At 42.3% G+C, this 115,495-nt stretch overlaps 5 protein-coding genes, 1 long non-coding RNA gene and 1 other non-coding gene across 18 annotated transcripts; 4 read left to right on the forward strand and 3 right to left on the reverse strand.

Moving 5' to 3' along the window:
* The first annotated feature begins 32,398 nt into the window (after positions 1-32,398).
* Positions 32,399-32,562, forward strand: LOC111850010 (U1 spliceosomal RNA). Its single transcript, XR_002839686.2, has one exon. It is a non-coding gene; the product is annotated as a U1 spliceosomal RNA (small nuclear RNA).
* Positions 32,563-40,832: 8,270 nt separating this feature from the next.
* Positions 40,833-46,949, reverse strand: enc1 (ectodermal-neural cortex 1). The gene has a single exon (XM_072714422.1). The coding sequence runs from the start codon at positions 46,947-46,949 to the stop codon at positions 45,174-45,176; it is 1,776 nt and encodes a 591-aa protein (XP_072570523.1). The 3' UTR covers positions 40,833-45,173.
* Positions 46,950-48,359: 1,410 nt separating this feature from the next.
* Positions 48,360-52,579, forward strand: LOC111849951 (uncharacterized). 7 transcript variants are annotated; one of them, XR_002839664.2, is made up of 4 exons: positions 48,360-48,536; positions 48,654-48,711; positions 49,407-50,826; positions 51,081-52,579. It is a non-coding gene; the product is annotated as an uncharacterized lncRNA (long non-coding RNA). The 7 variants fall into 7 exon arrangements; XR_011992377.1 differs by having other exon boundaries at positions 48,360-48,711; XR_011992376.1 differs by having other exon boundaries at positions 48,654-50,826.
* Positions 52,580-59,086: 6,507 nt separating this feature from the next.
* On the forward strand, positions 59,087-72,943 carry hexb (hexosaminidase B (beta polypeptide)). Of its 3 annotated transcripts, none has more exons than XM_023823188.2 (14): positions 59,089-59,520; positions 59,709-59,854; positions 59,999-60,064; positions 60,933-60,979; positions 61,113-61,223; positions 65,288-65,389; positions 65,954-66,086; positions 66,313-66,493; positions 66,911-66,997; positions 67,198-67,270; positions 69,700-69,880; positions 70,880-70,970; positions 71,696-71,800; positions 72,698-72,943. In XM_023823188.2, the coding sequence occupies exons 1-14, from the start codon at positions 59,276-59,278 to the stop codon at positions 72,759-72,761; spliced, it is 1,632 nt and encodes a 543-aa protein (XP_023678956.1). In that variant the 5' UTR covers positions 59,089-59,275; the 3' UTR covers positions 72,762-72,943. The 3 variants fall into 3 exon arrangements, with proteins under 3 accessions (XP_023678958.1, XP_023678956.1, XP_023678957.1); XM_023823189.2 differs by lacking the exon at positions 69,700-69,880 and adding an exon at positions 68,710-68,884 and having other exon boundaries at positions 59,091-59,520; XM_023823190.2 differs by lacking the exons at positions 70,880-70,970; positions 71,696-71,800; positions 72,698-72,943 and adding an exon at positions 68,710-68,884 and having other exon boundaries at positions 59,087-59,520; positions 69,700-69,874.
* gfm2 (GTP dependent ribosome recycling factor mitochondrial 2) lies at positions 72,269-83,070 on the reverse strand. Of its 3 annotated transcripts, none has more exons than XM_072714423.1 (21): positions 82,977-83,070; positions 82,705-82,777; positions 82,512-82,593; positions 82,332-82,377; positions 81,806-81,903; positions 81,173-81,298; positions 80,778-80,866; positions 80,320-80,408; positions 79,968-80,028; positions 79,591-79,770; positions 79,247-79,327; positions 78,843-78,991; positions 78,604-78,744; positions 78,137-78,236; positions 77,859-78,048; positions 77,447-77,523; positions 75,764-75,902; positions 75,507-75,680; positions 75,254-75,369; positions 73,747-73,929; positions 72,269-73,604 (listed from the first exon to the last, which is right to left on the reverse strand). In XM_072714423.1, exons 2-21 carry the CDS (start codon positions 82,762-82,764, stop codon positions 73,476-73,478), a joined length of 2,310 nt encoding a protein of 769 aa, XP_072570524.1. In that variant the 5' UTR covers positions 82,765-82,777; positions 82,977-83,070; the 3' UTR covers positions 72,269-73,475. The 3 variants fall into 3 exon arrangements, with proteins under 3 accessions (XP_072570524.1, XP_023678954.2, XP_072570525.1); XM_023823186.2 differs by having other exon boundaries at positions 82,925-82,998; XM_072714424.1 differs by having other exon boundaries at positions 82,972-82,991.
* Positions 83,071-83,226: 156 nt separating this feature from the next.
* Positions 83,227-85,700, forward strand: nsa2 (NSA2 ribosome biogenesis homolog (S. cerevisiae)). The gene is made up of 6 exons (XM_023823211.2): positions 83,227-83,386; positions 84,062-84,249; positions 84,408-84,558; positions 84,642-84,821; positions 84,957-85,149; positions 85,475-85,700. Exons 1-6 carry the CDS (start codon positions 83,384-83,386, stop codon positions 85,540-85,542), a joined length of 783 nt encoding a protein of 260 aa, XP_023678979.1. The 5' UTR covers positions 83,227-83,383; the 3' UTR covers positions 85,543-85,700.
* A 211-nt stretch (positions 85,701-85,911) lies between these two features.
* fam169ab (family with sequence similarity 169 member Ab) lies at positions 85,912-105,414 on the reverse strand. 2 transcript variants are annotated; one of them, XM_023823210.2, is made up of 13 exons: positions 105,210-105,414; positions 97,026-97,162; positions 95,658-95,757; positions 95,303-95,388; positions 93,281-93,452; positions 92,157-92,336; positions 91,936-92,058; positions 91,781-91,845; positions 91,660-91,702; positions 91,374-91,485; positions 90,957-91,110; positions 90,380-90,556; positions 85,912-88,725 (listed from the first exon to the last, which is right to left on the reverse strand). In XM_023823210.2, the coding sequence occupies exons 2-13, from the start codon at positions 97,158-97,160 to the stop codon at positions 87,547-87,549; spliced, it is 2,526 nt and encodes an 841-aa protein (XP_023678978.1). In that variant the 5' UTR covers positions 97,161-97,162; positions 105,210-105,414; the 3' UTR covers positions 85,912-87,546. The 2 variants fall into 2 exon arrangements, with proteins under 2 accessions (XP_023678978.1, XP_023678975.1); XM_023823207.2 differs by lacking the exon at positions 105,210-105,414 and adding an exon at positions 104,893-105,059.
* Between the last annotated feature and the right edge of the window lie 10,081 nt (positions 105,415-115,495).

Below are 115,495 nucleotides of genomic sequence, written 5' to 3' on the forward strand. Positions count from 1 at the left end.
TCAAGCCCCCAAACCTGGAGGCACAAGACGATAGCTGGACCCACTTAGCCACCGTGCTGGCCCTCATCAAAGCTATCCATCCATCCATTCATCCATCCATCCATCCATCCATTCATTTCCTGAAATCACTTGTCCTATCCAGGGTCACAGGGGGTACAGAGCCTAGGGGCACTAGGCAGGGAACAACCCATCGCTGGGAACACTCACACACCATTCACTCACACACCATTCACTCACACACCATTCACCCATACCATTCACTCACACACCATTCACTCACACACCATTCACCCACACCATTCACTCACACACCATTCACTCACACACCATTCAGTCACACCATTCACTCACACCATTCACTCACACACCATTCACCCACACCATTCACTCACACACCATTCACTCACACACCATACACTCATACCATTCACTCACACACCATTCACTCACACCATTCACTCACACACCATTCACCCACACCATTCACTCACACACCATTCACTCACACACCATACACTCATACCATTCACTCACACACCAGCCACTCACACACCAGTCACTCACACATCATTCACTCACACACCATTCACTCACACCATTCACTCACACCATTCACTCACACACCATACACTCATTCCATTCACTCACACATCATTGACTCACACACCATTCACTCACACTTCATTCACTCACACACCATTCACTCACCTCATTCACTCACACACCATTCACTCACACCATTCACTCACACACCATTCACTCACACACCATTCACTCACACACCATTCACTCACCTCATTCACTCACACACATTCACTCACACACATTCACTCACACACATTCACTCACACATTCACTCACACACCATTCACTCACACACCATTCACTCACACACCATTCACTCACACATTCACTCACACACCATTCACTCACACACCATTCACTCATACACCATTCACTCACACATTCACTCACACACCACTCACTCACACACCATTCACTCACACATCATTCACTCACACACCACTCACTCACACACCATTCACTCATACCATTCACTCATACACCATTCACTCACACATTCACTCACACACCATTCACTCACACATCATTCACTCACACACCATTCACTCACACATTCACTCACACACCATTCACTCACACACCATTCACTCATACCATTCACTCACACATTCACTCACACACCACTCACTCACACACCATTCACTCATACCATTCACTCACACACCATTCACTCACACACCATTCACTCACACCATTCACTCACACACCATTCACTCACACCATTCACTCACACACCATTCAGTCATACATCATTCACTCACACCGGCACACCTATGGGCCACTTGGTAACTCCATTAGCTAGCATGTTTTTAAACTGCGGGGGGGCGGGGGGGGGGGGAATCTCGACAACACAGGGAGACCATGCCAACTCCACACGCATGGAGCCATGGCAGAGACCTGGTCCCAGAAGCATGAGGTGACCCACACAGCTATATTTACAGTCATTTTATTAAGTATTTCTGCAAAAGAAGGTGTAGTCTTTTAATATTAAAGTTAACTAGTTGAATGTGGTCTATTATTAATTAAATGTCAAATAAGTCAAATATGATGAATCCAGTTGTAATATATAATATGTACACTGGTTTAAGCAGAACAAAAATCTTCACCATGAAATGTTGAAAATCACTTCCTGTTCTGTGTTTTTTAAAGCAGGCTTACTCCCCACAAAAGCCACTTCCTGATTCCCAAATATACAGCCATGGAAAAAATTAAGAGACCACTCTATATTTTTAAACAAATCATAGTTTAACTGTGGTTCTGCTGGCAGAAGACTATATTGAGCAGCAGGATGCTTTCAGGTTCAAAATTTGTAAGACAGCAGTACACAAGAATAAGGTGAAGCAGGAGACACTGGGAATGACCAGAAACCAGCCAAGTAAAAGTGGAAGCAACATTCTAATGCTAGAGATGACCGTTAACTTACCCGAAGGTTTCTCATGAATCGAAGGATGACATCAAGTGAGCTTCAAAAGGAATGGGAAGTGCGCTGCTAGGACAGTTTGTATCAGGCTCCTAGAAGCAGGACCGAAGTCCCGTAAAGCAAGGAAGAAGCCCTTCATTAATGAGAAACAGATAAGAACCATTCTGCAGTTTGCAGAAAAATATATATTATTCACAGACGCACACCCATAAATTGAGAAATGAGTGAAACAAAACATTGTGCCGTGGTCTCTTCATTTTTCCGTTGCTGTATATTTTTTCTACCAGACAATATATACAGTGTCTTACTGTAGCTTATCCCCATTCCAAAGATGGATATGTCCTGATGGCTTTTAGGTTAAATACAGCTTAGATAGTGGCGATAATCAATGACCTTTAATAAGCACAATACAATCGAAGGAAACCCAGGATTAAGTCAACAAAACCTGCCAACCATCTGAACTGTCAAGCGGGGGGCTGTGACAGAGGCTGACCCCTTGTTATTAAGCGTTCGTCACCAGGACAGATGTCTATAAAAACACGAATGCTCATAATCACTGCTAGGGGCCAGATGTCATCATGATGGCAGCCTCAGCCTCACAGGCAGCTAACGCTCGTCACCCAACAAAAGCTAATTTCAGGTTTTGAATCAAGGTTGCTTGAATCAGACAGCTGACAGAAATTATCTTAAATCTGAACGTTTTTTTTCTTTCTCAAACTCGCCTTTTTGCGAACTTCAAAGGGCAGCGTGAGGGATAAAGCTGCTCATTTACTCAGAATTTGGCCTGCGGTTAGACAGATGTGCGCTGACACCGTGCGGAAAGCGCCCACTGCGTCTAATCGTGAGTCAGACCCAAAAGGATGTTTACGCCCCTCCCCGTCTGTGTAATACATTTCTCTGGGGCCCATGTTTTCATCTGCGTTTCTGTCAATATCAGGTAAGGAAGACCTCTGGGCCAAAATCACACTGAAACCTAAGCAGATCTTCACAATCTAAATCACACTGCATGACCGCATAAAAAATAACTTCGGTCTGCTGCAGGTTGATATAGATGTTCACTGTGAATACACCAGTCTTTATTTTTAATCAAGGGATATGTCTGCATGAAAGGAGTCCCAGAGAGCGGAACAGCAGATGCCAAAGCTGACTCCATTCACCATGGCACCATTCACTGGGAATGCACAAGCCTTTGCCAAAAATACGCAGTCCAGGCTGGTTCACGTCCCTCTGTTGCTTATGCCCAGATGCCAACTCAGTGACATGTATGGACTTTCTGAAATACTCTACACACTAATCACACCCACACATGTGTTTTTTTCTTTGTTTTATAGCAAATAGTCTCCCACTGCAACATGACCAAGGGTCTCTTCAGTGATAATAATAACAATAATAATAGTGTTATTATTACTATGTCATGCATTACCCCCTCCCATCTTGGGTTATTCCCTTCCTTGCGCTCGTATTTTCCCAGATAGGATCCCCTCCGGATCCCCACGAGCCTGCATGGGACAGCCGGATATAGAAAGTGGATGGATGGATAATGTCGTCCTTCTCCCATTGATACCTGAAAATGGAATAGCAAATGAAATGCTGGTTCATTGCCTTCACATCTCTTGCTCACTGAGCCGTATATCCTGTATACAAAGGAGTATTCAAGCTTAAGAAAGCAAACCTTTTTAAAATTCTCTCAGCATCATGCCTGATTCCTGATAAACAACAAAGAATCTGCTCCGTCCTGAAAATTACAGGGTAAATAAAACAAATTTCATTTCAAAAGAACTTGCTATCCTGAATGAAAACACAATATTCAGAGGCAAGTCTGGCAAGGTTGGCTAGAGCATCAGGAATGTACACAAACACAGGAAATGTGCCTTTGACAAGCTGTTCATAAACTGTAAACAGTGGTCAGTTTCTTGCAGGTGTGCATCCATAATGTTTTTTTTTACATTTTTTTATTCAGCTGCACAGAGAATTGCTGTTATATGTACATGCATATGTCCAACATGCCTGCAAACTCTGACTGCAAACATGCAATACACTTTTAAAGTGTATTCAAAAGCATTTTTTCCTTCCTGATTTTATATTCCTATATGTCTCATAGTTAAGCTAAAAGAAATTAAGTTATGAATTACAGCTATGATAACAGGGATTTGATTAAAGGGGGTCTTCTTCTAATCAAAGCAGCACGATTTATTATATCTGTAAAAATCCAAGCAAGGATCCTGACGGTATCGTGTCATTTTTATAATGTAATTTTTCTTTCACCGCAGTGCAGCATATACTACAACTGACGTCATGACATTTATGATTTTGCGAAATGGCTCATTCCCTCAAAATTCACGCCGCATGGTGGCTTGGTGATCAGCACGCTAGACTCACACCTGCAGGGTTAGAGGTGTCGATTCCACCCTTGCTTTGTGCCTGAGTGAGGTTTGCGTTTTCACTCCAAGTTTGTGTATTTTTCTTGTGGCTGTGCTGGATTCCCCTCACAGTGCAAAAACATGCGGCTTGGCAGACTGGAATCTCTAAATCTCACGCTCAGGAATTGTGTGTGTCCTGTGATGGGGAGGCGTCCTGCCCGGGGGTATTCCCGCTACAACTACACGAGAGGATTATATAAGGATATATACAGTATATGGGTATATAAACTGTAGCGACATGAATTAATTATTATCTGTAAACCTTTCATTATCTTTTATTTCCAAATAAGTAAAATATGAGAATGCCTGTGGTTTTCATAAGACAGGAAGGATAGGAAGGTGGTGCACAGCATAATATGGCTGCTTCCTCAGGCCTCCATGACTGTCAGCAGGAATCTGGCCTCGGATCGATGTTTTCTTGTCTTTTCTCCCTCTTATTGCGTGGTTTTCCCCCAGGAACTCCAGTCATCCTCCCTCTCACAGTCCAAAACAAACAATCCAGGTGAACTAGTAAACAAGTAACTAATAAAACTGCACTTATTGTGTGCGGATGAGTGTTTTAGTAGCTATCTGGCTGCGTGATTCAGAGCTGTTCACGTTGCCCTATGCCACATCGCAGCTGGGACCAGCCACAGATTACTGCCCGCAGACTGGGAAGGAAGCACTAGGTGGGGTAATGCTGTGTAAGATTTGCCTTTCATTTATAATGACACTGCTGCTGTATTAGGAAAATAAATATCAGTCTCAAAAACAGATGAATCCTGCCTGGTATCTGTTATCGAAGCTGCGTAAAAGTTTGAATGAGAAGAGGGTGGGAAATAGAGGCAGAAAGGTAAAATTTGTATTAAAATCTGCTTCAATGAATCATCCATCAAGCAACCCTCCAACTTGAATTCTCTATCTGAACCAATTAATGTAAATAAATAAATAAATAAATATCCATTGTCTGCCTCAGCACCCATCTCTTCTTCTGTATTCCTGACAGTCCCATCTCATTCCTTCTCTGATGACCCACTCCCCTTCCAATGGATCATTCCAGAAGACATCTGATTACACACCATTTCTTGTAGAATGCAAACCATGCAACATTTCTTTTTCCACAGGAAGTCTTTTTCCTCGAAATGGTTTTAAACTCTTTCATAACAGTTGTGACCACTGGCTGCCTAATTTTCTCCCCCCTCTCCCTCTTTGCACCTCATTTCCTCCGTATGAATCACAGGTTTAATGCTGCGTTACGCTTGATGTCGGAATTTCAACTGGAAAGGCCCCAGAAGTCAAAATTCTGACTCAAAAAGTTCTGACTCAATCTCTAAACCCAACCACAGAATTCAAGATGGCTGCGCCATTCATCAACAGAAGTGAAAGCTGTAGTTTTATACTAGCACTTATATGTCTTATTTGTGGGTCATTAAATCAGCCGTACACACAGTGCTGTCCAACCGCTACCTGTGGACGTGTTGCTACGGTGTTTACATGCACAAAATACTGCATAATGCGTTGTTGTCAACTGGTATTGCTACAATGGCTAACAATGAACTGTGCTAGAACTGTGGCCTGTTTTAGGAAGCAGGATTTCTTGCTTGGCTGGATAATTTGTCGAATGTAAGGTAGTTTGGGCTAAGTGTACGTGAGCAAACATGGCATTTAAACTGGGGTAAATTAAATCCGACAAGTTATCCGGCTAAGCAAGAAATCCTGCTTTTTGAAACAGGTCCCTCGTATTGCTATATGGCTTTCCAGCTTGTTGCACTGGAACCCAGTTAACTCGAGTGTGACGTCATTCTCAGCTCCGATTTCCGACCTCCAAGGTAATGGAATGCAGCATAACCCAGGATGTTGGCATGCCTACGGGGAACTTAGCATGACATTCAGTCTCTCACTTGAAACCCTTTTGAAGGTTGCCTTCATCTGCATCCTGGCCAGACACCATTCCCTCTTTGATTTCTCAATTTCAAGAGTGTGACAGTTTCTATCATTGACACTTCTGAGAACCCATCTGTTACTGCTGGCCACTAGGTCACTCCTTCCCACCATGCAACGACAGCTGCCAGAACCTGCCCATACCCCCAACTAAATCAGATACAACCTGCCTGCTCCTAACAGCCTTCTTCTCCAGCTGCTCATTCGGCTTCTGCTTCGGTTATCTCAATGACTACATCCCCTCTTCTGCTGCTGCTATCCAATTACCCAAATGATTCAAAACACAGCTGCACTTCTGGTCTTCAACCTCCTAATTACACGCATGTCACATTAAGACTCAGCATTCTGACATTTTTACACTTCAACACTAGCACTAACTACCTGGTAATATATTATGTTACCTGGCTTGAATGCTAACAGTTTTGCTGCAGCCATGCCAATTGCTGCCACATGGAACATTGTTTGCCCTTCTGGTCATGGATGTCGTTGTAAATAAGAGCCTTAGTGAAATTTTAAACGCTATACAGTCGCCTGCCAGGTAAATGTAATTCTGTATTTGCTTTGGTTTATTTTTTGTTTAATTAAACGTTATGTATGACATTCTTTCTGCTGAATAGTTGAGCAATAATCAATGGGAGAATTCATACAGTCATTCCCCAGGTTATGAATAAGATCCATTACTAAAGTCTGTCTTTAAGTCGAATTTGTTGGTAAGTCAAAAAAACAATAATACAGCACAAAATAATGATAGTAATGATGCAGTAATAATAAAAGTAGCTACATGCGGTTCTTTACTGTACCTTCGAGCAGGCAAACTACTGAAGCCACACAGTGTTTTCACAAGCGTCACAAAGAAGTGCATGTGTTCGTTATTACGCACTATTGTATTCAACCCGAAGTTTTTATATAATACGATTTGTGGCAGTCCATTCATATGTTTGCGGTGTCCATAAGTCAGACATTCTTAACCTGGGGACTGGCTGTATATAATTTATTTGTAATGCAACAATCTGGTCTTCTTGAATAGGAATTCTGTGCACTTGTGCCCAAAGTGAGCTTGAGGTAACACTGAAATAAGTCAGTCATCATTCCATCATGAGTGACATTAAAAATGTCCCTGGCGTAATTAGCTGCATATATTTTGTCAGTAAATATCAGGAATACGTAAAAGATAGGGTAAAATGTGCATTGTTAATTAGAGCGCTGTTTTCTTGACTAAATTTAAGCGGAAGGCTTGAAATAAAACCTAATGATGTACACAGATGTACTACGCTTCCCTAACCCCAATAATGAGAACTTGATTCATCCGTAGTGCCTGGCTTTATTGCCCTTCAGAGCACGGCTGGACAGAGGCATCGTAAAGCTGGCAGCATGAAGCTGAGGTGTAATGCGATCTCGACGGGGCAATGAGCACGACGGCTTCCCAATAAACCGCGCAACCTCCAAAGCCAAGGGCGTTTTCACGAGGCCTTTGCACCGGGCTGGAATTTCAAATGACCCCACGGAAAAGGGCAACTTCGGGGAGAGGAAACAGAAAATTAGCCCCCTGATTTACAAGCAAGATGATGGTTCTGCAGAATGCGATGGCAATCTCACGACAAGGAAATGCACCGCTGAAGAGATGTGACATTGCTGGTGAGAAAATGTCATTGTGAGAATATTATCATATAGATGGGTGCAACCATCACCCTGTTCCTCACAGATACTGGGTAGTTTTCTTTTTAAAATGAAGCCTAGATTTCGCCTTAGCATAAATGTCCATTCACCCTCCAGGACTGCTTATTCAATACAGATTCATCCCAGGAAGCACAATGGGGGGAAACACTGTGGACAGGATATCAATCCATCAGAGAGTGCACACACACACACACACACACACACACACACACACACACTATGGGCAATGTTTTTGAGCCAATCCTCCTAAATGTACCAGAAGGGGACTAAATTCTCTGGGGGTCTAGGCTAACATGGGTAGGACCCTTCCCCCTAAATATGCCATTTGAGCTATTTTTTGGAGTTGAAAGAGAAAGGATAGGTAATTAAAAATGATGGAACATCAATAATATGCTAATCAAAGAGCAGGGTTCCGGTGGAAAACCTTATCGATCTGTCTGGGGGCAGGAATGCTGTCGATAAAATTCGCCGATCGGGGGGAGAGGGGTATCGCACTGCTGGGATCAATCGGTGAAATTTAGGAAGTTTAATTGTTCCCTCTTTTGCTAAGTTTAGTCTTGAATTTTTCTATACGCCGCTCGTGTATAATTGGGTTCTCTCCACGCTCGTTCACAATTTGTCTACTACTCTAGTGGGTTAGTATGAAAGACAGCGGAGCTGTAAAGTTAGTCTTGTATCTTCTGTGCGGCGACTTTGTGCTGCGCGCCAGTGAGCCGGTACCTTCCATGCAGAATAGTCCATTACAGCCCAGGCGGGGGGCAACTTTGCCTAACCTGAAAAAAGAAGAGCACCGACAGAAAACCGTCTCAACATGGGAAGAACATGCAAACTCCAAATACACTGAGGGATTCAAGTCACCCAAACCAGATGCAGGGAGGCTGCAGTGTCAAACGGAGCATTTCAGCAGACACCCAGTTGGACGGTGTGCGTATGTTTGGCTCTGTCTGATCACACCCCCCTCAGACATTCTGCATATATTTAATTTTAACCCCCAGAAGGCTTTGGCTGATTAATGCTGAGCATCACATAGACATTATCATGAACCTGCCACTGGCCAAAGGCCATCAATTTTATTAGAGCCACACTGCAGTTCCCTCATTCAGACACCAAGGTGATGTTTGCAGACAGATTTAATGCAATAATTGTGAGCGGAAGTGCAGCCAGGTGGCTGTACTGTAACCATGACTTACTCCAGCTGAAAATGTAGCATGTTGACGTGACTCTTCAAACCTGGATTAAATGAGTATGTCTTGCTTATCATCCATCATCAAACAGATTTTAAAATGCAGAGGATGGTAACTCCAGGTATCAATGCAAGCAACGTAAACACGGGTTAAATTAATGAGCCCTATGTTACATAGTGCAGGACAGTAGCTTTTTTCAGCTTTCAGTGAATCTTTTCATTCATGGAATATAAGTTCCTCATGACCCTGCCCAGGATAAGGGGTTGGAAGAGGCATGGATGGATGAATGAATGAATGGCTGGATGGATGAAAGAATGGATAGATTGATGAATGAATAGATGGGAGTACAAACTATAAACCTATTAGATCAATTAAAATCGATCTTGAATTTGTTCACCTAATGTTGCTGTGAAAGTGGACAGTCAGGTCTTACCATGCAAAAGTAAACTGTAAAATATATGCAGGTAACTGCATTTTAGATTCCCCACAAATTTCAAATTTGCAGTGTTGACAGATTTTCTTCACCATTTTGAGCAGTGACAAATTCATTGTAAAGTTTTCGAGGGAGGAAAACAAGTGGCCCATATAAGTAAATACAATTTATTCAACATTTAACAAAGGCAAAGAGTCATAACTCAAAGTAAATTAACATTTTCTCAATGAGCTGTTCCAGCCTTTTCCCTTCTGTATATGACAAAGTGGGTCATTTTAACTGCAAACTGCCACCGTTGCAGGTTTTAGGATATTCTAAAATGCTAAACAGAGGTAATAAAAATGGAAATGCTCTTAATCAATCACAGGCATAGTGCTGATTTATCAATTAAATGCAGTCCCACTGGCTTGAAGTTTAATAGTCATTCGATCTGAGGATAAGGTGGATGTGTGTGGAGAATCCAGGTCTGCTTATGTAACCACAGAGCTCAGATAATATTGTGAGTCTGTCTGGCTTTGTTTTTGCACATGAGGACCAGCGAAAGAAGCAGCACACAGATAACTGTCAGGGATGTAATAGTCAAGGCTGTTTAATGTTCACATGATTCCTTACCAGCTGTTATATTTCAAAAGGAGAGCGACAGATATGTCATTCTTCATTAAATAATGATATTTGCAGGCTCTTTTGGAATTCTACAATACACATAGGCTTCCAGCAATTTCCTGCCCATTTTCTTTTGCCAATTTAGGGTGTAGGGAAACCTTTCAGGAAAAATGTTCTATGAAAATGCGGTAACACTTCATTTGATGCCGCACAGATAATATAGTATTATACTACTACTTATGTATTAATTAACCACAAAGTAAGTCTTAGTTACAGTACATACTGATCTTATGTTTATTCATCATTAATGAATCATGACGCATGTTTTGTCCCAAGCAGTTACTATATTTGTTATTGTATTTGTTAATTCTGTAAACATTTGTGAACTACTGAAGGTACTACTGAAGGAACAACTAATGAATAACACAAATGAAATACTGATTATTTTCGTTCATCATTAATGAATCATGAGACACATCTTTTATCTTAAGTAACAGCAATATTTGTTCATGATTTGTACTTCAGTAGTAACTGAAGAGTTCTTACTAAGTATTTGTGCCCCGTCAAGTAAAGTGTTAACAAAAACGTTTCTAAATTATTATAGTAACAGATATTGCAGCAATAAATCCCAGGATTTCCACATTCATGCAGTGTCTAGACATCATTGTTTTTAATCTGTATTCTGGCTCTCACTTTGCATTAGTACTTTCTTTATGGTGTTACGTACTATTTTCCCACTTCACCTTATTTTAATTTATTCTCAGGCAGTATCAGTTATCTTTTAATCTGGGATTGAAGGAGGTCAGTTATTGACCCCCATTGTTATAACAACTACAAAATCAAAGGGAGCATCAGCCCATTAAACAGATCTCCTCGCATTGTTTCCCTTCATCTTTATGACATCACTAAGCTCTCCATGCGTTATGTTTGCTTAAAGGGATCAAAGAGCTCTCCCAGTGTCCTCTCCGGTCTAGCAAGACGCTAACGCTGTGTGACGTGAGCATCTCACCCAGCTGAACGAAAGTGAAGTGTCCCCACCGTCATCACGTACCTAGTGCTACATCAGATTGATACTCTGAAACTTTTAAAATTGTCTATATACATATATTTTTGCAGACAGTAGTATTCATTCTTCAGGCTCAGTATTGTTGTATATAACAGGATCTAAATTCAGGATGTAATTTCTGACATTTGCACCAAATGAATATCAATTTAATATTGTCATTAACATCTGATTGAACTTAAATGATCAGTTTTTTAACTTGAAAACTAAAAATTTAAGCACCAAAACCAAGCTAAGTAGCAGTAATGTAGTACAATGCATATGTATCAATACTTTGTAATTTTGTCATTCAAATAAGCAATAAAAGATGACATTCATTTTATCTTAGTTTGTAATTTTACCTTATGGAGTTACAACAATTAGTGGGATATGTTATGAACTTTCTAGGGTCTTGTTGTATATTCTTGTTCTAATTCTAAGTCAGGCTGGTCTGTTTTTTTTTTATGATGTACTTTATTTTAAAATTAAAATGCAATCCCATGACTCCGCATGGTTTATGGCAGCAGCATTTTGTCTAAATTGCTTTTTAAAAAATGATTACGCTTGCTTGGTGAGACAGCCTTTCTGATAATGTGTCCTACGGGGGACTTTTTAGTAATAGCATGCCTCTGGGCATAAAAGTGAATTATATTTCTGAAGATAATAAACAAACAATGAACCGGCTCCACATCCCTGAAAATCTAGAAGGGTCAGATGGGTAGATGGCAGGGTTCGTGTATGTGCTTAGATCGTCTCCCTATACTAATATTTTTGTACATGACACATGAACAGCAACACAGTTTGATAGCTGAGTAATTATAAATACAGTCTAACTTCTCCAGTGGTGGGGGTTTGACTCCTGGTTTTGGCTTGGTGGGGTTTGTAGATTTTCCTCTTGTTTACTTAGAGTGACCAGATAATCCATGTCAGGCAGGACATTTTGAACTAGGACAGGATTTGTAAACTACAGTACCATTTCAGTTAAAAGCACCTGAATTCCACTTAAGCACTTCACCATTTGCGGAGTTCTTGCTGTGTGCTGATTGGTCAGTCTCCTATAATCATGCATGTGACACTAATGTTAGTGTGAAACTGCTGCATGAGTCTTTCGATAATGGAAACCAAGTCAGAGCATAAGAGGAGCTGAAATATTTAGCCAAACAGTTTCAGTTTTAAAGCTGTTTGGAAAATTTGAAGCAGCTCAAAATGTCCTTGCAGACATGGATTTTCTGGTCACCCTAGTTTAAGAGTATTTCCTCTTCTCTTGTGTCTTAATTTATCATAGTGTGTGATTGTGTGCCCTGCAATGGAATGGAATCCTGACCAGGGTGTCTCCTGCCTTGGGCTTCCTGTTACCAGCACCAGACTCACAGTGACCGTATTGGCTAAGTGGCTATGAAAAGTGGATGGGGCATGAACAATATCAGCAGCACGCAAACTAAATCCAGCCACGATGACATGATTGCTATGATGTAACATTACATCATCACACCTAGTAATAACATGTGCATGGGTGTGTCGATTTGTAATGGCTCACAATACATTTCATTGCTATAGCTGCATGACATGTCAATCAAAAGGTCACAAAAGGAACAAAGAAGACCGCAGTCTGAAAGCTACCTGCCCTGTGTTTTGGTCAGACATGCAGTTAGTAAACACTCCTTTGTATTATTGTATTTTTTTCTTTCTTTGTTTCACAATGTTCAATGACTTTTCCTGTTTGTACCATTTTATTAAAACAAAAAAGTTACATAAAACTAAATATGCATGCTTTTTGAATACATTTTAAAATCAGATATAGTTTACTTGAATTTATCATTATTTTATTTAAATTTTTTACTTATTTTGTGAATTATATAATAAAAGGTGAAGCATACAGACATACACACACAGTACAACGTGTGCCTTGGTGTTCTCCGGGTGCATTGAAAGTCTGAAGAAGTAAATTACGACTGGCTCCCAATGAAATCTCCCAGCAGCTTGACCGATATCATCACAACATATCAAAGTGACACAGTCTCCTGTGAGCAGGATTCACTTAACAAGACGGGGATGACCTTCCGACAGCCACAGCCTCCCTTCCACCAGCACAAGACATTCCGCAAACGAATCCCATTCCAGTTGCAGTTGTCACACGCGGTGACCGTGTCCAGCGGATCTGGGATTAAGTTGCCGAGGAACAACATCCGTGCCAAGGAATTTAAAGACCAGGAGACATACACTAATAAAACAAGCCTGGTGAAACCTTGGCTTGTTTTGTCAGATCATTGATTTCCCGTAAATCACTCCTGAGCAGCTGAGAGGGCCTTTAACCATCTGCGGATGATCCAGAGTGGCGAGGCAACAAACATAATCACCTATAATCAAGCCCCAATACCACACAGAGCAGGGCCTGCTTTATCCATGTTCACAGTCAACAGTGCAAGTGCATTATGTTATTCTTTAATTCCACATCAAATAATCACAATTTACAAAAAAAAAATGTATTGACTGTCACCTATGTAAATATAATTGCTGCATGTAGTGACTTAGTTAATGTTTTATTAATAGTGAGTTCTGCCCAATCAAAACGATCTTTGAGTCATTGCTAGGATCCGTTTAATTTAGTTTGATAAAATTTTATGATATAAAAATAATGACACATGCATCAACCCCATGACATTCCCTGCCTGTTTTATAATATGAATGTTTTTCCTGCTTCAGACTAAACACCTTTACGTTGCTGTTTTTTATTTAATTTTTTAATCGATACACGAGCTTGCCAGACAAAATATCAAACATATATGAGGAATGTGGATATGTGCATGTGTGCTGTTCCAGACGTCTCGCACCGCGCGCGCCAGCGGCTTGACGAGCATCTTCATTCCACCCAATTCCGTTTCATTTTCTGATTCCCGTCACTCCGCCACAGCTCCCCTCCTTGGTGTCCTTCTCATACACCAATTTCACCAATCAAACAAATTGCTTCATTCCAGGTTATTAGAATCCAAAGATTAAATTCCACTCACAGGCCGAGTGTCGTGCTCATAAATATATGATGAATTTTGAAGGAGATGTAAATTGGTTTGGGCTGTTTTAAATTCCCCTGAATATTCAATATAGTGCTCTGCTGTCCAATGGAATAAGAGGAAGACTCTAGGGGGACGTGATGAAGGTGATGGGCAGGGCATTTGGATAAAGGCCAAGAGAAACACTCCGAAGTGTCAGACATGTGACCAGCAGTGACTTACCGTTGTATCGCTATATGGGGGCCCACAGGGGGTAATGTCCTGCCCCTCTCAGCGGGTTATGGGGGATATAATGCAATCCCAAGCATCTTTAATTATATTGCCAGAGAAACTGCAAATGCACTGGGGCCGCTAGTACAGATGATGCTCTGTTTTTTGGTTAACTGAGGACATGAGACACAGAACAGCCTGCCAGATACCAATGTGGGCATCTGAAAATGGTTTGCAAACATGAAATGCATTAACGACATATAGGGTTTGATTATATGGGAAGAAATTAGGGCCAAAAGTAAACTGAGTTTCTTATAAAGATTCTGAACATCTATTGTGGTTGGTGGTCGATTTCTGTTGTTCTGTGTTTCAGTACTGCAGGCCCTCAACATAGTTTCGTCGTAATGCTGAACTTGTAAGAATGGCCATTAATTTCACTTTTAACACAGGAATGGAAAACATGGTGTGGGGGCGGGTTGTATTAATCAGCATCATTTACAAATGTTCCATCAAAAAGCCAGTTTCTTTCCCCAAAGTCAGGCACTAATACTGTAATACTGACTTTTCTTTGAATCAAGGCCAGCACTGCAGTCCCTCAAATTTCCACTGCCAGCATCCTAGAGGGAGAACTCAACAATGTAAGCGGTATAAGGCAACATGACACGACAAGGGCACAGCAGAAAGAGCAGATTTAAAGTTATACGACTTGGGGAAAACATGCTCAGAAATGCACGCATGCAGCGAGACCTCATGCTAATTGGTTTCCTCTGGTCCTGCACAGACAGCGTGAAGCTCTGAGCAGCGTTTTTTTTCTACTCGGAGGCACCATCCGTAATGAGGAAACATCACATGTGTAGGGAAGCTAGATGTTCATCGCCCCAAAAAGCTCCAGCGTGGAAAGTCACAGGCCAGGAAACATGGAACTGCTCCCAGCAGGGGTTACGGCTGCCGGCTCATTTAATGAGGTAACCATCTCAGAAAGGGCCATTTGCATTCTTTTGATCAAGCCGCGCCGCACGCCGCCGTTATTCTCCGCTTTAATTTCTGCTTACTCTCACATTCTGCCCGTCATCTGCGTGTACAGTGCCGTTTGATCTTCGGGCTGTTAACACGATTCACCACGGCTCACGCCACATCAAAACGCACCGCGGAATACCGGATCCTTTTCTGGTGTCAGGCAATTTTTCTGTCTACCCTTTAAAACTAAATCTGAAGCCAGGTGTTGGATTTTTACCATCAATTTCTTGGATATTTTGGTTATAATAGATAGAATATATCAGGAGTGTACAGCTTTGCGGGTGGCAACTAGCACTGTTTCCTCAACACTCGCAAAGTGAAGGACTCTGTGTGAACTTCGCATCTTCTCCCCATGTTATGTTTTCCTCACACACCCCAGTTTCCTTCCACAGTCCAAAAAATCTAATTGGTGTGATTAAATTGCCCACAGAGTATCATTGTGTGGGTGTTCATGTGCCCTGCAATGAACCGGCATCCTGTCCAGTGTCAAGCCCAGCCTTGGGCCCAGTGCTCCCTGCGATGGTCTCCAGAACCCCCTATGATGTCGTCCCTGAAGTTAAGGCATTCGCATCCAAACTGCACATAAAATAAAGGATAAATTGTAATGTGTTATATGTGTAAACGGCGAAGGTAGCCTATTATGTTTATAACAGCCATTTAATTGACTGAATGTGTTTATGTTCCATTTAAATTCTCTGATGTATGAGTTAACTGATGCCAGTAGACTGTTGGTAGTTTAACTGATAAATCAAGTGTCACTTGTGGTTTTGGATCAGGGAATTTGTGTGAACCCATTTTGGAAGTGTCAAGGGGGGGGGTTGCCAATAGTATGAATAGACGCTACATTGAAAATCGCAGGGGAATACCCCTCTGTGTTGGATTGGTGTGGGCTACACCTGCCCTCAGTTTAATTACTTTATGAAGGGGTGCTAAAATTATAAGTTTGATTGTCTCTGGCAAAGCATGGAGAATTTTTGGCTGATTGGTTTGAGTTTCTGTTCTTATTTTTAAATCATTTGTCTATTTACCGTAGCTAGTTATTTATTAAATAAAAAAAATATACTTGAGTTTATTAACAACACACACCCCTGGACTCTTTGGCTGTGTCTGAATTCAGGGGCTGCCTCCTTTGAGGGATTCAGTCTATATACAGTAGCCTTTGTAGGCTGCGTCCTTCAAAGGTCCACGCAATGAAGTATGTTGGGCTGCAAGGGATCTACCCGACGCATTTCTAGATCGCATTTGAAGGGGCCTTCAAAATCAGACAGCCTTGTCATGTCGCTGTAACACATTCAGTCTCTGAATGCAGTCTTTGAAGAGAGCAGCGCCTGAATTCGGACACAGCCTTTGTTCTGCTTGCATGTTCTGTCGTCGACCCCTGAGTCAAAATTACCCCCGTACACAGACCCTCAGCAGCACGGTACCCAATACAGTCACACCACATTTGTGACACCCCCATGACCCTGACTAGGACAAGCAGTTAGAAAAAGGATATTGCTTTGTGTCCAGTGCTGGCTGGGATAGGCCCCCATTGACCCTGCAGAGGATGAACACTTAGATATTGCTTTGTGTCTTGTGCCGGCTGAGATAAGCTCCAGGTCCCAGAAGCCCTTGATCAGGATAAACACTGGAAGGTATATTTCTTGGATATTTTCTGCTGCCTTGGTTCTCTTGTGGTGTTCATGCTGAATATTAATAAATCGAATAGAAGAGTATGGAAAAACAAACTGCTGGTGAGGATGAAGATGATGATGATGATGATGATGATGATGATGATGACAAAATGTAAGGTAGATACCGGAGAGTCCGAACAAAGACAGCCATGGAAGCAATTACTCAGACGATTTATCCTTCAGTGACAGCTTGAAAATCAGATTTTTCACCCGTCACTGCAAAGACACCCCTATACCTATATAGCATTGTATTTAAAGGGCCTCATATTGTCTGGGAAAATACAGGCCATAATGTGACCTTTGACATTAATCATATATGCCACGGCACTATGCGATGAATAACCTGTCAGCGATGTCGGCTACGCCTGTCACACTAATGATCAGACGCAATTACTGGCACATCTGAATAATTTAAAATACACCTTATTCATTGTGGCACATCTACTCCACGTTTCTGTCTGTTAGACTCCATCGGTGATCTGAAATAATTTCAGTCCCTAGCCAGAAAATAAGTGGATTTCATTTCCATGTCAAAGTAATGTATGCATGAATGCTACTTGCAGGACAACAGCTAAATCTGTTTAGTCTAAGAGGTATTATGGGTTGAATAGTTGTATTGTCTGGTTAACCTGGTTTAATTAAAGAATGAAACTCAGGAAAACGATGTTCAGGCATGCTCAAAAATGAATATGCTTCATTTGTGCTCATAGATGTTGAACAGTCCAAACATTTGAAACCCAACCCTGCCTGCCAGACACACCTTCTATTATAGTAAAAATTGTCAGTGATGTTTACATATATGTACTAATAAAAATAAAATTATAGTCTATGTAGCTTTTCTGATTCAAATTTGGCACTTATGTACACCCCCCGGAAACACACTACTCACTACTGACAGGGCCCTCATCCACCAATGTAGCATCACATAGATGCTTAAATATAATGAAAATAGTAATTATCATTACTATTTGTATTATGGTTACCTAGTCTGAGACCAAAAAGCCTATAGCTGTGGAAGGTCTCACTTGATCGATGGCTGACAACTTAAAATGTGAGGTTTTAAGGGATGTTTTAATTGTTTGGCACCGACTTTCACCACGAGATTCGTGTTTGTGTTGTGATGCCACTGTCCTCGGTTATTTCTGGCTAACTCTGCATGAAGTTAAACACCGCAGTGAATTGGCCCAGTATCTCGGCTCAGTTTAATTCTTCATAAAATTTGAGCGCAGCACCTCTGTAACTCCCCGCTACACCTCAGATATGGAGAGACCCTCCTAGTCAAGGAACAGAGACACTTTCTCTTCATCACAAAGAAACGTGCGCAGTGTTCATACTCTGCTACTTTCCTCACTGAAATTTGTGTTTCCTTGCAATATCAATTTCACCCATCATTTTATTCTGAACACAGAGCTCCATAATGAGTGTGTTAATCCAATGAAAGCAGACCTAATGAATAACCAAGTCGAGCAACAGGCAGCACAATGGCTGTGACACGCATGCACGCGAGGAACCCCCTCCAGCTGCACCCAGCTCCTAATGACAGACGAGGTCTTCAGCCCAGTCCTTTGTTATTCTGACCAGTGATTGGAAGAATAAACCTTTTCTATTATGGTGCTTGGAAACCCCTTTGTGGTCTTTCTCCCGAGGCCACGGCGCAGAATGACTTTGAGGGGGGTTTGAAACCAGCACAAACGAAGAGGCATGGCTGACCAGCAGGAGGTTAACAAGCAGATTTCTATCGTGGGGCAGCGAGCAGAATGGCCCCAAGCAATGTCACGGCTGGAGTCGGCACCCTTGGCCCGCCGAATTATGGCACAATGGTAGAAGATGTCGGCCGGCCATGTTACGGAGTCATCTCGGGGGAATTATCTCACAAAAGAGCCCAGGACAAGCACTGCCTTCCCATAAGGGGAGCGCATCTCCCACAGGCCTCTCATTCAACCTCCGGGCTGCGGAGACATTCCAGTCGTGCCTAGTCTTCTGGGAATATTTTATGGATGATGTCATTGCTGTTTTTGCAAGTTGCAGTTTCTGCAGCAGAACGTGTGGCATTGTTTGGGCCTTTAGGAAACCAGGAAGGGCAGGTACAGTAAGTGAATGCAGAGACGCTAGCGGGCCACACCCTGACGGGTGGCTCACACGAGCAAATTAATAAAGTTTCGGCATTAAAACGAAGCAGGATACTTTAATTGTTAGAAACGTTCACTTAAAGACATGTTTCAATTAAATCTAGGTATCTTTACATATTTCTCATTTCTCATATATCTAGGCAAGAAGTTGCATTTGTATACTGGTGCAAATTTGCATTAATTTCATCAATCTTTATGCTTCAGCCATTACTAGTACTATTCACAAAATGTTTGGAAATTAAGATGTTATAGGACAAATAAGCCTGTTATCTGTATAACTTATTAGGCGTCCAAGCACCACTGGTGCTGAATACTTTTTAATTTATTTTTTGCCTTGGCTTTTGATATATTCATTTGCACCATGTATTATAATAATGGTACGTCCTTGGGCCTATGTAAATTTCTTCAATGATAAAGGTCTTTTTAGTAAAACAATAAAAATATACATAAAAACTGTAGCAATTCTATGTCCAAAATTTGTATTTATTTGTATTTAATTCTAACTCATATTGGTTCCAATTGACTGCAGACTGAAAGATAAAAAGCTTTGAAGTTCCCATCTGTTGAAGTGAAGCTCAGAGGCAAGCAATCGAACCAACACCTACTTAATAAAAACTGCCAGCACAACATGAAAGCTAACTGCCGAGAATAAAAACCTTGCTGGGATTGATGGTCCTGGCATGTTGGGTGGGGGGTTCTTTTCAGAGGGAAATTATGCAAATTTTAATCACCATAAAAACACACAAAGCTGGTCTTTTCCCTCCTGCGTAATTAAGCCTTGCATGCCTGCCTTGTCATTTTCAGCATGGCCAAATGGGATGCAAATCAGAGGCCCATTGTAGGAGTCCGGGACGCTACCTGGAGTGCACTCTATCTCAATATAGCAACACAGGAGAGCAACGTTACCTCAACAGCTGCCTCAAAGGTTCCAGCCGGAAGCATACATTCTCTATCGATCATGTTTAATCAACAATGTTTCATAGCAACATTTCAAAGCATTAAACTACTTTCTTATTTAAGATTTCTGGAGTACAGATTCTATATGAATAAGAAATAAAAGAGGAGAAATTTCTCAAGTTCTTTCTGTTTTTCAGTTTCTTAATTCATCTGTTTTCTCAGCTGTTGCCCACATATGATCACATAAGACCAGCTGTTTTGGATTTTTTGTTTTTCTTTTGCCTTTCTGTTAAAATTGCTGCAATTTGCTATGGAAATGTTTACTAAAACTGAAAAAACGATCAAAGAGGTTTCTGGATTTTATGGTAGCACCTTTTTGGTTAAGTACTTTGTTTGTTAAGTCCTTTTTCAAAACAGATGCAAATGATTATGACAGGGATGACCGGACTGTGGCTCTCTGGGTCAAAGGTCACACCCTGCCTTCCCAGGTCTAACACATCCCAGCGTTGTGTTGGGCGTCAGCTGTGGCTGGGTTATGATGTCACATGCCCTAGAGGTATCACTAGTCTCTCTTAATGAATAAACAAGTCTTTGTTGAATTCAGAGATGGCATGGACTTCTGTTGACCTTGCATGACTTTGTTATTTATTAATTCCAACAGCTACTCTGAAAGCCTGCAGTAACATTTGAAAGACACTGGAGGAGGCGAAAGGGGAATTGAATTCTTTGGTCTGTCCATCCGGTAGACCCATCTATAGGATGTCTAGTCTAGTTATTAAACACAACACCTACAAAGTCATTAATAACCATAACATCAACTCAATTGGATATGCTAAGGGGTCATTCATTTGAGTGTTTGTTCTTCAGCTTTGAGGGCTCTGTTTGAAATGGAGTGAAGCAGAAATGTTAAAGGAAAAAGGAAATGTAAAAGGAAACCAAATCAGACCTTCGTTCTGCAGTAGTTGGACAAAGCATATTCGATTCCCCCAGAGCACAGCGATCATTTTGCACAGACTTTAAAAAGTACAAACAAAAGAACCATGCCACAATTAAAAAAAAAAAATGTAAATGAACTCATCATTCACGTATCTCACATCCTCAACTGCAGATCATCACATTCAGGGACTCAGACAGAGTCCATTAACTCCTCTACTGAGAACATATATTTTCATAGATCAAATAAATGAATAGGTTGTAGTGTTTTGTTTTGGATATTCTGAGTGATGTTTTTACTCCAGAAAACAGGCACATGTAAAGGATTAGGTGAGTAACAGAAGTCGAAATGGAAAATGAATTTTGTAAAAACTAATAACTAGCAAAGTCAGAAGACATTTCAAAGCATGATGTGCTTTCGGCAAAGGTCAATATGAACATAAACAAATCAATAAAACAACAATGTAGACAGATGCTGGTGAAGAAACAAAGCTGTTGAGAATCAGGGTCTGTTATGCCAGATTTTAACAGACACCATATCCCACAGGGTCTATGAGTATTACAGGCCTTTTAACAAAATGATGACATATGGAATGGAACATGGCCAGTTTTCATTGCAAGAATATTGGTGTTTACGTAGCTCTTTGGTAAATTTGAGTTCCTCTTTAACTTTTCTGTATGTTTCTGAGGCCATTTGATGCCAAACGTGAACACGTCATGATAGCAGAGAGGACAGACAGGGCCAATGAGAAGGCTCACGTCGTTTCCATTCACCCAGAATGACAGAAGGAACACAATCCCAGCACATGTCAAACTCTGGAGTGCTGGTAATGCAGATTTGTGCCAGGACAGGTGGTGACACTGGGCCACAAGAGCAACGCAGCATTTAAGTAACTAACACTGTTAGTTGCTATGTTTCTGTCTCAACTTGTTTAATCTGGTTAAATGCAGATGAGGCAAATACAACAGCAGTAGCAACAACAACAATAATGATAATAATTAATTAATTGAAGGAAATAGCTGTCTATTCAATAAGTATAATAAACACATTTGCAATGTACATAGAGAGCAGTATAGTGTCTTTGGCACTCTTCTTACTTGATTGTAATTTTATAAGTTCTTGAAAATTATTGTGAGAAACATAATCATGTATAAATGTATATAACTAAATGTTTGATAAGATGATGTATACCTTCACATAAAATGTTACATTAGTATGCCCAAATATCTTGATACAGTGATTTAAAACTGTTAATTATCATAAATTTATTCACTGATAACATAACTGATAACTGTAAAATTAGGTTAAAAAATCCACGTGCAATTGGTTTCTTTTAAGCTCAGCATTTCATTTTGAACCAGAATTTGAAAATTACTTCATGTGACAAACAGTTTGCTGGGTACATGGAATTTATCTTAGAGCATTTGGTCCGGACCAACATTAGAAATGATACTGCCAATAGTGAAGACATCCTTTTTGTTACGCTAAATAATAACCAAGCAAATATTATAGCAACTAAGTAGAGCAAGAATGCAATGCATTTTGGTGGTAAGTGCACAAGTAATAAGAAGGCATTAATGGATACAATTACATTATCATTGTATTGTTGTGCTGTGTTCTTTATATACCCGGCCTATAAGTGATATGTTATAGAGATTGTGACCTATCGCTTGGCCAACAAAAGATAACATAAGTGAAACTCAGTTTTCGTTCAGTAAGCCCACAATGCCATTCTTTACATTCATTTTTTTGGGGGCACAGGGGCGGATTAACTGCAATTTATTCTTCAAATGGCACAGGAAAGCAAATACAGAGGGTTACGATGAGGGATTAGCCTTTGGCTCAGCTGGGCTTGGCTGCCAACTGTCCGGACGTTGAAAGTATGTCCGCAAAGGGCTGCCTGGCTCGCATTTCGCAGTAATTGTAGGGTAGATGACGAAAGCTACAGCCCATGGGATAATGAGAACGCTGGGTGTTTAATAGCACCAGTAAAGCCCTTCACACTTGTAATAAAGGTGTCCCCTTAAATTGCGCAGTTCGGCTCGAAATAGGCGCATTTGCGACAAACTGCAGCGCTCTAGGCGTAAATGTGGTCGGTGTGTCACCAGCAACCGAGTGATCAAATGCAAACATTTGCAAACATTGTCTAGAGTATACTTAAGGATGTATGCAGCGTTACCAACTGGGGGATTGTGGGAAACATGATTTCTTTTTGCTGCAGTGGTACGTGCCGTGCGCCGCTGTGCTCTGCTTGCAAGGAACTGATGTATATGTCCTGTATATGAGGAAATCCTTTCAAAAGAGACAAGAGAGACTATTCTCAAAAGGCAAGCGTGCTGTTTCAGACCGTCAGAGAGAACAAGAGCGAAGGCTTCTCCACCTTTTCTTAGGAAAGAGAAGAGAGTGGTGGGGCATGCAGATTGGGTATGATGGTCTTTGTCTCCAAACTAGCTTTGGTACGAGCCTGGAAAGAAAGAGGATGACTTTAATAAATGGGGCCTTTAAAATAACCAGGCCAACCTATTTTTAAGGTTAATCCCATCATATAAACCCCCAAACCAGATAAAAAAAGACGGTACCCTACTCTTCAACAGCACACAATGATAAGTGACTGTGAGCATGATGCGATGGGTCTCCATTGAGGACGACGTGTGCAATTACTTTAATGGGACTTTAATGATAATTCTGAAATGAATAATTAGCATCTTTATGAAGATTTATTCTTTATTCTAGTTGTTTTGTCTGTGGTAAATACAGCAGCATAAATTTACACATATTTCTAGGTGTCAGTGTTTTATGATTTGAATCTTGTTTTCATGCTTTAAAATATTTCTTGTATTGCTGCTATCTGTCTGTGTCACACAGCCATGTGACAGCATGCGGGGGAGGAATGCATTATCCGAGTGATGGATCAGCATCAATAGTTGGGGGGAGCCCCAGCCTCGCCCCCACCCGCCCCCGCACCCCCTGCTATGGGATGCACGGGATTTCTCCACCTACCTGCAACTGCTTGCTTCACAGCGAGTTTCACCGTGACAGCAGCATTCAAACGCCCCGGCGAGACCCCTAGCCACGGCCATGTGCTGCCCACGACAGGCTCTGCTAAAAGCACGGGGAGAGACTTTAACCACAAAAAGATGACTGCTGTACTAATCCATTATGTGCAGACATTACATTGTGGATTATTTAATGCAAACGGATATTGATTAAAATATTTTGCCTATGGGGATATAATTTAGAATATCATTCAATTTTTATAATCATTAATGCATACAATCCAAAGCTAGTCCAAAGCACAGAATGGCTATTCACTGTCCTGTATTACTATATGACTAATACAATCTATTGATTTTTGCTACATGCCATTTTGAGAATCAATACCCTCAGTTTCAAAACCAGCAAGATCCAGGTTTGAAAACAAAGTGTCTTCGTTTTTAATGAAAAAAAGGGAAGCGTTGCATTCCGTTTTTATTTTTGACATGTTGTGAACTGCATACTTAATCTTTGATCTCTAACCATAAGGTTTATGTCTGTGTTACATAGACTACACAGCTGCTTAGCCACTAACTCCATGGCCTGTGAGGTTTTGGGTCCAGGTTCCACTAGCGGCTGTGTGTGTGTGTGTGTGTGTGTGTGGGGGGGGGGGTCATGTAAATAGTACACTGTGGGGACCAATATCCTCACAATGTAATAAAACCATTATTAGTTGTGGGGACCATTATATATAGCAATATTATGTATTAATTATTTGCACATATCATTCAATTCATGTTCCATATTTTACATAGCATATTTATATTTTCTGGCCTCCTATAATTTCATGTGCACTATGTGTGGTTTGTGTTTGCACTCGTGCACTAATCTGCACTTTTCCCCTGTAATTGTGTACATACAATCCTCCTATGTGTCTTAAGTTTGCACCATGGTCCTAGGGGAATGACGTCTCATACCACTGTATCCCTGCGTATGGCAGGAACGACAATAAAGTCCCACTTCAGTTGAAACTCCATTTCAGAAAATCTATGACTGCAATCAAAAACCTAAAAATAGCAAATGTCTTGTATTTTGTTTGGCTACTTATGGTTAAGGTTAGGGCGGGTAGGGGTAATGTTTGTCATTGTTGAGATTAGAGTTTTTCCCATAGAAATGAATGGAGAGTCCACATAAAGATATGAATACCAATCTGTGTGTGTGCGTGTGTGTGTGTGTGTTTGAAATCCTGTCCAGGGTGTTTCCCTGCATACCGCCCTGTGCTTTCTGGGATAGGCTGCAGTTCAGATGTCAGCATTACCCTGCACATTAATGTATTCAAGGTATTAAATTATTAATAATTTTCTGAATGAATCCAGACAGACGCATCTGGTCTGTTAAAGAAGTTCGCTCTCCTGTGCTCTGTATCTTCATTCCTATCGGCCAATCTGGGTGCCCCATGGCAGCCTAAAGCTGCAGCAGTACGAGGGAAACACCTAGCAAATTTTTACACCATTATCAAAACTGATCCCCCATTTAAAGCAGTGACATAACACTGAGGGAAAACTGCCCCCATCGATTGAGATAGTGGTGGAACAAAGAAAAACAATGATGTAATGCTGCTCCGAAGTGACTCCGGGCAAAGATCAACCCAAACACAGCCGACGGCACTTGAAGGCAGCAGAGACGGGTTTAGCACAGATTGTGGATCTACTTGTAAGAATTAATAGGCATGAAAAGGATTTATTTGAAGCCAGTTATTCTCAATGCCACCCAAACGGAGCTAATGCCGATCAATGTCTTGCCGACTGTGCACCATACCTCGATTTTGCTCTAGTTTAAAATTTTCCTCATCTATGTGATCACTGTGAAACCCTTTGATCACTTTTAACACACAAAAAGACCCAATGTCGATTCCAAACTAAAATCTGACATTGTTTCTTTGTAAAATTGGACCAAATAGACCGAATCCAAGTCTAGTGTAGGTTTAAGTCAGTAGAGAGTGAAATGAATTTTCATGTATCCCACTGACTCATGTTTATATCTGTACTTGGTTTATTTTGAATATTTTATTTTTGTTTTGCATAATTAGGTTTGTCAGCACATTTCCTGTGCAGTGATTTGCCATATTACAGAGTTAGGAAAACTGTATTCTGTCTATTTATTTCATTTGCAAGGCCCATCAGAGGAAGTATGTTTAGGAATAATGACATGTAAGAGGATTACATCGACCCCAAATCATGCAACAGCAGATGTCAGGGACATTCTTCCTGACATGAAGATGGTCACCCTCAACCTCTGCCCAACCCCACACCAGTGCTGGGCCTAATGCTGCCCCCCCAACCACCACAGATTCTCAGCTGACATGCTGAAAATGTGCCCCTCTGGCTCATAAGCACAAGAGTTCTTCTGAGAATTAAACCGCACCCTCCCTCCCCCCCAAATCTGGAAATACAAAAGGGACTACCTCTCTAATACTGCTCTGTCTTCACAGTCTGTCACCATAAATGGTAATGGGGGACGGGGAGGGGCTTCTCAATATGCTGGGGGGCTAGAGCCTCCTGCTAATCACTCATGTTATCGCGATGTGTATCTGACGCTTCCAAATTGATCTAGAATTCAATTTCTTCAGTGGTGAAAGTGGTGTAATGCAATCAAAGAACATGATCTCTGATTGAGCTAAAGCTGAATGACAATGTATCTGTCACATCACTGTTGATGTTTCCTGCTGTTGAAAATAAAAGACCTGCGTAATCTTCATGATTCAATACATAATTATCCGAAACATACCAGCTCATCTTTCTAAATCAAATTTATCATCATTTTCGGATGCCTGCTTTTCCCATTCGGGGTCACGGGGTCGAATCCCAGTCCTATCCCAGAAGCTACTGGCACAGGGCAGGGCACCAACCTACGGTTTGATTCGAGCATGTTTTCCGTGGAGGGAAACCGGAGTACATGGAGGAAACCCCACAAGGACACGGGGAGAACATGCAAACTCCACACACAGGGAGGTAGGGCAGAGACTCGAACCCAGGTCCCTGTGCCCTCACACCACCCCAGCATGCCTGACCCATATACTGAAAAGTTTCACGAAATTACTGGCAAAATTTCTGTACTCTATGAAATAAGCTCATCCATCTCTTCCCCTCATCTAAACAAACACTCTTACGCACATGCTATATAACAGAACATTTCTTCTCCTGCAGCAACTCGTTGGAAGCCTTTGAAGAACAAAAAACAGAGGCTTGTTTTTCCGATACAATCAACAGAACAGTTCATGGGCTGCTGCATTCATCTTGGTATCAAAGGCACTGCTTTCTTAACTTCACAGGACTTCTGCCCTCTGTGGCTGAAAATGGTTCAGTCTGTGTGGTCTCAGGCCTACAAAGAAATTTTGTTGATGTACATTATGCTTGCATATACTGTGTGAGGCTCACTCTGGACTGGAAAGAGTGTGAACAGAATGCAACTGGTCTTCGGTTAAATATTTAAAATTGCTGCATTATTAGGCTGGTGTTGCAACTTCCTCTCTGCATTCATTCACCTTGACAGAAGACAGACCAAAGCTGACCTATCCCCTCCAGCATGAGACTCAACAGCATCTTTCAAGATTCAGTTCACAAACTGCACTTGGAATTAACAGATTCAAAAGAAGTTAAAATCTAAAGCAGCTGTTAGATGTGCTTAACCCTGCTAATAATAAACTTGACGGGTAACCAGTATTCCATCAGGTCACATATAGCTTAATTAGAGACTTATTTAATTGATGAGCATTGACTGCGCTGAATATGCATGGCCTGGTCTTGTGAGGGCCAGTCTTGCCCTGGCATTATATAGCCTATATACCAGGACTACCACAGCATTATATAGCCTATATACCAGGACTACCACAGCATTATATAGCCTATATACCAGGACTGCCCCGGCATTATATAGCCTGTATACCTGAGCTGCCCTGGCATTATATAGCCTGTATACCAGGACTGCCCCGGCATTATATAGCCTGTATACCAGGACTGCCCCGGCATTATATAGCCTATATACCAGGACTACCCCGGCATTATATAGCCTATATACCAGGACTGCCCCGGCATTATATAGCCTATATACCAGGACTACCCCGGCATTATATAGCCTATATACCAGGACTGCCCAGGCATTATATAGCCTATATACCAGGACTACCCCGGCATTATATAGCCTATATACCAGGACTACCTCCGCATTATATAGCCTATATACCAGAGCTGCCCCGGCATTATATAGCCTATATACCAGGACTACCCCGGCATTATATAGCCTATATACCAGGACTGCCCCAGCATTATATAGCCTATATACCAGGACTACCCCGGCATTATATAGCCTATATACCAGGACTGCCCCAGCATTATATAGCCTATATACCAGGACTACCCCGGCATTATATAGCCTATATACCAGGACTACCCCGGCATTATATAGCCTATATACCAGGACTGCCCCGGCATTATATAGCCTATATACCAGGACTACCCCGGCATTATATAGCCTATATATCAGGACTGCCCCGGCATTATATAGCCTATATACCTGAACTGCCCCGGCATTATATAGCCTATATACCAGGACTACCCCGGCATTATATAGCCTACATACCAGGACTACCCTGGCATTATATAGCCTATATACCAGGACTACCACAGCATAATATAGCCTATATACCAGGACTACCCCGGCATTATATAGCCTATATATCAGGACTACCCCGGCATTATATAGCCTATATACCAGGACTGCCCCAGCATTATATAGCCTATATACCAGGACTACCCCGGCATTATATAGCCTATATACCTGGACTACCCCGGCATTATATAGCCTATATATCAGGACTGCCCCGGCATTATATAGCCTATATACCTGAACTGCCCCGGCATTATATAGCCTATATACCAGGACTACCCGGCATTATATAGCCTGTATACCAGGACTACCCTGGCATTATATAGCCTATATACCTGGACTACCCCGGCATTATATAGCCTATATACCAGGACTACCCCGGCATTATATAGCCTATATACCTGGACTACCCCGGCATTATATAGCCTATATACCTGGACTACCCCGGCATTATATAGCCTATATACCTGGACTACCCCGGCATTATATAGCCCCCAGAGCTGCCCAACCTGTCAGTCGATCACAGTGTGATCGCAGAAGATGATGACTGGATAATGCTTTATTTCAGAGGTGGCCAGTCACTTGATTGTGATCAGTAAAATATACCAAGTGTATATACCAAGTCTTTCCTTCATGCATGTCATACATCTTGTTTTGCCATATTCACTCACCCTTTTAAAAGCTCCTATTTCATTGTTCTTTTACAGATTACTCTTATTAACAATCCCCAGCCCTGGGTGGACGCACTCTTGGCACAACCTAGGCTGAGGGGTTTGGATTCCACACCTGCTTTGTATTTATGTGCATGTTACATTCTCCCCCCATGCTGCCTGGATTTCTTCTGGGGCCTCTGTTTCCCTCCCAGCCGTCTTGCAGCCAAATGTACACGCATAATACACTATGTGCATATCTCAATTGCTCATGGCGTGTGTGCATGTGTGCTTTGCAATGGACTGGAAACCTGCTGCCTGCTGCCCTGTGCCACCTGGTGCCCTGTGCCGCCTGGTGCCCTGTGCCGCCTGGTGCCCTGTGCCGCCTGCTGCCCTGTGTCGGCTGCTGCCCTGTGCCGCCTGCTGCCCTGTGTCGGCTGCTGCCCTGTGCCGCCTGCTGCCCTGTGCCGCCTGCTGCCCTGTGCCGCCTGGTGCCCTGTGTCGGCTGCTGCCCTGTGCCGCCTGGTCCCCTGTGTCGCCTGCTGCCCTGTGCCGCCTGGTGCCCTGTGTCGCCTGCTGCCCTGTGTCATATGTAATAGTGAGTGGTGGAAAAAGTACTACATTTTCACAATTAATTAAAAGTACTGATACCACTCCAAAATGTTACTCTAGTAAAAGTAAAAGTCATCCAGCAAAATGCTACTTAAATAAAAGTAAAAAATATTTTTTAAGTACTTAAGTAAAAAGTTCAATGCATTCCAATCTTTTGATTTTACAAAAAGCAGCTTATCCTTTTAAAGATAGCATAGTGAGTTATCTTGCAGTATGATCACATATTTTCTTTTTAATATTTACTTGAAACTTGCCGAGTAGTAAAATTACTTTTTTCTTCCGTGGAAAGCGAAAGATCGATCTTTGGGCCAGATTTCATAATGAATTACGAAAATTTTGCAGGCCGGTGCTTTTGAACCTCTTGTAAGTGGTGATTGAGTCACTCGCACCCTCGTCCTCCACTGAAAATGGCTGATCGCCCGATGCTATAATCATTCTTATTTCAGTAGTAGCTCTAGTGATGCTAACTTTTAATATTGATAAAGTTTAAATATCACATGGCGATTTTGATATGTTAAACGACATATTGCGATACTCTACATATTGTTGTTTCCATCTTCATTGCAAAATAATAAAGACAAAAACATATTGCTCAAAGATCGTGAGAGAAAATCACAATCTCAATTCTGAGTGAAAAAACCAAAACTGTATTTACGCAGAATCTTGCAGCCCAGGTCTGTTGCATGGAATAGTATTTTTTTTATTGGATGAGTAACAATGGTCGAGCTAAATCAATTGGAGTAAAAAGTCGTAATTTGGCTTAGTAATGTAATAAAGTGAATTTAAAATACTCAATAAAGTACAAATCTTGGGAAAAAAACTACTGAAGTACACTAATGAAGTATCTCTACTTTGTTACTTTACACCTCTGTTAGTATTTAAAGTACTGTACTCTTACAAGACAGATGGAAACTGGCCATCATTCAAAATGAGTCATGCAAATATGAAATAGGCTAGTGCATATGGTAACTGCTTTTTTACAAAGTAAACCGATGCAAAACCTAGACTTGCTACTCAAAATATCAGACAGTGGCACTTTTATCTCAGCCTTGCTGGATTAGGGTAAGGAATCCTTAAACCATACATGCCTTAAACATAAGAACATAAGAAATTTACAAATGAGAGGAGGCCATTTGACCCATCAAGCTTGTCTGGAGAGAACTCAACTAATAGCTCAGAGTTGTTAAAATCTTATCTAGCTCTGATTTAAAGGAACCCGGGGTTTTAGCTTGTGCTACACTAACAGGAAGACTATTCCATACTCTAACAACAGGCTGTGTAAAGAAATGCTTTCTCAGATCTAGTTTAAAATGTTCTCCCACTAATTTCCACCTATGACCTTGAGTTCCTGTATTTGAACTAATATTGAAGTAACTGGTCGAACAGCATCCAGACCTGTTAGAATCCTATATACCTGGATAATGTCCCCCCTTAGTCTCCTTTGCTCGAGGTTAAACTGATTCAGTTCAGCTAACCTCTCCTCATAAGACATTCCTCATTTTTGACGCCCTACTCTTGAACTCTTTCCAAGGCAGCAATGTCCTTTTTAAGGTATGGTGGCCAAACCTGCACATAATATTCTAGGTGGGGTCTTACCAAGGAATTGTATAATCATAGCATCACCTCCCTTGACTTAAACTCCACACACCTAAAGATGTAACCCAACATCCTATTGGCCTTTTTAATTGCTTCCCCACACTGGCGAGAGTGGGACATAGAAGCATCATCATACACACCAAGGTCTTTCTCATAATCAGCTACCTTTATTTCAGTGGAACTCATAAAATATCTGTACTTCATATTTCTGCTCCCTGGCTGCCTTTATCCTATAAGGTATATGTATCCTATTCAGCAAAGTAGATTTATAGAAACTGCACTGTGAAGATATTTAATTAAATTTAAACCTCTGCAAACACCCAATTTAATGTTGTGACTGTCACTGGGACCCAGTACGATCAGTCTTGGAGTTACAGGCATACAGTTTTGGTATGAAGAATTTCATAATCCACACAGAAGTAAACTGGACAAATGTTGGTTAAGCCAAAGCAATAATACAGTCTACCAGTCTAAATATCATCAGAGTTAATTAATATTGGTAACATGTCACCAGATCATCCTCTTTTTAAAACCCCTTCTTCTAAACAATTTGAAAAGGATAACTAGCTTTCAATGGACAGTGGAATTTTCAAGTGCCTGACCTTTAATGGCTGATCTCAGTACTGAGTTCACATCAGCTTTTTATACCTGTTCCCTTCTGTAATAACACTATTACCTTCACGGATTTACAATGCAGTCTTCGTATCTTCTTATGATGTGTAATTCTGCTGTCTGTCAGATTATAACGGCACACTTGCCTGGCAGAGGAGATACCATGATCACGAAGGTGATTCACCCAGGGTGAGGCCCAGCCATTGCACTGCGGCTGTGCTGACCACTGCGGATTCCCCAAATGTGGGAATCTCCACTGCATAATTTCGGGTAGCGGGGGACTGTGTTCGTGCTCTCCCCTGATTATCTTTTATTTTTATTTATTTGTTTCTTTCTTTCTTTCTTTTGTTGTTGTAGGCAGTGGTGGACGTGCACTTGTAAATGAAAGATTGCAGGTTCTATGTCGCTATGACACATATGGGTTAAATGCAGAGGACACATTTCGTTGTGGTGTGTCAACAATGATCACTAAATTCATTCACTTTATAACAAGGAAATTGCAGCACTAACACCCTTATCACAAGTGATTTAAAGTCCTATCAGCAGTATTTCACAAAGAGGGTAACGGGTATATATAGCAAACACAATTACACACCAAGGTTGTAAGTTACTGTAGTGTGCCAGACTATGATGCATGATTTCAGAAACAGCACATGTTTGGTTAATAATTACATTTTAACAGCATAATAAATGCTACCTGAATCACTGGGTCTAGTAATCAATACTTTGAATATAAAATAAGGGTCTGAATTTATTTCTATTAAGGGTTATTTTACGGTTGAGAGTTTTTAATTTCGTTTTTATTAATTTCCTGTCATACAAAATATTTGACATCAAATGAAAAAAAATGTGATTAAAGAATGTTTGATTTTTTAATATGGGTAACTAATTTGCTTGGATTAGTTCTAGACGATGAGAGTCAATGTTTTCTGTTTACAGAAAGAGCCAAAGATTGTAATTCCAAAGCCTTATTGCCTAACTGCATTCCAGTGGCACATACAGTTATCCTCTCCTTGTGTTCAGGGTGTGCTGACAATATATCAAACGGAAGATGCACAGAAATTTGCTGCAGTTCCTTTCAAACACAGGCTTCTGTGGCTTATGAGACAGCAGTCAGTGCCTGTCTTTAGTCATTTCTGGGATGTCTTTAACTGCTCAGATATGCTCCTGTGCAGAGGTAGAGCAGTGATTTTCAAAGTTCATTTCACTGGAAATGTTGCCACTTTGCAATGGCACAGTGCTGCAGTGGTTAGAACTGTTACCTCAGACCTCTGGGAGCAGCCTTTGAATCTCCATGCGTGTGGAGATTGCATGTTCTCCCTGTGTTAACGTGAGGTTTACTCCAGGTGTTTCCCCCACAATCCAAGAAGATGATGCTGCAGGACCCCCCCCCCCCCCCAACCCCAGTAGCACAATGCAGCCTAAATTAAAGTCAACACCGAGAAAACTAATTTAATTACAAACAGATGAAAGTGGACATTCTTCCACTCTGAGTACTTCACTGCTAAATTAACTTTTCAAGGTGCATACACTGCAATCAAAAGTCAAGTTTTGGAAGGAAGGTTCTGTTTTTTTTAGATATCTCACTAAGTATGCAGACAAATTATTATGCTTATTATAATTACGGTCTGGTACATCTGAAGAGTATAAAATTGTTCCATTTTGTCCTGCATTATTTCCACTTGGAAAACTGTATTCCAAGTTAATTAAATACTGTGTTCTGTGTTGTAAATTAGTTTTTCATATTTCTAATAAGCATAATAATTTTTTTTATAGAAAATTAACCTTCATCTGCATACACTTCTTTGTTTTGTCAATTAATTCAAAACTTTTGGAAAGTGTAAACTGAATGACATGTTTACATGCAATTTTTCATCCTTTGTTCCACTTTATATGCTGCGGTTTGCACATGATAGCCCAAGTACACAATGTAGAGTTGCCAGTCAACAGCATTCAAAGACACAGCTACACTGACATCAGCCAGACTATTTGCATTTTGCTTCCTGATACATATTATCCAGGCCTACACTAATCCACGACACAGAATTAGCCTTCAATGAAACGTGCATATTACAGATCTTCTCTCATATGGTCCTCTTTAATTGCTTAGATCACAATATCATCGCTGTCCGATGAAAACCAGATACGTCCGCTTTTGAACATTTGACTTTTACCATAGATGGAATACACCCATTTTTTGTCTGCTGATGGCGTCTAATTGAACAATGAAAAGATACTTTATGAAGTAATCTATTTATCTAGTACTTATGTACTAGTTAACATTTGTATTCATCATGATCGTTTGTATGAATTACTTTATATCACTAATTTTAACATCTTAAAATTTGTAGCTAGATGATAGCTATGGTAACTATCATTGTTAACTGTGAATATAAAGCAAAATTAGTTTACCACTGACATACATGCCTCCCTGACAACAATTCATGTAAGTCAACTGAAAATGTTAAACCGTTCACTGATGGCTTTGTAAAATATGTTTTATTTGTGGTGCTAATGGTGTCTCGCGTTATTTTAAATTTCTGAGAAAATGCATTTTTTTCATGCACCTTAAATAATGGATTTTTGGGGATACATGTGTTCCGTTGGACAGTGACAGTATGCTGCTCCTTAATTGCCTAGATCACTATATGCTAATTAAGTTGTTCGAAATTAAGGCTGCTGAAAGTGGATGGGCCTTCGCATCCAGATCTCCATGAAGAATCTACCTGCTGTGTCCCGGATTCATACTCACTGTCCATAACAGGTACTGAGTTGCTGTCTCCTGTAGATGGAGGTGCTGCAGGGGCTGGCTGGGGGGGGGGGGGGGGGGGGCTGTTTGTGGGTTTAACAGCCGCTGCCGTCACCCTGACATCGCATGCGATCGCCCCATTAGCCATCTCACGCTGGGCTTTGAAGTCGATGGAAGCCGACCCCCCCCCCTCTCCAACCCCCCCATCCCCCCAAGGCCACTTCTCTCCTCTGGCTTGTATCTGTTCAATATACAGCCAGAGCTCGGTTCATCTGCGATATTCCGCATTGCATCACCAGCATGTCGCTGGGCCCAGCTCTCTGGTTCTGCTGGCCTCAAACGGAGCGACTAGATGCAGACTCCTGGCCTACGGAGAAGAGATCCATGTTCTGGGACAGTCATTTGCATGGGTGCAGTCACAGCCCCAGGCTATTTGCTAGTAATACTTTAACAGACACAGTTTTCCACTTTATTGTTCTTAGTTCAGCTTCAATTTTTCCCAATGTTCATATCCTGTGTGTTTTTTTACATTTTGTTAGTTAGTTTTTCCATTTGAAAAAACAAAAAAAAAAACTCTAAGCACTGTACAGCAAAAATACGATGTAAAATACATTTCCATCCATCCATCCATCCATCCATTTTCTATACCCGCTTGTCCTATGCAGGGTCAGGGGGGTCCAGAGAAAAATTTTCAATGACCACTATAGCGTGTTCCTGATTCCTGTAGAGCTTCACTGCAGCCGTATGTCTGTAGTCCTGTTTGCTTTCAAAATGTATTGATTTAAATATCACCAAATGGCTTAGGGGTGGTGAATGATACTCAACTTCAAACATGACTTGGCATTTGTCTGTTTTGAATTATGCACGTCAGTAATAGTATAACTAAACTGAATTCTACTCAATACATGATTAAAATGACAGTGAAAGCTGTTGCCGTTGGCTCCCTTTTTCCTCTTTTCCAATTGTCAAAAAGCTCTAATGAGGTGAAAATATGATAAGAACAGTCGGCTAAGAGGCATCATTCCTGTAAAGATACCGTCGCTACAAAAACAAAGGTAAGCCCCTTAATCACATTATCATAAACTGTCCGAAACGCTTTCACTTATAATGCATGTGTCACCGGAGTCTGCCGGATATCAAAGGCAAGGCTTATCAGAAAGGGAGTTCAAACCCATCTCAGTCAAGGCCTCGGGGGTTATGTCATATCAGACACCAGATTCATCTTCCCCCGGGACAGGGAGGAGGCTGAGCTCAGTATGGACAGAGCAGAGGAGTTTCCTGCAGCCCGTCTATGAGATAAGATGTGTAAACTCTGATGCTGACAAGTGGTGCTGGCAGATTCCCCCTCTGCTTTCAGTTATCCTTCTTAAGTATGATGCCATTGCCTCACTGACCAGATGGAAAGGGCTAAAATGACAGTAGCTGTGTTGGTTATTTTTAGCATACTGCTTACATGCTGCTTATATACAGTGTTGGGGTATTTTTACAGTACAATGTTTGTACAGAGTAACCTCCACTGCTAATCATTTACACACCTGGGTATCTGCTTATGATAGTGATCCACTTCAAAGAAGTACCGTCATGTTAGCAGAGTTACTGTATGTGAGTGACAGTCGCCGTCTCAGTCATGCACTGGGATGGAACTGTAATCCTCATCCCCACCACTTGCCCAGAAGTCACACAAGCAGAGCAGGATTCAGGAAGATGATTCAAGGAGTGTGACTTCCTGCAAACATTCGATGCTTGTGAGGTCAGGGCCTGAAGGAAAGGCTGAAATCCAGCAGATGTAGACCAGCTCCCTTCCTCTCAGGAAGTTTAAGCAGATTTCAGAAACTGGATTCCTTATCTGTATTCTGGAGGCACTGAACAAAGCCTGTGTTTGTCCTAGATTAAGGCATTCTCAGCCGTCAGTCGCTGTTAGCTGCCTTCTGTCCTTCTGTCCTCTGTTTCATTTGTTATCTTCCAAGGTGCAGGAGGTGCTTCTGAGATGCTCTCAAGTTCTGGATGCTCTGATAATAGAGGACATCCTGGCTGGTAGGGGATCAGGGAGAGGCAATAGGAAATGCCTTCACTTCCTCTCCATGATGACTGCTGTGACACAACGTCCGTCAGACCAGGGGTTGGGAATCTCGCGGCTAGAAGAACCCTCCCCCCCCACTGCATTCCCCCTTTCTTGAGACATTTCCAAATCAGCATCAGGTTCCAGCTTCTAAGACTGTGGATTCCCTTGTGTTGCGATAGATACTTATTTCAAGAATCTGTAGCAGTTTGTAGTACATATACTATAGCAGTGGCTAAAATGAAGACATTTTAGTGACTGACATTGTGCCTCTTGCTGTGTAAATTCATTTTCTGAACACATAAGAGAAAGCTGGCTTTTAAAGAAATTAAAACTATGTTAATAACCTTTTTTTTTCCTGTATGGCAGAAGAGGTCATGAAATCTTCTTTCTGGTTTTGTGTGAATAGAATGAGCTGGAGCAGAACTGGACATTGCGGCACAAGTCAGCTCCTGCTGGGTGAAGCCCCAGGAAGTATCCTGCACATGGAGTGCCTCGGCAAAGTATAAAGTGCGGAGTAAATTCTAGACAGCTCCGCACCTTCATCGCATTTCGGCCGATGATCAACAGAAGAAGGCATTTCCAGAAGCTTCCAGTGTTATTATACGCATTATGGCTGAGGCAGCAGAAGCAGGCACTCGGCTCTTTAAAAAACCCAATACCAATTTTTCATGGAAATATCTGCTGCACGAGGCGATCCGTTTCGAAGCCCAATCGCAGAAGGACACATTTGGTGTCCCAGTGTTATTTTAGGCCCGATGCAGAGGCACCAAAGCCCTGATCACATTTAATCTGGTCTTTATTACAATGCACATGGGGCTTTGAGTTCTGCTCACAGTAAGAGATTTGCCTTCGAGCTGAGAAAGCCAAAGCCACCAGGATGCTCAGTGTGTACTGTCACGGTTCATCCCAATCAAGCGTTCCAGAAATTTGCATAAGCCTTGGATTTCCTGTCCAACAATAAGCTTGAAATGAAATGCCTTCATTCTTGTCAATGTGCAGTATGACTCTGAATATCCAGGGAAGTATATTATGTTAAATGACTGTAAATACAGAATTTTGCAGCTCTGATAAAACTCTGGAGGGTAGGGGAATTGCAGGATTTTCAAGAATTGCTTATATTGAGCTTGGTATGAATAAATAAAATGGAGTTCACTGTTGCTTGGCAACAGTACAGTGTGCCACGTGATAGGTCTATTGTTCTTAGTACCCTGTTTTGGTCAATGGTTATCATTATTAGAGGTGTTTCCTTTTACCCTTGGAGCATTTAGCTAAACTGCCATTGTTGGGTATGCTTCAATACCAAGGATAACTTGGATACCTTAGAAAGGAGGCATCTACTTTTGGCTGTGCGGTGACAATACCCTCAGAATTGTGACTCATTTCATTCTGTCATGCATTCATTCAAAAATTAATAAAGCGCAGCTTAGTCCTGTTCAAAGAATCCATCATGCTAAAGAATTTGAATCATAAAGGGTTTGAATACAAGTTTAGTGTCATGTTGACCAATCAGACAGCTTGCCATTGTATTGCACTTACAGTTATTCTGGTTCGGTAAGGTTTGTTTTGCCTTGACATTTTTTTCTGCAGATTAGAATTAGATTTGGGTGAGTGTAGGTTTGATAAAGCTATTTATACTCTTTGCAGGCTTTTATCGCTTGTTACAGTTTGCTGTTCTTGTTATGGGTTTTAAAATGAGATATAGGGTCAGACTATGCAAAAATCTCTTTCACTTTCTTTCAGATTTACATTCTGTCACTTAAACCTAAATAAACATGCCAGTTTTAGTTTATCCGCACCCGGAAGTTTTGCTCTAGTTATGCTCTGTGTCCTCCAAACCCAAAACTGCCTGTTTGTCCGGCCCCCCTTGATTGTTCTTGCTTCCGCTGCTTAATAAATGATGTTTCTGTCATCAGGTCACACAAACCATTGCGCTCGCGGATTGTCCCTTCCCACAATTCCCATTCGTGCAGGTACCCCCATCTTCGCTCCGATAGGTCATTCTCCTTCACGTCATAAACTCATCTTTCTCTCTGTGCAGGTGCACAATAAGCAGCCATAATTGTACATTTTATTTCATTTTTAACAGTGCTTATTTTTAAATAATTCAGCACAGCGTTTCTTGACCTGGTCCTCAGGGACCCCCAAACAGTACATGTTTTTGCTCTCTCCCAGCAGAAACCTGGACCGTCTGGCAGGGAGCTGAGGGGGAGCAAAAACCTGGACCGTCTGGGGTTCCCTGGGGATTGGGTTCAAAAACACTTATTAAGCAGATGCTAGGACGAGTGCCAGAGCAGAATCAGCCAGTCCTTGGAGCAGATGGGTTTAAGGGTCTTTGCTCAAGGACCCAACAGTGATATGACTCTGCCAGTCATGTGATTTGAACTGGAAATCGACACAAGGTCATGATCATTTGAATCTTCCTCAGTCCACATTGGACACATTTATTAAGATTGAATGCATCTATACACTGTGGGAAGAAGAGTTATATCCAGACCTGCAGTAACATTCAAGAGCCAGTATAACTGGTGTCTTTCAACTTGTGTTTGGGAGGAATGTAAACATGTCATTGTGCTGTGTGAAAGCAGGACAAACAAAATTCACCTATATGTAAGTCATGGGAAAAGATCGAGTTGGCTCCACACGTGTAAAGGAAATCAGGAAACCGGTTTCAGAAAGATCATCGTTTAAACGCGATAATAAGGGGTCAGCCTCTGTTACTCACAGCGAAAGGTCACGGTTTCCACGGTGACTTAACAGAAAAAGGAAAATAGCCAGGCTTGGTTCCTCTTGTTCTTGTGTGACATGCTTAACTAAAACCCATAGATAAGATGATTTCAGTTTCTCTGCTACACAACAAAGGACGCTTACTAATCTATCCAATTTACCGTGGGACAATGAAAATCCACCACGCTCCACTTTAGCTGCCAAAAAATGTGAAAAATGTGGCAATGACTTTGGGTGGAAGGATTCTCATTTCCTCATTCCGATCTCCTTTGATGGATGTCAAAATAATTCTATGAGAAAATACTCTCACACTTACATGTGACTCGGTTAGGAATGTGTGTCAAGCTGATACGAATAATATCCACTATAATAAAAATGTTCAAACAAAAATCAACTGTGAAGAACCTCATACCATAAACAAGACATGTTCATTTTAGTTATGTAGGAGAGCCGGATAATATTTTACAGCAAAGAGAAAAACTCTTGTTTATTAGATACGTATTTCACATTGTGAAAAAAAAATTCACTTGTACAAAACTGTTAAAATGCAGTAGTCAAAAAAATTAATCTAAATAAGACAAAACTGAAACATATCCATATTGACACATTTCATCTTTTTGCATTTCTTTGTATATGCATATTGTCAAAGAGGAAAAAGACAATACACAACTACAACCTCTTTTTCAGAACAGGCGTCAAGGACTGGAGTGTGGTGGGGGGGGGGGGGGGGGGGGGACGGGGGGCGGTGGAGGGACGGACTCAATTACACAACAAAAAATACGTGTTCTGGGATTCATTGTTGACCGTTTCTATGGGAACTCTAGTACAGAATGAACCCCCCAACCCCTTAGCTGATGGCAAGGATCTGAAGTACAGCATGGTACTTCATGGTTGGGGCTTTGTGTGGGTAAAAATATGCAACAATTTATAAATCAATACTTCAATGTATCTCCAGAAACCCCAGAGGGGCATAAGGGACGCCTCTCTCTCTTTTTTGTAACCCGTGTTGTAACATTTTTTTATCTATATTTTTTAACTATCTATGACGGTCTTTTTAAAACAAATAAAAAATACTCGTCTTCACAAACTGTGTAAAATTTCACCATTATAAATGTGAGACTGAGGTTGTGCAGTTCATTCGCAGATAACGTGCTGCATTTCTGCTTATGGTTAAGTTCTGAGCATGCCTGCAGACCTACTTCCAGACAATGAGCGAGTTATAGAAGTTGACAAGTCCATACTACAAATGCTGGTGTATATTTACACATATACACATACATACTTCCCCCCCCCATATCCTCTTTGGATCTTAAGTTTTTTTTTTAATATAACACACAGTTCTGTACATTTATGAATTGGTGACATCTACAGTGAAGCTGCAGTTGGGGTGAGCTGAGCTAAGATCAACAGATCATAGTCAGAAGCGGCTGTATGTCACTTAACATGACGGGAAGAAGTCATACTACAACACCAGCCTAGAAGACACATAACGAACATGATGCAGCTGCTCTCTTTACACATTCGCAGTGTCGCTGTTTGACTCCTCCTGGGCCTCACCCGTGATCCCCTGCATGATGCAAATCAGAGGGACTGCACCCCACACGAGCTAACAACACATACTGATGCCAGCACTATAAGGTTCAGCTGCGCTGCCTCTCATTGGCTGCCACCCGAAGGCCTTGCAGGTCACCTGGGCTGTTAATCCCCTCCCCCCCCCCAACCAATCAGATCCTGAGATAGCCCAAGAACCTTTCAGCCACCCACGTTAGGGCAAATAAATAAACCGCCCACCCTCCCACTAAAACCCCAAAAACAGTTCCCACTTCAGAGAAACTCAAAATGTGCAAAGGAGCCCAATCCACAGGAAACAAGGGCCATGCATGTTTATGTAAAGGCAGGCCGAGCATCCATTCCGGAATGAAAGCAAACAATAAATTAAAATTGAAAATAAAAAAACAGCGAAAATAAAAAGAGACATTTAATTCTCATAAATAAAACACCTTTAAAGCTAAGACTTAAGACAAGCATTTCCTTATTGTTATGTTGCATTATAAAGAAAATAGTACATTTCCTTTAGTCACGGTTAGTGTCCGCCCCGGGGGGTGACGGCCCCATGGACTTCCCTCGGAGTCTCCCGGAGCTCCTCACTCAGGAGGACATGCCAGGGCATGTTTCGCTTCTTCTCCGCGATGCAGCTGGCGTTCACACTCTGGCCCGTCAAAACTTCAGGCCGCAGCAATCACAAATTTTACACCTGTCCATGCACAACCTTGTCTTTTTTGGTGGGGGGGGGAACAAAAAAAAAAGGGTCCATTTCTTCCCCCTCCCCCACATGTGCTTCCCAAAAGGGGCAGATAAACGATTATCCTCATTCTTAGTTCCCAAAAAGGAGGGGGGGGGGGATCGATCCTTCATTGAATCCACTTTGTGGTACAGCTTAAAAACACACCACTTGCAAGCGTCCGTCTATCCCGAACAACAACAGTTTTTCCTTCATAGTTTGTCCCGTGCAGCCATTTGCTACTATTGAAATTAGTTTCTCTCACACTGCAAAATTATCTGCAATATTGAACTGATGCCAAATTCATGCCATGAGCTGAAAATATACTGTCTGGAAAACCATTGTGGGAGATACAGCGAGGCTTTTTTTTTTAAAAAAATGCCCCCAAGTTTGGCAAAGCCAACCAAATCACGTTTTCCGAAACAATATATACTCTGAGGCATGACCAACTAAATTCAGATTTTCAGAAGTTTAATAAAGGAATCATTAACCTAATGAGTGAATTCACTTATGTTTCTAACTGCACAGGACCTTCAGATTGTGCCTCTTCACAGTTTAAATCCAGTAGATGTGTTGAAAACGCAGGAAAAATCTGTGGGAGGAAAAAACAAAACAGAAGTGTCACGAAACTGAAGACTAGGAAGCAAATAAAAAGCATATAGAAATGATTGTGTCCAAAGTTAAATTAGCCCTCAGTTTTAAGGCTTTTTAATGAGGTTTATCATTATCCCACAGTCAGAATGAACCTGCCTTCTTCAAAGCAAATAAAGCCCAAGACATCGTGAACATATAGGTTACAAACACTGGAGATATTAAACGTTACCGACGTTTTTGACTTTACTTCCATATATAACTGACACTGTTTGTGTGTTTACTTTAGCGATTGTTTACCGTCACACTGTTGAGATTTAAAGCAGAAGTCAGAAGCTTATCCGCTGGGATTTTTATGGCCCTGAAATGTCAATATGTAATGCAGACATGATATGTGTTTCAAAGATTTATTCACCCCAGGGGTCTGGGGGTCTCAAAAGTTGGGTCCTGAGATGTAGAGAATATGGACAAACAGCAAATCTGTTTTCCTCCTGCGGCCTCTCACCGGCCTCACTGAAGCATTCTTTAATTGGGGGTCATAAATATGATTTGCAGTTCAAACGTAATCGACAATCGACTCCAAAGTCCCAACAGAATCGGAGAAAAAAAAAAAGATCCTTAAATAGACCATTTCAATATCCCTCAATCCACCAACATTAGCTTTTTAAAAATCTCTATTACTCTATATAGGTTATTTTTGTGATTGACTTTAATGTGACCAAACATCAAAACAAGTTCTTTGTACTCTGTACATGCAAATAAAGTTGATTCTCATGATCATACTTACTATAAATTCACAAAAATTAATACGGTGTTCATATTGGACTTTTGGTGTCAAACCCCCAAGTAACTTATAAGCCTGGAAGTTGCCCAGCATCACTGCTAAAGTTGTAACCTTTGGGTGGATTACAGTTCGCTTTACCACTTAAGACGAGCCCTCCGAGGCCAGCGGCCCAGCAAGCCGTGTGAACGGCCAGAGATCGGGGGCAGCAGAGTCCCTGCGGCCCAAGTGGGGGTGGAAACAATAACATTGTTCCCGGCCCCCCGCCGAAGAGGCTCACGACTCTTTTAAATGCATTAATACCCCCTTCACAAAGGAGCTGCTGCTTTAAAAATTTACTGCCCAACGTAGGTGGGCAACATTCAGTATGCAAACACTGCCAGTGGAATTCCTGACCGGCGCTTTCGGGACACTGGGAAAAGGGCTTCATGGGGATCCGTGCCAAACCAGTCACTAATGGCCCAAGTTTATTGGGAGCGCCCCTTAATTCACTGTGTACCCATTTACTCTACCGTCCTGGGGCAAAGTAAGTCCTCTGTTACGACAATCATTTCGAAGGAATAGGCTGCGAATTAATCAATATCATCATTATGTAAACGCTCGTAGTTTTAGACATCTATAAATGAGATTCTCTCTTAAATTATGTACCGCTATCAAATATAATTACTTGCCTCCCCGATCCTTTTAGATATTTATATTATTACTAATCATCAGAGAGAACTGCAATACCCCCCCAGGGTACCCCAAGCAGATAGCTCCTAATCATTTAGTTCACAGAGACACTGAGCCATTAGCTGAATTTGTAGCCAAAAATGAAGACTGCCAACACAAGTCGCACCCCGCCTGTTTATAACGGTGTAGCAGACTCGACTGATGGTTGTGGAGCCGAACGGTAGCCAGACTGCAGCGGAAAAGCTGGGAGGGGGCTAATCCAGTAAAGCTTTCCAGACAGCGCTGGTCTCATATCCGCGTAAAGCTCCTCACAATCCACCTGACAAAATATAAGGAGCTAGAGAGCCGGGCAAGCTATGGACAGACAGTGTTACTCCAGCACAAGACACAAATAAACAGACAGCCTTGCAAGCGGGAGAGTTTTAAGGTGTGGCTGACTGATGGCACAGCTCATGTAATTATTCTGCAATTACTCTGTCATGCCCGTTACCCGCTGCCTAATGCCGCCGCCCAATTACTACTTGAACCATCTGTTCATACGCTGCCTGTTGGTTCACAGGATTTCTAAGGACAGGTTTCAGAGCATAGATAAGGTTGCAGAGCTTAAGGTCAAAAGCGGACATAAGGACTGTAGCCACCAGCATGAAAATGAAGCGTACGAGTCCTCTGCATATTACATAGTGTACAATAACAGAAAGACTCTATTAATTGGGCCATATGGCTTAGGTTTGTTCCAGGCAATTGACATTTACCGCATCCCATCAGAAATCCAGTCAAACGAGAACCCCAATATTCAAAATTTGTTGTTCCCCTCACAGTCAAGGGAATAAACTCACTTTCTTCTGCATATGCAATTGAAGTTTAAAACTGAGACCCCAGCGGAAACAATTGCCGTTACGATGGAACTGACAGCTAATCATGCCGGAAATGTAGGATGAAGTTCAGAATTTGAAATGCGTAATATTGCTTTACGTTCCAGAAATAGAAGGCTCGGTTTCATACCTGGGGGGGGAGGGGGGGGGAGGGGGGGGGGGGGGGGTTGGAGGTCAGCCCCTAAGCTGGAAGGTGCTTCCATGTGCTGACGAAGGCTGTGGGGATCAGCGAATATGGCACGGTGGTGATGCTGTTCCAGGTGTCCAGCGTAGGGTCATAGCAGTCCAGGGTTTTGCACCTCTGCGTGCCAAAGTAGCCCCCCACCACGTAGAGCTTGTTGCCCGATGCCACTGCCTGGCAGCTCATGCGCTTAGCCGTCACATCGCCCACCTTAGTCCACTGATACGTCTCGCTGCTGAACTTGTAGGCGGAGCACGCAGAGAACTCAGTGTCCCCACCCATGACGAAAATCTGGCTGCCCAGCACGGCGGCGGCCGTGTAGCGCCAAGGCTGCGGGCACGTGGCGGGTACGGTCCAGCGGTTCTCCAGCGGATCATAGCACTGCACTTTGGGCAGCTTGTCATGGCTGACGCTGGTGCCCCCAAAAGCAAAGAGCTTCAGCTTGACGCTCACCACGGCTGCGTTGCTCACGCCCTCGCGGAGTGGCGCCACCATGGTCCACTTGTTGGTGGCGGGGTCGTACTGCTCCACCTGCTTGAGCGACACTGACGGGGAGGCGGGGAGGCAGCCGGTGGCCGCGGTGTGCCCGCCCACCACGAAGAGGCAGTGCTTCAGCTCAGCCGAGCCGTGCCCGAACCTGGCGATGAGCATCGGGGCCGCCTTGCACCATTCCTCGTGCAGGGTGTCATACACCCAGACGTCTTTCGACACGCCGTTTTCGGAGCCTCTCCCTCCGGTGACGTAGACCTTGCAGCCAATGGCGCAGGCACTGAACTCCTTGCGAGGGCTGGGGATATCGGCTTTGGGGATGATCTCTTTGGCTTTCTGGTCCACGAGGTACAACTTGTCACACATGAAGGTCTGACCTCCGAGCAGGAAGAGGGCGTGGCTGGTCTTCCGGGGCCGGGCGCACAAACTCGTGACGACGCCGTCGTTCTGCAGGATCTTCAGCTTGCACCGTATTGCCTCGTCCACCAGCTCCTTGCTCTTGACCTGTCTGTTGATGAGCTCCTCTGTGGACACGTTCTCCATGAGAAAGACGGCAGGCAGGAGGGCGAGTCTGACAGTGCGCAGGAGCTCAGGGAGATGGCAGTGTCTCCGCTCCAGGTCAAAGTTGACCCAGTTGAGGGCCGACTCGTAAACAAGCCGCTCGTCCTCCGTCTCCAGCTCCTCGTGAGAGAGCAGCTGTACCAGTATGTCTTTGGGCAGCTGGAGGAAGTCCTCTGTCTTGCATATGGTTGGGAAGTTACTGAGGCACATGCCCCAGGAGAGCTCGGACAGCTTGGCGCACTGGTGAGCGTCGGAGAGCAGAAGCATGCCCAAGCAGTTGGTGGGGTGCAGGTTCTTTTCCAGGAACTCGGCGCAGGCGTCTCGGATGTCCTGGAACTCCAGCATGTCTCCAGCCTCCAGCAACGACTCTGCGTTCTCCTCATTGATGATCACCCGTGACGAGTAGGCGTAATCCAGCAGGAGCTCCAGCACCTCGGGGTGAATGGAGTCGTGGAAGTTGACCTCTCTGGCCTGGCTCTCACGCAGGCCACCACTGAACATCGCCTCAAAGTAGCGGCTGCAGGCGGCCAGTACCGCCCGGTGGCAGGGGAAGGTCCGGTTCCCGGCATGTAGCAGAACGTCAGTGAAGAGCCTCTGCTGCCGCAGGGCATTAAGGTGCATCAGCACGCTGTCTGCGTAGGACGACTTGTGGAACAGGTAGATGTTCATGGAGCCAGAGCTTGTCCGCGACTTGCGGTTCTCATGGACAATGATGGACATTTTCATTGAACCCTACATGAGAAGAAAGGGAGGAAAAGTTACAATGGTAAGCGCGAGAGTGAAATATTTAAAATATGCCTATATAAACTGGTAATGTTTCATTCCACTGCAATTTGGAACCGCAGACAATCGACACGTATTAATAATTCATTTGCACAGACGATGCGGTTAACGCAGTAAAGCAGGGGCTCGCAAGTGCCTTTTAAGTCTCAGTAGCCAACTGCAAGCAAAATAAGTACGATAAACATTTAAATACTCCGTGTACAGTAATTCTTATATGATTGGCTCATATTAGCACCCAGTATCAACGTAAATAAATGAGTAGCGCATAGTTTGTTTGACAAACGAGTTAAAGCAGCAGGAAACGGAAGCGTTTCAGCCAAGTTATCGCCGTAACCTCACATTGAAACACAGCAGCTTATACGCATTGCAAATAGCGATAAGGCGGCTGCGATCAGCCTTACGGGAATATATACCGCTTACATCTGTTAGAGATGGTAACTGAATAGCGTTTATTATATTTTACATAACGCTACAACACATTTGCAAATACTTAGATGCACTCAATATACTTTATGCATTGTTTTATAACAAATCTATTTCTTTTGTACAGCTTTTCTAAAATTATTTTAATGCGACATTACGTACCTATTAAGTTAAAACGGGGTGACGATTTACTGGCTTGGTAATTATACCAGCCCAATGAATAAAAAATTCAGATAAATACACTTGATCTTGCAGACGGCTGCTGCACGTGACGGCGCAGCAGTGACGCTCATTGTTTAATTGCTTTCCTCATTGTCGATCTGATAATTAATAGATAACGTGTAGTCATGAAAGGACTGGGAAAGTCACGCAGAAAGTCGGCGATCACATTGACTAGCGCGGGTTTTAAACCTCGCCCGACCAGAGCGCCGATCGCAAAAGGCTTTTTAATGCCTGTTTAAGCTACGCTGTAGATGCATGTAACGTTACCTCTTCGGGTGAAAGCAGGAGTTCAGATCGATAAATGGCAGCCTTGGAACATGCCACCTGGGGAATGCCACGATGGAGCCGAAACTGGATACTTCAGATTCCAGTTTCTTGGTTGGCGAGATGAGTCGCTATTAAGGTGGCGTCTCCCTCGCGTTGGTCCCTTTTCCCTTCGTCGCGCGCTGCTATACAGCAAGGATGCAATGGCAGTTTATGTGGCTTTCGGCCGTTCATGCAGCGGTGTATCAGGATGTCTGCTAAGAGACGATCTGAATGGAGTTTGTGGTCGCGGTCGTACTGCCCACCGCGCAGCCCTCGTCATTCTCCGGACCCGGCGCGTTGGGCGTGCTTTTACTGATCCACGGGCGGGACGGTCATGTGTGCGAGGCGGGCAATGGGTGGGGCATGTGTGAGACGGGTGGGGTTTGTGGTAAATGGGAGGGGACATGCAAAGCATCAGCGCGGCTGGGAGGACGCCGAAACTATCGGCAACAAAGGCAGGCAGGCAGGCAGGCAAGTAGGCGTGCCCTATCTGTGCGGAAGGTCTCGTAACAGAAATCTATACATGTTAAGTTCAGGTCCCCCTCGGGACATTACTGCCCTGAGACCCGATTCGCATGGGTGAGATGGATTTGCGTTGATAACGTATTGATTAAAATGAACAACAAAAATCGATGGCATGTTACCCAATTATCAAAGAAGTCTTAGAATTTATAGGCATTATCCCTGTAATTTCAGGTCGTAAATGGTATTTCTGTGGGTGGCATAAATGGATCTTTGTCGTCAGGGAAATAAGGTAATTGAGGACCAAAGTTTGTATGGCTAACAGGCGCTGAACCTTATTTCACTGGAGAACAATACCAGTAGGGCTCGAGAAGGGCTGACCGTTACATTTCCTATAATGGAGGGGAACATTTAGGCCTATTATGTGGTCTGGTTAAATACGCAAATTTATTGAAATATCTGTTAAAATTCACGTTTAAGTCACTAACTATTGATACCAAAATAAATTTCAGTTTTTCTTTTGTGTTAGCAATAATTTCATGTTGCATCTTTTAAACGAGATTCTGGGTATTGGTGGTCACAAAATGACTAATATCGCAACAGCGCCACCTAGTGACTGTCATTTTTATAAACGTTTGCCGTAATATGTTCAACAATTACAAACGGCGATCATTTAGCAGAACTTTTTATTCTTGCCATACCTTTGTAGCTACAATTCTTTGCATGTATATGTTTGTATGTATTTAACAATGACATTACCAGGAGGGGCATGATTAGGGAGAATGTCCAGCCAGATCGAAACTTGAGTGGTGTTTTGTTATTAGATGTGTGTAAGCCATGGATTGTTCAAAACAAACACCATTTTCGAACACAAGGATGTTCATAAGTGTACCTGCTACCAGTGCATCCCAGGCCAAAGGTCAATGATGGATTTTATAGTTGTGTCATCTGACCTGAGGTCATGTGTTTTTGGACCCTTAAATGAAGAGTGGGACGGAGCTATAAACCAATCCCCATTTGCTGTGGCGTCGGATTCAGTACATGGGAAGGATGTCAGACGAACCAAAACCACCCAGATGAGCAGTCACCGTTTTCTGGTAATGTCTGGCAAAAACTATAGTGTACGCCTCCGCAAAAACTTATCCGGAGTGCCAAGTGCGGTCAAGGACACAATCTGAACAAACCATGTTCAAGATCTCAGTTGTGGAAGTGGCTGCAAAGAGCTGTGGTCAGAAAGCAGTCTGTGAGGATAGCGACCGTAATCCTTGGACCTGCTGGTAGATATCGGTGGTGAAGAAACCAATGTATGGGGTCTCCTGAGATAGGGTCACCACCCCATGTCAGGGGGGACTATTTAAGCTAGGGCAGGATTTGTAAACTACCAGTTCAATTAAAACGACCAGGGAGTATTCCACAAAGCAGAATTTCCCAGTTAGCTACATAACCTAAGTCAATTGTGAAAACTGTCCAATAGGAAGAGCGCTTAGTGACATTCCTGTTGGTCAGTCCTTACATTTGGCATAAATTGCCTGGCTAATGAAGAAGTCCTGCTTTGTGCAACAATCCCCTGGATTTCACTTAAGCACTGAGTTCTTACTGTGTGCTGATTGGTCAGTCTCCTGTAATCATGCATCTGTCACTAATGTAAATGTGAAACAGATGGATGAGTCTTTCAATCAAGGAAACAAACCATTCAAAACACAAGAAGAACTGAAGTATTTAGCCAAGCTGAGGAGCTTTTCAGTTTTAAAGGAGTTTGTAAACCTGAAGTAGCTCAGCGTGTCCTTTCTGGCATGGATTATGTGGTAACCCTATCCTGAGGCAACTGAAAGTCTGTAGCCAAGGCAGTCATGTAAGTGAAGGTTTATGCATGGGAGGAGATTGAAGCGGCCATGGAGACAGACAATGATTATTCTTGCTCAGGCTGCCTTCAGCCAGGGAGGAGAAGTGCTGACCAGCTCTGGGAACAGTGACCAGCAGTGAACGGAACACTTTGAGGAGCTCCAACCTGGTGGATATGCCTTCTCACCAGGAGGCAGTGCTGGAACCTTCTGATGAACTAGAGTCTATCACTGCAGCTGAAGTCAATATGGTGGTCAGTGACCTGCATGGTGGAAAGGATGCAGAAGTAAATTAAATCCATCCAGAGAACTTGAATGTTGTTGAGGTGACAGAGATGATGTGCCTCTTCAATATGGGATGAAAAGTAGCCCCAGCCTGGCAAATGAGATGGTGGTCCATGTTTATAAAGGGGATATCAGAGGGTCTGTCCCAACTACAGGGGAATCACCCTCCCAGTTTCCCTGGGAAAATGACCTGTGCCAGTGTGCTGGATGGGAGACGCCACCCAGTGGCCGAACCAAGGATTGAGCATGAACAATCCATATTCCAGCCCAACTATGAAACAGTAGGTCAACTCTACTCCCTCGCATAGCTGTGTGAGGGTATGTGGGAATATTGCGTGTAGACCGTGTCATTTATAGGCAGAGAGAAGCCATATGGAAATGTATCGTGGCACAGGAATACAGGGTACTGGGGACAATACTGATTGATATTCGGTTGCTGTATGAAGGCAACAAAGGTTGTGTCTGCACCCTTGGTACAAAATTGAAGTTGCTGCTTGGTATGGAGGGCTAGAACTGACATCCCTGTCATTGGCAGGTGCTGCCATGCTTTTGGCCTCATCCAGACAGGAGGTTCCTCCACAGGGTGGTTGGACACACTCTCAGTGACCGGGTGAGGAGTTCAGACTTCCGGAGGGACCTTGAAACATTGCCACTGCTTCTCGAGATTGAAAAGAGTCAGGTGAGGTGGTTCTGGCATATTGCAAGGCTGCTGTTCCAGGCACGTCCCACTGGGCAGAGAACCCAGGGCAGACCCAGGATGCGCCGGAGGGATTATATTTCCCAGCTGGCCTGGGAACCTCTAGAGATTCCCCAGAATGAACTGGAGTCTGTGGCCATAGAAAGATGATGTTGGCATGCTACTATATAGTGACCCTCACCAGGAAACTGAGAAGGAAAAATTATTAGAATTAAGTGTTGCATACATATGATCAAACCATCTTTTTTGATCCAGATCAGCCATTTGAGGGTTTTGGTTTGATGACATGAACACAATTTTATCCTAAGAATCATGTACAATTTGTAATAAGAATTATACAAATGGGCAATTTACTAAGCATGCAGATTTTAACTGCTCAATTTAATTTGCAGTACCATTATTATTCATTGCATAGGAATACTTGGGGTAACCATCTAATTATAGTGTAGAACAACATGGATTTTGAGGTTTGAGGTACAATGTGGAGGCAGGGATGTTGCTTATCGCTGGTCTGCAGCTTGAATGTCTTTTTGTTTTTTGCCTGGGAGTCTGGAAGTTAGAGAAGTATGTGTAGCCATTGGAATGAAAAGTCAGATGACCGTGAAACCGAAGAGGGTCACTCAGATGCCCTGAAGCGTAGCTGACGGATGCAGAGATCAGCTGCTCACTGGACCTTGTGTGTGGAGTGACTCTTGGGAAGAGTCATGCGGACAAGGTGAAGAGTTCTGAAGCAGAAATAATACTAAATGGAATGCATAGGCACACAAAGGCATAAAGTGAATGAATGCCTTAATGATGTTAAATTTGTTCATATTTCTTCAAAGGAAATGAAAATGTTTTCCTTTTTGCTGTTTTTTAACTTTCTTGTTGGAGATTTTTTTTTAATGTTATTTTTCAGTTCCTGTGCTATTGAAATGCACTATAGAATTTATTCAACTGTGTGCAGTCTCCAGAAGACCTATTGAGAGGGAAGTGCACACTAGGGGGAAAAAAGAAGCGAAAGTACTCATGTGAATGTGGACAAACCGTTTGTTGGAAAATGGTACGTAGCAGGGAGATGAACTTTGACAATTTGAAAAATTTTGAAAGCAAGAGAGGCTAAAATAATGGGTGGCTTCATTTGTGATGAAAGCACAATTATATAATACATCCTTTTTGCAGTGACAGGAAACAGAATGGGCCATGAATTAGACTCTGGAATGCTGTGTGAATTACATGGATATTTAATCAGGAAGACATTTTTGTTATGTTGATTGATAGAATTCTTGTTTGTGAATCTGTGTGTGAAATTTTGGATTGAGTTGAATGATGACGTAATAAAAGCCAGAGAAATGTTATCTGATAGTCATTTTAGTTAAATTACACATTTTTAAATGTAAATCGCTTTGTACATGGCGCCCCCTAGTGGCCACGTGTACAATATCCAAACTGCTCATTCACATATGCTAGTCTGTCAGAGAGCATACGCACTTACACATTCTGGACAATCTAGAGACATCTATTTCCTTAAGGGCATGCCTCTGGACTGTAGCAGAAAAGAAAAAAAACCCCATGGAACCTGCACAACAGGTTGAAAATATGTAAAATCTGCACACACAGCTGGGGAAGTATTCAGATTCCCAACCCTGACGGTTAAGCACCCACTGAGTCAAAATATCACCCAGCATTCAGGTAGTTTTAAACAATAGTTTCTCAGTGTTGGAAAATTGAGCATATGGTCTGTTTACACACCACTCAGATGATGAGTAAAAACACAAAGAAATGCCCCTCTGTTTGAAACGAATTTATGGCAAAACCAGTTATAAAGAAATTGCATGAATACAACATGAAAATATCCATCCATCCATTTTCTATTCCCGCCTTTAATGGACAGTGTAATTAATTTTGACAAACGGACATGGATTCCCCATGCCTGAATACTGCTTGTTTATTTTATTTTATTTATTTAACCGTTATTTAACCAGGAAGGTCCCATTGAGTTACAATAACTCTTCTTCCAGGGAGTCCTGGCCAAGAATGGCGGCAAGTTACAAGTACACTAAAAACAACAGACATACTACCGCATTCACGTTCATGTGTTTGCAGGGAGTAGGCTTTCTGTAGGCTTGATTTTAAAAGGAAAGTAGGTTATAAAGTTCAGTAGAAACAAAACTTCCCTTTTGCTGCATTCGCAGGACCTGTTCCTGATTTTAATTGTTCTAGTGCATGGTGTCTCAACCCGATTCTTGAGGACTCCCACAGTCCAGGTTTTTTGCTCCCTCCCAGCTCTGTGCCAGACCACCCACATTCAAACATGGACTGTCTGGGGATCCCCGAGGACCAGGAAGAGAAAGACGGTATTAACGTAACTATGGGAATCTGTGCAACGAGGAGAGAACAAGCAAGCCTCAGGGACATGTAGCAAAGAAAGGATTCACACCATCAGCCCTGGAAGCACGAGGAACCAGTGCTACCCAATAAGCCACCACAACCCTGCAAAAACATTTCCACATTGCATTTCTATCATATGACTAGTTCACTAATTCTGAAAATGCAAGAAATAGCGAAATCCATTCCACTGGAAACTATGTACATACATCCGTCTTCAATCGGCCTATCCTGATCAGGGTCATGGAGAGCCTGGAGCCAATCACTGGCAGCACAGGGCGCAAGACAAGGCTATGCTGTTGAGGGCATGCCAGGACACTGCTAGGCAACACTTCAGTGTGTGTGTATATATATACTTCTTTACAGGGGATGGACAAAATAATAGAAACATCACAGGGGAGAGAAAGACTTTAAACAAACACAGCTACAAAGCTGAGTCATAATAATAGATTAAATGCCAATAAGCAGTATGTGTCAGCTATAAAAGAGGTCTGACAATATGCACTTTAACATATGGGGTTTTCAAAGCAATATGAGGAAATTAAAAGTTCCAACGAGGCCAAAAAAATCAGTGTTTGAATTGTGGATGCATTAGTCACAAAAACTGTAAAACTATTTAATGTGTCAAGGGGAATGATCTTAATAATCCTTATAGCACCAGGAGCGGAACCAGAAATCATAGCATGGGTGGGTCGACAGGAAATCAAGTGGACTGGTCCCATAACAATTCATTTGGCAACCAAATCACACTACACACTCAACTACATACAGTACATACACACACACATATGTATATAGCAGGTTTTAAATGACCTGTGGTATTACTAAAAAAATCAAAGAGGAAGAAAAATCTATTTCCTTCACAACAGCACACTTCCCCCAACTTATATAAGCACACACACATACCTGTCACTGCTGTCAGACACAATTGTTTTATTGTTCTGTATACAGATGACAAACACATGCTCCACCATCACAACAGAACAACAAAACAAGCAGATTTAAGTACAACTCCATTGCTTACTTCAACAACAGCAACACTATTGCTTTTGCAGGTGGTGTTTCGAATGACTGTGAGTCTGACTGGAAGCCGTGGGAGGAAACAAACTAGTGTCATTTTAAAATAAAATCGAACACTGTGGTTTGTTTAGTCATGTCAACTAAAAGCAAAACCGCCTCGGGCTAGCCAGACGCTGCAGCTGACTATGTCATGAACTGTTAGGTTTTCGTTTTTTTAACAAACATGAATAGCTAAGGTACAATGTTGCCAAAACAGACAATAATTCAATAGTTATTATTTTTCTCACAAGACTTATTTGTGGTATTTAGCTTACTCCTTAGCAGCAGTTAGAGTAAATTACAGGCTAGCTTTCGACATATCGGAACACAAGTGTTTCAGATCTATTTTATGCAAACAGGAAGTGTCACTGTACAGAGCTGCGCGCTGGTGTTTTGTTAGATTTACCGTTTGTGAAGAGGGGAGGTCATGTGATGCTTGGAAAAAAAACATTTCATTTTATTGGACAAGATGCTGATGTATCGGCCTATTGTATTGGACCTTTGAACCCACATATATATTGCATTTAGTAGGCTGAGTCTAGAAAATGGGTGTCTGCCATGAATCTTTGGTTTTAGCCCATTGACCAATCAGGGGGCGTGTTTTATGAATATGACTAAAATGAACCCGCCTTCAGAGAACAGGCCTCAGCTGACTACTGGATCAACATTGTGCTGAATTGGTGGGCCTGAATTCCGTCTGGGCATTGCAATGGGGGGGGGGGGGGTTTGGGATGGGTGTTGTGACACCTCCACTTCTGCTGAAACATGATTTTACCCCCCCCCCCCCACAACTTTATGTTGGATTAAAGAAAAGTTAAGTCTCCTAGAACCCTAGAACCCCCCCCCTCCCCCCCACACTTTTACAAAGGTTGATTCTCCCCTGCCCAGGAACACTTGGGCCCACCAGTTCACCTATGGCAAACTCGTACAAATGGGGAAATAGGACCAGTGGCTGCCAGACGAAGGTTGCTGACAGGTATTGGTGTGATGTTTGAGAACAATTCATTCCTAGAGAACGAGTCTCTTACAGGAACTGTACACTTGCGTTCACTTCCCTGCACGGATTCATCTGTTTCATTCGTCACCTTGGCTTAGAAATGTGACTAGAAAACTGCTTTCTTTCTGGACTATAGCCAGTAAAAGCCAGCAAGGCATGTAAGGGTGAATTGAGTGAGTTGGTGAATGAGAGACTCAGATAAGCTACCTTTTGGTCATGATTGAGTGACAGATCTGAAGGAGTGACTGAGTTGGTGAGTGAGTGGGTTACTCAGTCACTCCTTTGGGTCTCTTGTTCTCATTGAAAATGAGTTGGTGAGTGAGTAGATGAACGAGTGACTGATATACACCATCTACTGGTGTAGTATATTATCTACATGTACAGTGAGTTCTGTATGCTACAATTGGATTTTTGAGATGCAACATTTACATGATTTCAAATGATTCAATCCAAGGGTTGTTAGCATTTTGACGCTTTAGCTGACTCTGTCATGAACTGTTAGGTTGCCAAAACAGTTATTATTTTTCTCACATGACTTATTTGTGGTACAGATGCTCCTCTACTTACCAACTTTCAACTTACGAACTTTCAGACATACGAACGAAGAGGACTGTAAGTCCAAATTGTGTTCCCTGGACTCCCGTTTCCTGTCCGCAACATAATTTTTTTTTTTGTGCACCAATTCCGCCTAGTACGACTCTTGGCCGCTACTCCCACCGCGCAGCAGCGTAGCGTGCGTACTCCCAGCATCCTAGTTCTTTATACTTGCGTATACCCTTAAAATGATGCTGAATAATGACTTACGAACATTTCAAGTTATGAATGGCCGTTTGAAACGTGTCTCATTCGTAAGTAGAGGAGCGTCTGTATTTAGCTTACTCCTTAGCACCAGTTAGTGTCAATTACAGGCTAGTTTTCGACATATTGGAACACAAGTGTTTCAGATCTATTTTCATTCAGTGTCATTGTATGAGTCGATGAATGAATCAAAACAACCATCCATTTTCTAAAACTGCTTGTGGTGTTCAGGGTTGTGGGGGGTCTTGAGCCTACCCCAGAGGCTATGGGCGCTAGGCAGGGAACAACCCAGGATGGAGCACCAACCCATCACAGGGCACACTCACACACCATTCACACACACATGCACACCTATGGGCAATCTGGTAACTCCAATTAACCTCAGCAAGTTTTTGGACTGTGGGGGGAACCAGAGTACCTGGAGGAAACCCCATGATTAGGTATGTCACTATCACCAGTTCTGTGCCATAGGGGCTTTGGCAGGCAGCCTCGTTTTCAATTTGGTCGCCATTCCCCAGAGCACCAGGGTATCCCAATAGTTTTTGCCTTTTTGTTGTGTTATTTTTGTGTCTATTAGGGTAACCCGTTCTGATAACGTAAAACACACCTTCATCTGGGGATTTCCATTCAAAACACGGTAATCTGACTTTCTGATAACTTCGAAATTTCCTCCCGACCTTACCGAAAATTTCACTCGTTAAAACCTTCGTTGGGACAATAAAGGTAAGCAGAATTATTCTTCAAACTATGATAATTATATTTCTTAGTTAGTTTATTGTATTTAGGCGTATTTTGAGCAAAATTTATCGATCAGCAGTTCACTTTTTTGGATCTGCCGCGAGAGCCGGCCATGTTTTGTGGTGAACAGTGAAGCAAAAGCCGAAAATAGCATGATTTTCAGCATGGAATTTACAGCTTTAAAATGATGTGAAGGCTTTTAAATGAGGTTATATGTGTTTATGAATATATATTCCTGTAATAAAATGGAGTAGATACCCATCGCTTGCTTTTGTAACACAGATGATTGATCATTTTGAATGGGTTGGAAAGGCTAGAAATAGTTGCATATTGTCTTTTCAGTTACCTTTAACATGAAGAGAAAACGTAATCCTCCACAACCAGCACGGGCTGGCATAGCAAGGCAGCATCTCAAAGACTTTTCTTCAACTCCCGGAGATCAGACAGTTCTGAACGGGCACATACTGCATATTTACCTGTACCTTTTGATACTTTACTATGGACAATGCTTTTCAAATGTATTATTATTGAATGGATTATAATGATAACACAAAGTACTTTTTAATTTGATGCTGTGGACTCTTTGAAAAGACATTCTTTGTATTATTCACTACATACATTCTCCGGTGAGTATTAATTGACAGACAAATAAATTAAATAATTATTTGTTTTATTTTCAGTGTATCTGAGACTGTTAGGCAAGGAATAAGCTTTCTAATGATACCTAGTTTATTAAAATCTGATAAACAATAACAGAGTTATGCTCATTTTTCTGAACACCATAAACAGGTCACAAAGTCAAGTATGGTTCTCCATTGTTTTATCTGTTACTAAGTGGACGTTAATAAGCCTTAATTGGCGTTACAAAATATCCTATAACTTTCTTGCCATTCATCACAGAAAGAAGTTCTTGGTATCATTGGAAAGGTCTTATAAAGTAAAATCCAACAACTTTGAAATTTTTTGTGACATACCTACCATGATGACACAGGGAGAACATGCTAACTCCACACATATGGAACCCTGGTGTGAGGCAACCACTGCACCACCGTGCACCCCCTCAAAACAAACGACTTAGGTGAATTAAATCAAACGAATTGTGTCCCATAAAAAGTAATTTCACCCATCCTTATTCACAGGGATGGATGAACACTTCACAAAACAGTTGTTAAATGCCACAAAAGTACAGCCTTGCAATTTATCATGAAGTGAATCAGTGTTTCTGCAACCAGTCTAAACCTACAAATGACAGAACTGCCATTCAGAAACCCACTTGAACCCAAGGCCGATGTCAAAAGACACAAACTAGTGTAGGAAGCAAGTTGGATCATTTCCCAAGCAGCACGGGGCACAAGGCAGAGATGCATGCTGGAAAGGATGTCACACCATTGTAAGGTATTTGCATAAACACAACCAAAATAATAATGCACAATACATACTCCAAAACAAAGTGGTTTCATGACCACCAGGATAGAGAAAGATGCCTCTCCAGTCACCTTATCTAATCAGTTGAAACTTTTATGGAGCTTTTACGAACGGAGTACTTTTTTTCTTCAAGAATGATTTACAGTATGCACAGTTCACGCAGGTATGACAGCATACCAAAACAGTTAAGACAACGCATGGCCGTTCTTGTTGTTACATTTATATTATTATATTTTGAGGTATAAACTGCTAGCCAGAAATAAAGACTATCTGCCTACCGTATGAATCAATCTAACCTCACTTACTATATGTGACACTGGTTAGAGGAATTACTGGTTCTAGTCTCGCGGTGTCTGCCTTCCTGGAGGACCAGTTTTACTGGAAATTTGGTGTCGTGACTAAGAACAAAGTATAAATGAACTTTGCACATTTTGGATTAGACTGAAGCGTGAGGAACAGGTGATACCAGCAGTTAGAAGCCAGGAAAGTCCATAAATATAAGTAGAAGACGTCATACTCACATTGCGCAACTGTCGGGTGGCTCACAACTCTCGCGATAAAAAGAGAGCGGCGGCTGGCAGTTTCCTCTATTTAAAACGCGAGAATAGCGGGTTGTTGTGATCAGTCATATGACTTGTTAGACAGAAACATGAGTGTGCTGCTGCGCTTCGGGATGCTCGTGATCGCGGCATTCGCCTGTCAAGCGAGGCCGGATGGACTAGCCGACGTGCCCGAGCTTACCGACTCGCAGTACGGCTCTCTGTGGCCGCTGCCGCAGCAGGTGAAGATCTCCCCGGTTACTTTCAGCCTCAGCAGTTCAACTTTCCAGATAGTCCATTCCGCGAAGTCATCGGCCGGCCCGGGCTGCTTCCTGCTGCAGAATGCCTTCCGCAGGTTAGTGCAGCGCTGCTGTAAGTAAGCGTGACAGTAATGTTTAATGGGGTGGCTGATTTTATTAATGAATCGATTATCTCTCAGATAATGTGAATCCATAACTGCATGATGAACAGCTTTATATACCAAATTTGTGCCCCTTCTTAAGGATGTGACGTGAATATTCATTTGCTGAGTATGTTTCACAGGTATTTCGACTACACATTTGGCTACTCGAAGAAGCAATGGAAGGGCAAGGTAGAGAACACCTCAGAAGTGTCCGAACTACAAGTGTGGATCACCTCCAGTGATCCGGAGTGCGAGCAGTACCCCAGCGTGACCTCTGACGAGTCCTGTAGGTGTCCTTAGGGCTGCCTTTCCTGCTGATGAATTACAGTAATAAATTGACATCCCAAAAAATAAATAATGCACGGCTTCTGTTACATCTGTGTTATCCAGGCAGGTTAAAAATCACTTTTCCGTCATGTCTGTTTCACAGATGAGCTCAGCGTTAATGAGAACACTGCCGTGTTGAAAGCAGGGAAGGTGTGGGGTGCTCTGAGAGGTATGGAATAATTTCCTGAGCAATAAAGACATTTTTACTGTCAGAAATCTGCAGAAGAATGTCAAGGCCAAAACAAACACTGGTAAAGCTTCTTGTAATCTCTTTATCTGTGGTTCATGGTATTTGCAATCATGTGAAAAAGCGAGTACAATCAATTCTAAGTCAGTTCTGTCAATTCTAAGGTTTTGCATATCCAGACAATAAAAAATGATCTGATCAGGTCTAAACCACAGAATACAACCACAGATGAACAACTACAGTAAGTTTAAGGGTTTTATTTTTGTTTTAAGGGTTTTATTGACAATTTTAAGCTCAAACCCTTAAAACAGAAAACACCATTCAGGTTTTTTTTTTGTATGTTGTAAATTGTCACTTTGTCACTTGTTATGTTGTAAATTGTCACTTTGTGTCATTTGAAAGGTCTTGATTCAGACCTTTCAAATGACACAAAGTGACAATATTTTACTGCCCCTGACAGATTAGAGAAAGATTCCTAAGTTGGGTACGTGCTACAAGCTAAATACATACATATCTAGAATTAAACTTGTATATTCAGTTTTTTCAGGTGCCTAGGTGTTGCCATTGCAAAGGTATAGGCATCTGAAAATGGCCATCCAAGCGTTTTTTGCAAGTGATGGAAAAATCCCATTGAATTTCAAGCTAGTGTAACTCCTAAACTATATGGGCTAAGGCAGAGAAATTTTGGATTTTCCGTATTGGCCCAGGGGCAGACAAAATGCCACAGAATGGTTCAGTTCTGAGGTGGTTCAGCGTGGGCCATTTGTTGAGTAGAGCCAGAATGACCCTATATGTATTTTACATTTGATTTAATGTCTAGGATAACATTTGATATTTGTTTTACTGGAAGGACTGGAGACGTTCAGCCAGCTGGTGTATGATGATGAATATGGAGCAGTAAGTACTGTATATAATCCTCACTAGTAATCTGTTTTAGAAATGTGCACTTTATGAGTTTTTAAAACCATGTTATTAAACTGAGTGAAATATTTTCCATGTGCACTGAATCGGTTCTTTTCTCTGATGACAGAAGACCATCAACAAGACGGAAATTCAGGACTTTCCCCGGTTTTCACACCGCGGCATCTTGCTGGACACCTCCCGGCACTTCCTGCCCCTCAGAGTCATTCTGGAGAATCTGGTGAGATTGTCGACCCTAAGGATGCAGCATTAAATGGGTGATAGAGATGCATCATCAATACAGAAGCTGCTTGATCTCGCTTACTCACGGCGTTCTTCTGGGCTTCCTCTTTTTTTCTTTTTTTTGGCAATGTTGTACTGTCTCTGGTGATTAACCAGACATAAGCTGTTTTTAAAAGTATAATCCTTAAGTGCACAATTATTCCATCAAGTTTCAAAATGCAAAATATATAGCCTGGTTGGACATTTTGAACATTTTCTTAGCAAGGTGTGTACGGTCATGAAAATCATGGAATTAAGAAATCATGTTTTCCAGACCTGGAAAAGGTATGGAAAAAAAAAAAATATTAGAAAATTATAATTATTATTAGATTAAATATTAGAAAATTAATATTAGAGAACTACCTTTTTTATTTATTTTTTAAAAATCAACATTCGCAGTATAACCCAGTCTCTTTCCATCAGCATCTTGATTATACTTTCTGCGTCAGCGCAGGTCATGAGTATGGAAGGCTATTGGGGCAGAAAACGAGAGAAAGTGCATCTTGACATGAAATTTTTAACCATTTAAACACGGTATTTTTTCCCCTCTATACATGTCAACACGGTTCTTTCCTACAGGGCATTACTATTCAAATATGTGCTTAAAAACACGTCGTGACATACATTTTCATACTGTGTCAACACAGTACAAATGTACATGTTTAAAAAGGGTCTTTCAGTACTAATCTTCTTCCATTCAAGGGCAAAGGGTTCAGTCCATAATGCATTATTATTCATTGCTGTATCGTGTCTCTTGTGTTGTGTTCTTATTACCATATGAGAACATTTTGGCTTTTATCATAACCACTGATACTCAAACTCAACAAAGAGGTTTCTTATTTTGTCTGATATGCTGAATAATGTCTAAATTGGAACAAGTTAAGTCAGGGGTGGGGAACCTGTTCCATGGAGAGCTGGTGTGGGTTTTTGAGATGTTCTCAACTCCAATCCTGGAGACCCACTGTTATTGGCTGATTGAGAGGCCATCCCAAAAACCTGCACCAGCCCTCTATGGATCAGGTCCCCCACCCCTGAGTTAAGTAAAAGGTAACAAACAATATGTGTAAATTTATCATGAAGTTATAAGAATTGGTGCTACAAGACAAATAATTTATGCAAGCCATTATAACTGCCCTGCCATTACATAAGCGCGATGTATGCATCATAAACGTGTCACAAAAATTATCTTGATGTGTACCCAACATGTTATAGAATGTGTAAAGTTGAAATATTACATCCATCCATCCATTTTCCGCCGCTTATTCTGGGTTTGGTCATGGGGGCAGCAGTCAAAGCAGGGACCTCCCTCTCCCCAGCCACCTCCTCCAGCTCCACCGGGGAATCCAAAGCTGTTCCCAGGCCAGCTGAGAAATATAATCTCTCCAGCATGTCCAGGGTCTGCCCCAGGGCCTCCTCCTGGTTGGACATGCCCGTAACACCTCCCCAGGGAAGTGTCCAGGAGGCGTCCGAGACAGATGCCTGAACCACCTCAGCTGGGTCCTTTCGATGCGGAGGAGCATTTCAATGTGGAGAGCTTTGCCTTTTGACTAATCTGCCTCTTCACCAAAACAGAACAGTAGAGTGTCCACATTACTCCCACTGTGGGCAGTGGTGGCTTTATGGTTAGGGAAGCGCACTTGTAATTGAAAGATTGCAGGTTCGAATCCCCGACCTGCAAGGCACCACTGAGGTACCCTGAGCAAACCGCCCCAGTGAATGCTGCAGGTCACAATCCAACAAAGCCAACAGGAACACGTCTGAAAAAAGCAACAACACGATCCTGAGGCCCCCAAACTGCACCCCCTCTGCCCCTTGGCCATACCTAGAAATTCTGTCTATAAAAATTTGGAACAAATTGGTAACAAAGCTCTGGCGGAGTCCAACACCCACCGGGATCGAATCTGGCTTACTGCTGGCAATGAGAACTGAACTCACTCCATTTGTACCAGGATCCGATGGCCTGCAACAAAAGACCCCGTACTCCATACTCCTGGAGCACCTGCCCTAGGACCCCCCAAAGGACACGATCATATAACTTTTCCAAGTCAACAAAACATAGATAGACTGGTTGAACAAGCTCCCATGAACCCCCAGTATCCTTGTAAGGGTGAAGACTTGGTCCAGGATCCACATTGTTCCTCCTGGATCCGAGGTTTGACCAACAAGGGGATCCTGCTCTCAGGTACCCTGGCATAGACCTTCTCAGGGAGGTTGTGTTCCCTAAAGTGGAACACATCCTCCAATCCACTTTCTTAAAGATCACCACCCCAGTCTGCTAATCCAGAGGCACAGTTCCTGATGTCCATGCGATGTTGAAGAGGCATGTCAGCCACAACATCAAGAGCTTTCAAGGACTCAGGGTGGATCTCATCCACCCCCGGAGCCCTACCACCAAGTAGTTGTTTGACTACTTCAGTGACCTCGGCTTCAGAGATGGGCAACAAGTGTCCCCCCCCCCCAAGTCTTCCAGCTCTACTTCCTCAGAGGAAGGTGTATCAGTGGGATTTAGGAGATCCTCAAAATATTCCTTCCACCGCCTGACTATATCTCCAGTCGAGGTCAACAGTTCTCCATTCCTGCTGTAAATAGCATTGGTGAAACCCTGCTTCCCCCTTCTGAGTCGCCTGACAGTTTGGCAGAACCTTTTCGAAACTGACCAAAAGTCCTTCTCCATAGCCTCACCAAACTGCTCCCACACTCAAGTTTTTGCTTTAACAACTGCCAGAGCTACCTCCCTCTTGGCCTGCCAGTACCTGCCAGCTGCTTCAGGTGTCCCACAAGCCAGCCAAGCTTGGAAGGCCTCCTTCTTCAGCCTGACAGCTTCCTGTACAGCAGGTTTGAGGATCGCTGCCATGACTGACACCAATCACTTTATGGCCACAGCTCCGCAATGCCAGCTCAGCAATGGAGTCCCAGCCCATTCAGGCTCCATGCCCTCTGACTCCTTCAGGAGAGAAGAGAAGTGCGAGTTGAAGATCTTCTGGACAGGGGCCTCTGCCAGACACTCCCAGCACACCCTCACTATGCGTTTGGGTCTACCAGGTCTACCTGGCATCTTCCCCCACCATCAGATCCAATTCACCACCAGGTGGTGATCAGTTGACAGCTCGGCTCCTTTCTTCACCCGATTGTCCAAAACATATGGACGCATATCCGACGATACGATTACAAAATCGATCATCAAACTGCGGCCTTGGATGCTCTGGTGCCACTCGGGATACGATCAGGCAGACCATTCCTCACAATGACATCCTTCCAGGTTTCGCTGTCATTACCAACGTGAGCATTAAAGTCCCACAGCAGTATAATGGAGTCCCTAGGCAGGGCACCTCCCAGCAGCCCCCCCCAAGGCCTCCAAGAAGGCCGGATACTCCGAACTGGTGTTTGGCGCGTATGTACAGCCCACCAGCAGAGTCCATCCCACAAAGTCGAAGGGAGGCGTCCCTCTCATCCAACGGGGTGAACTCCAACACACTGGGACCGAACCGAGGGGCTACAAGTGACCCCACCCCTGCCCAGCACCTTTCACCATGGGCAACTCCAGAGTGGAATACAGTGCAGCCCCTCACCAGGAGTTTGGTTCCAGAGTCCGAGTTGTGTGTTGAGCTGAGCCCAACTACATGTAGTTGGTATCTTGGTACCTCCTGCACCAGCTCGGACTCCTTTCCCGACAGAGAGGTTATGTTCCATATACCTAGAGCCAATTTTGGCTGCTGGCAGTTAGTCTGCCATGGCCCCTGCCTTCAACTACCACCTGATCTACATTGCACCCAACCCCCATGGCTCCCCCTGCAGTGGTTGGCCCACAGCAGGGTGGACCCATGTTATTTTTTCAGGTTACGCGCAGCCAGGCTCCATGAGTGGAAGCCCGGCCACCAGGCACTTTGTTCAGCTTCCCTGCCTTGTGCCTTGTGTGTGTATATATACACATAAATGAAAGCACTTCCATTATAATCCTATGGTATCTGAGTATCAGTGGTGCCTTGGTATCTTGATGTGAAACCACATATTGTGTCTTTGCAGGAAGCCATGGCCATTAATAAATTCAACATTCTTCACTGGCACATCGTGGATGACTCCTCCTTCCCCTACGAGAGTACCGCCTTTCCTGAGCTCAGCAGTAAGGTCAGTGTGGCTTCATCAGGGACACATTGAATGCATGTTTACTTACAGGATGTACTTATAGGACAATAAATGGGGATTGACATAACTGGTACGCAAGTATGCATTGACCTTTAAAAGCGATACGTCCAGCAATCGATTGTTGTAACAGCGCAAATACGTACGTATTTTATGTGCATTTGTGCTGATATGACAAGAAACTATCGTGCATTTTAACCTGTATACCGCAAATGAAGTATGAATTAGGATATAAAGGTTAGAATGCACAATAATTTCTTGTCATATCGGCAGAAATGCACATAAAATACATACATATTTGCGCTGTTACAACAATCGATTGCTGGACGTATCGCTTTTAAAGGTGAATGCGTACTTGCATACCAGTTATGTCAATCCCCGATAAAGTATGTAATCCTCATTCACCGTGTCACATTGAGACAACCAGGAAGAAATCTTACTTTACGCAAGATCAGGTTAATGGCATAATAATGTATCTTCTATATAAGATAAAGTGTTGATAAGATAACCAATGGACAGAGGTTGCATCTCCCCTGATTGTTATCACAGGGCTCCTATCAGCAGTACACACATGTGTACACTCCTACAGACGTGAAGATAGTCATTGAGTTTGCACGAATGAGGGGAATCCGTGTGATATCAGAGTTTGACACTCCAGGACACACTCAATCGTGGGGAAAAGGTGTGGCTTACAGTTTTTTAATCTCTCTTTTCTTGCTCTATGATGTGCATATTTTTATGATCAGGAAGGAAAATCATGAATATTAGAGTGGCCTTAAATAAATAGTTAATAAATTGGGTTTAAATTACAAGCAGCATTTCATTCGTTTGTGCATGAGTGGTACTGTAACGGATTTTATGCTCTCAGATCAGGAAAAGGGTGAAAACTTTGTCTACTGCCAACACAGGTCAGCCGGGTCTCCTGACTCCCTGCTATGCTGGTGGCGTTCCGTCCGGCACCTTTGGGCCTGTCAACCCCATCCTCAACTCCACATACGAGTTCATGGCCCAGTTCTTCAAGGAAGTGGGCCAGGTGTTCCCTGACGCCTATGTTCACTTGGGTGGAGACGAGGTGGACTTCACCTGCTGGTGAGAGTACCTTCCAGAGAGGGTGGTGATGTGTTATAGCAGTAATGCAGCCAATAAAACAGGTCCCTGTAAATTCAAAAGTGACATTGTGGGCCGTAAAAAACTAAGCTGAACACCTGCCACTAAAAGCCATTTTCATGGTATGTTCAGGCAGACCCCATTGAAAAGACAAATGCCTTTAGAAGTAGTTGTCTGATAATGTTTGTCAGTTTGTCAAGCAATTGTAAAACATTTGCCTGTTTGCTTTGTTGTTAGTGATTGTTACTTAATAGCCAATAAGTGCCATGACTGCAGTTTCATTGTTTAATGATTATGTCCTTTGTTAATCCTTTTTGTGTTGTCATGCTGTTAACTGGTTTAATGGAATTGCTGAATCAGTAGGTGACGGTGCTCTGTCTCTTACTGCTTGAATAACAGGAAGTCAAACCCTGATATTCAGAAATTCATGCAACAGCAAGGATTTGGTGAGGACTATACAAAACTTGAGTCTTACTATATCCAGAGGTGAGAGTCTTGCTGTTTTTTATGCTCAGTTCCATAATAATGATAACGAAGGGAAAGTTATGACAACTGAGAGTATCTAGGATATATTTATGTCTGAAAAAAGACTCTGGACTGATTGCAGTTGCCTATTGGATCTCATTTTTGGATCTGTATTCAAACTAATGTGCCAATACCATTTTTTCCTTTATTTCTCTATCCAGGATCTTGGATATAGTCAGCAGCACCAGCAAAGGCTATATGATTTGGCAGGAAGTACTTGACAATGGAGTAAAGGTATGAAAAAACATTCACTAAAACACATAACATTACTAATGCCATTGATATTGATTGAGAGAACATTAGCACCTTAATCTTTATCCATATCCTGGACCTGAACAACCACTGATTTGCCGTTAATCACTTTCTATTACCAGACAGGAGGAGTTTGTATTCACTCTTCCTTCTGGGCATCAGCTGTAGAATTGAAGCATATTGAACGCATTGTCAGTTTTGTACCAAAGATGTCTGATTGGGATTCTTCCAGAGGTGTATGGTTCACTTCAGGTTAGGACAGGTCAGGTTGGGGAGCATGCTCTGGTGCAGCGTGTTACCACGCCCCCCACCACATGACAAAACGCCCTGGGAGCCTGTTTGGTGTGGTGATCCCCGGTGCAGTCCCACCACGACCATCTGTCTGCCGCAGACAGGTGTCACGCGTGTCCCCTTGGCCTGGTCCAGCCGCTCGGGTCCTCAGCAATGGGGATCCTGTGAGCTGGATCGCCACCAGGGAATTGCGCCACATGGTGGCTATAGTACTGCAAATGACCCTAATAAAGGTCAGGAAGTCCAGAAAGTAAAAATCCCAACCAAGATTTTATTTCAACCAAGCAATTGAGTAAAAATAGTCACAGTCACAGAGTACGTGTAATATAATATTATGAATATTGTGGTAATATAATTTGTGATAATAATAACAAATAATTATTAATAATAATCATAATCAGTAACACTAATAATTTATTATGCATGGTGCTGACACGCAGTCTGCTGTACTGCAGCGTTTTAGCTGATCTGCTTGGGGAGGGGTGTCTTAGTGTGGGGCTCCTTCTGCCGGCTGCCTTCCTCAGGTGCTCAGTGCACCCGGCATCTTGAGAAACACCCCCCCCCAGCTGTGCAGTATCTCGGCTCTGTCCCCTGGGACGCTGGTGCTTCAGCATGACAAACTGAGGCACGTCAGAATCTTGTTTTGAGACCTGACCTGAATCGCAATAGACATCTTTGGGATGAAGTGGAGCAGTGGGTTCCTGGCACAGCCAATGCAATGTGCTGCTCCAGCTGCTGAATGCCCCTAAGGAGGAATGGATAAAATTCTTATTATGTATGGGGGGGGCGGGGGGCTTGAAAGTATCCAATAATAGATTGTAATTGTCATATGGGCCAAGATATAGGGGTGGTGTCATTTTAATTGTATTACATTTCTCCAGATGTCATGGTGTCCCAATAGTAAAACTGTACATGTGTGTATGAAAGGCATGTGCATTTTAAGGCTTTCCTGGGATGATGGGAAAACAAAAGTCCAGAATGTTGGGACAAACAAGCGGGCAGTGGGGGGGTGTGTCATGATTAATGGCCGTCACGATTTCGGGTTAACCGAAACTGAAATAACCTTAAAGTGCTAAAAGCGTCATCTTTAAATTCACAGATAAAGCTGTTTTTCGTTTTGATTCTTGCAGCTGAAACCTGATACGGTAGTGGAGGTGTGGATAGGGAGTAACTATCAGCAGGAGCTCCAAAAAGTAACCGATGCTGGCTACACCACCATCCTGTCTGCCCCCTGGTACCTAGATTACATTAGCTACGGCCAGGACTGGCAGAAATACTACATGGTTGAGCCACTCGACTTTAAGGGTCGGTTAAACTCTTTGTTCCCTTGTCTTGTCGATCTTATCTGAACTTCCTTAGTAATATTGTGAAATGTTGCAGTTCCTCTTTGCTTGCACAAACCTAACCTGTATTTCTTTCCATTATTGAATCCTATAAACTGGGTCTATATAAAAACCAAGCTTTTTTTTGGGCAATGGTAAAAAAGTGATTGCTAGAATTCTAAAATTTGAAACTTTGAAATCTGTGGTGGGTTTAATTACCCTCAGCTGTCAAATGCTGCTTATGATGAGCACTGAGAAGTGGGATAGACTAGTGATCAAAATCTCATAATACCAGTTAATACCAGTTAGTGAAGTTTACTACTTAAACCTTTAGAACGCCATTAGCAACTACGCATACAGACAAACAGTGACAATACGGTGGATTTTGACTTGTTGAATGGCATGCTTTATAATTGCACATTGCCTTACATACATACAGTACATGGACAAAAGTATAGGGACACCTGGCCATTACACCTATAGGAACTTTTCCAACTCCAGGAACTCTCCAAAATCCTGCGGAAAGTCTTCCCAGAAGAGTGGCAGTTGTTACAGCTGCAAAGGAGGAACTAATTCTAACATCGATGCTTATGGATCTAGGTTGGGATGTCATAAAAGTTTCTGTGTGTGTAATGGCCAGTGGCTTTTGTCCATAATTCAGTTCCATCTGGCAGACTGAAGCCCTTCCCTTTGAATAGCTAACATGCTGCATGTGCCTGATGTAGAGACATAGTCTGACATACCTCCCCGGACTGGGTATACACAAGTCATCAGGCGCTGTGTCCGCTGTGTTTGTAGCTCAAACCCGACACAGTCATCCAGGTGTGGAAGGGCAATGAGCAGCAGTACCAGAAAGAGCTGGCGTCCGTCACGGCTGCAGGCTTCCAGGCCTTGCTCTCCAGCCCCTGGTATCTGAACCGCATCTCCTATGGACAGGACTGGCAACAGTTTTACAAGACCGACCCTTACAACTTCAACGGTGTGTTGCGCATGGAAGCGTATTACTACAGCTGTCAAACAGCATTCATCTAGCTTTCATTTTTTCCCCAATGAAAAATCTAACAGACGCTAACATTTATTCAGTTTTTACAGTTTTGGGTCTTTTTTTTCCCATGATGTCAGCATTGGGTTTTTTTAAACAACAACAATAATAATAATAATAATGTTGTGTGGAATAGAGACCTGTCTGGCAGTCATGGCTCAGACACTAAATAATGATTGTTATACCTTGGTGTGTTGTTCTTAGGTTCTAGAGTAGTGTTGGGTACAGAAGTTCTGTTGTGGCTAAAGGTAAAATCCCCAACAGAACTGTCCCCAAATCTATGTAGGTCACATTTCAGTGACAATAGAAGAGTTGTAAGTAGGTCAAATACATACTCCGCTTAGGCTTATATAAAAGGGAACCTGTATGCTGATAATGTATGACTGGCACCATATTCTGAGGCCAAAATCCAGGCCACAGTCCTGCCTGCAGCAGACAGACAGACCATACAAATGGCATTTTCCAACCAACATTCCACACCATGTGGATTAAAACCTTCATGGTGATGAGTTTCGCTGCAGAGTGGTGACCTTTCGATAACACCGGGAAGTGTGGGAAATAGAAGTGATGGCGCTTGTGATCTTCTGGGTCCATGCTGGGCATGGAGAGCGGAAGCAGACGCCCTCCTGCTGCATTCTGCCCTCGAGGTCTCTCTGTCCTTGTGGTGCCTAACAAGTGCCCATGTTAACAGCCAAACCTCAGACTACAGCGTATGCAAGGCTTTTAGTGCCATTTAATTCTTCAAATTGATTTGTAAGCAAGTTCCATTATGTGGAATCAAACTAAGTGACCTAATAAATAATGACTTCTAATTTTTTTTTCACCTTTCTGTATCAGAATATCAATTTTCTTTGTTCCAGATTCACTTTGCATGTGCAGCCTTTTATCGTTGCTTCGGTTAGTCCTCTAAAATGGTTTATTCTGGAAAACTCCTAGGAACTGATGCCCAGAAGAAGCTGATAGTAGGTGGAGAGGCCTGCATTTGGGGAGAATATGTAGATGCGACCAATCTCATGCCACGACTCTGGTAATGCTTGCATGATTGGGCAGCTTATCTGAATGGCTGAAATGGCTTTTAACTGACTTGCATCTTAAACAGGGTGAACACATGGCTTCTGACTACATGAGCTGGCAATTCAGCTGTAAAAGAAGCACATTAATATGTTAACAGTTAAGCTAGCTTGGGACCAGAGATGAGTAGTTCAGGTCCAGAAAGTAAAAATCCAGACCAAGATTTTGTTCCAGCCAACCAGCTGACTACTCTTTGACTATTAATGCCCAACTGGTTGGTTGAAGCAAAATCTTGGTGTGGATTTTTACCTTTACTATGTGAACTACCCACCTTTGTTTGGAACCTCAAACCAGTGTTTGTGGGTTCCCAGATTCAATTCCCCAAGGTGCCATTCAGCCTATAATGCACTCTAAAATGTGACTTGAGCAAATTTCCAAAACTCAGTGCAATTTTTGATCTTTTAGAGATGATACCACCAATGACCTAAAGTCATGCTATAGAACTGAGATCCAAAACTCACTCAGTCCTCATGTAATCTAGTGAAGAACTTTCATTAAATTTCACTAAAGTCCACAGAAATGATACATACTTACAAACTTGTCTCATCCACGGATTCTGTGGACAGAGTGCAGTATTAGGTGTTGGCAGGTAGCAGGAGCCTTTGTAGGCCTGGTGTGTATTTAGTTTTTTCTCTTATGTAAATGCCACAAGACGGTGTTGACCATGAGTCTGCCCCCCAGGCCTCGTGCCAGTGCTGTGGCCGAGCGGCTGTGGAGCAGCAAGGATGTGAAGGACGTCAAAGATGCCTACAGCCGGCTGACGGAGCACCGCTGCCGCATGGTGCAGTAAGTGTGCTGCCCGTCACCCTGTTTTATAAAAATCTGTGAAAGTAATCAAAAAAACTAAAAATGCCAGAAGTCTTGCATTTTGTTTGGTTACTTATGGTTAAGGTTAGGGCTGGGTAGGGGTTAAGGTTATCATAGTATGGATTAGGGTTGTGCCCATAGAAATAAATGGAGAGTCCCCACAAATACATAACAAATCTGTGTGTGTGTTTGTGGGTGTGGAGACGAAATATGTAGTGAATCAGTGCATTTTAGTTGCCCTTATTATTTGAGTGTGGATTTGAATGGCCTCCTGTTCAGGGTGTCTCCTGCCTGCCGGCCCACCCCCCAAATCACCATGCCACCCCCCCCATGGCCTGTCCCTCCCGGCTCATTGTCACTCTGTACTGTACAGGAGGATGCTATAGATGCTATATACCAGGGCTTCTCAAACTTTTTGGTCAAAGGTCCCCATCAGATCCAGAACAATTTTCAGTAACAAAACAGCATTCCATGAACTTTAATAAATTAACAATAGCCACCAATATAGACATCAATATATAACAAAAATGGGAACTTTGTAACACTCACCGCTTCGATGCTTTTGTCATGGGGGGGGATTATGATGAGTTATGCACCTCATGAGGCAATATGCTTACCACCTGGGTCCAGAATAACCTGCGGTTCGGTCCGCATCCAGACCATGGTCCAGGCTTGGAGAACCTCTGATATATACCCTTAATTCTATGTATTCTTCCAATTCCAGCATACTGATAAGCATGTCTGTTTGAGATTTCATACAGTAGCAGACTCTGCAGACAGGCAGATTCTGTCCAGTGTAAAAGTGTAGCATTTCAACTGAAATTTTTGTAATCTAACTTGGAATCTAACTTCTCTTTTCCTTTTTCTCTTTGCAAGACGTGGGATCCCAGCTGAACCCTTGTTTATCGGATACTGCAAAAATGAGTACAGAGGCTTGTAGGTCGTACACACTACAACAATCACTATTCAATATGATCAAATCAATGTTCTGCTTGTGCAGTTTTTATCATGTGACTTTGAAAACATTTTTCAAATTCTATGAACAAGTCAATTGTACATTATTGTGATCTTTCAACTGCCACAAATTGGAAATAAAAGAAAATTGTAGATAAGTGTTGGAAATGGAATGAAATGTGAAATCACTGAAACTGGGTTACTGGTTGAAGACCCTTCAAATATTTTATTGTATGCGGTAATTTGAATGCTGAGGTTTTGGATGTTCTGCATAAATATGCTTGGTACTCTTTGTCCAGCATTTAGTGAGACATACGCAGCAGGCTTTGGCCCTGGCAGTGCGTCAGCAGGCTCCTGGCCGGTCGCACAGGGTTTACACGGGAGACGGGGTCCTTCTGCTGGGTGAGAGTGCAGGCGAGGCTCACACTGCTCTCACAGCAGGCCTGCCATCTTGTTGATGAGAGTGCACTGGTGCTGGCGGGGCCCGGCCTCGCTGCTCTCACAGCAGGCCTGCCATCTTGTTGATGAGGGTGCGCTGGTGCTGGCGGGGCCCGGCCTCGCTGCTCTCACAGCAGGCCTGCCATCTTGTTGATGAGGGTGCACTGGTGCTGGCGGGGCCCGGCCTCGCTGCTCTCACAGCAGGCCTGCCATCTTGTTGATGAGGGTGCACTGGTGCTGGCGGGGCCCGGCCTCGCTGCTCTCACAGCAGGCCTGCCATCTTGTTGATGAGGGTGCGCTGCTGCTCCGTGCTCATGGCTGCATAGCTGTCCAGCTGCAGGGAAAAGGTGGCGCTGCCTGACGTTAGCGTGCGCAGCACGGTGGAGTAACCCTGTAGACGACACAGTCTATTTCAGTAACGCAACGTTGGGCCTATTCCACCATTCACACCAATGGATATAGTTGTGTGACTTTACACTCAATCCACTTTGATATCAGACGTTACTGGCGCACTGAGCCTGTGCTCCGCTCACCATGGTCTCCGCCAGCGGCACAGAGGCCAAGACCACCTTGCTGTCCAGGCGGCTCTGGATGTCCCGCACGCTGCCGCGCCTCTGCGCCAGGTCCCCCAGCACGGCACTCAGGTGGCTCTCCACCATCGCGATCTCCAGGCTCATCAGCGGCTCCAGCACCTGCCCCCCTGCCTGCTTCATGGCCTGGGGGCAACGAATAAGGGCTTCGGCCCCTCAGGCTGACACGCCCTAGTACTGCCCACCTCGGACTATAATGTTCATCTCTCTTCAGTACCAAACCTGCTATAGTGCACATCAACCTACATAAAACAGTCATTACAAGATGGATAATATATCATCACTGATGAAAACCACGTGTTCACTTTTCGACAATGATGACTTTTACTGTAGATCATGGAACACACCCATTCTCTATCTACTGATAGCATTTGACACCTAATAGACCAATGAAAAGGTGTTTTATGAAGTCAGTATTTAACTAGTATTAATGTTTGTACTAGATAATGTTTGTATTCATGGTGAACGTTTGTATGGATTACTTTATATTACTAATTTTAACAAAACGTAGCTAGATAGCTAACATCACTGATAACTAAATATATAAAGCGGGATTAGCTTGGATCTTGCTGACACTGACATATTTGCCTCACTGACAACAATTGACACAAGTCTGTTGAAAAGCTGTTCACTGACTCACTTTTCTGTTTGTGATGCTGAGGATCTCCATACATTGTTTTTTATGCTCCTGAAATAATGGATTTTTGGAGAAGCCTAATTTTCAATGGACGGCGATGACACACTGCCTGGCCAAAAAAAAGTCGGCATTTAAATGCCTTTAGCTTTGATTATGGTGCACATTTGGCATGGCATTGTTTCCACAGGCTTATGCAACATCTCACCCTTTATTTTCATCTAGATTTGCATTCATTTCTCACTGAGATCCTGTATTGACAAGTGAGTTGAACCTCCATAAAGCCTCCTTCAGCACATACCAAAGACCTTCAATGAGGTTAAGGTCACAACTCTGTGGTGACCAAGTCACGCGTGAAAATGATTCCTCATGCTCCCTGAACCACTCTATGACAATTCGAACCCAATGAATCTTGGCATTCTTGTGCTGGAATATGCCCATGTCAACAGGGAAGAAAAAATCCATTGATGATGGATGGAGGTGTAACCTGGACATTCAGTAGATTCAGGTTCTCAGCTGACTTCACTTTATTGCTGCATAACGTAGCTGAGCTGTAATAATGATCCAGTCATTGGCTCTTAAGTATTTGCTGATAAAAATTCAAATGGCGACTTTTTTTTTGGCCAGGCAGTGTATATACAGCATGCCACATGTTCTAGAACTTCATAAGTAGTATTGAACACCACTTAGCTGCCCATTGTTAGCATGAGGGCTATAAAACAGGCACTGCTGAGGATGGGATCATGCTAAATAACAGAGTAACACAATGCGACAAGAGCCTGTCAACCCTAGCAGCATTGAGCATGCAGGCCCTACCTTCAGCATGCAGCGGGACACGCAGGCCGACACCATGGCCATAGAGGTGCCGGACTGCACGCTGACGGCCTGCACCGCCGTGGAAACGCCCTGCACGGGGAATCCCAGCAGTGGACCTGGGTGCGACAGGGTCTCATGACAACCGCTTCAACACCAACATGAATCAATAATTCAACACTGCAGTTTGCGAATTGACATGGGGCAACAATGAGCACTGATGTCACGTAGCCATGGAGACGGCGGACTCGGTTACCTTGGAGGTAAGCGCTGTGTATGCCATTCTGCACGGCATCCTTGATTTCAGTCGCCAGCTGGTCCCCCACACCCTCCCCGAAGGCCACATGGCTGACAGCGTCTTCCTGGGGACTGACTTCCAGGCTCACTGTCACCACATGTCGCCTGTCTCCCAGGGTTCGGTCTAGGGTGTCTGTAAGGTGTTGCAGGGTGTGTGGTTTCGGGAACCAGAATGGCAGATAGACGTGGAAAGGCAGGTACCAGCACGAGGCCTACCTGTGCTCGATGCTGGCTGGAGAACGGTCTCCCTGTAGGCGACCTGCAGAGGGCCCAAGTAGGTGTTGATGCCATACTCTCTCCTGATTCGGTCATGGATGATCTCGATGTGAAGCTCCCCCATGCCACAGAGGATCGTCTGGGGGGGGGGGGGGGGGAGACGGTGTATGCAGAAAGGCAGAGAGCACCGTGAAGGATACCAGCCACATTCTCCGCTCCCCTCCCTTTCGGCAGAGAGCATAAGACGACCATCACTCAGACCAGAGAATTCTGGGACAGTTTTTTTTCCCCCAGAGGCAAGCTGGCTGCTCATACGATAATTATGCACTAAATGCTGTGAATCTGACACTTTATGTATTCTCTGGTGTCTGATGTTTGTCTACAGTGCTGTTGTTCTTATTGAGTCGCACTTGTCGGTAGTGAGTTCAAGCCATGTCATAACATACAATAACACAAACTTCACAGGATCCCAAGGTTGGGTTTTATATTGCGTCTCCAAAACAAACTTATTTGTGCATATTTTATCGTGGACAATTTGGTTAATTTTTAACATATTTTTGTTATTGTGGCCAGAATTGTGACAGGCGGCAAGCCAGACAAATACAAATGTTTCAATATGTAAATTAATATCCACTATAACTCTACTAATATACTAAGCAAATATATAAAATGACAAACTTATTATTCTATGAAAATACCAGTACATAACATGCTGAACTAAAACAGAATACTGGTATACATTCAATTATGCTAAACAAGTATTCTGCTAGAAATCTTTTAGAAACTGAATGCAGAAATCTAATTCTCTTGACCTTTTTGTTTTATATCATAATGAAATAACATTTCATTGCTTATACACTGGCAACGCAAACAATACAGTTGCACCTCTTATCCAGTAACACTGGGACCAAACTGGCATAGGAAAATTGATTTTGCCAACAAATACTATTACGAGCCAGTTTAGAAAAAACATAATTATATGAGACATTAAGATATTTTGTAGATGTACATGTTTAGATGAATGCAGAAATCTAATTCTCTTGACCTTTTTGTTTTATATCATAATGAAATAACATTTCATTGCTTATACACTGGCAACGCAAACAATACAGTTGCACCTCTTATCCAGTAACACTGGGACCAAACTGGCATAGGAAAATTGATTTTGCCAACAAATACTATTACGAGCCAGTTTAGAAAAAACATAATTATATGAGACATTTTAAGATATTTTGTAGATGTACATGTTTAGATGAATGCAGAAATCTAATTCTCTTGACCTTTTTGTTTTATATCATAATGAAATAACATTTCATTGCTTATACACTGGCAACGCAAACAATACAGTTGCACCTCTTATCCAGTAACACTGGGACCAAACTGGCATAGGAAAATTGATTTTGCCAACAAATACTATTACGAGCCAGTTTAGAAAAAACATAATTATATGAGACATTTTAAGATATTTTGTAGATGTACATGTTTAGATATGGTGCTAAAGAATTGCAATGCTATGGGTCCCCTCTAGTGGCTGATCATGGAATAAACCATAAAACAAACTGCTTTCTGTTGGGAGTTTAGGGCTGAAACTGAAATTCTGAACATTGCTGGTGCTCTGAGTTTTATGGTTGTTTGAGTGCCGTTTATGCGAGACTATCTTGATGCTGAAGCACGTATACCCACCTGTCCAGAGTCTGGGTCTGTTTTAACCTTGAGACTTGGGTCTTCCCTCTGAAGACAGGTCAAAGCATGTTCAAGGTCTTTAAAAAAAAAAAAAAAAAAGGTTTTGTTACATTTAAAGAATTCATATGCACAGAAAGAAGAAGAAATCTAGTTCAGAGTGCCTGAAGAGAACTTGGATTTTGTATAAAAAAAAAAAATGGTGATGTCTAAGCCAGTGTTTCCCCAACCCAGACCCTCGGGGAACTCCGGACAGTCCACGTTTTTGCTCCCAGCCAATCAGGAACACTGAATACCTGGTACAGGTGCGCTGGGAGCTGAGAGGAAGTAAAAACGTGGACTGTCCGGGGTTCCCCGAGGCTCTGGGTTGGGAAACACTGGTCTAAGCAGTGGTGCTTCGTAGTCAGGTGCCTACCTGTTTGCTTGGACATAGTTGGGGGTTCAATGGTGCAGAAGAACACTGGGTCTGGGACCTCCACCCCAGCCAGGATCAGCCTTCTGGGCTTCTCATCCGAGTCTGCAGGCTGCTTGTCATCGCCCAGGGCCCGGTGGGCTGCCGCAGATGCAGATGCCTTGGAGGCCACGATAGTGTCTCCTGTGACAGTCTAGGGGGGTGGGGTGTGACAAATAAGGCATCTGTTTGCTGAAATCTTCGAGCCAACGACGGCAGGGGGGCGAGCCGAGGGACCTGACCTGCTTAAGGCCGACCGCCAGGGCGATGTTTCCGGCCATGAGGGAGGGGATCTCCACGTGCTGGTCTGCAAACGGAACCAACAGGCGACTCATCCGCTCCCTGGACAGGTGCACAAGCACAAAGAGGCCCCTAGCATCCGGAAGGCCGCCACAAACCGCCAGTTCATTTATATGCCGTCAATGAAATACTGACGTGACTATATTAGCAGATTAAGTATCAGATACCTTTTTAATCTTGATTGACTTGCTAATTCATTTCTTCACATAAATACAAGAATATGTAGTGGGATTCCCATACAGCAAAACCAGTCCATGTCAACAGAAGTTGTTTCAAGTTATTCAGTCATTTAAATAGAATAACCCCACAGCTAAGTGATTTTACAATGAATATAAATTGAATGAATATTCAGCTTCAGTACAGTTCAATGAGATATTAGCTTCATTTATTGCAGGGAAAGGTGTCATACGTGTTGTTCCTGTTGATGTTGTAAACGGCAGACTGGGTTTTCATAGTGCCTGAGTATATGCGGACAAACACTAGGGGCCCCCGCTGTTTATTATGCACCACCTTGAAGGCCAGGGCACAAAGGTCATCATTGTACCATCGCCTACAGGATGAGAGAAAGAAGAGAGCAGAGGCTTTGATGGGGAGGACGGGATCTGTGCAGAGCTGGGGCACCTGCAGGGAGAGGGGGCGCAGACTCACAGCATGTCGTGGTGGCGCTCACTGGGTGCCGGGAGGTAGGCCGTCACGCCATCGAGCAGCGGCTGCACTCCCTTGTTTTTCAGGGCACTTCCACAGAGCACGGGGACGCCCTTCTGTGACAGGGTCACCCGCCGGATCGCCTGCTGCAGCTTGGAACAGACACAGTGCGATGGCTGTACACTTACTGCAGTGTAATGTACACGCCTTTACCAGCTTGGGGTATGTTATGGATTAGTCCCACTACTCAAGGGGATTAACAACACAAGAGTGGTGATACTCAGTTTGCTGCTGTTATGTTTGACCCACAGACATAAGGGACAAAGCATGGCCCTCGGACATCCTCATACTTATAAACAGTCCAGTCACATGACTTGGGGACGTCTCAGTGTTACATCACTGCTTACTTTTCCAGGTGGAACAGCGTCAAAGTTGTCACCAAACTCCCCCAGCAACAGCTCGGCAAACTCATCGTCCAGGTCTGCAACCTGTAGAAGTCACTTAACGTGAAGTTCTTTTCGACATATTCTTTACATTACACCATTAACAGAAGGAATCAGAGTGACAAAATCTCCTTTAATACAAATCCTTATGAAGATGGATCAAGTGACAAAGAGGGGCAAAGCAGTTACTTAAAAAATGAGACCAGCCTGTCTCCCAACAGGATATATCGTATTACAGCTGGCATGGTATCCCAGTCAGAATGGCAGGAAATTTCCAGCAGAATTATTAACTTTCCTGTTTTGCTAACCTGTTCAATCAGGTTACTCCTGGCATCCCTGGCATTCCTCAGGAATTCTGGGTCGTCTGACGAGTCCAGGGGTTTTGTCTCAAATACCCGACCATCACCGTCAGACTGATGCCATGTCATTCGCTGACTGGTGATTAAATCAACCAATCCGGTGAAGCCTTTACCTCTGCCAATGGGCATCTGCAGGACCAGTGTTACTAATTTCCAGGTTATTTCAGTAAAACAAGGGCAGCAGTATATTAAAATCAGTAAAACTTCTCTCTCACGTGAAATCAGAATATCTTCTGCATCTGTTTTTCATTCACATTGTAAACATTAAGAAACAGTTCAAGACATAAGAATTAATTTAGTTTCTTTGGTATTCTAAAAATAGTTACCTGAACAATAACTGGATTGGCTTTAAGTTTCTTCTTTATGCTCTCAACCGAATCTCTTAAGCTAAAAAAAAAATAATAATAAAATCTTGACTTAAAAAATACATATTTTTAGAATTTTTTCTAAAATATTATTTCAATGGTCTGTCGATTTTTTGATATTAACAATTTATATTTTCACATGTAATAAACGGTGATTAAAATCATGCTTGATTTTAAAAGCTATCAGCATTATAAGATGACTAATATTTATAGCTGTGAAATAAAACAAACATCACAATAACTGGAATTAATGACAAACATGAATGTGATGAAATGAAGGGGGAGGTCAAATGTCAGGGGTTAGGGGTCAGACCTGGCTCCCGGTTTGTCCATCTTGTTCAGGAAACAGATTCGTGGCACATGGTGCTTGTCAGCCTGCCGCCACACTGTTAGGGTCTGGGCCTATTGTCACCCCACAGCACGGACACACACAGACATTGAAATGTCACATTTCAATGGGCAGTCAGCAGCTTAGAGGTTACGCACAAGGGCTGAAAACTCACAGATTTGGCCCAGATATAACCCACTTAATCTGAATTACCCAGGATACTGACCAGCTGCATCAATGGGGAAAAAACGGTGTAAAAGCATCAACTATCTGATCAACTAACTAAAACTACCTTTGTTGCCTTCATTCAGTGGTTACCCAAAAGACCTGCCATAAGCGGAGGTGAGTGGCAGTGTAACGCTGTCTCGGATTCACTGCATATCCACAGTAACGCCAACACACACGTAGATGATGTTGAGACTGACCATATTGGCTTAACCCACCTCCACTCCGGCTGAAGCATCAAACACAGCCACGGCCCCATCCAGGACCCGCAGAGCTCTCTCCACTTCCAGCGTGAAATCCACGTGCCCTGGAAAACCGCAGTATTGCCCGTGCTTATCACAACACGAAGTTGCATGGCTGGCCCAAGTCGCAGTGACCTGAATGTCCACCAGGGGGCAAATTTTACTACTTGGCCACGGATGCAGTTAATTATGCAAGAGTTAAAGCTGCAGCTGTCGCTAGACTGAAAGTGCAATTACGGTCTGCCTGGGGCTAAAACAGGAAGGTAATGTGAAGCATATAAGACAGTGAACAGTTGTACACTCAAACTTTTTCCTTCTTTCAGGTTGTTTCCTTACTGCTACCTGTCTTCCCAGGCACAAAGAGTCCATACCAGGGGTGTCTATGAGATTGATCCTGTGGTCTTTCCAATCGAAGGTGACTGCAGCAGACTGTATTGTAATTCCCCTCTCCCTTTCTTGAACCATAAAATCTGTTACAGTGTCTCCATCATCAACATCTACAGTAAAAATAAACATGCTATTATTTAATTGAGAAAAGAATAGTAAAAACACAGAACAATTGCAATTAATGGAGCTATACATCTATATGTTGATACTTCTTTGCATTCATTTTTAAAGTAGATTTTCTATTTATCTACCCACCCAGTTTCAAGTCCAGTTCAAGTTTACAATTCTGTATTATAAACGTCATCTGCTTGTTTTCATATTTCAGATCAAATTAAACAAAATGGTAACACATTACTGTGGTTAAGAACTTTAAGTTAATAGCTCCAGGGCCCAAAAAGTTTTTCTTACTGAATTCTTAAGCAAGATATTGTATAGTTCTAACACCCAGCTGTTAAATGTATAAAGATTCACCCAGCTTTGGATGAAAGCTTTTGGATGAAAGTTAAACTATTAAACATAAAATAAACACAAATGATGATTCTGAATTTTGGGGACTGAATATAAGCAGTCTGAGTATTTTGTTTGCTGTATAACTTGATTCTGAATGGTGCCCACACCTCCCAATGACCGGGTGTATCCTGAGTAATACAGCATTCTCTCTGTGGTGGTGGTCTTCCCTGCGTCAATGTGAGCCATGATACCAATATTGCGGATTCTAAAACACAAGCAAGAGCAACAACCACCCTGTTTCAAAATTTTGAAACACGGTTTAATGAAGACAAGTACGAGGCTTACCAAACAGATCACAGGAATCATGAATCACTAAAGTAACCATTCTGATCATAGTAATAGATAAGAAGAGTGTTATCACAGTAAAAATAATGGTTTACACTGTGTCTGATCTCTGAGCACAGGAACTTATCAAAACAAAAGTTTAATCAAAGTAATAATACGTCATATATCACTAGTCATTCATACAAGCTTGATATCAGAATTGCAATATAACTTTCATGATTGGATTGGTGTTCACAAATAATGCACTTCATCAAGGAAAAAAATGGAAAAAGAATTCTGGTGTTATCACACCTACTTCACAAATTCAACTCAAAGATTAGCCATTTAAGAAATATTACGGCAACTTACTTTGATATATCCGGATTGACCACTGATCGCACTGACTTAACATCATCTGTGAATCATAGTAACAAACATCAAAAATATAATCCATATGTCCAGCTATATAATAATGTTAATAGCATTAGATATAATACCTGATAGTTCCTATTGACATGCATATCATATAAGGACAACATTCATACATACCTGGTAGAAAACTGTAATATCTTTTTCCTTGTAACCTCCACCTGCACCATGTTTGAGCTCTAAACTTCCAACAGTGAGAACACTATAATAAGAATAATAATAGACAATGGGAGAGAGAAATATATAAATCAGTAATATGACACCTCAAAAGTCTAATCATGGTTACCATGGTAAAATCTATGGTCTTCCTTACCACATCAAGTATAGCGGCAGAGTTTAGAGTCTTTGCCACCGCTGTTGTAAGAGGCATCATCAGTCACAGGTCACTTAAAATAGAAAATATATATCACAAATTGACACGAACAACGAAAAAATGCTTCGTTTTTACTTCACCGTCAAGATTTATGACATTTACGCAACAGCAACAATCTGTCGACAAACTGTCCGGTGTAACAATTTAAAGTTGTGGATACCTCTAAACATTTAAATAAAGAATCTGTAAGCTGCCAATACAATTCACCTGACCTCATCTCACTCATGTGAAGCGGTGCACTCTCTAAATAATTTCTCCACACACTGCTCTCTTGGTTCCGGAGCTTGGGCCTTAGATATTTTGAAACTGTAATAAAGAAATTAATTATATATCATTAAAATATTTTGAATGTATAAGGATAGACTATGTGACAGTTATTGTCATGCATTAAGTGTTTAAAGAAGAAGGCTAGTAAATTACATTTTTTTCCATACTCAATACTTCCGGTATTATTGGACAAACCGGACGGTTTTAGCTGTGGCACTTCCTTTTATATACGAGCTCGGGAAAATAACATCAAGAAACCCGAGTTACGCTTGGAAATACATTAGTCAAACATTCAGACAGCCGTATCAACCTAATTTAACTACATTCGATTTTGTAAAACACAAGCTTCAACATGGTAAGATGGATCTAAGTTTACATATAGCTTTATATGAATATTTTACGCTTGTTAGTTAACACGTGTTTCTGGAAACTAACGCGTTTCAAAAGTTGTTTTAACAGGTCGGTAACCTTATGGTGTTTTCTTTCAGGGCCGTATAAAACTCTTTTTAAAGTAATGTTGATATGTTAATATTTGACATAAGCATATTGGTAAAGAATTGTCAGTAGAAGGTTTAATGGCTATGGAATTAACAGACCCGCCCCTTTATTCGTGGTCATTTGTTACTTTTCTAAACTGTTAAGTTTGCTTAGGCTCATACGTCGACAACTTATTCATCATGGATACACAAAGCGAAGGAATAACCCTAGAATAAAATATTTATTGAGTAACGTAAGTTATCATGATTACTATAATTGCTATTATCTCAAATGATTTTAATGTTGCCTCCCGTTCAACTTAGATGAATGGCATGATAGAGTCCTGTATTTAGTTTGCTCTTTTAAAATTAATGTAACATGGAATGTTTATGACCTAGTGAAGTTTTCACAGGTACTTCTGTCCCTTATAATTTAAAAGATCTGTTAATTTTCTGTTTCATAACGTACCACGTCGTGTTTTATACTTGCTTTTAAGGAGGGACTTGTTTACTTGATCCACATTGACTCGGTAGCTTGACTCATCCCCTTACAGCCCCAGAACGAGCACATTGAGTTACATCGCAAAAGGCACGGCTATCGGCTGGACCACCATGAGAAAAAGAGGAAGAAGGAGAGCCGAGAGGCCCACGACCGCTCGCATAAGGCCAGAAAGATGATTGGCCTTAAAGCCAAGCTCTACCATAAGCAGAGGCATGCCGAGAAAATCCAAATGAAAAAGACGTGAGTTTCCTTTAAAATGTTCCATGTGCTGATATTCATTTTAGTTCATTCATGACGCACGTCTTTGCATCCTTAACCTGAACTACTTTGAGAAAATAAGTGAGGCTTGGGGTCAGAGAACCATAACCATAGTTAAATGTCCGTGTTTGTCGTTGCAGCATCAAAATGCATGAACAACGGAAAACTAAACAGAAAAATGACGAAAAGACCCCACAGGGAGCTGTACCAGCCTATCTGCTGGACAGAGAGGGCCAATCACGGGCCAAAGTGCTCTCTAACATGATCAAGCAGAAGAGGAAAGAGAAGGCTGTAAGTATCCTGAGGATCACAAAATCTGTCACAGCAAATGAAAGGCCAAAGAGCAAATTCCCCTTTGTTTCTTTGTTTCATAGGGTAAATGGGAAGTCCCGCTGCCCAAGGTGCGAGCTCAGGGGGAGACAGAGGTCTTCAAGGTCATCCGCACAGGGAAGAGGCAAAAGAAGGCGTGGAAGAGGATGGTGACGAAAGTCTGCTTTGTTGGAGATGGATTTACTCGCAAGCCGCCAAAATACGAAAGATTTATAAGACCCATGGTAAGGTGATACAAGAGCATTTCTGTTCTGCAAAGCACACAAGGCAGAGCATGTCTTATGATTATTATTATTATAGTTTATGTGCACTGTGCATGTAGACCATGGAGCAGGTCATGGACATGCTGTCTTTTGTAGGGTTTGCGTTTCAAAAAGGCACATGTGACACATCCAGAGCTGAAGGCCACCTTTTGCTTGCCCATCCTGGGTGTGAAGAAGAATCCCTCCTCTCCCTTGTACACATCGCTAGGAGTGATCACAAAAGGCACGGTCTTGGAGGTCAATGTCAGCGAGCTCGGTCTGGTCACACAGGGCGGGAAGGTCATCTGGGGTGAGTGTCTCTTGGGGTCAGCATCTTGGAGACTTATGGTATCTGATGGTACCTATGATGTCATTGCTGCCAGCAACCCTCATTGGCAGAAGATTAGTCTTCTGTCAAAGGAAATTTTTGAACACAAGATGTATTATATAGGGTCAATTCCTCAGGTTTCCCCTCAAGGTTCTTCAAGCTGAACTCCCTACTACAGAAAGCAATTTCTCTTAATACTTTGGGTATTATTAGAGGTCCTGCTATTGACATGTCCATTGCATGGTGGGAAGTCAAAGAACAGTTTACCTGAAGTATAACATTAATCATGCTTTGTTTTCCCTTGCAGGAAAATATGCACAAGTGACCAACAACCCAGAAAATGATGGCTGCATTAATGCAGTTTTGCTTGTATAATGAACTCATGTTGAGCTGTAATAGAGCCCAAGACAGGGGCTAAAATGGAACAGGACTAATTACTCACAGCAAGCATTCAGTCTATTTAATTGTATAGGCCAACATGCTATATGTACTTTTGAAGATGGCTGGTGGAAAATAAAGGTTTTTCAGATGAAGTACTTGTTAAAACATGAATGAAAAGTATTATTCCTTCTGTGTGACCTGGTGGTTTTACGGAGATAAAAATTAACCCTTGACAAGCAACACATTACATCGATACAAATATCAACTTTGTTTCACTTAAATTTTGAAATCTGAAATCGATGCTTATCGTTCTTGTGTATTATGGTTTTACAAAAAAGATCAACTAAAGAAACAAGGAAGTGGTCAGTGACAGAAATCTTTATTTCCTAAGAATAAGCAAGAAATTAAGAAAAAGAAATGTATTTTTTCCTATATTTACCAAAACATTATTGGAACAGTTCATGATTTAATTTGCTCAGGTACAGGTTTTACAGCCCCTGTCCCAGATTTCAAACATGACCAATGAAGTTGTTTAGCGTTTTCCATTTAGTCCTCATTTAAATTTAACTGATGTCTAACATTTCATCCTAGAAATGGGAGTATGAATACATACAATCTACTTTTCAATTATTTTTTATCACCCCATTCAAAATAACGCCAAGGTCAAGTTAACATGAAAATTGTATCTGAATATTTGAACATTTTCTAAAGGGGCACATACAGGAATTACTGGAATGTGGTTTCAGTCAATGAAAAAAATTTGGCACCAATAACATTCATTTGGTGCCAATGAAGCAACATTTAAAGCCCTTGTATAGTTTACTGAAATATTTAAAATACATATAAAAGTGAGCAAAGGAGGTTTATTTTTCAGTTTTCTGACCCATAGAATCCTTACTGTGTACAAATATAACAGTTTCAAGCCCAAAAATCAAGTGAATACAGGGGAAACAGTATCTTTTAATGCTACTATTTAAACAACCAGTTGTTCATGGTGAATTTCAGTTGAATTTGTGTGCTATGCTGAAAGCGAATTTGCAACAGGACCGTGAGTTAAATATTTGCCATCCAATGTGATGAGTGATTGATTGAAAGAATAGAATGTGCCACTTAAAATGAATCTGAAAGATGGAACACCTCCAATATGAAATATCGATCGGTATGAGTTGTGTTCATGTTTTAAAAGTTGATTTAAAGCATTTCTCATACAGATCTAAATAAAAAAATCCATTTACTCTGGGTTTAATGGGCAATGTCATTTAAAATTTTACAGGCAGATCTACAATTGAAACAATACTCTTGCTAGTAATACAAGGGGGGAAAAATCCATTTTGGTGACATATAGAACTCTAGGGGTTACGTTTCTAGCCTGTCTTCTTCCAAATCCCTTAATTTTTTAGACTTATGTTAGCAAAGCGAATTTGCATTAAGTGTGAATATTTCTGCATCCCTTCCCTTTTAAAAACTGCTACGTAAGACTGCTAGAGGGTATCAGTAGGCTTCTTTCAAAATTCTTCCAAAATTTCCCACTGGGATCAATAAAGTTCATCTTATCTGTGGAATAACAGTCACAACGTCCCTGTTTCAACAAGTAAACATGATGTGTCCAGCATTGTCTTTGCGCTTCAAGAAGTACAAGGCATTACACTTTTGATATTGATGAGATTAATCCAGTAGAGATTTAAGAAAATTTCAAACACTAAGAACAATCTACATTAAAATGGCATAAGCTATGAAGCAGCATTGGATATAGTATCAAAAACAGTGGAGAACGACTACAGAATGGGGAAAAAAGAAAAAAAAAAAACGTAAAGCTTTTTAATAACAACTTAAACTTTATGAATAAGTGTATAATAAAGAAATGTGAGCTCCCCTCTCCCATCTAATATAAAAACTTTCCCAATTTTTGTGGAAACCAAGCAACTGCCAAAAAAACAGCAGCTAGAAAGCTCTCCCAGGTAATGCAGAAATACCACACTTATCCCTACAGTCCTGCTCTTATGTTTTGCTGCGTCGTTTCGGTTTAGGTTTCGATGGCGACTGGACCACCTTAGCTTTCCTCCTAAGTCCTCTCCTGTCCACCACTGGAGGCTCCTCTCCATCATCTGAGCTCTTCTCTGCCGCTTCTTCAGCATTTCTGGCCTTTTCTTCTTCCTCCTCTTCCTCCTCCTCGTCATCGTCATCGTCCTCCTCCTCATCCTCCTTAGGGGCTTTCTCCTCAGTCATTTCTACCTTTTCCTCCGCCATTTCCTCCTCATGCTCCTCCTCTGGTTCCTCGAATGCTTCCACTGGTTCTGCCTCATCATCACCAGGAGGTCTGCTCAGCCGTTTGGATTTGCGTGTAGGAGGTGCTTGGATCACTCTGGCCGTCCTCTTCCTCAGAACTCTCATGTCCGAGACAGGAGTCTCCATCACATCGTTAGAGTCCTTCTCAGCGCTGTCTGTCTCCTCCCCAGTGGCTGCTCCCCGCTCATCCCCTTTAATCTCCTCTTTCATCATTTCTCCTGCATCCTCTTCCTCTACACTGTCTTTTTGCACAACGGCCTCCAACACTTCTCCACTTTTCACATTTCCGTCCTCCCCACACACGTCCCCTTCTAACTCCTCCTGCTGTTCCGTTTCCTCTGCCAATTCTTCTTCATTCTCATTCACTGGTAGCTGATAGGACACCTCCTTCAGGCCCACGAGCAGCACGGTATCCTGACTGAGATCATCATCTGCCAATTCTACTGACATGTCAGGAGCATCTTCCTCTACAGCTTCAGCTCCATGACTTGTTTTCTCCTCCGTCACCTTGTCACTTGATAGTATTTCGACAGGTATGTCCACTTCTTTTGGCATATCTAAAATACTATGTTCTGTTGATCCTGGATCCTTCTCGTTCGTTTCAGCCTTTTTCACCTCTGCCTGCTCAGATACCTTGTCTTTAGTTATTGCAGGAATCTGTTGCTTCATCGGAAGGTCCTCATTCACCACTGGTGATGTGGACTCCTCTTTTGACGAAGGGGCCTCATTTTCTGCCTCTAAAGGAATCTCCTTTTCCACTTGTGATGTGGCCTCCTCAATTGATGACGGTGCTTCCACTGTTATCTCTGGTGAATCCTCTACTTGTATCTCTGGGGGGCTTTCTGGTGGTGCAGTTCTCTCTGGTTGTTCAACACTAGCATCTATTGGTTCCTGCATATTTGGGAAAAATAAAAAATAAAAATTATATTAGAGTTAGTTAATGCCTCAAATAATTAACATGAATTAGATTAATTGGTTTAGTTACTTTTCCTGCCAAAACACAAGTGTTACATTTTATTTTTCATTGCTTTGGTCAAGATTATTTACAGGTGAAATCTTAACTATACATCCAATGTTATCAAGTACCTTCTCCTATTCCAGAAATATGTGAAAATCCTTTAAGCTGATTAAACCTGACCATAAGCTGGTATGGTAGAATCACAGAGAGACAATTCAGCTTCGTCAAGTACACAGACAAGAGATTAAATTTCTGCAGTGCAAGCGAGAGAGAGGATGAGGCCTGTATGTCAGACGGTAAACCCTGACGCCACTACTCAGCCAGTGAAAACCATAAGGGTACAACAGCAAGTCCGGCTTCTACATGCTGGAGACAGAAACAATCAGTATGTAAGAAAGACACCATAATGACAAAACAGTATGAAAAATGATTCAACGGGCACCTCTTGCTGCTTTTTTATCTGCTCTGAACTATGGTAAAAATGTAAAGGATTGTTAAAGTTAATGTAAATATGAAGTTCTACATACAGTGGAAACCACTTAAATTAATCACCTGTCTGCAAATTGATCGCTATAAGCAAATGATAATTTTTTTCTTCCTGTCTCAGGCAGATTTCCTTCTAATTGACATTTGTATATTACATAAATATAAGGTAATAGAATGGACAGCATTGCTATTTACTGAATTTTATTGACTCTTTCAAAATACAGTACAGCTGTTTAAAACACATTTCAAAATTACAGTACTGCACAAATTAAAAAAGGTTTGAATATGTTGAATTAAAAGCCCCAAAATGCAATGGATCCACCAGACCCAGCAGGACTCCCTCTGTAACCAAAAAACGAAGACCCTAACAGGGTTAAATTACTGAACTGTATAACTGAAATATGTTATAATACAGTACTGTATATAAAATATAGCTTATCGTGGTTTCACTGTTGCATCTCGTTGGCTGATTTTTGGCAGTTTATCACAGGCATTGATGAGTCTACATTTTTCATTGAGAGAAAATTACTTTCTTTTTTGCCCCATCAGGTTTTCTGTGTAACTAACCATAAACAAAGCAAAGTAGGGCTGTGAAAGTAAATTAAAGCGAAAGGAAAAAAAATTACTGTTAATTATTCCATATGCTGTCATGTACAAAAACCCCAAAATGAACACTCTAAGCAGACTAACTTGATTACTATAAGAAAATAATTTAAACAGTATTGATTCTGTCCCAAGCTTTTGATCCATATAAGCGGCTGATCACTATAACCGTGATATATAAATATAACATCTTCTTTTGCATGCTGCTGAAACCAAAAGGACTGCAGTAAGGGGGAAGAAATGTGTATTTGGACAATGCAACTAGCTGTTTAATGAAAGCCATGTGAGCACAAGGAAAATGACTCCCCCCCCCCCATGAGCCTGGCATGCTGAAGTGCAAAATATCAGCGTTTGGGGGGGGGGAAAGAAAAAACAGGCCACAACTGCTCCTGAGAAGAAACTCCTTAAACATCTACAGCCTGGTGTTAAATGCTGAGAACAGGACTCTGCGAGTCTGTGCCCTGGCTTCATGAAGAGCGTGTGTCACTTTATACGTACCTCATGCTCTGCCACCCCCTCGGCATACTGGTGGCTCTCTTCCCCCTCCCCCAGGGCACCGTTCTCCTGCAAAGCGGCTGGCTCCATCGAACCCTCGCTCGTGTCCGATTCTACCTCCCCCACGCTGCTGGCCTGATCTCCATTCACTTGCTCTGGCTCCCTCAGAAGCCCCGCCTCCTAAAAAATTACCCCCCGCCCATGCACAGGTTTGTGAGACTGACCTTACTTCACCAATGTACCAGTTTCAAATATCTGAAATGCCATCACATGACAATTTAAAAAGGCAAACATTAATATATCTTTCCATGGCATGTGTATTGTATTGTGTATCATACCATGCGGATTATGTTACGTAATGGAAAAATACAGAACAAATCAGCCAAAAAGACCTCCTGAGTCTCTCCAAGTTAGAAAAATTTGTTTGTATAGTTTATAAAAAAATATCAATATTTTTCATTATTGTTATCATACTTGAAAAGATATGTTTGCAAGAAACCACATATGGTTAAATTAAATACTGTGTTTGGCCCCAGAGAATGAATATCTAGTGGATATTTGTGATCTGTCTGTTCCTCACCCCGGCTTGAGCCTTGTCCTGGGTCTCCTTGTGCACTGGAGCATCTGAGGACATAACCTCCATCCCATCTTCATCACCCTGTTCTTTCTCCCCCTCCTGCACCTCCACTAGCTCTTCAGAGGGGGTCACGGTCTCTGTTGCAGCTTCCTCCACCCTGGCCACAAGCACAATGACAACCAAGCCGATGTCAACCTTTGGCAGCTTTGCTATTCACTAATTATGGGTAATTTAAATTCCTCATAATTATCATTGCATCAAAATCACCTAAAATTATTAACAATAACCAACATTTTGACAGACAAATAAAACACCCAAATATAGTCACATTAATCATTCATTAGTGAAATAGTAGATGAGTTCTATTCGTGTAAGACTGTATAGTGAGACCAATACAGCAACATGGAAATATCGGAGAACCTGTTAATTTTTTCTGGCAATATTTCTTTAGTGTCTTCTGCTTCCTCCCTCAGCCGCTTGCGCTTGAATTCGCTACTTCTTGTGCACGTTGAAACTGTCGTGTCTTCAGTACCTGAAATGACACCAAAACAGCATGATGGAAATGCACAAGATGCAAACATATTTAGGTGCTTTGGTTTAATGGTGACACCTGTATTCTTTATATTGTACAGCATGGACATTCATAAGGGATCTATCCAGCTCCATCCATCCATCTTCAGCAGGTCAGTGTAATAAAAATACATACCTTCTGTTGTTATGATGTGTTCATTGAGAACATCCACTTCTTTCTTTAAAATAAACAACAGTTTAAGGTTTGATAGACCAAAAAACCGACAGTCCAAAAAACTGAAAATATGAAGACAAACCATGGATTCTGGAGACCGTTCTACCCTGAATATTTCTGTTACATCTTCATTTAGCGACTCTGCTCCTGCAGAATCACAGAACAATATTTTTATTACTATCACCTTTAGAAAAATGTCAGCAATATAGATAATGTCGCTGGACTTGGAGAGACTACCTTCTACAGACATCTGTTGAATCTTACTGGCCACCTGGAACCTTTGGAACGGCCCTCCAACACTCTCAACCTCCCAGAGGAGATCTTGGTCTGCTGGATATGTGCTGAGATAACATCCACACACTGGAGAGAGAGAAAAAATTACATGTTTTGCTTCATACGCTGAAAGACAACCCAAGGCCACTCACCACTGCTGGACCTAATGCTCCCAGAGTCCTCACCTTTGAACATCGCCGATGAAACGGGATACTTCAACCCAAGGGCATCCTCCTTGAAAGAATCCACAAAGTCCTCCAGCATTTGGAGGCCGTGCCCATTGCCTCGATGGGCCTTCCTGACAAATATTGAATCCATTACAGGAAGCAGATAGCACTGTGTCAACAAACTGCTACACAGGCTGCCTGTTGGAGGGAGACAGAACCATCTGAATCACTTCAGGGTCTCCATGTGAGTATGTCACGATATGCATGGTACTTCAGGAGCACAGTGTACAACAGTACAATGCTCAGGTCCCAAAGTGTTGGTGGGCTGCAGATTTAATAGATTTCCCCAAATACTGTTAGTTCTGAAACAATTAAACTTCAAAGATAATACTGATGCAAAATGTTTTTTTTTCCTGAGAAAACACCTTTGGATTCAACAACACAAGGTACTGCAGCCATATGGTTTAAATAAGAAAATTTGTAAAGATTAAATTGATTCCAGTTCATTCTTAAAATTCCAAAGTGTATTACATTGTATTTGTATTAATGCTTTGTTGTAGAAAAAAATGCCTTAAAAACCAATGACTAGGGAATGGTTGAATTACTGATGGTACAATTCCAAGTGCATTTCAGTTCCTAAACCACCATTTCACTTTACTGCATACTTAGCATGACTTTAGTACCAATCTATTATGTTAGGCATCAATGCTTATTCCATTTTAATGGTGTAAAATGAAACATCATCCTTCCATCTTCCACACTGCTTGTCCTATGCAGGGTCTCGGGATTCCGGAGCTTATCCTGGAAGCTACACACATTAGGCAGGGAATAACCCAGGATGGGCGCCAAGCCAGCGAGGCACCCATACCAAAATGAAATACTAATAAATGTTAAATACTTATGGAACTCTCCATTTAAACATTACTATGTGTAGTAATAACCTGCCTGGATTTTCATGGAAAGTTTTACAGGATTATTAATGAACTGTTGAATTTAAAATAAAACTAAAATAATTCCTAAAAACTGTACTACAGCTTGCTTTACTTTTTAAAATCCTGTGACTACCATTACAATAAGTTAAAAAATACATTTAATTCAATTCAGTGCATCTTTATTCAAAAATACAGATTTACATAGTTTACCTTTGGGTTTAACGGAGTAAAATCCAATAGCCTCGCCATCTTTCCAGAGGACTTTGGCATAATCAGTTTCACTATGACAAAGAAAGGGCACTTCGTTTTTGTCGATCTCTTTCGCTCGGTACACTAAGCGATTGAGAACATACAAGACTATCCTCTCTCCTAGTGTCTTCACCTAAAAGAAAAGGGGAGAAATATATAAACCCAGCTTGGTTAAAACAGTCTTGGTGGAAACAACAAGCCCAGACACATGCTTGCATGCACATACAGAGAGAAAAAGCAGCTTCTGTGCAAACCTTCTTCACACGATACGAACAGGACTCAGAGTACAAGGGCTAACTGGGCCAGTTTCAGTCATTGTAGCCTTGGGATGTGATGCATTTTATTACACATTGATTTGAATGAAACCACTGTATGCTAGTTACATGTACCAGGCATTGTTACTGCAAATAATGAAACCTTGTTTTCAATGCAAACTGGTAAGGAGTCAAAAGGCCGAGGAGAGATTTCTACACTGGGCAATGATTTGGATAAAATATCAGACTGGTTACATTTTCACGTGGGGGAGAAATAAAACCATATAAACTGTGTTTTATAAAAGCCGCAACTGCCAAGCTCCATTCATTTAGAACTCTATTGGCAAAATTTATGCACAGACCTCCGCAATTAAATCACACACACATGTACTAGTATATAAAAGTTCCAGGGTATACAGTTCTTTTTTTTTTATTTTTATTTTTTTTTATTGCCCACCACCACCACCCCTCTTCGGAGGACAACTTTATTTTACATTAAATTCAAGAGCAAAGAGTGTAGCCGCTCCGAACTCACCCGTCCTGTGGAAAAAGGGAAAAAAAAAAAAAAGAAAAACAGGGGGGGATACAGAAACAACAATCGTAACGAGAACAGACATTAATCACCATGGGGAGAGAAAAGAAAAAAAAAAAAAAAAAGGAAACAGAGGTATACAGAAAAAATAAAACTAATAATGTCGGTGGGATGGAGAAAATGAAGTGTAGGGGAATACAGAATACAAACAACCATAAGAAAAATAACACTCATTACAAGGACATCAAACAACAAACATTATAACATCAGTAATAATAATTATAATTAATAATGTGACAAATTGGTATTATATATATGTAGCATACACACACGTGATCGTAGCCTTATACATGTATATTTCAATTCCTATGTCTATAACACACACTAAAAAAGTAACAATAATAATGATATTGATCGCTCAACCATTCTTATATGTATGTGTAAGTGTAGGTGTGAACTGATTTGTCATTGGATGTGCTGGCATATGATGCCGTCGGGGGAAGCGACAGCACCCCACCCCCCCCGCACAAGGCCGAAGGCGAAGGCAGGAGAAACCAGGCAACCGAGGCCACCCTGCCGCCCCCCCGGCACAAGGGCCCACAGCCATGTGTCCCGGAGACAACCACCCGCCCAACCCAGGAGGCAGCCCGCGAGGGACTAAAGGGGCACCAACCCCCGTACAGGGAGGCCCGCAGAGCCCCACCCACAACCCCCCCACCGAGGCAGGCGGGTCCAGGGCCGAAGGGCCCCACCAACCGGAACCACCACCCCCCCCCCCCCCCGGCAGACGGCCCCCCACACACCGGGGGGGCCCAGCCCCCCCCCGACACTGCAGGACGATCCAAGGGGGGCCCATACAAAGAGCCCCCCCCCACCCGGGAGCGGACCCGCGGCGACCGGGGAGCAGCAGACCCCCCGCCCAGCCCAAACCAAACCCCCCAATCCGCCTAGCAGGGCCCAGAGTGTCCCAAGATTCCCCGGACTGCCCGCCAGAGCCCCACCACGGCGCAGCAGAGCCAAGCACCAGTTCTAAATATCTAAAAGCTAGTTTAAAAAGTCATGGGAACTGTTTGTGCTACTGTACTAGCTGATGACTCTGAAATATGAAGATGATGATCAAATGCAAACAATGCAGTGACTGTACAGCGGTGATTAAAGTGCCATTTCGCAGCCTTGTGCTTGCAGGCCTTCTCGTACCTTCAGGAGACCTTCTCGGGAGGAATCAGAGGTTTTGAGGATTTCCTCCAACGGCCACCACTGATCTGCCAAGTAAAGTGCTACAGCTGGGGGAAAAAACAACAATAACTGGTCCTCTGAGGAATCTGTGTGCTTAAATCAGTCTCACATGCCTGCATTTAACTAAAATTAATTCCAAAAAAACAGAGTCATTGAAGTGTGAAGCGTGACAAACAAAAACAATGAAACATACAGAAAGGTGGGGCATTCAGAAGCATGTTAGCGAGGCTGCCGTCTTTGTGCGGAGCGTCATTTTAAATGAAGGGCGTGTGCGAGCACCGGTGTCACACGTGTCACGTACAGAGCAGCACTGTACCTGTGAACTGGTCTTCTGGTGCAAAAAGAGCCAGCACCTTGCGCTTCAGGTCCGCCCCATAGATGGGCACGAAGCCCATGTTGGGCAGACTGAGGGGAATCTGTCACAGCAGAGGGGTGGAGGGCTGTTATGTGACAGGCACAGGACACATGCCAGCTCAGAGGCAGGCAAGACGATGGTGCCAGTCCCAAAAGCACCACAACTCACAAATTAATGAGACACATTTTTGCACAAAGCTGCATAGTCAATTATACGCAAATAAAAAATTCAAATACATGCATTAGAGGTCAACACCATGGCAAATTCTAACAGATATATTGTCACAAACATAAACGTAGCCTGCAGAGTTTCTCTTTTCCCCTCGACTGATACGTTTTGCCACTGACATCTTTGTAGGTGCATGGACAGGTTGATGCTCCACGACATGTATTATGTATTTGAGCACCATGAGGTCACAGGAATACAAAGCATAATGGCCACACAGCATAGAGAAAGTTGGGGGGGGGGAGGGAGAGGGGGAGAGAGACAGAGAGAGAGAGAGACAGAGGAAGAGAAATGCTGTCCATTCAAGAATAATTTTTACAGACAAGGCCATCCACAAAAAGTGAAGGGAAAATATTTAGTCTGGAGTTCCTCCTACTGTTTTCCCATTGATACATCATTGCTTAACTTTGTCAGCCTTCTCTGGGAACCGTCCCAAGTTGCCAACTACTGCTCAAGCCCCACAAAGCAAGACAATGAAACATGACAAGGTTTCCTTCACTGCAAAAGCAAAACAGCTCCTATTTGGTGTTGATTCCTACTCTGTTACACAAAGAACAACTTACGGAAGAAAAACTGGTGAAATGCCTCTAACAATTCCTTTCAACATACAGTAAGATTAACATAACTAAATTAAGATCCCTTAAATATATGTTGATATCTGGTAGGCAAATAAAATGCATAATATGGACTGGGCATGTTTTTCCAGGATCACCGGGATTTTATTCGTTTTTTAATGAACAGTCAATAACGATGCTGTTTATTTTCCTAAATGAATTATCCATTGTAGGTATTGTAGGGCAGTGGTGGCTTAATGGTCAGGGAAGCGCACTTGTAAATGAAAGATTGCAGGTTCGAATCCCACACCACTGAGGTACCCTAAGCAAGGTACCGCCCCCAAGCACTGCTCCCTGGGTGCTGAATTAGCTGCCCCCTGCTATGTCACTATGTCACATATGGGTTAAATGCAGAGGACACATTTCGTTGTTGTGCCAACAATGACAACTAATCACTAAATTCTGAATTCACTAAAGGTCTGCTACACAAAACAGCAATAGAAAGTTCAGTAGTGCCCTTTCAAAGCACAAGGGAAAAGTCTCCACCCACCTGTCTGGACTTGGGCAGCGTAAAGTATTCCGGCTTATCTGGGTTGCTGCGTAGAAGGTCTGACATGTACTGTTCTGCTGACTTTTCAAGGTCTCCATGACTCACTGCGCCCAAGATATCCACTACAAATTCCATTCCTGGGAAGAAACATCAAATGGAGAGTTGCCAGGTCATCGCTTAAACGTTAAAATTCAAAGAAGCCAGCTATTACCTTCATATTTAAACAGTTACAAAGTTACAGATGGCCCAACAAGCACCGCAACTCTGCCATAATGAATCGGAACTTGCATGCAGAGAGACTCAAAGAAACATTTTTTCCAAAAGAAAGTTATTACAAAAAAATATTCTAATCTTGTAAGGGAATATGTATTATTTTTTCCCCTTGGCTGATTTCGTTACAGGTGGTCAAGGCAAAGCAAGTATCCCATCAAACAAGTAATATGACAATCATGTCAAAATGATACAACATACCATTTTTTTTAATCCCAAAAAAACAGTACCATTCAAGTTCCTTTAAAAACTACATCACACCATATAATAGCCAATTATTTGTACTACAAAATACAAATATAATAGTGGTCAGCAGGTGTTTTGATAGTGTTCAATCAATCGTCTATATCATATGACCACTGCAGGTGCAGTGTGGTATTTCGGGCTATAGCCTGGGTGACCCAAACGTGGTGCCCCTCTGGTCTAGTTACTGCAAGGGGAATATCTGGCTCCAGGGTAATTCTACAAAATTCTGGATAGATTTGCAGTTCCCACAGCACCTCCATGCAGGGAAATGCCCTGGACCACAACCAGGGTTAAAGCCTTCTGTGGAAGTTGGCAAAAAAACATCCCTAAGCTGAGACCTTCCAACATATTTCAGGCACAGAAGGGAAAGCATGTGAGGAGAAACAAAGAGGTGCGACGAGGCAGAGCAACAGGTGTGAGGCCCCCACTGCGAATGACAGGTCAGTGAAAGAGGATCCATGACCCCAATCATGCTCATAATTGGTCTGCATTTGGCACAGAAGAGACGACATTGTTAGCATTTACACACTGCATCTGGAATTCTGTGAAAAAAATTTGATATCAATCAGAAATTATCCAAAAAGTATCGCTCATATCAGATTCCTTTACGATTTTAACTCACTAATTAACCATTTTACTTGACACATGCTTAAAGCATGTCTAGAATATGACTTTTGATACTGCAACGTACGAAATATTAGTAAGCCAAGGTGGACAAAGTACATAAAATAAAGATAAGTATCTGTTGACCTGCTTAGCTATTGCCTTAAGCCATGAGGTTATCACAAAATACCATATGTCATTAAGGGTCTTGCCTGGCCTTTTCGCAATGACCTATAGCTGTCTGTCAATAGAGGAATTGCAGCCAGGAACTAAATAGTTTATAAGGCCAGGAAATCCTTTGTCCCTCTACAGCATCTCCTGGTCGGGGGTTCTTCTTGGAGTAGGATCTGTGACACCACCAACATTATTGCGGCATTAATTCAAGTCAACTATTTTTTTGGCTGACAATGGTAATACAATAACTTAACTATTCATTAGAAATTTTTCTGACCAATATAAGCTTTGTAAATTATTGTCTTACCAACCCCTCTTTCAAATATATTGTACTTTAGTAGCCAGCTACCGTTTTTCGTTAATCACCTTTTTAAAAATATTGGAATGGTTATCTTTCACATGTATTGCCTAGATTGCCTGATTTTATACACAGGAAACATTTCAGTAATTTGAATAGCACTAGGGTTGCAAAGGGGCGGAAAATTTCCGGTAAATTTCCGGTAAATTTCCATGGTAAGTTAAGCTTGGGAATTTTGGAAATATTCCATATTGGAAACTTTCCATGGAAATAATGGGAATTATGGAAATTAATGGGAATTTAGGAGAACTAACTGGGAATATATTATTTCCAAGCATAAATATAAACAGAAATCATAAGAAAACCTCCATGCAAAATGTTTTCAACAGATATTTCAACAGATTTATTTGTAAGTACAGTAGAATAGAACACGTTTCAATAACTTGTTTCATGGATGAATAAAAACAGAAATGTTGAGTTCAATATTACCATCCCCTAACCCCGCTCATTCAAAAATGCCCCCTGTCCAAAAATCTCCACAAAGTCCCATTCAAAAGGTTAAATGAAAAATGCCACTTATCCTCCAAAACGTCCCATTAAACATGCAAATCTTCCTTCAAGCAATCCTCTTTTCTCATTTTTGCTCAGTCAATAGACTCTTCCTGGACCTCATCATCATCCAACAACATGTCCACTTCCTCAGCATCCAACTCTGAGTCTTCCTCTTCAGTGTCACTTTCCAGCCTTTTTGTCAATATTATGCTAAAATATACTTTGCTCAACTATATTTAAGTTCCCTAAGAAGAGCCAACCTTCAATTTGGAAAATTCCCGTTTATTCCCATTAATTCCCGTTAATTCCCATGGAAAGTTTCCATCTTTGAAAATTCCGGGAATTTTGCAACCCTAAATAGCACTGAACATTTTGGGAATCAATGTAAAACGCACTTATGGGATGGGTTCTGCAGCACACAGCATTAACAAGCATATGGTAACAATAAACTTTCAGAAGTGTTTGTGAATAAATTAACTGTTCATACCATCAAGCTCTTTAGGCACTAATGGAAGACGCCAGTCCCCCTACCCCTGATTTCCACAGACATCTAAAACAGAGAAAGGGCTCAAATACAATGATTTGGCCCTTGTCAGTCACTCACATCTTTATCCCTGCCAATTTATTCTGCATTCACCATGTCAATTACAAGTATTGAATGTTAGCTTATTGTATAATATCTCACAGACCTTGACACGCACCGTTTCTATGAGACAGTCAACATTATTGCTGCACATGCAGGTGATCATAATACTTTGTACAGTATGTATCCCCATTTAAATCAGTTTTTGTACTTTTGTCAGACATCAAAGTACTGACAAGTTTAAATTGACAATAACATTTCTAACTGGCAGTATTTGCATGAAAGAGTACGCCTTAATTTCTAGATTTGCTATAAACATTACAAAAACCAACTGTGTTAAACAGTTAAATACTCTCACAACTGCACAAAACCACCAAATACTAGCCTTGATCCAAATACCAGGACACACAGGATAAGAAATGGAACTTTATTAGCAAATAAGCAATACTTGTTAGACAATCCTATCAGTAATGCGAGAAATAATCAGAATGGTGTGCATCGCCCATTTTAAACCATTTACACCATTGAGGTATCTGGTTGTCGGCATTTTTTAAATGAGTGCAAAATAATACAGAAACTCAGAATCGTTTCAAATCATACATTTAGCAACATTTGATGTACATGAAAACAAGCTTTGACAATCTTCTCGCTGTTCAGGCCTGGACGAGAGAATGATCAATTATGATTCAGCAGATGAACAGGTCCTGGTGAGTGTATGGAATATGCTGCAGGACACGTTTGTGTGACACTCGTACGCAGACATTTATGAGCGGGGTATTTCAGTGGCTGGACAAGTTCAGCCGTGCCTTCAGAATGTATAGCGGTCTCTCAAAATCATGTCAACGGATCCAACCAAGCAAGGATTCAGAGACACTGATGCAACACGCTACACTGAGCGAAGCCACTGAGCACCGCAAAGCCACTGAGCACCGCAAAGCCACTGAGCACCGCAAAGCCACTGAGCACCGCAAAGCCACTGAGCACCGCAAAGCCACTGAGCACCGCAAAGCCACAAGCTGTCCGTCTGTGACATTTAATTTCATGAGACATATTGGGGCTTTTTGTTTGCTCTCTTACGATATCGCCTACTATTATTGGAGAAATGCAAGGGAAATCGATGCATCGTGCCAATGAGACATGCATTAAGAAAATCCTTAAAATAAAATCTTTAATATATATCCATCCATTCCCCGTAGATGTTTATACAGTATAGGGTCACAGGAAGTACAAGGCACAAGTCAGGAGGTGGACTGGACAGGAAGCCAGGCCTTCTTCACAGACAGAATATGAATATCACAAAATATGACTGGAAATAGAAAACTGCCGAGTCATACTGAATAATAATGAGTTCATAAACATAGAATGAAACACTCAGATACTCTGAATTAATGATGAACTACATTCCAATGAAATAGATCGATCACAAAGACATGCCCAATAATTCTTATAATAATGCTTGGTGCGGATTTTGTGACTTAGCCATATTCAGACTGTGACACATGACAATGACCAGCATCTATACATTTCATATTTGCGTGGAACTCCCATTTAATTACTGGAATAGTCAGAACCATTATCTATATGCTGTGCATTTAATTTTGTGTGTTAATTCGAGGCAAACACACACCCTTGGTCTTCCAGTACTCATTGCACAAAAATTACTTTGTCACACCCTTGCACAACTCTCAGATTTTTAGCATATCAATATGCTACTACCTTCCCCCAACTTCATGGACTCACTTAGCATTCCTGTTTACTCTAAGGGGCTGCAGAGGTCAAAGGTCAGAGGCTCACACTGATGGCACAGCAGATGGCACAGCAGATAAGAGTAAATAGGCCATCCTATTCCTTACTACACACTTACTACACTCATCTACACCTTTGCGTGTTCCACCTCTGCGACCTGCAGAGCATCTGGGACTTAGAAAGATGAATTCCGCTTAGCCTTGATCAACAGAACAAGCGACTAAATAAAATACAAAAGCATGAAAACAACATTACGCGAGAAGATCTACAACTAAGAGAGTTGGAAGACTTCATAAGAGCTGGGTATTTCAGCGCCAGTGCAACCACCTATGTAGGTTTTTCATTTTCTGTTCCTGATAGCCCTGAATGGCAAGAGGCGGATAAAAGTGACCTTTCATCATGGATGCCAACACTAATTAAGCCTCCTAAATTCAATGCAAGCAGCCAGGTAATCTATGAATTTTATGCCACATAAGAAAGCAGAACATGGATTTTGTGCTATGACAGGTGACATAGATATAAACAAATAAATGCAGATTTTTGATTGTATTTTTCAATGTATTAAATCATGCCTCAGTATACTGTCAGGCTCAATGTCCTTCATAATCATTTTCTATTTTTCACTGTTTTCTTGCACTGTGACCAAGAAAATCATAACCTCCAATGGATCATACAGATGAAGATGACAATAATGATACTTTGACTTTTTGACTTGATTTTCTTTAATCATAACTGAAAATAAGGCATTATTGTAACAACTGTTAGCTGGGATGCCCCTCAGACCTTCAAACTAACTTTTGATCCATATTCCAGTCCCCAGCAGATAAAATGGACACAGAGACCATAAACCTGCATTTATGTCTTTATCTTACAATGACCTTCAGTCACCCTCAGCCAACAAAACATTCACATTCTATTCATAGGGCCAGTGGCACCACTAGAGATTTTGGATCCCATGACATCATATCCTAATTGGGCCCCCAACGCAGACCAATCCAAATTTTTTATTTTTTTTTTACCCCCCCCCCCCCCATTACACATAGCATCCCCACCTTTATTCATAATCTCTCAGTTATTAAAGTGTAGCAATCATGGAGCAATGATTCACCCAGCCATCTATACCCAGCCATCTACACCCAGCCATCTACAATCCATTCATCCTGGGCAGAATCACACAGGATCTGAAGCCTGTCTCAGGGAACACATGCTACAGGCAACTCAGAAACACGATTAACCGTAGTTAAACATGGTTCATTTGCCATTTACACAAGTACAGGTGCATTGGAATGCTTCCCTTCGCTGACCCCATCTTGCTCTCCATAGCTTGGGGGTCACAGCGCAGGGTCGGCTAACGTGGAGCACCCCTGGAGCTGGGGGTTAAGGGCCTTGCTCAGGAGTTGATGTATATATGACTGAGGCTGGGACTCAAACCTGTGATCTTCTGATCACAGGCATAGAGACCCAGCCTGCTGAGCCGCTCACCATCCCCCTTAACGTACGTCTTCAAACTGTGGGAGGACAGGTGACGCAGGGAGAACGCTGAGGACCGGGTTGGGAAGCACTGTACGAGACCAAAGGGCTGTTCAAGAGATAAAAAGGGATGACTCCCTGGCCATCCCCCAATCCCACCCCAGGAACAGAAGACAAACCCTGGGAAGCCGTTGCTCAGTGCATAGATAGTCTCCTATCCACTCCTACTTTCCACATGAATACGTTTCTCCAACATGCCATTACAAGAATCCCCCCATCCCTCCCCCCCACCACCACTTCAACAAATTCTAGTATTTCCACTCAACCGAATTGTACTCATAAGTATCCCCACCCCTCTGGAGCATGACAGGTAAGCATGCCACACAACTCGATCTTGCACAACACGTGCAGGACTGCTTGAAAAGTGCTTGCTGTTGCACTACACATACAAGCCATGACCCCCCTAACACCCCGGGACAAGACTATAGTCATCAAGGCAAAAGATGGGGCAGCAGTGTGTGTTTGGACAAGCCCAGTGCCAACATCAGACCTAGTGTCAATGTTGCGTTCACTGGCACAAACCCCCCCCAATCCATGTCAAGTCGCATTACTAGCCGAGCAGAAACTGCACTCGCAATACCTCCACCCTCTAGCTTGTGCTCAGAGGCATCAGTGGCACCCTAACCCAGCGCTTATTCACACCGCCCAACTAAATGCATGATTTCCATACAAGTGACTTTGCCTAGGGGAATTTCAGTTCAATTTTACAGTTTTCAATTTATTACTTCTGCAGCACCACGCCACACGTTCATAATCTGACATCACCACTCTCCTTAACTACTCTCGTGATATGAGCAGCTGGACAACTAGGTTAGAAGCTTGTTTTTCTTAGCTAACAAGATTGTGAACAGCATCATAAATACAGATGAACATATCACAATGTATCAATCACCCAAGAATGTCTAATACCCACATTTTAGTTAGATTTATGTGCTGGCATTTATACTTGTCCTGTCAACATCCAAACTCATGCTGAGTCTAGTTTTTTGCTAACACAATACATCACATGCAAAGCTAGCCACATACACAAGCAGAATATGCTCGTGTTCAGCATAAAAAGCAACTTTTTTCCACAGTAATTTATATTTACATACTAAGGCAGATGTAGATCCAATGCAGTGTCATGCTAAATCTTATGAGAACTGTATTTTTGCCTACTCAACTGAACCTGCTCCAATCATCACAAAGAAAGCTTTCATTCTCTCCTATCATGCATGTGCATCTACTGCCTGACTGTTGGTCGTCATCATCATCAGCACGTTTAAATCATGCAATTACTCCACGTAACTCATTCATATAAAACCGTACAGCTTTGGTCTAAGTACGTTAAATTCGATTTGCTAATCAAACATTCTCCGAGGTTAACTATTCAATATTATTACTGTTGTTGTTGCTGCTAACTATTCGTGTTGCAAGCGGGATCCGACTAATGATGCATTTTAAGGTACTACACAAACCGGTACACAAAATCTAGACAAAAAGTTGTACTGCGCACTTAAAGGTTACGCATACTGATGTTCGCTATAAAAATGGCCAATTACGTCCAAGTAGATCAAGTTGTTCAACTAATGAGGGGCAACAGACTTTCTCTAAAATAAATAATTATTTTGTAGCCAAATTTGAGTCGACTTTAAAACGTATACCAAATTATAAGCTAATCAAACCATGATAAAAATTTAATACGTCTTGGTACTCATTTTACTGTTTATTAAAATATCAAAGTACTTCAGTCTGGTTCCAAAGTTTGGATCCAGTTTATCAATCCCAACTCTGGGATAGCAAAATACTATCACGACGCAATCAAAATGCGAGTAAGACAACACAAGACGTCCATTGTCACATGAACATTTCACTTGCTAGCTCACCTGAACTATTTTTCGAGGCTACGCTTTTCTGCGCATGTCCATAACATGAGCAGCAAGGTTCTTCTGAAACAGTATATTTAAAATGCATGCGTTACAGCTCTTCTCGCAGCAATCAAGCACCGTTACGTGCGTTTTGCGAAGGGCTGGATCTAGCCAGCCATCTCTGATCCGATCTGTCCGCGATGCCACCCTAACTAGCTGGGCCACGCTCGCGTTCCGATTCGTTGTGCAACATTCACGGTTCAATTTAAAATCGCACCAACACCTTAATTTTAAAAATGACCCTCACTCTTGATGCCGCAAATATAATGACTCACCTCTGGGCTACCTATGGGCTGTATCTCGCCTTTAATATTCCAAGAGGATCTGCTTGAATGTAGGATTTCAAAGTCCGTACAGCTCGGCGATGCGCGCGTCGGTAGCCTGGGCTCAGCCTGTCTCGCGCGTGCATGCAATTGCCCGTAACCAGCTAAAGAAGGGAATGCGGTAAATCGCGTTATATAACAAACATTCCCACGGGCGATTAAACACTTTTGACATTATTGGCGACATGGTTTTAAACCGACTGAATCTGATTGTAAAAATGCTGACGTTTGCGGTGCTTTTCTCTAGGAACAAATGATACAAATGAATGAAACAAAGTGTCATCCATCAGTCCTCTAGAACGAAAATGGTTATTATCGGGTCAGTGTTTAATCAGGAATCAGTTTTTTCACACCTAAGATAAACTTTGTTTTATAATCATGAACAAAAATGTAAAACACCAAGTTATTTGCAAAAATGAACTTTTCTCTAAATTCGTTCAAGAATGTGAATGGATACAGGAAAGGAGGAATACTTTAAAAAATAACGGACCGTCGTTTGAATCACATCAGATTCTTTGAGGAGTTTTTCCACAATATGGAAGTGTTTATTCCATTATAAGGAATAGTTTTCAACTCATTAGAGCTTATTAATGTGGGTAGGTGTATTTCAGGTACAGCCTGTCAGGACTCACATTCAGGCCTACCCACCTGTGTTTCATATCACTGTGGTATGCAAACTGTGGCAGGGAACTTTGATGTCCAGGTAAAATCAAACAATATATCTACTGTTGAATAACAGACAGCTGACGAAAACCGAATATTCTAATAAAATATTTTAATAGAATTTCCATACATGATCTGGGTATGCTGACATCTCAGAGGTAAACATAGACTAACCTGCCTTACACATTCATTTTCAAATATCATAGCTCTCACTGTAGATTTTTACATTTACATTTATTTTTACTTGCCAAACACTTTTGTCCACAGGAACCTACAAGTGAGGCAAATAGCACATTACTGTAGATATTCAGATGTTTAAAGGTTTGCTGCTCTCCATTTTTCTCCTATGCATCTATTTCTGTTTTCTTTATGGTTTGTCCTGATGTAATCTGTTAATTTTATTGTAAAAAAAAAAAAGGTGAAATTTTATATTACAATCTTAGAAATTCCAAATCCACACATGTTATGATTCTGTTGCGTATACATGTATTTATTTCTAATTATTTTTTACATATTTTGTTTTCTTTGATTGCAATGTATATGAATATTCATACCTCTCACCTCCAGAGCTGTTGGTAGAATTCCTAGTTTGGTGTATAGGGTCCCCCTGTGCTTGTCTGGGTTTCCTCTGGGTTCTCCAGTTTTCCTACACAGTCCAAAACACTTTATTCAGGGGAACATTTAAAGTACATATGTAATTCTTGTTAGGTGTACTGCCATTATCACATTTATCTTAGAATTGTCTGTGTTTTATTCATTACCAGCATATAAGGCAGTGCTTCTGCTGTACTACCACCCACAGCTGTAAACTTCTGCACATAAAGTTATGTTCCTGATAACGCTGCATCACATCCTGCCTTATCATCCCAGGGCAGCGATAACCGTAAGGCAGTGTGACATATAGAGTGTGGCAGCCAACAGTTTGTCTGAAAAAGTCCGGGGTTTGTTACAGAGATTCTGAACTGAAAAATGAGCCTTAAAGGAGACAGGTAACAGAGACAGGGTGCGACACGTCAGACTCTGAAAACTATGAGACTTCCGTCTATTTAAAGCTTCGTTTTTTCAGTTCGGCAGCTTATAGAGAACTTGAAGTCCGAAACGAATTAAAATAAATCTGAAAAAAATTTTGGGGGAAAACGGAATTTGAGAAAAAATTAAACAGATTTCTTAGGGCCCTAAATAAGAGCCCTTTATTGTCATTACACTGCAGTAGAATGACATTTGGTTGTAGAACAGGTTTAAAACAATAACAGAATACTAATATAAAACAGTGATTGAAGACAGGCAGGGAAACAGATATTTCCATAATTAAGTATAAATAATGGAGAGCGCGGTAACATTGAAGTGAACCATGTGACTTTCTTGCGAGTAGTATAGTGGGAGTACTGACCCAGGAAGTACTGGTCCCACATTGTAGCCCCCAATCATATTGGTGAAGTTGCTCTCCTGTACTAGGCCATCATCAAGAACATCACCGGACATTTGGTACAACTTTTCTGTTAGATCACACTCCCCCAGGACATCTGGACTGACCAGGATACTTCCTTCATTCTGTGTGCAGAATTATTAGACAAGCACTATTCCTGGAGCTAATTTTTAGCAAAAGTTGGGTAGACTTGTAAAAGTGAATTTAGAAGTTTTCTTTTGCTCCAAGTAAATTTATTTAGAGAGAAAATGGTAAGTTAGTTTGTCACACAAGAAAACAAAAGAAAAATTCTTCATCATCAGTGTGCACAATTATTAGACAATCATCCACGAGCCCACCCATCTGCTCTAACAAGAGTCACTCATCTCATCTGTCTGCTAGAACCTTGTAACATCAGTCTTGAGATGTGTTCACTCCTATTCTGGATGTTTTACTTTGTGTGCCTTACTGAGTTCAGGTCTTGTTTAAACCTTTGTAACTTTAGCAATGTCATGTAACATACTGCATGTAATATTTCCGGAGATTCTGTGTCAGATTGCAGTTTCGACAAATGGTGGCATTTCATTGTAATGAGTTCCTGGAAGCCTCCCCTTCAATTTGACACTTATCTTAGACAGTTAGAATCACCTCCTTATTGTGTTGGAGGGGTTTGTGTGCCTCTATCATCCGAGGAGTTATGTTATCAGGAGCAGTTGCCTCTGGTAGGGTTTCCCAAGGCAAATTAGTCCTAGGTGAGCAGCCAGACAAGTGTAATTTGGAAAACCCTAATGATGATGAACAATATACTGGACCATATTACCGCGCCTGGAATGGCGAGACCCAGGCCTCACCCTGGAACCAGTTCTGGAGGAGAGCACCTGGTGGCCGGGCCTCCACCTATGGGGCCCAACCAAGCATAGCCTGAAGGAGAAACATGGGTCCGCCCACCTGTGGGCCCACCTCCTGTAGGGGGGTCATGGGGGTGGGACGCAGTGTAGATTGGCTGGCAGTTAAAGGCAGGTCGACTACCAAAACTGGCTCTTGACACATGGAATATAACCTGGTGGGAAAGGAGTCTGAGCTGGTGCAGGAGGTAGAGAGATACTGACTAGATATAGTCTGGCTCACTACAGCCCATGGCTCGGGCTCTGGAACCAAACTCCTGGAGAGGGGCTAGACTCTATGCCACTCGGGAGTTGCACATGGTGAGAGGCACCAGGGAGGGGTGGGTCTACTTATAGCCCCCCAGTTCAGCGCCAGTACATCATATGCCTCCCTTCGACTTTGTGTTGGGGAACATGATCTGACTGTTGTCTGTGTGTATGCACGGAACACTAGTCCAGGGTATCCTACCTTTTTGGGGGCCTTGGGGGGGGGGGGGCACCTCTTCTGGGGACTCCATTGTTCTGTTGGGGGACTTTAATGCTTACATGGGTAGTCAAAGTGACACCTGGAAAGGTGTCATTGGGAGGAATGACCTGCCTAAGTGGATTCTGAGCGGTGATCAGTTATTGGACTTCTGTGGTAACCACAGTTTGTCCATAACAAACATTATGTTCGAACATCTTAAATGCACCAGGCACAAGAGCACCCAGGCAGCAGTTTGATCATCGATTTTGTAATTGTGTCAAAAGATCTGTATCCACATGTTTGGGTGAAGAGAGGAGGTAAGCCGTCAACAAGATGCTGGATAGACCTGGTAGACCAAAACGCATAGTGAGGGTATGCTGGAAGCACTTGGTGGAGGCCCCTGTCCAGGATATCTTTAACTCAAAACTCTGGCAGAACTTCTCTTGTATCCTGGGGGAGTCATGGGATATTGAGCCTGAATGGCTTATGTTCCAGGACTCCATTGCTGAGGCTGCTGGGGTGAACTGTGGCCATAAGGTTCCCGGTACATGTTGCAGGACACCAGTGGTTAAGGGAGCTGTCAGGCTGAAGAAGGAGGTTAGCTTACTTAGCTTGTGGGTCTCCTGAAGCAGCTGACAGGTACCAGTAGGCCAAACAGAAAGTGACTTCGGCAGTTGCTGAAGCAAAAATTCAGGTCAGAAAGGAGTTTGGTGAGGCCATGAAGAAGGATTTTAGCCTCAAAAGGATTCTGGCAAACCGTCAGGCGACTCAGGAGGGGGAAGCAGGTCTTTACCCATGCTGTTTATAACAGGGCTGGAGAACTGTTGACCTCAAATATGGATACTGTCAGGCAGTGGAAAGAATATTTTGAGGACTGCATGGATCCCACTAATACACCATCCTTGGAGGAAGTTCAGCTGTAAGACTCAGAGGCGGACTTGCCCATCTCTAGGGCTATGTCACGCACTAACAGGCACGGAGTGGGGAAAGAGGAGCAGGAGCCCAGGGAGTCAGGGAAATGCAGGATTTATTTGGGGAGAATACATCCAGGAACATGGAGCAACACACAGGACTGATGTCAATGACCGGACTGGGGAAACGTACCCTAATGCAAACTTAAATACACAACATCAATCAACATGGCTCGAAACAGCTGGTAACCTGGGGATTCCACAGGAGGTAGCGAAGGGGGCGTGGCACACAGGAGGATCGGCACGAGCAGGCCATGACAGGGTAAGGTCACTGAAGTAGTCAAAAAATCCTTCAGTGGTAGGCTCCGGGGATGAGATTCGCCATGAATTCTTAAAAACTCTTAATGATGTTGGGCTGTCTCGACTGACTTGCCTCTTCAACATTGTGTGGACGTTGGGGACAGTCCGAGTATTTAAGAAAGGGGACAGGAGGTTGTGTTCCAACTTTAGGGAGATCACACTCCTTAGCCTCCCTGGGAAAGTCTATGCCAGGGTACCTGAGAGTAGGATCCACCTGTTGGTCGAACTTGGGATCCAGGAGGAACAATATGGATTCCATCCTGGTCACGGGATACTGAACCAGCTCTTCACCTGCACAAGGATACTGAGGGGTTCATGGGAGCTTGTCCAACCAGTCTACCTATGTTTTGTGGACTTGGAAAGGGCATATGATCGTGTCCCTCAAGGAGTCCTGTGGGGGGTGCTCCAGAAGCATGGGATCTATTGCTGCAGTGCATCAGGTCCATGTACAAATGGAGTGAGAGTTTGGTTCGCATTGTCTGCAGTAGGTCAGACTCTTTCCCGGTGGGTGATGGACTCTTCCAGGGCTGCCCTTTCTCGCTGATTCTTTTCATAACTTTAATGGGTAGAATTTCTAGGCGTAGCCAAATGGCAGAGGGGGTCTGGTTTGGGGGCCTCAGGATCGCATCTTTGCTTTTTGCAGATGATGTGGTCCTGTTGGCATCTTCAGGCTGTGACCTGCAGCATACACTGCAGTACAGTAGCTTGCAGCTGAGTGTGAGGTGGCCAGGATGAAGATCAGCACCTCTAAGTCTGAGGCCATGGTTCTCGACCAGAAAAGGGTGGATTGCCCTCTCCTGGTGGGTGATGAGTTGCAGCCTCGAGCAGAGGAGTTTAAGTATCTCGGGGTGTTTTTCACGAGTGAGGGAAAAAGAGATCGGGAGATCGACAGATGGATCGGTGCAGTGTTGGCAGTAATGCAACATTCTGCTGTGGTAAAGAGGGAGCTGAGCTTTTTTTTTTATTTATTTACCAGTTGATTGACGTTGCTAACCTCACCTATGATCATGAGCTTTGGGTAGTGACCGAAAGAATGAGTTCGAGGATATAAGCGGCAGAAAAGAATTTCCTCCGCAGGTTGTCTGGGCTCAGCGTTTAAGATACGGTAATGGCTTGGGAGGATGTTTGGGCATGTCCAACCAGGAGAAGGGCCTGGGGCAAACCCAGGACACACTAGAGACATTATATTTCTCGGCTGGCCTGGGAACAGCTTGATATTCCCCCAGTGGAGCTGGAGGAGGTGGCTAGTGAGAGGGAAGTCTGGACATCCCTGCTAAGACTGCTGCCTCCGCAACATGACCCTGGATATGCTTCAGATGATGGATGGATGAATGGATGGATAACAGTACTAATGATGCTTAATAATCCGCTCAGGGGAGTATCTGTGGTTTACTTACTTTAACTACCTGGGGTCGGCGGTCCTGCCGGCGGTATCTGACAGAAATTTCGCCAAACCGTTTAAATAACTCTGCGAGTTTTTGTCATATACATATTTTAAAAACACCCTCAGAAACCTTGGATGGTTTACTTTTCAAATATATATAGGTAGAAACTAAATATATTTTTACAGCTTCGTGATACGAATAGAAAGAACAAGGGTGACTGATTTAAGCGTCTGCGTCTCGAAGCAGCTCTGATCGCCTTCCCACTTGCAAATCGCGCTACTCGCATGATAATAACATGATAATCCGACAGTTAGTATTGGGTAAAGAAATATGTGAATACGCCCATTGTGACCAAAATAAACAAGAGCACATGTCTGGGTAGTGTTTACACTGATCGGCTACAATATAGCACACGGATACGTCTCTGCCGCTGAAGCTTTGCGCCAATGTTGCCATTTTCAGCAGCGAATCTCATACAGTACCTGTGTCCATGGCTCAGTGTGTTAAGCCTCTGTGCCTATAATCATATGATCGCCGGTTCAAACCCAGTCTATTTAGAATGTGAATAGCGATCTTCAGCTGAGAGTGGTCCTACACGCTCCCGATGCAAGTAAAACAAAGAAAGATGATACGGTTTGCTTTTTTGCCTATTTAACCTAATTAAAAAAACTTTAATACTTCTGACAATGTTAGTTTTGAACAGAAGACCAAATACTGAGTATGCTCTATTTTTAAACAGTCTGTTCCTTGGAGATTTGGTTGAAACAATTAATTGGAAGTGAAGATACAAGCAAAATACACACTTACCTAATCATTCTGCACGAGGTATATATGCACCTCTGATGGATGGCCCAGTCAAGTGATTCAACCAGATGCTGAAATTTTGAAGAGCAGTGGCTGAGAATGGGTAACTTAGAGCTGATGCTGTCATACATGCTCTTTGGGGTGCAGGAGATTCTACAATCCTCCACAGGGTTCACACCATTCAAACTGTTATTTGGACACCTGCCCTGGGACTTTCTGGACATTGCCAAAGAGAGTTGCAAATAATGACCCTTGCCAATCTATACCACCATGGAACACACTGGTGCATCAGACAAAGGAAAGGATTGAGAAGGTAATGTCAGTGGTCCAAGAGCACATGAAGCCAACCCAGCCTGCTTAGTAGTGGGTCTACAACCAGCGAGGCCATGAGAGTTACAGCCCAATAACTGTGTATGAGTATTGCCTTCCACAACAAAATATATACTATATTGCCAAAAGTATTGGGACACTCCTCCGAATCATTGAATCCAGGTGTTCCAATCACTTCCATAGCCAAAGGTGTATGAAATCAAACACCTAGGCATGCAGACTGCTTCTACAAACATTTGCGAAAGAATGGGTCACTCTCAGAAGCTGTGAAGCGTGGTACCATGATAGGATGCCACCTGTGCAATAAGTCCATTTGTGAAATTGCCTCGCTCCTAAGTATTTCACGGTCAACTGTTAGTGGTATTATAAAGTGGAAGCAATTGGGAACAACAGCAACTCAGCCACGAAGTGGGAGGCCACGTAAAATCAGAGTGGGGACAACGCATGCTGAGGCACACAGTGTGCAGAAGTCGCCAAATGTCTGCAGAGTCAGTAGCTACAGACCTCCAAACTTCGTGTGGCCTTCAGATTAGCTAAAGGACAGTGCGTAGAGAACGTCATGGAATGGGTTTCTATGGCTGAGCAGCTGCATCCAAGTCTTACATCACTAAGTGCAATGCAAAGCGTCCAATGCAGTGGTGTAAAGCACAGAATAACAGAAAAGGGAACAGCCATATCACATAAAACTGCTGAAGTGATGGATTTCAGATTTACCTTTTCTGTTCGTGTCTCAGTAGCCTGGGAGGAAACTGATATCTCCAAAAATCTTGGACCAGTGCAACAGAAGGAGTTTCTGGAGCTCAATGAGTAATCGCAGGATATCTCCTCAGTCTGTGGTTCAATGCACATCATCCCACACCACGGTGAAACTTCACTTATAGTTGTCATGAGGTAGGCCCACTACTTGATCTCTATACCCCGATAGCAGGTGATGGAGAAGATGAGGCAACTGGGGGTACTCAAGGGATCTCACAACCTCTGTCATATTCCCAAGCCTCTCCGGCAATGGTCATATAAATCCAGCCTATAATAACCCATCCTATATAAACACACCCTTTACTTTTTCAGAGACTTCAAGAAGCTTAATGTGTTGTCCAGTTTCATCAGCTACTGCATGTCCCAGGTTCATCTTCACTTTGGACCTCACCAAAGGGAATCAGCAGCTGCCGCTCACACAAAATCTGAACAGGACACTAGTACTACTGGATGCTGCCCTTTGAAGTCACTATGGCCCCTACAACCTTCTGTATTTTCCTCTGGTTGTTGGTGGTAACACAGTGTCAGAATACTGCAAGTGCAGAATGCCCATGATTTTAACCAGAAAAAAAGCCAGTACAGTGGTACCTTGAAACTCGAACTTAATCTGTTCAGAACTCCAGATCGAATCCTAAAAAGTTCGAGTTCTGATCGAATTTTCCCCATAAGAAATAATGGAAAACCAATTAATTGGTTCCCAGCCCCAAAAAATTACACCTAAATATGTTTTTTTTTTTAGCATTTAAACACAAAATGAACAGGATAAAACAAGAAGAGCATATACTGTACTAAACACACCTAAGCACATTTATCAAAACAGTAATTTTTAAAGTAAGAAAATAAATGTATCCAAGCAATGTGTAAAGTTAAAAAAAAAACAATGTGTCCTGCCCCAATCGGCCGCTCCGTCCGTGTGCCACTCCCCTCGTGTGACTCATTTCCCCGCCGTACAAGTTGGCGTTCACAGTTCACCTTATGAGATTCAGATCGAGTTCTAGGTTTTTTTTTTTCGAACTGGTTGGTTCGACTTTCGAAATTCGAGTTCTGAGGTACCACTGTATATGTTTTCATGTGTTATGTTATTGTTAACTGTTAATTACTATTGATAATACAAAAGAATTTTAGTAAAGTCTATTGGTTGTTCTGACTTTCAGCATCCTCTATTTGAATAGTCTTCCTATATATACCTACAATATTGTGCAAAAGTCTTAGACAGTCACATATGGTACCAAAAGCAGACTTAAATACATAAGACTACATAATGACTACAACAAGAAACAGCTGATCACACGGGGATTCCGAGGGGGCGTGGCACACAGAAGTAGCAGACGATCTGAGCATGACAGGAAATTAAGTTTAAATGATCTTCCTGTTGGTGTAAAACTCTAATATTATGTCTGTCAATGTGTGTCAGCAGAGCCATTTCAGAACCTCTCCTAAAATCACCACAGTATTTGCAGCAACCATCCACTACACTCGTGCATTTTTTGACTCAACCACTACCCCACCTTTTTTGGCTAATCAATACTCCATTGAATTATTTAACAAATCAAGTTAATGAATTAATAGAGCTAATGGAGAAATTTAATACATAGAATGAATGGAATGGCTGAGGTTCCCCTAAGTATAAAATATCATTTTTTTTTTGTTTTTTTTTTGGAGAACAGATGAAATTCTTGCTTATTTTTTGTATTACTGTTATTTTACATGTGTTATAATGTTAAATTGTGTTTTTCTTGTCCTGAGAAAACATACAATTACTACCAAGATGAACGGCCTTAGACATTTTCTTTGACTGCCTGAGACTTATGCACTGTATTGTATCTGAATGATGTGGTAATCCACATGGAAAGCTATGGGGAGCATCATATCACAAACTTGGGGTTCCAAATTGGCTGTTCCAATCGTGGTGTTTCAGATGAGCACCACATTTGGTATTCAGTCAAGCCACATTCTGGTACCTCCTTTCAGATTCTCAGCACCTGGCCATGAGGAAAAGGAAGAGGGACTGCTATTTAGGCCTGTAAATGGACCAAGTATTCTACCTTGCATAACATATTTTTGGTTTGTTTTAAGGCTTCTCACACCTTCAGGCCCTTCAAGCAACTGTATAATTCTCAACTTTAGTTTTAAAATGTAAAAATTTTATGTTTAAAAATGCCTGCCGACTTCATGGAATGACGGACACCTGTCTCCAAAAGCAGGAGCGTAATAAGCGATAAAAACGAGGCTATGTAATATGGACACTAGATGGCGCAGTAGCATCGTGTGTTA

This window comes from Paramormyrops kingsleyae, chromosome 7, assembly GCF_048594095.1.
Source record: "Paramormyrops kingsleyae isolate MSU_618 chromosome 7, PKINGS_0.4, whole genome shotgun sequence".
In the NCBI taxonomy this organism is placed as follows: domain Eukaryota; kingdom Metazoa; phylum Chordata; class Actinopteri; order Osteoglossiformes; family Mormyridae; genus Paramormyrops; species Paramormyrops kingsleyae.

Coding starts and splice junctions, on each gene's coding strand:
- enc1 (XM_072714422.1), bottom strand. CDS start 46,949: ATGAAAATGTCCATCATTGTCCATGAGAACCGCAAGTCGCGGACAAGC.
- hexb (XM_023823188.2), top strand. CDS start 59,276: ATGAGTGTGCTGCTGCGCTTCGGGATGCTCGTGATCGCGGCATTCGCC. Junction 69,881..70,879: donor CGACCCTTACAACTTCAACG/GTGTGTTGCGCA, acceptor GAAAACTCCTAG/GAACTGATGCCCAGAAGAAG. Junction 71,801..72,697: donor CACCGCTGCCGCATGGTGCA/GTAAGTGTGCTG, acceptor TCTCTTTGCAAG/ACGTGGGATCCCAGCTGAAC.
- gfm2 (XM_072714423.1), bottom strand. CDS start 82,764: ATGATGCCTCTTACAACAGCGGTGGCAAAGACTCTAAACTCTGCCGCT. Junction 82,594..82,704: donor CTGCCGCTATACTTGATGTG/GTAAGGAAGACC, acceptor TTCTTATTATAG/TGTTCTCACTGTTGGAAGTT. Junction 78,049..78,136: donor TGGCGGTCGGCCTTAAGCAG/GTCAGGTCCCTC, acceptor CCACCCCCCTAG/ACTGTCACAGGAGACACTAT.
- nsa2 (XM_023823211.2), top strand. Junction 84,559..84,641: donor AGAAGAGGAAAGAGAAGGCT/GTAAGTATCCTG, acceptor TTTGTTTCATAG/GGTAAATGGGAAGTCCCGCT. Junction 84,822..84,956: donor AAAGATTTATAAGACCCATG/GTAAGGTGATAC, acceptor TGTCTTTTGTAG/GGTTTGCGTTTCAAAAAGGC.
- fam169ab (XM_023823207.2), bottom strand. CDS start 104,980: ATGCATTTTAAATATACTGTTTCAGAAGAACCTTGCTGCTCATGTTAT. Junction 90,557..90,956: donor AGGACAAGGCTCAAGCCGGG/GTGAGGAACAGA, acceptor GTAATTTTTTAG/GAGGCGGGGCTTCTGAGGGA. Junction 88,726..90,379: donor AGGGGGTGGCAGAGCATGAG/GTACGTATAAAG, acceptor CCAAATATGCAG/GAACCAATAGATGCTAGTGT.